We start from the raw sequence: 144,179 nt of genomic DNA on the forward strand, positions 1-144,179 counted from the left end.
TCCATGCCAAGTCAAGTTGCTCCGCTACGCCGGGCGGAAGGAGGTCCGACACGATATTAGGAGGTATCCCGAGACTTTTGTGACCTCAGTGTAAACTGCAGTGGGTCATTCTAAAAGTAATGAAAATTTTAATCTGGGCAGCCGACAATTCTCTATATCCAGTCCCACCGCCAAAGGGCCTTCGTAGCCCAATGTTCTAATGTGTGTGAATTTCTAAGAGACTAAACTGCTGAGGTCATCGGTCCCTAGACTTACACACTACTTAAACTAACTTATTCTAGAAACAACAACCCCCCCTCCCCCCCCCCCCACACACACACACAAGGGAGGACTCTAACCTCCGGCGGGAGCGGCCGCGCAATTCGTGACATGGCGCCTCAAACCGCGCGGCCACTCCGCGCAGCCCTTCGTAATTAATGGCGCTAATATGACGCCGTCAGTGCACATACATTCTGCCATCTCATAGCGGTGATATACCTTCAAGAAGACTATGTTTTCAGTACTAGCCTTTTGAGCCATCGTCTTCCGTTTAGCAGCGACCCCGCAGTATTATGTTGTTACTGTAACGAATCGCTGTCGATGAGTCACTTTCTAATCCTCTGTTAGTTTCTTAACTCCTTATGTTTTGATCTGTGTTTGCCTTCTGGACTAACCGAGGTTTTGGCAGACACATTACAGTGTGTTGAACGCATTCTATTGTTTATCCACAGTAGCAACATAGTGAAGGAGATTTGATTTTCCGCCTTTGACACCAGTTGTCCCAGAAATTCTTAAAGCCGTCCCCAAATGGCCGCGGCATTCTATGTGCAACATGCTCACTGTATCTCCACCATGCCACTGAGCGCTCAGAAAGGATCTGGTTTGTGCATAGGGAGGGTGTGTGTGTGTGTGTGTGTGTGTGTGTGTGTGTCTGCACGCCTCAGCGTGGTGAAAGCGATAGCAGCGTGCTCCAGCGGCAATTTGCGGCTACAGTGGCCGCGCACGGTCTACACGGTACAACCGTGTTCTCGAAATGTACAAGCGTTAACTAGCTGCGATAGCTTTCAGTCGTCCTCGCTCAGGACGAAGCATAAGACGTCTACGTGGACGTGGACGGTAATACAAAGCTCACGAGAATAGTGTGCGTCACATTCGAAGTCGTGCTTACGTCAGTTGCCTATGCACGGTAAACAGAGTCAGCTGTCTGGCTTGTAAATCACACAACCTGTTTACGAAATGCACGGGAGTATTGTTTCTAAGTTCGCTCTATTAAATCGCACTTTTCCTCCCTTGTTAATTTACTAGTCATGTTGTTACGTCTGTAGTATAATTAAATAAGAACTTCAATACCCATTAGCATGTAAGAAGCCAAAAAGGGTGTTTCATGTCCAATCAGTAAGGACACTAGCTTGTAGAACTTCCATTACGAACAGAGCGATGCACATTTACAACAGTCATCTACATATTACAAATATTTCATCACTGAATGATATTTTCGCTCTGCAGTGGAGTATGGGCGAATATGAAACTTCCTGGCAGATTAAAACTGTGTGTCGGACAGAGACTCGAACTCGGGACCTTGGCCTTCCGCGAGCGAGTGCTCTACTATCTGAGCTCCCAAGCACATCTCACGACCCGTCCTCACAGCTTCAATTCCGCAAGTACCCTGTCTCCTATCTTCCAAACTTCACAGAAGCTCTTCTGCGACCTTTGTAGAACTAGCACTCCTGGAAGAAAGGATACTGCGGTAACATGGCTTAGTCACAGCCTGGGGGATGTTTCCAGAATGAGATTTTCGCTCTGCAGCGGAGCGTGCGCGGATACGAAAATCTCATTCTGTAATTGAGTCTCTCTGTTCATGATACTAAGGTGACAAAAGCAATGAGATGCCCCTTAACATCGTGTCGGATCTTGTTTTGCGCGGTGTCGTGCAGCTAACCGACGTGGCATCGACTCTAGAAGTCGTTGGAAGTCCCCTGCAGAAATACTGAGCCATACTGCCTCTATAGCCGTCAATAATTCCGAAAGTATTGCAGGTGCAGAATTTTGTGCACGAACTGACCTCTCCACAATGCGCCATAAATGTTCGATGGGATTCGTGTCGGGCGATCTGGGTGGCCAAATCACTCGCTTGAATTGTCCAGAACGTTCTTCAGACCAACTGTGAACAATTGTGGCCAAGTGACATGCATGGCGCATTGTCATCCATAACAATTTTATCGTTGCTTGGGAACATGAAGTCCATAAATGGCTCAGACTCAACCACTTCCAGTCAATGAGCGGTTCAGTTCGACCAGAGGACCAGTCCATTCCACGTAAACACAGCCCGCACCATTACGGAGCCACCACATGCACAACTTGGGTCTATAGCTACGTGGAGTCTGCGCCACACTCAAAGTCTACCATCAACTCTTACCATTTGAAATCTGGACTCATCTGACCAGGCCACAGTTTTCCATTCGTCTAGGATCCAAGCGATATGGTCACGAGTCCAGGAGATATCGTGCTGTTAGCGCAGGCACTTGCGTCGGTCGTCTGCTGCCACAGCCCATTAATGCCAACTTTCGCTGCACTGTGCTAACAGATACGTCCGTCATATGTCTCACACTGATTTCTGCGGTTCTTTCACGCAGTCTTACGCAGACAACTCTAGGAAAACGCCGCTGCTCTCGGTCGTTAAGTGAAGGCTGTCAGCCACTACGTTGCCCGTGCTTAGAGGTTACGCTAGAAATTTTGTATTCTCGGTACACTCTTGACACTGTGGATCTCGGAATATTGAATTCCCTAACGAGTTACGAAATGGAATGTCCCATGCGTCAAGCTCAACCTGCCAGTCCGCGTTCAAATTCTGTTAATTCCCGATCGTGCGATCATAATCACGTCAGACACATATTCATATCAATCACGTGAATAAAAATGATAGCTCAGTCAGTGCACTACGCTTTTATATCTTGTCCACGCGATACTACCGACATTTGTGTGTGTCATATCGCTATCCCATGACTTTTGTCACCTCATGGTATTTAATTTCAGTATTGGTAACTGTGTAGGGTACTTACGTTAGTGCAAAACATTGCGCTGAGAAGCTGCTTCACAGCTTCTTGTAGAATCGCGTGAGAACTCACCTGTAACAAAAACAAAGTTATCGTCGTACCATCTGGAGAAATTTTAAGAAGAAATCAATATTACTTCAAAGAGGTTATCTATTACTATACGGGTAACGCTGTGCGCGGTGTACTGTTACATTTGCAGGTTGCCTATCTGAAGGCATCGAGTGGACACGGAAATGTGATTTCAGTATTTTGTACAATTATCGACTGCATTTAAAAACTTAAAATGCTGTCATAATCTAATTTTTAAGTTAAAGCTTAACACAATTGTTCAAGATATTATTAAAACTAGAAACTGTGTATGTGTCATGATGCAGCGTAACGCACGGCGCGCTAATCTCCCAGACTGTATGAAGGGCTTACTTCAATAGTGGTACAAGTCCATTTTTGTTCATTGTGAGATACAGAGTTCTTAAATTAAATGAGCGCTGAAAAATCTGCAGTTGAGATACCAGAAATACCCAAGCTTGTTGCTTCTTGCTAGAGATGAACCTTTCTTTTTGTTTGTTTGGATCGTTAATTGTAGAAGCATTATAGGCAGGAAAGTGGAGGTAATGGACTTATACCACTATTGAAATATATTCATACATTCATCCATTATCTGAAAATGACAACACATAGCGACTTCCAACAAACTTCAAGAGTAATTTCAAACCTTTTCTTAACTTTTTTGTCGGATACATGCGTAAAGTCAAATATTATACACTTTAACTCATTTGTAAAGTAATCAGGCCGTTTTGTACGAGTACATTATAATTCGGTCCTTTAAAGAGCCTGGGTAGAGGGATTTAGTAGCAAGTGCTGAGATGCATTTATACATGGCACGTTTAAGTACTATCTGACATGATACACTGTATCGATTTATCCTTTTGTTTTGATCCGATGAAGGAGGTTTGCCGCAACGCATAATCTACAGGGTTATCAAAAAGTCAGTATAAATTTGAAAACTTAATAAACCACGGAATAATGTAGATAGAGAGATAAAAATTGTCACACATGCTTGGAATGACATGGGATTTTATTAGAAAAAAAAAAAAAAAAAAGTTCACAGAACGTCCGACAGATGGCGCTGGACAGCGAAACTGCTACCGTGACGGGTGAGAGGTACGCCGATATGTGACAGAATCGCATCATCCCCAGCCTGGCTGATAAACACCTGCTGGAACGTACGATGTTTATGCAAGATGGCGCTCCACCCCATATTGCTAGACGCGTGAAAGATCTCTTGCGCGCGTCGTTTGGTGATGATCGTGTGCTCAGCCGCCACTTTCGTCATGTTTGGCTTCCCAGGTCCCAAGACCTCAGTCCGTGCGATTATTGGTTTTGGGGTTACCTGAAGTCGCAAGTGTATCGTGATCGACCGACATCTCTAGTGATGCTGAAAGACAACATCCGACGCCAATGCCTCACGATAACTCCGGACATGCTTTACAGTGCTGTTCACAACATTATTCCTCGACTACAGCTTATGCTAATTATTGCTATTCTGATCATATGAAGCACCATCTGTCGGACTTTTTTTGAACTTTTGTATTTTTTTGGTTATAATAAAACCCCGTGTCATGCCAAGTACGTGTGTCAATTTGTACCTCTGTATCTACATTATTCCGTGATTTATTCAGTTTTCAAATTTATACTGACTTTTTGATCACCTGGTATGTGGATAAATGAAGTACGACCTAGGCAGGTAATTTTGTGGAAGCGCTTCATCGTGGTCGCCGAACAATTTTTCTGTCTTGCATTATGTTGGCTTCTTATTATTGTTCCTCTCTGCGTATACAGGGTGATTCCGTGATGATATTACAAACTTTCAGGGATGATGGCAACGGGTAAATGTATCAATTTCAGGTAAGGGACACTGGTCCAGAAACGATCGTCGAGTCCAAAGTGATAAGTTATATCTTTGTCAGTGGAACACATGTACTGGTAACGTTGTTCAAAAAATGTGTGTGAAAACTTATGGGACTTACCTGCTAAGGTCATCAGCCCCTAAGCTTACACACTACTTAACCTAAATTATCCAAAGGACAAACACACACACCCATGCCCGAGGGAGGATCGAACCTTCGCCGGGACCAGCCGCACAGTCCACGACTGCAGCACTTTAGACCGCTCGGCTAATCCCGCGCGGCGGTAACGTTGTTGCTACGACTGTAGGATAGGCAACTTTCAGAGGTTGTAGTACGAACCAAAACAAGAAAAATATCTCTAGTACTCATGAATTCCAAAATGCATACCTTAAGAGTTATGGGCATTTGTTCATCTTCGCTACTCTGAAACACGTCTCTTCCACTGAATGAAAGGATCTACACCCACACTTTGCACGAAAGAAATATGTTATATATTTTGTAGCATCAGAACAATTTTTGCTTATAACTTACGATTGGGTCGTTTCAGAGTAAGAGTCCCTTACCTCGAAATGATTCATTAACGCTTCTCCATCATCCATGAATCTTGGTATCATCATCACGGAATCACCCTCTATAAGGTTCAGAAACGACGGGGAGCAGTATTTCCGCACCGTGCTGCTATGTCAGCAGAGCCCCTCGGCCACAGCTGCAGCTGTCCGCTTCCCCACCTGGCGACGGGCGCCACGCCAGCGACCACTTACCGGCCGCAGGGATTCCAACCCGTCACACGAACCACAGCCAAACGCCGTCTGCGGCGACAATGCGGGCGCACGGCTTCCTCACAGACGTGTACTTAGGCCCCACATCATGAGCTGTTCGTTTCCTTCCACGATAAAATGGTTGCAGTTCCGTGTGCAGGTGCTACCGACACTTGTAAGGGCACCGTTATCGCTACCCTGACTAATAAATGATATCAACTGGCTACTTGCAATAACTACTATAGCGTTGGCTTTCTAGGTCCACAAGTGGAAGTTTCGCGCCAACATTCGGGGAGTTGCCTATCAGACTGCGCGCATTGGAGAGGCTGTTTTCTGGCCGAAGATGACGGCCTTGGTAGGGCCCCAAATAGGAAAAAAGTTAGTCATTGAGAAAATATTAGCCTTCGCAACTGAACGTGGCTGAATGCTTTGCAAAGGACTCGGGTTCGATCGCCGGTCGTGTCTTCGCTCGGAGACTGGCTGTTGCCTTGTCCTCCTCCTCCTCCTCCTCCTCCTCCTCCTCCTCCTCCTCATCATCATAATATTCATCATCGATACGCAAGCCGCCGAAGTGGTCTCAAATAAAACTCATCGAAAGGGACTCCAGGCGAGATACGCCTTCCGCAGATTTTTTTTTTTAATTTCAATTATGGAAAGTACCCTGAATAGAGGACGTGTTTATGTATGCGTGGATGAAGATTTGTGAATTGAAGTATCGAAAGATGTAAGTAGTAAAAGGGGAGCATTAAGTAATTCATGAGTTAAGTCATTGATGACTATACACCGACGGAAAAAAATGCACCAGCCTCAAAGACTTTGTTTATTGGAATCACGCTGTAATTCACGCCTACTGAGGGGTTGTAGCGTTAGTGGTTGATTTGTCACGGTCATCGGTGATCAGATGTCGCTGAGGTGGCCTGTGTGTGTGTGTGTGTGTGTGTGTGTGTGTGTGTGTGTGTGTGTGTGTGTGTGTGTGTGCGCGCGCGCGCGTCCTCCGTTTTGACTCTTCAGGCAGTAACTGCGCTCAATTTAGAGGTGAACAAATATTCATTCTAGGGTACAAACACGTCCCATCAGTAAACACATAGTCCTGCTCAACAACTGAAGTCATTTGAACGCGGTGGCATTGTGGACCTGCCGGAAGCGAGATGGACGTGCCGACGCATTGCTGCACATGTTGTGCACAGAGTATTGACGGTGTGACGCTGCTTTTTAGCAGTCGTGTGTGGTGCACGCCCACTCTGGTCGTCTGTGTAGTACCGACGCACGTCATGATCAACGCTTTATGTTAGCATGCGGTGCTGATCAAAAATTATCCAGGGAAGAAATCCGAGCACATGTTCCACCTGCTGTGCTATCAAAGACCATTGGGAACCATCTGCTTGCATCAGGATAAAGATTACGTGTGCCTCTGGCCACACTACCACTGACTCCATGACACCCAAGCTACCACCAACACCACAACACGCCATGCACGGCTACTCTAGTATCAGAAAACTGTCGACGAGACAGTGGACTGGGGCTCTGTTGTCTTCAGTTGGAGCCTGTATGCAAGTGGTGGACGTACATTTGTATGGCACAGACTTTTGTAGTGCCCTATACCAGAATGCATCGCCCCAAGGACACAAAGGTCCCACTCAGGTTCAAATGGCTCTGAGCACTATGGGACTTAACATCTGTGGTTATCAGTCCCCTAGAACTTAAAACTACTTAAACCTAACTAACCTAAGGACATCACACACATCCATGCCCGAGGCAGGTTTCGAACCTGCGAGCGTAGCGGTCACGCGGTTCCAGACTGAAGCGCCAGAACCGCACGGCCACACAGGCCGGCTCCCACTGCGGGCTTCACGATTCGGGGAGAGGGAGGGGAGGGGTGTATTAGTTACACGTCGCACTCACATTCGGTGTTTCTGCAGGAATATATGGAAAAATATAGTTAATGAGGATGAGGGGCAAGAACAAACCTTTAATGTTTGGATAAAGGATTTTAATGATTGCTTGACACAGGTAAGTCGTTTAAACATCTAGGTGTAACGTTACAAATCGGCATGAAATGGAACGAGCATGTGAAAACTGTTGTAGTGAAGGCGAACGGTCGACATCGGTTTACTCTGAGAATTTTAGGAATGTGTGGTTCACATGAAAAGGAGACCGTACATACGACGCTGGTGCAACCTGTTCTCGAGTACTGCTGGAGTGTTTGGTATCCGTACCACGTCGGATTGATGGAAGACATCGAAGCAATTCAGTGGCGGGCTGCTACATTTGTTTCCGGTAAGTTCGAACAACACGTTCGTGTTACGGAGATGCTTTGGAAACTGAAATGGGAATCTCTGGAGAGAAGGCGATGTTCTTTTCGAGGAACACTACTGCGAAAATTTAGAGAACCGGTATTTGTAGCGGACTGCCGAATGGTTCTACTTCCGCCAACATACATTGCGCATAGGGACCACGAAGGAAAGATAAAAGAAGTTAGGGCTCATATGAAGGCATATAAGCTGTAGTCGTTTCCTCCCTTTATTTGCGAGTGGAACAGGAAAGGTGGGTGGGTAGGTAGGTAGGTAGGTAGGTAGGTGTAAAGAAGTGGGAAGAGACCAAACTGCTAGGTCATCAGTACCCAACGGGAAAGGAAATGACAAGTAGCGGTACAGGTTACCCTCCGAACGCACCATACGGTGGCTTTCGGAGTGTCTATGTAGATATCAGACTGTCAGGAAATTTACTGAACTACCGTAACCAGCTGAATAATGGAGATGAATTCGAACTAGCAAACGATGTCTATCTCGACTACAACTGTCGGTTCAAAAATGGCTCTGAGCACTATGGGACTTAACATCTGAGGTCATCTGTCCCCTAGAACTTAGAACTACTTAAACCTAACTAACCTAAGGACATCACACACATCCATGCCCGAGGCAGGATTCGAACCTGCGACTGTAGCGGTCGCGCGGTTCCAGACTGAAGCGCCTAGAACCGCTCGGCCACCAGAGGCCGGCTACAAGTGTCGGTGACCATGAATTGAGAAAAGCAATAATTTGAGATTATTAAGCTAGTCACAGTCATAATGTGTAACTAGGCTTTTGATTACATATCAGTGACCATGATTGGCCAAGTATCAATAAAAGATCCAATTATTATCAGTTTAAGACAGCAGCGTTCGTAAAACCTGCTCTTCAGAACCGCAATCGTGCAAGAGACATGAGATAAACACCCAGCGATCTAGCCGCTGCAGAAACACGAAAGCAAAACAAAGTTCGAGGCGAGTTCGAGGAACATTAACATTGCCGTATCTTCAAATTCCAGTCTCTAGCGTAATCAACTTCGTAATTTTGTTGCATGCGGCAGTTCCAAGACTTAACACGAATATAAAGTCACATAGAAGCTTGTAAAACTAATTTAATGTCGGTATTGACGTTAATGTGCTGCGTAATAGGTTCATTGCTGCTTCGAAACGAAGATGATGATGCCAATGTAAAGTTCGGGCTGTCGCTCGGAAGACATCGATAATCGCGAAGTTGAATTGCTAAAAATCGAAAACACTTTGCATTTCAACCAGACAATAGTGGGATACAATGAAATACAGAAAAAATTATTTTAAATTCGTGAGTCGGGAGACTGAAAAAAGGTTAATTTACTTGAAAACAAAGTGGTGCCAACTGGTGCGGCTTACGACTCGCTTGCAGTAGTGGCTATCTGAGAACGCCAGGTGGTGAGCTCCCAGCTTACTTGGCAGCAGGTCCGCTTTCTCTCTCTTACAAGACACCTTCACTTCTCACAGCTTCGGACAAGCAACCTGTTAGCTTAGCAGCGCGCCAGCTCGTGTTACACGACGATCTAAAGTGTGAACGATCTTCCAAGCAGCGTCTGGGCAACATACATGGTACTGCGAACTGGAGAGCAGGTGCGTTGAGTCTTACACAAGGAGGGCCAATGCGTACTTATAGGATCTGATGGACAGTGCCAGGACATAATTTGAGAAATCGAAAAAAAACACTGCACAAAACTATAAGATTTTCAAGCGTTTGACTGACATACGCCACAGGATCAAATGTATCCAGACACACCTTGTAATACGGAATTCTGCCCTAAATGTGAGAGAGGAGGACCCACTAGTATAAAAAGAGGCGGACAGTATTCCGCTATCTGTAGAGAAGCTGTAACAGCAGCATGGGTAGGTCAGGAGAGCTCTGTGATAGGAACATGGACTAGTCATTGATTGTCGTCTGAGTAACAGATCCAACAGGGGCATTTCAACCATCCTACAGCTACCCAGCGTCGGTTGTCGGTGATGTGATTCTGAAGTGCAAATGCAAACGAACAATCACATCTAAATGAAGAATGGGCAGACCTCACGGTACTGATGGGTAGGGAACTTTGAGTCTTGAGGAGATTGCTTGTAAGAAATCTCATGAGCTCAACCGAAGGAATCACTCGTGAGTTCCTAACTGCTTCCAGCAGTCCAGCTAGCACAGTGAATGTCCTCAGAGAGTTAAACGGCTTGGGGTACAATCGTCAAAGAGCTCCACCTAAGTGACACATTTCTGTAACTAACGCTAAGCGACACTTGAGGTGGTGTAAAAAGTAGCGCCACTGGACATTGGATGACTGGAAGCACGTGGAAGGCAATCCAATGGCAGTGTTTGGCTACGGCGAAAGACTGGAGAAACTTACCTGCCATTAACTGTAGCGTCAACAGTGAAGTGCATAAGAGGCGGTGTTAGGGTAAGGGGACGTTTTTCGTGGTGAAGGTGCGGTCCCCTTAGGGTCCTCACGAAAGCGATGAATGTGGAAAGATATGAACACACTTCACCACACTGTGTATAGAGTACAGTAGACGAACAGTTTGGAGACGATGATTGTAACAGAACGATAATGCAACCTGTGATAAGGCAGCATATAGAAGGCAACGGTTTGTCGACAAAAACATTCCTAAAATGGATTGACCTGCGCGGACTCCCGACCTGAACAGAATGGAACATCTTTGGGATGAGTTCTAACGTCGACATCGCTCCAGACCCCAGCATTAAATACCAATACTTTCTATGGTCTGGGCTTCGACAAAGAATGGTCTTCATTCCTCCACAACCATTTAGACACCCAATTGAAAGCATTCACCAGCAGAGTTCGAGGTGGCATAAAGGCGAAGGATAGACGCACCCCATATTAATGTCCACTAGCAGGTGTCCGTATACTTTGGATCAGATAGTGTATCACAACAAAATCAGCGGGGTCTAAGTTGGTGGCGTGTTAATGTAATAATCGGGAAACACTGATACAGGCATTTTTTTTATTTTAACAAATTCTATCTTTATTATGAAATGAATTTTTAGTTAGTTAGTTACTGAATAATAATTTTATAACAAAAAACATCTCTTATTTGTAGTTATACACTCATGAAAGTAAATTAAAATTTGATACGGATATACTAAATGCCTTATTGTTACTTGAAAAATTACATGCATAGATGATACGGTGCAACCTCTAGAAGTAATGCATTTTATTTTCTCAATCATCACATGTTTCACTTTTTTTACAAAATTTTAATTCACTGTCAATAGTTCAAATAACACTAGCAATTAAAAAAAGAGGTTTGTATTAACAAATGCGATACAATATTTGTTAATTAACACTGTCACTTTATGATAAACATGGAATTTAAATAAAAGAAAAATAAGTTCTACTAGCGAGGATCGAACCAGCGACTTCGCGATATTCGGACTAGCAGCAAAGCCATCCGCGATTTTCTTAAAATAGGTCTACTTAACATCATGCAATCATTTAGTCTCCAAAGCAGAGTTAATCGAGTTTTTTTTCCATAGCTGTGTCGTACTGCTTAATCAGACTGATGTGATGCTGGTATTCAAGTCGTTTAAAGAGGAAGAAAACCGTAGAGAGGCAGTCCTTAATGGTCCCGCATTAGAAAACTCTGTGCGTATGTTGGCCATTCAGTCGAACACATCAGCGAGTGTATTAAAGTTTTGAAAAGAATGTATTTCAGAAGCACCAAGAGCTGCCGATGAAATAAACTTTCACCCCTCACGAATAGAAAAATATATGACTTCACTGAGTCAACCAGGTGAAGGAAAATAGATCCCGCGAACACGCCTGCCTGTTTATAACTGTAATGAGCCGCTGTCGCTTTATCCGAAGAGTTTTTTTCCAACGTAAGGCCTACAGTCTTGAAACAAAAACCAAAGACATGAGTCGTATTCACAGCTGCGAATACGAACAACCATCTGCTGTGTAAGGGAATGACGACAGCGAAAATTTGTGCCCGACTGGGAATTGACACCGGATTTCCCGCTTGACCGATTTGGCTATCCGTGCAGGACGTGTGGAAGTATGAGTCTGGCCGAGAGTCGAACACGGACAGTCAAAGCGGTTACGGCTGCCGCTCGCGTCAAGCGGGAAATCTGTGATAGAGTCCCGGTGCTGTGGTAAGGTCTTACGGGATCAAACTGCTGAGGTCATCGGTCCCTAAGCCTACACACTACCTAATCTAACTTAAATTAACTTACGCTATGGACAACACAGACACACCCATGTCTGAGGGAGGACTCGAACCACCGACGGGAGGGGGTAGCCGCACGAACCGTGACAAGGCGCCCTAGACAACGCGGCTATCCCGCGCTGCAGTCCCGGTGCGACACAAATTTTCGTTGTCGTCATTCCCTTGTACAGCAGATATTCGTTCGTATTCTCAACTTTGAAGAAATTTCATGTATTTTATGACGGCGGTGACCTGCATGTCCGAAGGAACATTGCATTATGATTCTTAACGACACAGGCACTGCAGTATCGTAGAAATGAAAGAGTTCAACGTTCCGTCGAGGACAAGTTCGAATCGAACAAGAATAAGGACGGAAACCACTCTTGTTCTCTTCAAAGAAACCATCCAGAATACACTTTAATCGTTTTTGGGGTATTAGGAAAAATACAAATCTTGGTGGTGGAATGACGTGCGGTACTTTCGAATGTCACAGTAGCCATGCCTGGAGCAATAAAAATCAATCCACACGCCTCGCTCGCCTCAGTTCTTTAGCTGCAATTCTTCAACTTGGAGGACATAATAATAATAATTATTATTATTAATTCCTCTAACTCCTCACGTGGAGCATAGGGCTGCAACAAAGGATCGCCATCTTGTTCTGTCTTCTGCTAGTATCTTCATTTCTTCCCATCCTATTCCTTGCTGATGGCCTTCTGCTTCAACTGACCGACTCCATGTCATTTTGGGCCTGCCTCGTGTCCGTCGTCCTTGCGGGATCCAGTCAAGTGCTTCTCTCGCAGTATGTTCATTTGGTCTTCTAAGAGTATGTCCTAACCATCTCCACTTCTTGCTTCTGATTTGCAGCTCAATTGGATTCTGGTTTGTTCTTTCCCGAAGAGTTTCGTTAGAGATGACATTTAGCCACCGTATCCCCATGATGTTCCTCAGGCATCTGTTGTTGAATATCTGCAGCTTGTGGATTTACTGTTTTGTCACTTTACATGTTTCACATCCATAAAGGAGCACAAATATTACATTACTTTCAAATATCCGCAATTTGGTCCTCAGTGATATTTCCTTCGGTCTCCAGATGGAGCGTAGAATTGTAAAAGCTCCTCTTGCTTTGTTGATGCGGCTGTTAATGTCCTCTGTTTCACCGCCATATGGTGTAATCACGCTTCCAAGGTAGCAAAACTTATCCAACTCTTCAATTATCTGGCTCCCAAGCTTAAGCTCTGCAGTGCTGTTATCATTTGCCCGCATGTCTTTAGTTTCTTGCGCGTTAATTTTCAAGCCAACTTCCTTCGCTGCAGATTTCAGATTTTCTAGCTACTCTTTCATGTCGTTGAGGCTGTGGGACAGAAGGCAATGGTCATCTGCAAAATATAGGTCTTCTAGATGTGTCCCATTGCTCCATTTTTTTCCTCTCAGTTTATCTATTGCTTGCGTCATTACAAGATTAAGTACTATGTTAAAAAGTATCGGTGAGAGCATGCAGCCTTGCTTAGCTCGTGTTTTCACTGCTATTGGATCTGAAATAGGAGGGTAAATTTGTTTTCTTGCTCTTTTATGCTTCTTAGCCATTGGTATTTCCCTTTACGACACCTAATTTTTGAAATGGAAAAGACTAATTACACATCCTGGTTCATTTCTTATCTTCTTAACTACACTACCCTGTTTATCAGTGCAGTCCGCTTTGTTCAGTTTCAGTGAATTTTGTTTCCTTATCTACACACGCTGAATTTATTCACAGACTAATTCCTAATTCTAATTTGCTGTCTCTTCTAATCAGTCTGAGAAATAACATTTCTGCTACTCGTCTCACTTATAAATAATAAATATTTTTATTATTACTGTTGTTATTGACCGGTTAACTCAATTTTTCATGGTATTGCTACAATGATACCGGTTTACATACCAAGCTATGAATTAACTATGGTCTACAAGAACCCGTCGAGTTGCTCTGCAGGTGTTCAGTCTGACTGCCTTCTGCAGTCGCCATCACAAACAAGTATGCAGTTTCGGCTCGTGTGGACTCTCCACAGTCCGTTTCGGGGCAACATCGATGTCCAATATTTCCACAGAGATGATGTGCACAGACTTGTGTTTGCACATGGATCTTACTTCATCTACAAGACCCCTGTTTTAACCATCTTCTCACTGCAAGTGGTGCAAAAATTTCTGGTGTTGGATACAGAGATTTTTATGAGGGAAGTGATTTGCTCAATTTTATTCAACGTTTCTACGTCAGTTCGATTTTAATGGATTGGTTCATTGGCCATTGTGTTGCTCGTCTACCATTTTTTTTGTCATTTTCTATAACAGTAGACTGTACCTGTTATATGGAGGAAAGTCTTTCGTTAACTGATGCTGCTGTCCTAACTTCTGGTGGTTTGTTTGGCGACCTCATCACGCCTTTTCAAGTATTCCGTGAGACTCAAGGTTTTACATGCAGATGTAGTGTGCTATACCATCTCCTCTTGACCCCCAAACTAACATTAATTTGGTACATTTACCTGAATATCTGCCCGCTTAGACTAATAGATTAATTTATAAATACGCCTCTTCATAATGGCCGTAACGAAAGAAATAAAAAAATAACAACTCAACGCCCTCGCGTTCCTCAGCCTGGTACAAGAGTGGCGCATCGAAAGTGCGCGCAAGAGTCGGCACTTACAACCAATAACTCTCCCCGTATAAATTACTAGCGTAGGCGCTAGAGGAACGCGCGTGGGAGGTGAATCGAGTTTGTTGCCACGGTACATTTAAGTTTCCCCGCGCTGCTGTAAATCCATTTCCCCTGGAAGGCGGCCTTTACTGCCTTTATACATCACCCGCTAACAGTACCCGACGAAATTTATCTGCACCACCTCCCCCTCCTCCCCTCCCCCCATTCCACCTTATCGCTAGCAATGGCGGTACTGCGAGCTCCGCCTTTTCGAAAGCAGTGGTGCATAAGTGCTCGGTAGGCGAGAGGTTGGACGCAGGCCCATTCACACACTGCCCCAGTGTTGGGAAGTCTGAGAACCGGGACCTGCCAGGTTCTCGATTCCAACGTGTTCTCTGCAACTGACGTCAAGCATTCGAGCAGCACAGGCGAGAACACCACCGCCCCAGTCTCACGTTGCGCATCGGCAGGTGTCTGCTCTATTCGAGACCAAACCGAGACTAGAACGAGACGGAATGTCAGTATATAAATTTCCTTCATTCACTCACGGTACTCGCTCTTGACAACAATAACGCCCGCTTTACGCTTCGCGCTCAAGATTACGTTCTGTACTATTCTGTTCTGTCTATGGTTTTCGTATTTTTGTGGCTTTATAAGTTGTACGTTAATAGCTATGGATATAACAGAATACATATATTTACTGATGAAGAGTTGTCCGATATGTACCCTCCATATAGGCCCAAGGAAGCTGACGAGCGGCACACAGACGGCAGCTACATCCTATTAGTTTTGCATCTCTACACAGACGCCTACGAGAAACCGGATGCTTCCATTATGGTAACTGCATATTACAGATTTTTTCACTGTTATGAAGGTAGTTCCACATAAAGAAAAGTAACTGTGGTAACAAACCGAATTAATCGTAATTACGTTATTACCCTTTAACGAGCTGTCTGAAATCGCTGCACTGTACGAAAACACTGCACTGAATGTTGATGTGTGGAAGAGGAAACGGGTAAGTTCAAAGGAGGTATTTGTAGGCTCTTCGGAGAACACCTGTGGCAGAACATCCCGAAGGGCGAAGGACAGGGAGACATCACCGTGGAATTAGCACCTGAACGAATCAGTCAAAGAAAAGAACAAAGCAAGGCGGGAATGGAACTTAGACAAAGAAGAAGAAAGCAAATGGATTACCAGCAAGGCGGTAGTGCTGGAAGGAAAGAGATAAAGATCGGAAGAAATCACACGAGAGTTGGGAAAGGACATTAACGTGGGTGAAACGATGCTGTATGGATTTATAGATGCAAGAGGAACGAAAGGGGAGAGTGGAGAATTAATAACGCACCCAAAGAAGATAAAATACAGAAAGAGTATTTTGACTAACAACTAAACGTGAAGAATAATGACTCGAACTATGTAACGTGACAAATTACTACGAGTTGTCACCCTCCATTGAAAACGTTGCTTTCCGTGGAGCCAGGGGGAGGAAAGGAGATGGTGATCCTCATGTTCGCTCAGGTGACGCTGGCTACTGGTCCGAGCGAGCCGTGTAGTTTAATAATGCAACGTGCAATACGCTACACATACACACTATGAATCTGAAGAAGTACCATTAAATATAAGTCTATCTTTTTCATACTTAGTGTACCGTATTCTATTGATAACAGAACCATACTGCTAAAATTTCAAATCAATAACTTCAGTACTTTTGTAGATATAAATTTTTACCTAAAACACACAATAACTGCGCTGCTGTTGTGAAACCGAGTTAGGGACTGCAACGTATTCATCTATAGTACAAATTTAAACTACAACCACGAGTACAGGCTCAAACAATCAAATTTTCTGGAATTTTCTTTAGTTTCATTGTCCGAGATTTGTAACATAATTAACAGTACATTGGAAAATTATTACTTCATTGTGTTTTGGTTGTATGTGTGTTTTCGAGAGACAGTGAATGGAGGGCATAGGTTAAGTGAAAATGTTATATTTTATTAAAACTATGCAAATGTAACCGTGAGAAATTTGTTGCGTAACAGGGAAGTTTGTGATGTATATCCGAGTGACCTTAATATTGTAAAAGGTAGCCAGAAGGAGAGTTGAGTATTAAATTTACTAGTAATTTATTTTGTGAAAAGGAATCGCGTTTCGTTTTCATAAAATTTTATCTAGTTTCGGAATTATGAAAGTTCTACTCTAAATTAAAAGTGGTAATCTGATTGGCTGACTTTAAAATACCGCGAGTATAGAAGTGCTCGAGATGATCTGATTGGCTGCTTAGCATACCAGCCAATAGGGAGTCAGCATTTCCCGCGCGTTTGAGTAGGGCTTGGGTGCCGTCTTCTACTAAACGCCTATGTTAAATCGCGCTGATCAAATCTGTACCAAAATGAAGAACTCTGCGCGTTTGACCGGTTCTCGTGCAGTTGATGAAAAGCGACTGCATTGTTGAGTATTTTGAGAAAGTTTGAGCTTCGCAAGTGATTTATTTTAGAAGATTTCGCGTGTGAACATTTCAAGTCGTACATAAACTCTGCGTTGCGGGCTTCGCGCAAATTACGAGACGGTATGGTGTGCACTTCTTTACAAAGAGACTACTCGCAAATATTCATCGGTCAGTGACTATTTAGTACGTTTAAAATATCGAGTCGGGTTAAATATCTTTCGGCTGCTTTTGGGTGTGAACTTGTTACAGAGGCAGTCAGTAAAATTGCATAATTAGTGTCAGGATATTAAATAAGAACTTTATAGTCATTTTCTGCGTTTTAAAGACAATAAATCAGCTTACAGGAAATTATTTTAGACATTTTTTCAAACGACGGGTGGGGGGGAGGTGGGTGGATGCAAGAATCTCGAACACCCTGTACTTTAACTTTCAGCTACGGCTCATGGGCTGGAGTTATGTGGCCTTAGTCGAATTTTTGTCAACGCTGCTTCTGTCGGCTAAGCCACTATTTACCATCTCAGAGTGAAGGGGCAGACAGCCTGGAGCCTATGTAGGTAGGTAATAGATTGTTTAAGGTTTAAGGGATAGTGAGAGAGCAACCCGCCCCGCCGCAAATAGAAGCATGGACGGGGGAAATTGGGGGGGGGGGGGGGGGGGGGGGGAAGATAGGTGGACCTGGGAGAAGAGAAAGATACCACACTCTCAGGATTGAAAACAGGGAAGGCAGCTGGAATAGATGAAATAAATGTGGAGATAATAAAGGCAGCAGGACCTGTTGGGCTACAATGGTCACATGTATTACACAGCTTAAGTGCATATGGCCGCAGAAATTTGTTCCCGAAGAATGGAGAAATAGAATAATAATTCCACTGTACAAGAAAGGAAAAATATCTGACAACTACTGAGGAATCACAGTCTTATTACAAGTAGCAAAAATAATGGAGAGGATACTACAAATAAGATTGAGGGAAAAACTGTAAGATCAGTTAGAACAGCTTTGGAGATAGTAAATCAACAGTGGACCCAATCTTTAGTGTGAGACACTTGATGGAAATGCATTGGGAGTATTGGAAAAATCAGAAGTATGGGAAAGATCTGATGATAGCATTTCTTGACTTAGTAAAGCCCTACGATAGTGTCCTCAGAGAAGAAGTATGGGAAATCTTCGAGAAAAAGTGAGCTGGAAAATAAACATTCTAAATTCAGGCAAAGTATGACAAATACTTAAGGTGTGTCCAGACCCAAGTTGGAACAACTGACTAGTTTAAGGAGGTCACAGGGCTGAGACAAGGAAGTGTGTCGCCATTATTATTTTTAGTAGCGGTTGACGAAATCGTGAAAAAGATGTAAAAAGCTAAGAAAGGAAGGGAGATGGAGTTATTGCTATTTGCCGCCGACACTGTGCTGTGGGGAGTTAACAATAAAGATCTACAATAAAAAAATTGGACAAATTAAAGGAAAAAATTGAGAATTGTGGCACGAAATGCAGCGTGGTGAAAAGTAATACTGTGGTAGTAACTAGAGGAAATAGGTAAGGGAAAGGACAAATTAAAGCTGAAGGGCAGGAAACTGAAATTGTCAGCAACTTTAAATAATGGAGAATGGTAGGATGGAGGCACAAATTAGCAGAAGGGAGCACCACAACACTACATTTAACTAATGTGTAAAAGACTTAGTCTCGGGGAAGGAGGCGCCAATGAAGTATAAGAAATTGCTGCACAAGACGTACTTTACACCCGTATTCCCTGTCGGCCCCAGTGGCCGCGCGGTTCTAGGCGCTACAGTCTGGAACCGCGAGATCGCTACGGCCGCATGTTCGAATCCTACCTCGGGCATGAATGTGTGTCATGTCCTTAGGTTAGTTAGGTTTAAGTAGTTCTAAGTTCTAGGGGACTGATGACCTCAGCAGTTAAGTCCCATAGTGCTCAGAGCCACCCCACATCCGTATTCCTAGATGCATCGGTGACTTGGACAATGGCAAGAAAAGAGATGAGAGTAGAATCCAAGCCAGCGAAATGAAATGCACACAAAGTATGTTAGTGGAAACGAGGAGAGCGGAGCGAAAAATGAAGATAGTAGGAAGAGACAGGAGTAGAAAATCTGAGTGATGGAACCGAGGAGGAAAAGTAAAAATGATCAGAACATTTAAAAAAAGATGGAAGAATACCAAAATGACTTATGGAGGGCAAATTCGAGGACAAGAGGGCAACCCATAGGAAGATGGATTCAATCGATCGACACCAGTATATGGACTGGAACGAATTTCAGCCTGGTAGTGGATGAAGGAAACAGAAGGCAATGACGACTGAGGAAATATCCGTCAACAAACTTCAAAATTCTTCACCCTGCGCACTCACGGGCAGTTGAGGTGAAACTAAGCAGAGCGAGTTACCCAGTATGTCCACGGCCTGTGATAACCAGAGGAACCTTTGCGAGCGACGTCCAGTGGTCGGATCGCAGGCTGGCGGCAGCCACTGCGGCGTACTGCACAGGCAGCTCGCGCCGATGTCGCCAGCCGCTGTGCCGCTCCGCCGCGTAGCGTCGCGTCTTGAGCGCGCGATCAATAGTCGCCGTTTCATTACGGTCCTCCTCCACCTTACATCAATCATCCGTCAAGAGAAGCGCCAAACAGCTGCAGCCGCTGCTGCGCCCGCACGCGTGCTCGTCTTGTAGCCCACATTACTTTTACGGCTCGAGTCTCATAAAGGCTGCTACTGCAATACACTATCCTATCTTGCAGAGCACTTATAGCTACCGTACTAGATTGGCGGAGCCACCAGTCTCACGATTTAAATTTCATTTCTTTTTTTTTTTTTACGCGTTTCGTCTCTCTCGCTTGGTATGGAATTTAAATTTATGCATTGCAAACTTTGGAAATTTAACTGAATGCAGTTCAAAGTCCTTAGGCAGTTAAGTATGCAGTTCAAAGTCCTTAGGCAGTTAAGTAGCTCAAGACGATCAGGAGTTCTTCAAGCGTCTGTGAACACGGAAACTAACAAGGTAAAGCCGAGGTGAGCGGTAATGATTCGCAACTGCCGTATTAGAAACTACGTGTTGATAAGCTTCTGGCCTCCAAAAGCTAAAAGGCGTCGCTGCACAATGGACAACGATCTCTGAGGATAATCAGAAAAATTAAAGGCGACGTATGCGTTGTTTAGAAATAGTGTCTGAATTAAGACAGCGAATTAAACGCTCAATCAGCTTTCTGCACTGTGGACTTCACATTCTTCATGCCCTCAATTGGTAAGGCTGATAAACGACCAGACACATATAAACAGTACTTTTTTCCTGAATCTGATAAAACAAATGAAATAGTAAAGAAAACTAACTATACAGAAATACACTGAAGAGACACAGACACTGGTACACCTGCCTATTATCGTGTAGAGCCACGACGAGCACGCTGAAGTAGTGCTGGAGGAAACTGACACCATCAATCCTGCAGGGCTGTCCACAAATCTGTCAGAGTACGAGGGGGTGGAGATCTCTTTTGAACAACAAGTTACAAGGCATCCAAGATATGCTCAATAATGCTCATGTCTGGGGAGTTTGGTGGCCAGGGGAAGTGTTTAAACTCAGAAGAGTGTTCCTGGAACCACTCTGTAGCAATTCTGGACGTGCGGGGTGCCGGACTGTTCTCGTGGAATTGCTCAAGTCCATCGGAACGCACAATGGTCATAAATGGATGCAGGTGATCAGACAGGATCCTTAGGTACGTATCACCTGTCAGAGTCGTATCTAGTCATATCAGAGGTCCCACTCCAACTGCACACGCCCCATACCATCACAGAGCTTCCAAGTGCTTGAACAGTCCCCTGTTGACATGCAGTGTCCATACATTCATGAGGCTGTCTCTATACCCATACGCGTGCATCCGCTCGATACAATTTGAAACGATACTCGTCCGACCAGTCAACATGTTTCCAGCCATCAACAGTCCAATGTCGATGTTGACGAGCCCAGGCGAGGCGTAAATCTTTGTGTCATGCGGTCATCAAGGGTACACGAGTGGCCTTTCGGCTCCTAACGCCGTATCGATTATGTTTCGTTGAAAGATTCGCACGCTGACACTGGTGACCCAGCATTGAAATCTGCAGCAATTTGCGGAAGGGTTGCACTTCTGTCACGTTGAACGACTCTCTTCTGTCGTCGTTCGTCCCGTTCTTGCAGGATCTTTTTCCGGCCGCAGCGATGTCTGAGATTTCATGTTTTACCGGATTGCTGATATTCACGGTACACTCGAGAAATGGTCGTACGGGAAAATCTGCAAGTCATCGCTGCCTCAGAGATGCTTTGTCCCATCTCTCATACGCCGACAACATCACGTACCAACTCACTTAAATCTTGGTAACCTGCCATTGTCGCAGCAGTAACCGATCTAACAACTCCACCAAACGCTTGTTGTCTTACGTAGGCGTTGCCGACCGCAGCGCCGTATCCTGCCTGTTTATATGCATCTGTATTTGAACACGAATGCCTGAACCAGTTTCTTTGGCGCTTCACTATCTACACCTATACAAAACACACACACACACACACACACACACACACACACACACACACTTATACAGAGAGAGAGAGAGAGAGAGAGAGAGAGAATGTACGGAACCTCAGGTACATTTGATAGTTGCAGTGTTGGTTGAGCATCTCCGTGACGCCTTCGCGCTTACTAAAGGAACCTGTAACGAAACGTGCTGCTCTTCTCTGGATCTTCTGTATTTTTTCTATCAATCCTGTCCGCTCCAAATCCCAGACTGACGGGGAATTTTCAAATAATGGTCGAACGAATTTTTTGTAAGCTACTTCCTTTGTCGATGCACTACATTTACTGAGGAATCTTCCAGTGAATTTCAGTCTGGCGTCTGCTTTACCCGCGATTAATTTTATATGATCTTTCCGCACTCATACTCTTTGTTTTATGGAAATAGCTGCTTCCACTAATTGTCGTAATGTCATGTAACCATACAATAATGGGTCTTCCTCTCTTGCTATCTACATGGAATACGTTACATTTGTTTATTGTGAGAGTCGAGCGCCACTCCCTGAGCCAAATGTCGATCCTCTGCTCGTCTCCCTGCATTTCGCTACTATTTTCTAGCATTGCGACATCTCTGTGTACAACAGCATCATTCGCGGAAAGCTTCATGCAACTTCCGACATTATCTGCTAGTTCATTTACATATATTACGAAATGCAATGGCCCTGTAACGCTCCCTTCGAGCACACCCGAAGCTACTTTTACGTCTGAACACTCCACTCCGTTCAGAATGACATGCTGAATTCTCCTTGCTTGAAACGCTTCAGTCCACCTGACATGTCCCGTACGCTCGTATTTCCTTCATTAGCCGACAGTGAGCAACTGTTTCGAATGTAACAAAGCGGGCAATCACGTAACGCAACGGTTACAAACCGTGTAAGTAAAAATTTGGACTATTATTACGTTTTGACAATTCACGAAGTGCCAGAATTATTCTGTGTTGAAAGTACAGTGTCTGTTACGTACACAGGTCAAGTTACTGACGTTGCCCTGCAAAAAATGGTAGCGAAACGCATACGGGGGGTATCATAATTAATGGTGCAAATGCATAGAGTTGAAAGCACACGATACTAGAAGCAACAAAGTCTCAGTAAACACAGGGTCAAAAATGCATACCTTAAGAGCTAAGAGCAATTTTTCATCTTCAATACTGTGAAGCAAATCTCCTCTACTGCAAGCTCTTTGCTTTCCATACTTTGGGAAGTGGTAATGTGGACCAAAACAAGAAAAAAAATGACCAGTGAACATGTGCTCTATAATGCATACCTTAAGTGCTATGAGCACGTGCTCATCTTCGCTACTTGGAAACATAACACTTCTAATGATCAAGTGCTCATAACTTTTAAGGTACGCATTTTAGAGCGAATGTTTACTGGACATTTTTTCTTGTTTTGGTCCATACTACTACTTCCCAAAACGTGGAAAGCAAAGAGTTTGCAGTAGAAGAAATTTGCTTCACAGTATTGAAGATGAAAAATTGCTCGTAGCTCTTAAGGTTATGATACACCCTGTATAGGATGGTAAAATTTAGTTCCATTTTGCTGCACATTGACGGACCAAACGTGACAGTTAACATAATGTTATATGCCACGGAGGATGGCAGGGCAACAAAAGCTAGACAAGCTTCGATGCCGTCTTTTAATCCCACCTGGTGTGGGGTCCGCTAACATTCGAGCAGCACTAAATAACCATTCGCACAAGCTTCCTGTACACATGCTCCACACTTTCTCTATCACAAGACCGCAAATAACCGTATTCGTAATCCCGCACGCACTAGTTGAAAAATTGATATTAATTCAGTCAGAAGCGGTAATTACGAGTATTAAATTTGTGACAAAGTAACTGCTGTTGAAATAGTAGATTAATTCTGACCATTAGCATAAGCAGAGACGCCGAGCAAATACAGAATGTTTTGTCGCTTAGCACTGCGCTACGGTGACGTCCTCGTATTTCGCAGAATGCATACTGACGTCTAAAGCCTGTTGTGTAAGAGAAGGAGAGAGGGGGGGGGGGGGGGGGGTGTAAAATAATAAGAATAAACGGCGAGGCGACGCTCCAGCGACACGGCGACCCCCTTTCGTGGAATGACGAATGGCTGCTGCGAGCTTCGCCATGGTACACACTGACACTCCATTATGTAATGCGACCTCAGCGCCGCCTTCGGTGGCGCCGCTGAAGTATCTCTCTCGTGCTTTTTCAGAGTGAAACTGACCTATTCCCGAGGCTTCCGACAACGAGAAACAGCTCCTTCGTCCAAATACACTATGTTTCAGCTCGCGCGGACATTCATGCATCAACGCCTCTATTAGTAAATCTAGGCTATCCTTCACACTGCCTATCGTTGCATCGTTCGTCGATCCACCGATCCAGCTCTCCATCTTTTAGTGCACCGAGCATTCTGGAAGAAGTCTACAAACTCCGGAAAATCTGACAGAAGATATTGCCAGCTTTTGTCTAATTTGATCTGTCACGTTTTTCTAAATCGGTTGAGAGGAGCTTAAGCTACAAAATAACTTACGAAAGAATTTTCGTACATTTCTTTAATGTGTGTGTGTGTGTGTGTGTGTGTGTGTGTGTGTGTGTGTGTGTGTGTACGCATACTGTCCCTAAAGATGAAATGGTTCAAATGGCTCTGAGCGCTATGGGACTTAACATCTGAGGTCATCAGTACCCTAGAACTTAGAACTACTTAAACCTAACTAACCTAAGGACATCACACACGTCCATGCCCGAGGCGGGATTCGAACCTGCGACCGTAGCGGTCGCGCGGTTCCAGACTGAAGCGCCTGGAACCGCTCGGCCACTCCGGCCGGCTAAAGATGAAGAAGAGAAAATTCATCTTGGTCAATTAGGGAGACATAAAGTGCATGTATTTCGCAAGAATACAGCTTGTTTTACATGGCGGTTCATTTGTTCTTACATGAATTCTTTCAGGCGTCACTGCTTCACTACGCTATGATAGGGACTCAAAATTTCAAATTGTCTTACCCAGACGGTTCATCGACTGGAACTTCCATACGCGTTTCGACGTTACGTCATTTTGAAAGGCATATATAAAAACCTTCATATTTAAAAAACAATGCATATACCAAACAGATGGATAACTATTACGCACTCACCTGTTTCAGCAACAGATAAGCTTAAAGACGTATGACTAGGCTTTACGTACCCACATGTTTAGCGGGTCGCGCGGGATTAGCCGAGCGGTCTCAGGTGCTGCAGTCATGGACTGTGCGGCTGGTCCCGGCGGAGGTTCGAGTTCTCCCTCGGGCATGGGTGTGTGTGTTTGTCCTAAGGATAATTTAGGTTAAGTAGTGTGTAAGCTTAGGGACTGATGACCTTAGCAGTTAAGTCCCATAAGATTTCACACACGTTTGAACATGTTTAGCGTATCCAGTGTTTTCAAATACGAAATCCATGTCTTTGGAAATGATGGATAATCGAAACGCGTAAGACAGTTTCAATCAGTAAACTAAGTGTCTGAGACAATTTCAAATTTTGAGTTCAACATGGCCACTATATGTCACGCTGCATTTTTCCATACCATTTATTAACTATGGTGGAGAGCCTGTGTTAAATCTATCACACTCGAAAATTGAGCTTTCTCCCTGAAATAGGTATGGGTCAATAACAAAACCCAAAATACGTGTAACGGACTGTTCTTCATAAAATGTATTTCTTCGATTTTGTGTGTTTTAAGCAGACAGACATTCATTAAAAGGTTATTTAATTTTTTTAAAGATATTAGGACATCGGAGTGTCATCTGATTACGATGTATAACGAGCAAAAGAAAGCATATAATGAAGGACTGTTCTGACTTTGGGGAAGAAGTCTTTATCTTCAACGGGGGAGGGAGGGGGCGCGGGAGAGTTGTCCGTCAAAAGCAGAATGGGAATTTTCACACGTGACGGTTGAATTATTGCGGCTAATACAACCTCGCAATGAACATAAATGGCGTAATAGTAACACGCTAATACAACGCAAATACTGTTGGTACAAAATAATATGAATCATCGGTGAGTGTATGCAACTAATAGAGTTCAACGAGTGTTCCTTTCTTTCCTGTAACAGGTCGATTTTGTTAGTGGTGCAGCCCCGGAAGCATTAACTGTCGCAGTACTTGCGTCCACCAGGTTAGCAGGCCGTAATTGAATATGTATACGCAGTTCTTTGTATTTCGTTGGTCGTCTAGTCACTCTAAAAGAGCAAATTACGGTGAACGATTACGTAGACCCTTATACGAAAACATGTGTGACGGTATCTACGTTGTTCCGTAACAAAAGAAACTGCCTCGGTTCCGTTTCAAACATAGGAGTAGAAACCGCTGGAAGTCACGATTCTTATTTTTTTATTTTGGGCACGACGCATTCGAAATTTTTATTTCCTAATGAAGTCTATAAATCAATTTGAAAACCCAGTGCTGTTTAGAAGCTCACATTAAACATCGGTTACTGGTAAGTTTTTAAAATGCTAGGAAATTATACAAGTCTGCTGGCTTTCCGAGTCGTTACGGCCACGTCATATTCCTCTTCGTTTTCTTCAGTGCTTGACGTTTCGATCCCTCTTTTCCGGGACTCCTCTGGCGTCCGTGGATTGCTGAACAGTTCAACCATGCAGACACACCAGTGGCATCCCGAGGAAGATCTCACCACAGGGATCGAAATGTCATGCATTGAAGTAGCATGAGCAGGTTTAATGTTACCAGTTTTAAGTACATGAGGTGGCGATTATGATTGTTATATTTTAACAGTATTAACTGGTAACATTCAACCATTTTGTGTCCTATACATAAATTAACACCGCGTTTCGAGAGGCAGTGCCATCCTCACGTTGTCAAACTCAGCTCGTGATGCTACAACACTGAGTTTGACGAACTGATGATGAGGACACTGTCTCTCGGAAGCCGCTGTTGATTTATGCGTGGGACACAAAACGATTGATTGCTATCAACTACTACAGTGATTTTGAAGAGGAGTTATGGCGTAGGCTAACGACTCAGAAGATTTCAACATCACTATGAAGAAAATTTGCGGACATAATAAATACATGCGTGGTTACTCTTACAAATTGTTTTCGGTTTGTTATATGAAAATGTGCGATCGGAAGACCTTAAGAAATTTTTCGAGTCAGCTTCATTTTTTCCCGCTCGGTATTTTATTTTCATACTTTTATAGCTCCAGTGTATTTCCATTTCATCCACTAAACCCACTTTGTAGGTTTATTTTATCAGAGCAGTGCTTTTAACACTTCGTTCTCTGTTTTCAACTTTGTGTCCTGTGTTGTGTTTACGTGTGGCTACTACTATCCTTACGTGAGTGTTACATGTGAAAGCACCTTTATCTTCTAAATAATATCTATTGTAGAAAATTGCGATAAGCGTCGTACGCAAGTAAGTCAAATATAAACCATGAATGGCAGCAGCAAATGCCTTGATGAGAAAAGAAAACCATTGTTTTTACGGTCGCTGGCTTTCAACAAACATTGTACAAAGGATAAGATGCGTGTATCAATCGATGTCAAAGAAAAAGTGGAGAGTCGAAAGATAATCAGATAGATTCCTTACATACAGCAGAAAAGTTTCCCGGAATCTGGTCTGAGAACCGCATTGTCGACAGTGATTAGTTTTCGGTATGAACTAGAACGGCTCCTCCTCAAAAGAGGCGCCTTGATAAAGGAAACTGCCTCCTCCTCGTCAGTTGGCGCCTGGGCAGAAATGGAAACCTCTGAAGAACAAAAACTTTTTTTTTTGTATGTCCCAGCAGGCAGAACTTGAGCACAGCAGGAAGGTTATTTTCCGTCCATGTTGCAAGCTTACTGAATACCGGTCATAGAACTCCATGACGCTGCCGTATCATCCTCGTTCTCCTTGTTCGGACATCACTAGTGGCACATTCTAAAGACGCCTGCGCACTTCGTATTCGGTTTGCTACCTAGAGTCCCATTACAGTTTTCTTGTTCGTTACCGCCAATAAGCACGCGTAATGACGCCCGCAATAAGGCATCGCCATTTTAACGCGCCGTGAAGAACTGTTTCGAGCAGGAGCGTTGTATGGAGTGATTCAAAAAGAACACATTTCAGTTATTTATTAGAGATAAACAAAAAAAGAGAGAAACACATTGCATATGTCAGTGGACAGAGAAGAGGGTTCAAAGTTTTCACAAAGATGCGCTTTTGTTTGTAGCAACATGGCGGGTACACGACAAGACAAATCATTTTGTGTGTTGGAATTTGCGCGCGAAGTCAATCCGTTGTTCAAGTGCAACGTGCATTCCGCCGACGATTCAGCAAGAAGCCCTCTTGCCCAAACAGATTTATGACTCATATGGCTCATATGGCTCTGAACACCATGGGACTTAACATCTGTGATCATCAGTCCCCTAGAACTTAGAACTACTTAAACCTAACTAACCTAACTAACCTAAGGACATCACACACATCCATGCCCGAGGCAGGATTCGAACCTGCGACCGTAGCAGTCACGCGGTTCCGGACTGAGCGCCTAGAACCGCTAGACCACCGCGGCCGGCCAGATTTATGACTGGCATAGAAAATTCTTACTAGTTGGTTGCATATGCCAACGGAAGAGCGCCGTCCGTCGAAGCACGTCTGACAAAAAAATGTCGAACGTATCGGAAGTGTGTTCATGGGAGCCCTCGAAAGTTCACAAAAAATATGGGGCGTGTTGTGAGACGAAGCCTACATGTGAAGCCTTACAAGTTACAATTACTGCAACAATTGCGTCCCGTCGACCATCAGAGAAGGTAAGATTTTTGCATTTCAGTTCTCCGGGATATGGCAGAAGACACTTTCTCAAATGACTAATTTTTCGGACGAATCGACTTTTCAACTACTGGCTAAAGTAAACCTCTACAAATTAAGAATTTGAGGATCACAAAATCCTGGCGTCGTCGTCGAACATGAAAGAGACTCACCGAAACTGAATGTCATCCTGTACATGCCGAAAAAAAGAAAAAAAATTACTTGTTTCCTCAACAGCAGACGATTTCAATTATCTCATTTTTATGCATGACGGTTCCCGCCTCACTTTCACCTAGAGGAGCGGCGTTGTCTCACCAACAACCTCCCATTACATTGGCTTGGGAGAGGTGGCTAACATAATCTTGTTCATTGCTTAAGAATACCCAGGTCACCAGACCTCAGCTCCTTGCAGTTTTTTTCTGTGGGGTACATCAAAAACAGCTTCTTTGTCCCACCTACGGCAGCTACTCTTCAGGTACTGAGAAATCTAATTGTTGAAGCTGTCGATTCAATAAACAGGGCCCTGTTGATTCGTGTGTGGAATGAAATGAACAACCGTTTCGATGCTTCTCGAGCAACGCATAGTGCTCATGTTGAGTGTTTGGTATGTTTGTAACAAACAGCTGAAATCTGTTCTTTGTTTTTGAATCACCCTGTACTTTTAGCAGCCAACTGGATACTGCAAGCCACCTTTCACATCAGCTTGTGGTAACGAGAAATTACAACCCTCTCCTCTATTTTTATACACATCCACTGAACTTTGAATGCAGTGTTCTCTCTGCTTTATAAAGAAATGTTTCCGCCGGCCTCTGTGACCGAGCGCTTCTAGGCCCTTCAGTCCGGAACCGTGCTGCTGCTACGGTCGCAGGTTCGAATCCTGCCTCGGGCATGGAAGTGTGTGATGTCCTTAGGTTAGTTAGGTTTAAGTAGTTCTAAGTCTAGGGGACTGATGATCTCAGATGTTGTGTCCCATAATGTTCAGAGCCATTTGAACAATTTTTCGAAAGGTTTTCTCAAACAGTATCTACAGGCAGAGGTTAAATTTAGCTTCTAGAGCAACGACTTGTTGTCCGACGCTCTGTGATGACTATTTGTTTGGTAACTAGCTAACAATATCTGTTTTCCTTTAAGTGTCAGTGTTTTGCTTCAGTTGTCTATTTGGCTGACATCGTACTTTTATGATATTATCTGGGTTTGACATACGATGGTCGTACAGTAAGTAATGCAACTTTTTTGTTTAAATCATGTTCGTGTCATTCTCTTTTGGCTACAAAACCCTATTTTTCAACATAATCTCCGTTCAATGCGACGGCCTTACGCCACCCTACTGGGAGGGCCTGTATGCCCGCACGGTACCACTCTGCTGGTCGACGTCGGAGCCAACGTCTTGCTGCACCGATAAACTCCCCATCAACCACGTACTGCTTCCCGCGGAGTACCTCCTTCATCGTTACAAATAAATGGAAGTCGGAAAGTGACAGATCCGGGATGTAGGGTGGATGACGAAGAACAGTGCGATGAACTTTTGTGAGCTGCTCCCGCGTGCGTAGACTTCTGCGAGATCTTGCGTTCTCATGGAGAAGCAGAGCTTTGCATTTTCGGAGTGACGAACCCGCTGGAGTCGTTTCTTCCGTATCCTGAGGGAAGCTCAAGACACTTCAGAATTTATCGTTGCACCATGAGGGAGGACATCATACAGAATAACCCCTTCTGAGACCCAGAAGACCTTCGCCAGGGCTTTACAGGATGATGGTGCATCTTTGAACTTATTCTTCAGAGGAGAGGTGGTGTGGCGCTAGTCCATGGATCGCCGTTTAATTTCCGCTTGGAAGTGACAACGTTACAGAAAAATTTAACACTGTCAGTCTCGAAATGCGAAATCAATTCCACACAGATGGTTCGTCGTTGCTCTTCATGGTCTGTTGGGCGGCGAGGAACGCAGCGCGTACACACTTTTGAATACAACTGATGGACGAGGGTGTCAGCACTGCCAACACAGGCGTCCAGTTTACCAGCGATTCTTCCATCACCTATAACGAGTGTGTCCGCACGTTCCAACAATGCAGGAGTCACACATGTGAGCGGCCGGCCGGCACGCGGGAGATCGGCGGACAGGTTTGCGCGATATTGTTGCGATGATGACAGACGCCTCGCTCAACGACTCACCATGCTTTTGTTCGCTGCCATGTCTCCACAGACATTCTGTAAAGCGCCTATGAATATCTATGACGCTCTGGTTTTCCGCCAAGAGAAACTCAATAAAAGCTATCTGCTTGTAACGCAGCTCCGTTACAGACGCCATTTTGAAGACTAAGTATAGCGCCGCCTCCTGTAGTAACCTCACGGAAACTGTAAGGTTTGAAGTGGGAATATTCCACGATGTCCCGCAACGAATTCCTCATGTTTTTCAACCGAAAAAAGAATATGCTGCATTATTTATTGGAAGCCTCTCATATATGACTATTTTAATGATAACCTGTTTCATTCTACATTGTATCCACTGTCCATCTACTCACTTTCTTGGAGCTCCGTTACGCGGTCGAGACGGAGACTGTAATTTTTTTCCCAAGGACAAGGCGTTAGGTGAACACAGTCCAGTCCCCTAACAAATGGAGTGACACATCATCTACAACAGTGAGTGACAGCTGGTAACCACTTACGACAGTGCCTGAGCTACTGATCCACTGGTGAGAGCAACATACGTAGCTTCTGCAGGCCGTCTTGACCACTAAATTGCCCAGTACCCGGACGCGGACAGGCAGACTGCGTGCCTGCGGAAACGAACGGGTAATGATTTCCGCGGCAGGGCGCCCCGGGCGGTACGGGAGCGGCCAACTTCCGCATCGCGCCGCAGCCCATCAGGAGCGCAGGCTGGCGCCGGCCATCCGAGACAATGGCCACCTGTGACACACTGGCAGGCGGGCCCGGGCGCCGGATGTCCGGCCGTGTGGGCGCTGCGCTGCACCAGGCGCCACCGCAGACACGGCCGGCGCCTCCGTCGCGCTGCTCCCGCGAAGAGATGCAAGGCCGGAAGAAAATCGAGATCACTTCAGGCAACGTTACAGGGGCACGCCAAAGAAAACATGAACGTGCATTTTCCATGTCCGAAAAACACCGCAACACTGTGCAAGTCAAAATACAGGCGCTGGACAAAAACTTGGAAACACCACGAGAAACGCATTCTTGGACGTAACTGTAGATACTAGCCAACCCTGCAGTTTGTAAGAGGGCTATTCAGAAAGTGGGGAATGGTTCCGTCTGACACCGCCAGACGAGCTCCGATCCCGTGTATTTTGGTACGTGCGTGCTCGGCAGCTCAGTCAGCATCCATCCGTGAATGCGGGAACGCCTCTGCGCGTCTGGTTTTTTCGATATTCGAATTTGAAATGTGCGCTGCAACCGAATATCCCGCCACCTGTGAGGTGCGGTCTGTGATACGGTTTTTGTTGGCAAAAAACCTAAAACCTATAGAAATTTATCGTGAACTGTGCGAAGTGTAATGAGTGAATGTTCTTCCAGGAAATGGTGCATTCGGTTTAAAAATGGCAGAACCAACCTTCATGGTGAAAAGAAGAGTGGACGCCCGAGCATTGTGACTGACGATCTAGTCGCTAAATTTGATGAAACGATTCGTGAAAACCGTCGCTTCACAATAACGGAGCTTTCGCTTTCTTTTCCACAAGTTTCACGAACTTCGTTGTTTGAAATTGTCACTCAAAAGCTAGGCTACCACAAATTTTGTGCACGATGGGTGCCCAAAATGCTTACAGAGCACTATAAAGAACAGCAAATGGGGCTACGTTGACATTTCTGAAGGCCTACCACAAACATGGTGATTCATTACTGGATCGAATCGTAACCGGTAACGAGACTTGGGTGAGACACATCAATTGCGAAACAAAATCGCAGTCCATGCAGTCGGGGCACACAAGGTCCTCCCCAAAAACCAATAAAATGTTTGCAAACCTTGTCAGCAAGGAAGCTGATGGAGGCAGTATTTTGGGATAGGCAAGGTGTGCTTCTTATTGATTTTCTCGAACGTGGAGCTACCATAAACTCTGCCCGATAGTGTCAAACTTTCCACAGCCTTAGAAGAGCAGTTCAAAACAAACGCCGAGGAAAGCTGACGTCTAAAATTTTGTTTTTGCACGGCAATGCCCGACCTCACAGGCCAAACCGCACTAAAGAACTTCTTAATTCATTCAAATGGGAAATTTTCCCTCATCCACCCTACAGCCCCGATCTTGCACCAAGCGACTTCCACTTGTTTTCCCAAGATGAAGAACCGGCTTGCAACGCAGCGCTTTGATGACGACGCTGAACTCCAAGTGAGCATGACCCACTGACTGAAGTCTCAGGCGGCAGAATTTTACGACGGAGGTCTTTCAAAGCTTGTCCACCGCTATGAAAAGTGCCTCAATGTGTTTAGTGACTATGTGGAAAAGTGTATGTCAGTCCTCTTTCGGATGTATATAATAAAATGTGTTTCTTGCACTTATTTTTTTTTTTTTTTAATGTCAAAACGTTTCCTACTTTCTGAATGGCCCTCGTATATGGCGACGAACAGCACGTGGGCAATGTCCTCAATACTTCGCACGTGTCCTAACAGTGTTCTGTGTAGTTACAAGTGTATTATGCAGGAAGTAAGTTAATTACGACGTCAGCAATTTCTTGGTGCTTCCGTGACGAAGGCAGCCGAAATGTCTGGTGTTTCAAGAGATACTGTATCGAAAATTTATGTTGTATACAGGGAAAAATATCACTCGCTAAGTTACAAAGCGGGCGAAAATGTATATAGAGTGATCGTGACACGAGTTTGTTGAAGAAGACTGTGACAAAAAATAAGAGGACGACAGTTGCAGAAGTACCTGCAGACTCGAATGTCGCACTCAAGAACACTGTCAGCACTAAAACAACACAAAGGGAGCTCCAGGAAAATGCAGGGCGAGATGGAATTCCAAAACAGCTCGTCAGCCGCTCGGGATTAGCCGAGCGGTCTTGGGCGTTGCAGTCATGGACTGTGCGGCTGGTCCCGGCGGAGCTTCGAGTCCTCCCTCGGACATGGGTGTGTGTGTGTGTTTGTCCTTAGGATAATTTAGATTAAGTAGTGTGTAAGTTTAGGGACTGATGACCTTAGCAGTCAAGTTCCATAAGATTTCACACACATTTGAACATTCTGAACAGCTCGTCAGAATTGCAAATGCCAGTAACAGGAAAACGTGGTGCCGAGGCCATAAAAACTGGACTATGGAGCAACAGAAGAAAGTCTTAGTTCGGATGAGTCTTATTTTACACTGTTTCTGGTTTACTTTGGCTCCTATATCCCATAGTGCAACGGATAAAAAAAATGGTTCAAATGGCCCTGAGCACTATGGGACTTAAGTTCCGAGGTCATCAGTCCCCTAGAACTTAGAACTAGGCGCTACAGTCTGGAACCGCGCGACCGCTACGGTCGCAGGTTCGAATCCTGCCTCTCGCATGGATGTGTGTGACGTCCTTAGGTTAGTTAGGCTTAAGTAGTTCTAAGTTCTAGGGGAGTGATGATGTTGAGTCCCGTAGTGTTCAGAGCCAGCCAAAGGGCACGGCCGATTTCCTTCCGCACGCTTGAAGCAATGCGAGGTTTTTGATTCACCTCTAATGACGTCGTTGTCGACGCGACTTTTAACTTCGATCTTCCTCTGTGGACCGTAACAGTGTTTCCGTTAGTCTGATCCTTGATAATCGTGGCTTCCAGAGCCACTGCGTTCAGTTTTGTCACGGCGAGCGCGGATACGACAGCTGCGATCGTCCTGGTTAACTTGTGTGCGTTTGACGGAGTCAGCGCCGCCGGGTAGAGCGCTTGAGCCGTAGTTGGCATGTAGTGTGTGCCAACGCCAGGATGAATGTGGCTGCGTGGTGAGGTGGGGTGGGGGGGGGGGGGGGGGGGGGAGGGGGTGTATGCCACGCGGCTCGCCGCAGCACGTCGCCTCGCCGCTAACAGGGAGGGCAGGGTCGCACAGGGACGCGTGCTGGCAGCCAGCGCCGTCCTGCCAGCTCAGTGCTAATGCCGCGGCCGCCGGGCCCGTGTTGCGGCCGGCCTGGCCTCGGTCTGGGCCTGGGCCTGGGTTCGAGACCCGGAACCGCACCCTGATCCGCGCCCGCACCGCGGCTCAGCTCAGCTCGGTCCCGATAACTGCAGTCGTTGGTTCCGCACGAGCGGTGCCGCGGCAGGCACGGCTTTATTATCGGCTCGCGGCGGGCCGGCCGGCCGCAGCGGCCAGGCCGTTACTCTGGATGGATGGGACCGCGGAGCCTGCCTGTTCCTGGGCGCCCCAGTCGGCGTAACCGGCAGCAGCTCTTACGCGAGAAAGCACTGCACGAATACTGCAACTGCATTCAGAATAATTTCGTCGCAAGAAAGATTCGTTTTTATTTTCAATCAATTTTTCCGGGTAAGTTTGACAATTAACCCTTCCACTTTCACTGGGATGTATGCGTTCTACGATACTTTATCAGAGATCCGGTGCGAAACTGCTGCATGTTATTGTTACTTATCGGTATCCCACTGGTAAAACGAATCCTGCAGAAATCTTATAAAAGCAGTCTGAAATACGATCGTATGAGCTAGCAAGAGAAATTTGTGACTGGATTGAGGATTTGGTAGGAAGGACGCAGCGTGTTATCTTGGAGAGAGTGTCGTTACATGAAGTGAATTCGGGTGTGCCCGAAGGCAGTATATTGGGAGTCTTGTTATTTGTGTTGTATATTAATGACCTTGCGGCAGTATTGGTTCAAACAGCTCTGAGCACTATGGGACTTAACATCTGAGGTCATCAGTCCCCTAGAACTTAGAACTACTTAAACCTAACTAACCTAAGGACATCACACACATCCATGCCCGAGGCAGGATTCGAATCTGCGACCGTAGCAGTCGCGCGGTTCCGAACTGAAGCGCCTAGAACCGCTTGGCCACCACGGCCGGCGGACAATATTAATAGTAGCCTCAGAATTTTATTTTTCTGATTACGCAGTTACCAATAGTGAAGTACTGCACGAAAAGAAGCTGCATAAATGTTCAGTCAGCTCTTGTTCAGGTTTCAAAACTGTGTACGGACTGAAAACTTGATTTAAATATTTGGACAAAGCGAACACCCTAAACAAAGGAACATATTTATGGAATAAAAATCCGCTTCAGATTTCAGTAATTTCTTAATTTATTTCACGACCGGTTTTGAAGCATGCTTCGAAACCAATTGTGGAATAAACTGAGGAATTAGTGGCAACTGAAGCGGATTTTTATTCTAAAAACATGTTAAATGTTCAGAAATGTAGAACTATGCACTTCATAAGAAGATAAAGGCATAAAATCAGTGAGTCACACTTGGAATCGGCCAACTGTTACAAATACTTGGGCTTAGCACTCTGCAGGGATATGAAACGGAATGATCATTTAGGCTCAGTCGTGGGTAAAGCAGGTAGTAGACTTCGGTTTATTGGTAGTAAACTGCAGAAATGCGGGCAGTCTACATAGGGGACTGCTTACAAATCACTCCTGCGACCCATTCTGGAATATTGCTTAATGTATGGGACTCGTACCAAATAGTATTAATAGGCGATACTGAACGTATAGTATAGAAAAGAGCAGCACGAATGGTCACAGGTTTGTTTGATCCGTGGAAGACAAAGACGCGACAGCCTATTTAGACGTTTTGAAGAAATGGGTCCAAATGGTGACTCTAGGAATGTACTACAACCTCCTACTTGCTCCTCACACAGGGATCGTGACGAGAAGGTTACATTAATTACAGCACATACAAACATTTATACTATCGTTCTTCCGGCGCTCCATATGTGAATGGAACAGAAATAAATCCAAATATGGGCCGTACCATCTCCCATGCACTTCACATTGGTTTGCGGAGTAGAGATGCAAGTGTAGATATATTTGCAATTACACATTGTACCTGTAGGTTGTGCTGTCTTCAAGTTTCGTTGTTAACCCTCTGCACGCTAGAATTTGTTCGCGCCCTTATAAAGGCAACCCAATGAATAAATGCGAAGCGTGCTGCTGCTGTAGCGCTTTCCATGGCAATTGATGTCAATGAACTGCACTCACATATTGACACCTGCCGAGTCACAAACGCTGGCCATTCTGAGCATTTGCTATGTGTATTATACACTTGGACAGTTGCTCTAACCACTGAAGTTTCTCTATTATCTACATCTACATCTACATCTATACTCCGCGAGCCACCTTACGGTGTGTGGCGGAGGGTACTTATTGTACCACTATCTGATCCCCCCTTCCCTGTTCCATTCACGGATTGTGCGTGGGAAGAACGACTGCTTGTAAGTCTCCGTATTTGCTCTAATTTCTCGGATCTTTTCGTTGTGATCATTACGCGAGATATATGTGGGCGGTAGTAATATGTTGCCCATCTCTTCCCGGAATGTGCTCTCTCGTAATTTCGATAATAAACCTCTCCGTATTGCGTAACGCCTTTCTTGAAGTGTCCGCCACTGGAGCTTGTTCAGCATCTCCGTAACGCTCTCGCGCTGACTAAATGTCCCCATGACGAATCGCGCTGCTTTTCGCTGGATCATGTCTATCTCTTCTATTAATCCAACCTGGTAAGGGTCCCATACTGATGAGCAATACTCAAGAATCGGACGAACAAGCGTTTTGTAAGCTACTTCTTTCGTCGATGAGTCACATTTTCTTAGAATTCTTCCTATGAATCTCAACCTGGCGCCTGCTTTTCCCACTATTTGTTTTATGTGATCATTCCACTTCAGATCGCTCCGGATAGTAACTCCTAAGTATTTTACGGTCGTTACCGCTTCCAATGATTTACCACCTATGGCATAATCGTACTGGAATGGATTTCTGCCCCTATGTATGCTCATTATATTACATTTATCTACGTTTAGGGAAAGCTGCCAGCTGTCGCACCATGCATTAATCCTCTGCAGGTCCTCCTGGAGTACGTACGAGTCTTCTGATGTTGCTACTTTCTTGTAGACAACCGTGTCATCTGCAAATAGCCTCACGGAGCTACCGATGTTGTCAACTAAGTCATTTATGTATATTGTAAACAATAAAGGTCCTATCACGCTTCCCTGCGGTACTCCCGAAATTACCTCTACATCTGCAGATTTTGAACCGTTAAGAATGACATGTTGTGTTCTTTCTTCTAGGAAATCCTGAATCCAATCACAAACCTGGTCCGATATTCCGTAAGCTCGTATTTTTTTCACTAAACTTAAGTGCGGAACCGTATCAAATGCCTTCCTGAAGTCCAGGAATACGGCATCAATCTGCTCGCCAGTGTCTACGGCACTGAATTTCTTGGGCAAATAGGGCGAGCTGAGTTTCACATGATCTCTGTTTGCGGAATCCATGTTGGTTATGATGAAGGAGATTTGTATTATCTAAGAACGTCATAATACGAGAACACAAAACATGTTCCATTATTCTACAACAGATTGACGTAAGCGAAATAGGCCTATAATTATTCGCATCTGATTTATGACCCTTCTTGAAAATGGGAACGACCTGCGCTTTCTTCCAGTTGCTAGGTACTTTACGTTCTTCCAGCGATCTACGATAAATTGCTGATAGAAAGGGGGCAAGTTCTTTAGCATAATCACTGTAGAATCTTAAGGGTATCTCGTCTGGTCCGGATGCTTTTCCGCTACTAAGTGATAGCAGTTGTTTTTCAATTCCGATATCGTTTATTTCAATATTTTCCATTTTGGCGTCCGTGCGACGGCTGAAGTCAGGGACCGTGTTACGATTTTCCGCAGTGAAACAGTTTCGGAACATTGAATTCAGTATTTCTGCCTTTCTTCGGTCGTCCTCTGTTTCGGTGCCATCGTGGTCAACGAGTGACTGAATAGGGGATTTAGATCCGCTTACCGATTTTACATATGACCAAAACTTTTTAGGGTTCTTGTTTAGATTGTTTGCCAATGTCTCGCAATTTTTGTGCAGTCAGCTTCCGAAATACCACAGGTACTCACGGCTAACCCTGTATGTCCCATCCCTCCACAAGCTGGGAAACTCAACGGCGAAAATATTTCTCTTTTATAGTTACTTCTGACGACATTAATTAAAATAACTATACCTTAATGTGTTTCACTCCGAAAAAAATTATAATGAGGGATACGGCGAAAATATTTCTCTTTTATAGTTACTTCTGACGACATTAATTAAAATAACTATACCTTAATGTGTTTCAGTCCGAAAAAAATTATAATGAGGGATAACTGTCTGCTTCAGAAAGTAATTTCCATTAGGTTGTAACGAAAAAGCAAACGCAAAATTTTACTACATGTATTTACTTTATGTACGTGGCAAGATCACAGCCGTCATACCCCCTCTTACTTATAACCATACGTCTCTAGTGGGTCAACATAACAATTTGTGTAGTACAACAATAATAATAACAGCAATATTAGTTCAGGTCCGCCCGGCTAGCCGCGCGGTGTAAAGCGCTGCTTCCCGTGCCGGTCACCGGCACGAATCCGCCCAGCGGATTACTGTCGAGGTCCGCTGTGCCGGCCACTCTGTGGATGATTCTTAAGGCGGTTTTCCATCTAGCTCGGCGAATGTGGGCTGGTTCCCCTTATTCCGCCTCAGTTACACTACGTCGGCGATTGCTGCGCCAACAGTGTCTCCACGTACGCGCACACCATACTTACTCAACCACTCAAACATTTGGGGTTACACTCGTCCGTTATGAAACGTTCCCGGAGTTGGGGGGGGGGGGGGGGGGCGCACTGGGGGCCGATGCGCACAATAACTCTGGATTCGGTGTGGAGCGGCCGTGGGGTGGGTGAACTGCTGTGGCCTGTTGTGGGGTTGTGAACCACTTAGGGCTACGGCTGTACGAAGCCTCTCCGTCATTTCTAGGTCCACGGTACAACACACAATATTAATTCAGCAAAAAGGAAGGCTGATCGATTGACATAGGTAGCGGGGTATGTAGGCTTACAAGTTTCCTTTGAGAAACAATATACGTGCCAAATATGACGGATGAATCGATACTGTACCGCAGTGTGTTGACCTGGTTCCAGTGGTCAGGGACTTACTAAAGCTTATTGTCAGGTGATACGGTCGGTGCAATTTGCAGATACTGAGATTGATCCAATCTTGTTCTGAGCCATACTGTAGGAATACCTCACCTAGAATCTAAATTTATTCCAGCTTCAGAAAACAGTTAATGACATAGCTACTAAAGGAAAAGTAATGATTACCTTTGTGCCGCCCATACCCATTCGTTACCCTTGTAAATCCACGTTTTCAACAAGATGTTTCTCATTTTCCGTTATCCTTAGCTGGCGAAATCTCATTGAATTTCCTTTTTTCAGAACTCGCTATATTGTAATATATTTTGTACAGCTATAAATACTTTTTATATTTGCAACTGTTATTATTATTATTTCTTTCTTGTCTCAGACGTTATGTCTGATTAAAAATGGAAGGTGACGCGGACCTTGATCAAGCGTGACTTCCTTTTAACTGTACGGTATATGTTACATTGCATTTAGGAACTTTCGGGTAATTGAACAAGTGTCAATAATTACAGATTTCTGTAATTGTATATATAAGTTTGGATGTAGCTGTATTGCATTGATGTACTGGTGGATATTGTGTGGTATGACTCCTGTAGTTGATAGTATAATTGGTATAATGTCAACTTTATCCTGATGCCACATGCCCTTGACTTCCTCAGCCAGTTGGATGTATTTTTCAATTTTTTCTCCTGTTTTTTTTTTGTATATTTGTTGTACTGGGTATGGATATTTTGATTAGTTGTGTTAATTTCTTCTTTTTACTGGTGAGTATTTCAGGTTTGTTATGTGGTGTTGTTTTATCTGTTATAATGGTTCTGTTCCAGTATAATTTGTATTCATCGTTCTCCAGTACATTTTGTGGTGCATACTTGTCTGTGGGAACATGTTGTTTTATAAGTTTATGTTGTAAGGCAAGCTGCTGATGTATTATTTTTGCTGCATTGTCATGTCTTCTGGGGTATTCTGTATTTGCTAGTATTGTACATCCACTTGTGATGTGATCTACTGTTTCTATTTGTTGTTTGCAAAGTCTGCATTTATCTGTTGTGGTATTGGGATCTTTAATAATATGCTTGCTGTAATATCTGGTGTTTATTGATTGATCCTGTATTGCAATTATGAATCCCTCCGTCTCACCTTTTCTTAGCCATGTGTTGGATGCGTCTTGATCGATGTGTGGCTGTGTTAGATGATACGGGTGCTTGCCATGTAGTGTTTTCTTTTTCCAATTTACCTTCTTCGTATCTGTTGATGTTATGTGATCAAAAGGGTTGTAGAAGTGGTGATGAAATTGCAGTGGTGTAGTCGATGTATTTATATGAGTGATTGCTTTGTGTATTTTGCTAGTGTCTGCTCGTTCTAGAAAGAATTTTCTGAAATTGTCTACCTGTCCATAATGTAGGTTTTTTATGTCGATAAATCCCCTTCCTCCTTCCTTTCTGCTTAATGTGAATCTTTCAGTTGCTGAATGTATGTGATGTATTCTATATTTGTGGCATTGTGATCGTGTAAGTGTATTGAGTGCTTCTAGGTCTGTGTTACTCCATTTCACTACTCCAAATGAGTAGTCAATATTGGTATAGCGTAAGTATTTATAGCTTTTGTCTTGTTTCTTGCTGTCAATTCTGTTTCCAGTATTTTTGTTAGTCTTTGTCTATATTTTTCTTTTAGTTCTTCTTTAATATTTGTATTATCTATTCCTATTTTTTGTCTGTATCCTAGATATTTATAGGCATCTGTTTTTTCCATCGCTTCTATGCAGTCGCTGTGGTTATCCAATATGTAATCTTCTTGTTTAGTGTGTTTTCCCTTGACTATGCTATTTTTCTTACATTTGTCTGTTCCAAAAGCCATATTTATATCATTGCTAAATACTTCTGTTATCTTTAGTAATTGGTTGAGTTGTTGATTTGTTGCTGCCAGTAGTTTTAGATCATCCATGTATAGCAGATGCGTGATTTTGTGTGGGTATGTTCCAGTAATATTGTATCCATAATTTGTATTATTTAGCATGTTGGATAGTGGGTTCAGAGCAAGGCAGAACCAGAAAGGACTTAATGAGTCTCCTTGGTATATTCCACGCTTAATCTGTATTGGCTGTGTTGTGATATTATTTGAATTTGTTTGGATATTAAGTGTGGTTTTCGATTTTTCATTACTATGTTTAGGAACTGTATCAATTTAGGATCTACTTTGTATATTTCCAATTTTTGTAGTAACCATGAGTGAGGTACACTATCAAAAGCTTTTTGGTAATCAATGTATGCATAGTGTAGCGACCTTTGTTTAGTTTTAGCTTGATATGTCACCTCTGCATCTATTATCAGTTGCTCTTTACATCCTCGTGCTCCTTTGCAATAGACTTTTTGTTCTTCATTTATAACTTTGTTCTGTGTTGTATGTGTCATTAATTTCTGTGTAATGACTGAAGTTAATATTTTGTATATTGTTGGTAGGCATGTTATGGGGCGATATTTAGCTGCGTTTGCTGTATCTGCTTGATCTTTAGGATTCAGATAAGTTATTCCATGTGTAAGTGTATCAGTGAATGTGTATGGGTCTGCAATGTAACTGTTAAATAATTTAGTTACATGTGAATGTGTTGAGGTGAATTTCTTTAGCCAGAAATTTGCTACTTTATCTTTTCCAGGGGCTTTCCAATTGTGAGTAGAATTAATTGCTTGGGTGACTTCATGTTGCAAAATTATCACTTCAGGCATTTGTGGTATCATCTTGTACGTATCTGTTTCTGCTTGTATCCACCATGCATGCCTGTTATGTTGTACCGGGTTTGACCATATGTTGCTCCAGAAGTGTTCCATGTCTGTTATGTTTGGTGGATTGTCTATTTTAATGTGTGTGTTATCTATTGTCTGGTAAAATTTCTTTTGGTTTGTGTTGAATGTTTGGTTTTGTTTCCTTCTATTTTCACTTTTTTTGTATCTTCTAAGTCGTTTGGCCAATGCTTGTAATTTCTGCTTCTTTTCATCTAATTGCTCTGCCACTTCCTGTTGTGAGACTTTACCTAACCTTTTTCGTTTTTTTTCTGACATTTCATTTCTTATAAATTGTGTTAGCTGTCCGATGTCTTTTCTCAGTTTTTCTATTCTGAAAAAAAATGGCTCTGAGCACTATGGGACTCAACATCTTAGGTCATAAGTCCTCTAGAACTTAGAACTACTTAAACCTAACTAACCTAAGGACATCACACACACCCATGCCCGAGGCAGGATTCGAACCTGCGACCGTAGCAGTCCTGAGGTTCCGGACTGCAGCGCCAGAACCGCTAGACCACCGCGGCCGGCTTTCTATTCTGATCTGTAGCCTGTGTTGCCATGCTGGTTTTGTGGGTTTCTTCTGTGTGTTGGTTGGTTCTGATCTCTGCCTAGTGTGTATATTTAGTGTAGTGAGTGCTCCTATATAAACCAGTAGTTGTAACTCTTCCATAGTTGTGTTTTCATTTATTTTGTTGTGTATGATTGTGTTGATAGTTTTTATTGTTGTTTCGACTAGTGGGTTATTTGGCGGTCTATGCAAGAATGGTCTAATGTCTGTATTTGTGTCTTTGTATTCTATATATGTCAGTTGAAATTTTTCTTCTATATCTAACATGTGTGTCACTTCGTGTTCTATTTGTGCTTGTTCTGGTGGCTGTCTTAAGATTTCGTTTTCCTCTGATTGTTTAATTGATGCGTGTTGGTCTTTGTTTGTTTGCTCTGGGATGTTTGAGTCCATTACTGCATTTTCTTCTTCTTCTGATTGCACATTATTTTGTTCCAGCATTTGTTGTACTTGTTGTTTGATGTTTTCTAATTCTGACTGGGGTATCCTGTTATTTTTTATTATTACACGGATGTGATCAGCCAGTCGTTGTTCTGTTAAAAATTTTAATTCCGGGTATCTGGTAATAAATGTTGTGTATACTTGTGATCAGTATCCAGTTGTGTTGGTTCCTAGGTTTGTTGCTTGGTAATAACAGAACATGAGGTGTCGATTAACTTCATCTGACCATCTCATCCTCTGTCTGTTTTCCTTCTAGGGTGGTTGCAGGAAGCATATCCTGAAAAACACCTCTATTTGGATTTGAATCATTTTTCAGTTGGCTAACAGTGTCGTTGCCATTGTGGGCGGGCATAGGGTTCAAGCGTCGTCCCCGACCATGACGGCGCTTGTCCGAGGCTTCTTTAGTTCTGTCCTGAACCAACTAATCACACTAAAAGGGGGGTTAGCCCTATTAGTGGTTTGTTCTTTTCGTCGCCTTTTACGACTGGCAGAACATACCGGAGGCCTATTCTTTTCCCGGGCCTCCACGGGAAGCATACCCTGCAAAACACCTCTATTTGGATTTGAATCATTTTCCAGTTATTATTATTATTATTATTATTATTATGTGGCAGCAGCAGCAGCAGCAGTAGTAGTAGTGCAAGTACCGACAGCAGAAACTTTATTCACTTATGGTCAGTATCGTTTGCTCACATCTTCACTATAGCCACTCGAATCATTTTAATATTGGTCATATTAAAACTGTTATTTCTTACGCAACTATGATGTAAAAAAGTTGGTCCAATGTAAAGAGGCGGTCTAATAGCCCTAATCAGACCAGAATGATTAAATAAATAAAGCCAAATATTTGACACATCAATTCATTTTTAAAGTAATCCGACGTCTGAAGCTGCTTTATGCATGGGAGTTAAATTCTTTAAAGACTCTTGGGTTTACTGGTAGACAATCACCCTGCGAAAATCTGCCTACAAAATTAAGTGGTTGGTTGTATGGTTTGAGGGGGAAGGACTAAACAGAGAGGTCATCGATCCCATCGGATTAGGGAAGGATGGGGAAGGAAGTCGGCCGTGCCCTTCCACAGGAACCATCACGGCATTTGCTTGAAGTGATTTGGGAAAGTCACGGGAAGCTAAAATCAGGATGGCCGGACGCGGATTTGAACCGTCGTCCTCCCGTATGCGAGTCCAGAGCGCTAACCGCTGCGCCACCTCGCCCGGTGATTCCGAGGAGCGACCACTGGACTGGAATATGTACACCATTAAAACTTCATACATCGCCTCCGACTGGCTCCTAACTACTTTCGCAGATAATCTCCATATAACGAAACAAGAATATACTTCAAAGCGAATCAGGTAGAAAGTCGAACAAAAATGTAACTTGATTTCCACGGAGACAAATACGGGGTGTCGAAGTACTCTGCACCATGCACTTCTCAGTAGTGCGGACCATGGATGTATGTGTAGCTGTATATTATTACGTGTATGTAGCCATTATTCCCGTGATGTACCGACATATTCAGTAACAGTTGGACAATGTTGCATTGAAAGTATTGAATTTAAAAAATGAAATAAATTAATAACGGTGAGCCCTGCTTGTATGGAAATTCTGTTAGTAGTCTAAAACGAGCGTGGCACTTACGTCAGTAAGCAGAACGATGTGAACGCAATTTGATTTACAGTGAGCTGCCAGAAACTGGCTGGCATAGGGTTGCCTGTTCACCGTCAGAATAAATTTAAACGATTGTAAACTGCAGAGACCACAGCGCAAATTAAATGCTCACGGCAAACGTAGTGCAAACAGAAGACCTTACATAACTGAGTGAAACATTTGCAATTCATCTCTTAGACACGAAATAAAAAACCGAAACTGTGTTTTATAAATGAAGACAATAAATCTGTTTGAATGCAGAGACTACGCACGTGGGTGGTGCTGCCGCCAGCCGCAGGAACCGTCGACTTTTTGGGACCGGTTAGCCAAGTACGATCAGCAGTAAGGAACGGATCGTTTGCTACGCGTAGCCCACTGAGAGCCATCTGTTGCCGACAACAGTAATTAGAACTTCACTGGATTCACTCACGCAACCTTATCGCACCGTGTAACTATCGCTACAATAATCTTCGATATTTTTCTTCAAGAATGCGGTTCCTGTACGAATGAGAGAAGCGCTGTTCTGAAGACAATACTGTTGCTCTGTGTTTGTAATGAGAAGAAATTACGAAAAGGACATAATAACGCACACGTAGTGGATTTTAATACTTGCGCCACACACAGTAGTCTTCACAGAAGAATTCTCTAGAACGCCTGGAACTGACGAGGTAAATTATATCGTATGGTGGTTGGCCAAGTGCACATTCAAGGCTTGAGCCTACTGCGACGTCGTAACAGCTCTCCTATGGAAGAAATATTTTCTGTACTTTCACCATCAGCAGTTATCTTGGTACCGAGACAGCAGAACACATGTGCCACTTTCAGCGTCTGATTTATTAATCTAATTTCCCAGCATTACCTGATTTAATTCACTAAATTCCGTTACCCTTGTCTTACTTTCACAGATATTCATCTAATAACCTTCTTATAAAACTCTATCTATTCCGTTCAATGCATATTGCTGGTCCTTTGCCGTCTCTGACAGAATTACAATGTCATCGGCAGATCAGCAAATTTTTATTTCTTCTCTCCGAAATCAGATTGTCTTTCCATCTCCCTCCTCGATTTCCTCTTCTGCTTTCTCAATGAACAAATTGCAGAGGCTTGATTCCTGGCTCAGTCCCGTGTCAAGCATTGCTTCCCATTTATTACCCTCGAGTCCGCAGCTCGTGGTCGTGCGGTAGCGTTCTCGCTTCCCACGCCCGGGTTCCCGGGTTCGATTCCCGGCGGGGTCAGGGATTTTCTCTGCCTCGTGATGACTGGGTGTTGTGTGCTGTCCTTAGGTTAGTTAGGTTTAAGTAGTTCTAAGTTCTAGGGGACTGATGACCATAGATGTTAAGTCCCATAGTGCTCAGAGCCATTTGAACCATATTACCCTCGACTCTTGTAACTGAACTCTAGGTTCTGTGTAAGTTGTAGATTACATTTCACTTCCTGTACTCTATCCACGCTACCTTTAGAATTTCGAGCGGTATATTCCACCCTGTAATTCGCTAAAAGTCTGTGCTTTACTCAGGAAATGAGCGTTGGATGCAGGTGCGGGAATCCGAATTGCCGCTATGAGCAAGCTCCTAATGGTGGTGGTTTGCCAGTGCCTGCCTTCGATCGGTTACTTGGAGGAACAAACGTTTGCCGACCCATAGTAAAGCTAGACTGTGGTCAGGAATGGGCTGTGGTGTTTGACTGGAAGAGTATTATGTTTATAACGATCATAAAAACGTCGACGACGACGACGGATGAGGATGACGGTAATGCTGACGATGATTCTGGCTACGATGACGAAAATCACAATGATAGTCACTACAAAAACGATCTGAGGACGACAACACTGGTGAAGACAAAATGCGAAAACTGAGTTTACGAATGTGTCGTCGTTTGTAGCTGTTGTACAGTAGGTTAAATAAGACGCTGCTGCTTGTTACCATAGCCCTATTGCACAATCGCACTGGCAGGCATTCGTTATGGCCGGTTGCAAAATGTCCGAGACCTTTCTAACGACATCAAGGTGACGCTCGGTGTATCTGTGTTTGCCCACATGCCCCGATTATCGGCACAAGGCTGGCCTTTGTGCAAAAGTGTGATAGCCTAAAGTCCTGCTAGAGTTCACGGTACATATCAAAGTCCGATGGTGACATCTGTGCAACTATGCATTACTGTCATACCAAAGATATTTGCTTCACTCGCGGCGGTAGGCGGTCCGTTTGATGACGTCCGAACACTGCTACATTACATTTATTTATTCTGTGCATTAACAGTTAACTAACAGCTTTATCAACTTTACCAGCGGATTAAATCCGTGTCTCGAACTGTGGCCAAAACAGAGACCGTACAGTCTCTCAGAAGACGCAAATAAGTCATCCAAGTACACCTCACATTTGGACATTATTCCTTTTGTTCGCGTTTCTTTCATTAGTGGCCGAACTATCGACACTGGAGACGGAAACTATCTAGTAAACACAATCTGCTGTGCTTCATTTTCGTGAATCATCTTGGCACATACTGAAATCCTAAGGTATGACTCCAACTCACCGTCCTAAGTCATTCTACTAAGTACATTTTTAAGTTTCTATATAACGCCGTTACCAAAAATAGCGAAAAGTTCTTGACCGCTTCACTTCAAATCTTTACTTGGTACTCAAACATTCAGACAGACACAACACATTTACTTAAAATTATATAATGGGATGGTACTTTTAGGCTTGACTGACTTTTTTGAAATTTTTACACGATACTCTAATACACAATCCCCAGACAAGACTTTGCTGACAATCAAGAATTTGCTGGCAATCAAGAATTTGCTGGCAATCAAGAATTTGCTGGCAATCAAGAATTTGCTGGCAATTAAGAATTCGCTGGTAAGCAAGATTTTTTTTTTTTGGCGAGCAAGTACTGTTGGCAATCAAGTCTCCTGATTTTACGAGTTTTCTTCCAGAGCAACTTCCGCTGTGCCTATGTTACAAACGTTGCCTACCTCTCGGAACCGAGGCAGTTCTGTCCAGTTTAAGCTGCTGACAAGAGACGCCCTCATCTCTCTGCTGAAACTGCTAGCGAATTCAAGCCGTTGGTTTTAGCCAATAGCGAGCGTGGGATACAGGTCACGCGTGTGGTCTCTGGAGGACTCTGCAGTGCAGACTCTCTTGTGATCCAGACCTCGAGCAGAACAGACGTCTTTTTGGAAGGCTGAGCATTTGGCTCTGCGTTCCATGATCGGCCAACGACATCAATTAACATGAACCGTCTCCCCTTCCGTTGCCCATTTCAATTAGTTGTTCGATCTCCTGGACTGGCCCGAACCTGGTAACTTCCGACCCTAGAAGCCCCCTTTTTATACCGTATACTTAAATATACTGTCCTTATTTTACCTAATTTCCTGTTCGGTCATTTAACGGCAGCCCTGGATGCCCACTTACAAGCCCTGACCGCTCTGTCTCCTGTACAGTGTCGTCGTAAGCAGAATCCAACAACCTCCTTACCTCTCCCTGCCCACGCACAACACTTAATTTACGCTTTACATGGGCACGAACCGTGTCGACTAGATGCCACCTCTGCGAGCGTGTTCTGTTTATTTATGTTGAGTTTGTCCATTCGGAGTTGATATTCGTCCTAAGTATGTCATCTCCGACGCTGTCTCACCGCCCAATTCTGGGTTTTCACTTCTGCTCGTTCCAGCTGTTGCCCAGGGTAATCTGTTCACCGACATTCTTGCTACGTGATCAGCCCTTCTCGTCCTTTATCACCAAAAATTTCTGTCTTCATCTGTATTCGAACTGTTATCTCCATGTCGTCAGCAGAACCGAAACACCCCCAAGACACCTTAGCTATGGTGGTGAACGGATACCGAGTTGTCCGCTTTATATCCAGCTGAAGTGTGGCGAAAATAAGAGCTTAAATATCTCTTACTATGTGTTTTACGCTAGCCGAATTTCCCGTCGATAGTGGAATGGAAATTTGCAAGAAGTGATTCATGGAATGTACTGACAGCGTAAGTCGGGATGATCTGCTGTTGACCTCTTAATACCCGAATAAATTTCTAGATAAAAGATAAAAATCAGAAATCCTGGCGCTTTAGAGGTACCCGAAATACTCAAGAGAGTTGAGCACGTGTTAGAAGCGTTAGTAGCTTCATGAAGAATCAGCACCTACCGGCAGTGACGTTCGGGAACAGTTAACCTTCCAATTATTAGCACAGCTTTGGTATGACGCGAATTCGCGACACTTGAAATTAATGGGTTTAAGTTAAACATAGCTCTCACTTACGATCCAAGTGTGTGCTGCAACGCAATTTCCTGTGCCAGCTGTTAATACATTCAGCCACACAGAAGTTTGCAATGTATTTGCATTGGATGAGCGGAGGGAGGAAAACCGCAAGTTATCTACTGCTTTCCGTGAAGTTCATTTCCATTGAAATATGCATCGTGTGGCGAAACGTCAAACACAAACTAACATCGTTACATGTCGCAACAGTCCGTGAAAATTGCGCTAACATAAGAGTACATTTTAGCACCGAATGTGAGTGAGTGCACAGAACTATGCGAAATATAGTATTACAGTTTGAGTGTAATTTTGCAATGGATCATAGTGACTATGTTACAGAAGTCCTAGTACTTCATTTTTCTTTTACAGAGAGAAGATTCATTATATAATTCGTTTTCTTAAGCACAAAATTCTTTTTTGAGGTGCTGTTCTCAATAATTGTTAAGTATCATCTTACTTTTCCAGTCTCTACGCAGCTCCCACACGCAGTATAGTTCTTTATTTTCTACTGGTTCGTGTCCCTCACGATTATCGTTTCCTCCTTTCACTAACAGAGAATGTCCCGTTGACAAGCGTGGCATAAGATGCGTATTTACAAGGATACAGCCCTAAATTCTCTGCCTTCCCGTATCTGAACGAGTGCTTCTACAAATCGTAACGCAGCTTTCGTCAACTGGAGGCCTTATATTCGCACGTTGAGCTTCCAAACCGGACACACCCACTAATAAAGAACCTCTTCACACGACTCAACCATAGACTAAGACAAACAGCTCAGCTGTGATGGAACCTACGTTGGTCTCTTTCGCACACCGCCGCTCCCGACAAAAAAAAAAAAAAAAAAAAAAAAAAAAAAAAAAAAAAAAAAAAAAAAAAAAAAAAAAAAAAAAAAAAGAAGTCGCGCTTTCGCCACCACACCATTCTATTGTCACCCGGCCCTATTTCTTTGCCTTACGGATTCTCTTGTTTCGCAAGGCCCATCGCCTCCGAAGGCGGCAGAGGCCCATTTACAGAGCGACAATGGTGTGCGCCTGTTCATTAAGAAACAATTAGAGTACAGAGTTCAGATAAAAGGCACGGTCGGCCACTCTTCCAGGACTGCTCGGGTAGCGTGCTGCGGCGCTTCCATTTCCAAACATCTCAGCTGCCTCGTCTGAGAAATTAAATCGTCGGAACACGTTATGATTTTGTTTTTATAGGCACAGATAGTTACTGGATTAGTACACACCCACACAGTAGCTAAGGAAGCGTACCGTAACAGTGCCACTTTACAAGCAAGTGAGGCTGTTTACATCACCGTGGAAGCATCGCACTGTGCGAAAGTTTAATGAAAAATATTTGCCTTGTCATACTGACAAGGGATTTCAGATCGATTCCGTATTTCTGGATTTCCGGGAGGCTTCTGACACTGTACCACACAAGCGGCTTGTAGTGAAATTGCGTGCTTATGGAGTATCGCCTCAGTTATGTGACTGGATTTGTGATTCCCTGTCAGAGGGGTCACAGTTCGTAGTAATGACGGAAAGTCATCGAGTAAAACAGAAGTGATTTCAGGCGTTCCCCAAGGTATTGTTATAGGCCCTTTGCTGTTCCTTATCTATATAAACGATTTAGGAGAAAACCTGAGCAGCCGTCTTAGGTTGTTTGCAGATGACGCTGTCGTTTATCGACTAATAAAGTCATCAGAAGATCAAAACAAATTGCAAAACGGTTTAGAAAAGATATCTGAATGGTGCGAAAATTGGCCGTTGGCCCTAAATAACGGAAAGTGTGAAGTCATCTACGTGAGTGCTAAAAGGAATTCGTTAAACTTCGGTTACAGTATAAATCAGTCTAATCTAAAAGCCGTAAATTCAACTAAATACCTAGGTATTACAATTACGAACAACTTAAATTGGAAGAAACACAGGAAATGTTGTGGGGAAGGCTAACTAAAGGCTGCGCTTTATTGGCAGGTCACTTAGAAAATGTGACAGATCTACAAAGGAGACTGCCTACACTACGCTTGTCCGTCCTCTTTTAGAATACTGCTGCGCGGTGTGGGATATTTACCCGATAGGACTGACGGAGTACATCGAAAATATGGGAGAGAGTGTCACAGAAATGATACAGGTTCTGGGCTGGACATCACCGAAAGAAAGGCGTTGTTCGTTGCGAAGGAATCTTCTCACGAAATTCCCACACCAACTTTCTCCTCAGAATACAAAAATATTTTGTTGACACCGACCTACATAGGGAGAAACGATCACCACGATAAAATAAGGGAAATCAGAGATCGTACGGAAAGATATAGGTGTTCGTTACTTCCGCGCGCTATACGAGATTGGAATAATAGAGAATTGTGAAGGCGGTTCGATGAACCCTCTTCCAGGCACTTAAATGTGATTTGCAGAGTATCCATGTAGATTTAGATGAACCCCAAATGTCAATGGCCAAAAGAGTATATGAGAACTGCCCCTCTTGAATTTCAATGTGTGTTAACCATTGTGTCATCTCGCTTAGTAAGGAAGTCCCAAGTTGTGTTTTGAAGATGTTGTCAGCGATGGCTTCAGATGTGCTACACCAATTAATCTGCTCGTTGTGACATTCGCGAGGGTGAAACAATAGATACCCTGCTCCCGTTTTAACCAAACGTCACTCAGAATGACTACGTGGAACACCATCACCAGGACCGAAGAAGCAAGACAGCCTGCTGACTCAAGTTCCTCGACACCCAGGGGAAGTACCGACAAAGCTATAAAGCCAAGCACCAGCCAATGACAGACAGCCCGGGAGACTTAGTATGGGTTTTTACGCCTGTGCGGAATGCGGGACACTAGGAAAATTTACTGAAACGCTGCTCCTTTTGGCCCTATTGTATCCTTCGTCGCTTGTCGAGCGTCACATACAATGTCGAGGATTCTGACCTTTCATCACGAAGGCAAAAGCGCAAAAACGCTCTTTGCTGTCCTCCTCCTTGAAAATAACAACAAGAGAGGAACACAAACACTTTAAAGGTTCAATGACATCTTCTAGCAGTATGTTCTCCACTTCCTTTCGAATTACGCGTCTTTCTGTCGGCTGCACCCTACACGAGCACTGGTGGACGATTCCCATTGTCGATACGGTGTTTCACCATGGGCTTCTAGTTCTGCCATTATGCACTCCAAATCTGAAAGCATCCGAAAACTGGCTGTTGATCGGATCTGAACTGGTGAGTTGTGATCCGCTACCCCGGTACTCCACTTTGCTTGCAGCACAGCTAGCGGCATTGCTCTCTACGGCGACCTGCTGTATCAGAAGTTCTGCCGTTATTCGAGTTGTTCAATTACACTGACACCTAAGCAGTGTCTATACAGCGAGCACGTCTAAGACAATCGCTCGCAGCACCTTACAATGACGTATTGTTATAGTATATAGACAAAATTATACAGATGATATAGGTCCTAAACTTTGCGTTCTGAGATGAGAGTCCAATGCTCGGAAGTGAATATTTAAAGCAGTCCGCGGTCTAGAATGTGCACTGCGCGAGTGGCACGAGTTTCATAATCAACTGCCATTCACAGCATAGGGTTTGGCCATTCTACGCGGAAAAACCATACATTATCATCTGTGGTGAGGTCATACCGGAGGTTACACTGGTTATAGCTCACGACGTGTAGCAGCGCAAGGACCCAACCACTTTTTTCGATGTACAAGAGACGACAGATATATTTGAAATTGTGGGCGCCATTGAAACTGGCGGTCGTCATTTTAACACATGCTAGGAGTTTAACTTGTTGCTGTTAAATTCAAGTTTTGTTGTTTGTGTCAAAAAAATAGGAAGTATTGATTTTCGACCGGAAGTTCTTTCTCTAAAAGAAGGTTAGTCTTCGTATTCTCTACAATATGTGTGCTTTTGGTTTGAAAGAATTTAGGACATTTCGCGTACGTCATCTCATAGTGTAATAAGTTAGCTGTATCCAGTGCCACGCCATTCACATCTTCAGCGATTCTCGTATTCCCGTAGCGCTGAATTCAATGGAGGGAGAAGAAGAACTGCACACACTGCCTGACAAACTATTCATCTAGTATCAAGCAAAAGGGGTTTCTAGGAACGTCACCGCTTTTCTTCTAACGCTTTACAGTGTTCCGTATCACACCAGTGTGGGGTGAGACGAATAAGTTGCGCTCTCTCTGTCAGACATACATACTCGATATGAAAAGATATGGCAAAAGTTGGTAAGTCAAAATAATGTAACTGTAAAAAATGTTCCATTTTTATGTTTCATGAATACGCTGCGTAACTGGGAAACAGGCTTGTCTTCTGTAGTTAAAGGGTTGGGTTGAGTTGTTTGGGGGAAGAGACCAAACAGCGATGTCACCTCATCGGATTAGGTAAGGACTGGGAAGGAAGTCGGCCGTGCCCTTTCAGAGGAACCATCCCGGCATCTGCCTGGAGCGATTTAGGGAAATCATGGAAAACCTAAATCAGGATGGCCGGACGCGGGATTGAACCGTCGTCCTCCCGAATGCGAGTCCAGTGTGCTAAACACTGTAGTTAAAAGCAGTCGCGACTACCAACAGGAAGGCGTCAAATCGACGGCGCATGCAGCTGTAATCTCCTGAGAACAGGACGTCGGAAGTCGATAGAACCCTGAGTTCCTAACAGGACATGTTTGGTAACAATGTCCACCGACGTTAGATGAAATCTGAGACAGACTGTGCAGAGTTGTTGTGAAAACATATGTTACTTTACGTTTTATCATCAAGATTAAATAATTTGCTTACTGTGATGTAGCATACGCAGTAGATAATTCTAGGCGGCCAAGTTCGATCCAACAGAGACGAACAGAATAGGCTTAAGGAAGAAGACGCTCAAGTAAGTGACGACATTCAAAATATTTTAACCGCCGCTACAGCACAGGTTGTCCTTTTGAGCTGCCTACGATTTCCTCAGACAGCGTAATAGTAAGGCGATAAGCAGGCTATCCCATTTAAAATTCCAAACTGACACAAATTACCAGTTGTCGCTTTACGCTGAGTAATCAGATACTACCTGGCTTTATAGCAAAATCGCCGGCCGATGTGGCCGTGCGGTTAAAGGCGCTTCAGTCTGGAACCGCGTGACTGCTCCGGTCGCAGGTTCGAATCCTGCCTCGGGCATGGATGTGTGTGATGTCCTTAGGTTAGTTAGGTTTAATTAGTTCTAAGTTCTAGGCGACTGATGACCTCAGAAGTTAAGTCGCATAGTGCTCAGAGCCATTTTTTATAGCAAAATCGTGCATTTTTCCTCAAACAGAAGTGCTTCCGTTCGCTACGTCAAGAGCAAACAGCAGAAGAATAAAATTCTTAGTCCCGATGGACAACTTCCGGTTTTCTCGGCGAATGTTGCGGTTTTGTAAGGGTGCACGTTTCCGGAAGGCAGCAGCCTCACCTCAGACTGTGGGGCCCTTGTAAGCAGCTGGAGGTGGTGGTTCATGAACGAGGGCGAAAGGTTTAGCCAATAAACTGGTGTGCGTGGGAACGACGTGTCGTGTGTCTGTTGACTTTCGATCCATTGGCTTCGAACAGTTGTCTAGTTTTCTATTTGTTAAGATTATCTGCGGAAGTGTCTAGGTACTAGTTAGACGCATATATGCACTTAACGGTCTGGTCGAACCTTGCATTCGTGTTGTTGTTCTGGTCTTCGGCCCAAAGACTGGTTTGATGCAGCTCTCCAGGCTAATCTATCCTGTGTAAGCCCGAGCATCTCTGCATACATTCTGCTACTGACATCTACTTGAAGCCATTTGCTCTATTCGCATATTTGTCTCCCGCTGAAATTTTACCAACGCTCCCCACCCCAGATTCCCACCATAACCAAACTGTCGGTTTCTTGGTGTCTGTAGACGTGTCCTATCAACCGATCTCTCTTTTAGTCAGGCTGTGCCATAAATTTTTCTTCACCCCAAATTGATTCAGTACCTCCTCATTCCCGCCTCCATAGCCGAAGTCGCTAACGCATACTTTTGCATTGGCGATCTACTCGGGGATAAGCCGCTACGAATCCTGTTGGTGAGAAATTTTCAGTGCCAGTATATGGCGAGCAAGAGGTGAAGAGGTGATGACAAAGTTCCTGACCACTGCAGCAATGTGCAGGATTAAATCCCAGACCCTCCACGGCGTCTCATGGAGTGGGCGCATGTGACGCTGTAGATGGTGATCCGTCCGTAAGATGAGGACGTTCAGCTCTACGGCCGACTTAGAGCTGTTGAAGAGGAATAGGCTGTGTGCTGGCAATGGGTTTCAGCCTCTACCTTCCCTTTATCCACGAGAACACAAACGCAACACTACGCAGGCTAAGCATTCACCACAGTCAGCCATATGACGCAGATACACACTTGACGTTTCATAACAGGGCTGAGGAAGGAATGACAAACCTCCTTTATTAGGACTTCCCCCCACATACTGTCAGCATATGTTGCCTCCCAGACGGTAAGGGGGCCGCTGGACAACTCGCACTGTCGTGAAGAGTTACTGGCACTACACTACATGTGTGCTTACTGACGGTTGCTTACAGCACCGCACGAAAATCACTTCGTAACGGCAACGGTACGTGTTGTTGGACCGCTAATGCTGACAGCGGTCGGACACCCAACAGTACTACCCTGAAGTCAGCCGACTTCTAGTGTCTTCGACTAAATTTCAGTCAGTCATCACCCTTGTTTTACATTTGTTGATGTTCATCTTCCAACTTCTTTAGAAGACACTACCCACTCCTTTATATTGTCCTCCCAAGTCCTTTGTTGCCTCTGACAGATTTAAGATGTCATCAGCCAACCTCAAAGCTTTTAATCCTCCACTCAAATTCCTTTCCATAACTCTCCTCCTTTCCTTTACTGATTGCAAAGCGCACAGAGTCAGTAACATCTACATCTACATCTACATTGATACTCCGCAAGCCACCCAACGGTGTGTGGCGGAGGGCACTTTACGTGCCACTGTCATTACCTCCCTTTCCTGTTCCAGTCGCGTATGGTTCGCGGAAAGAACGACTGTCTGAAAGCCTCCGTGCGCCCTCTAATCTCTCTAATTTTACATTCGTGATCTCCTCGGGAAGTATAAGTAGGGGGAAGCAATATATTCGATACCTCATCCAGAAACGCACCCTCTCGAAACCTGGCGAGCAAGCTACACCGCGATGCAGAGCGCCTCTCTTGCAGAGTCTGCCACTTGAGTTTATTAAACATCTCCGTAACGCTATCACGGTTACCAAATAACCCAGTGACGAAACGCGCCGCTCTTCTTTGGATCTTCTCTATCTCCTCCGTCAACCCGACCTGGTACGGATCCCACACTGATGAGCAATACTCAAGTATAGGTCGAACGAGTGTTTTGTAAGCCACCTCCTTTGTTGATGGACTACATTTTCTAAGCACTCTCCCAATGAATCTCAACCTGGTACCCGCCTTACCAACAATTAGTTTTATATGATCATTCCACTTCAAATCGTTCCGTACGCATACTCCCAGATATTTTACAGAAGTAACTGCTACCAGTGTTTGTTCCGCTATCATATAATCATACAATAAAGGATCCTTCTTTCTATGTATTCGCAATACATTACATTTGTCTATGTTAAGGGTCAGTTGCCACTCCCTGCACCAAGTGCCTATCCGCTGCAGATCTTCCTGTATTTCGCTACAATTTTCTAATGCAGCAACTTCTCTGTATACTACAGCATCATCCGCGAAAAGCCGCATGGAACTTCCGACACTATCTACTAAGTCATTTATATATATTGTGAAAAGCAATGGTCCCATAACACTCCCCTGTGGCACGCCAGAGGTTACTTTAACGTCTGTAGACGTCTCTCCATTGATAACAACATGCTGTGTTCTGTTTGCTAAAAACTCTTCAATCCAGCCACACAGCTGGTCTGATATTCCGTAGGCTCTTACTTTGTTTATCAGGCGACAGTGCGGAACTGTATCGAACGCCTTCCGGAAGTCAAGAAAAATAGCATCTACCTGGGAGCCTGTATCTAATATTTTCTGGGTCTCATGAACAAATAAGGCGAGTTGGGTCTCACACGATCGCTGTTTCCGGAATCCATGTTGATTCCTACATAGTAGATTCTGGGTTTCCAGAAATGACATGATACGCGAGCAAAAAACATGTTCTAAAATTCTACAAGAGATCGACGTAAGAGATATAGGTCTATAGTTTTGCGCATCTGCTCGACGACCCTTCTTGAAGACTGGGACTATCTGTGCTCTTTTCCAATCATTTGGAACCCTCCGTTCCTCTAGAGACTTGCGGTACACGGCTGTTAGAAGGGGGGCAAGTTCTTTCGCGTACTCTGTGTAGAATCGTGGATACGCTTCAGCCCTGTCTCAGTGCCTTCTTAACTACCACTTCTCTTCGATGTCCTTCCGCTCTTGTAAATACAGTCTGATTTCTGAAGGCAGTTAAATTGCTACAGGGTATTTTATTTTGGTGTTAGAGCAGTGACAGTTTTACTGCAGTCTCGCAGTAAAGAGCGAGGCACAGTACCCGTACTAAGGGGCGTTTTGTAAGTGTTGCAGTGACTGTAATTGATGCAGGTATGCCGATAAACGTTTGCCTGTGAACCAACCTCGCATAAACTCTCCAATGCTTCACATAAAGCTACTGTTTCTTCACAACGTCCTGAACGAGGGCTCCCTAGGTCTGGACTGACTCAAGACTGTAGAAGTCGGCCGACTTCAGGGCAGTAGTGTTTGGTGTCCGATTGCTGCCAACTTTAGCAATCTAACACCACATACCGTTGCCGTTACGAAGTGATTCTCGTGCCGTGCTGTAAGCACCAGTCAGTAAGCACACCTGTAGTGCCAGTTCTGCGTCAAGACAGTGCGATTTGATCCCTCGCCCCCCTTACCCGCCGGGAGGCAACATACGCTGGCAGTCTGTAGGCTGACTTAGTTCCCTCCGCTCCTTGCATCATCGTGAGAAATTTGTTCAGGACGTTACGAGCAAACTGCAGAAGTGTGCGAATTTCAGTTACAGCTGCGCGTGGGGCTTCACACGACCTCACGGCAGCACCGAGGACGAGTGGAAGGTACGTTACAAAGAACCTGGATGTTGCGGTTCTAGAACTGCCGCACAGAAGTCTTGCTGTTCCCGGAAACGATCCCTAGGAGAGGGAGGAAGGTGGGGGTGGGGGGTGGTGGAGTGGGTGCCTGTTACACGCTTGCTATTAGGCTGCGGGGGAAGTTCCCTTGGCGGCCGGCGCACACAGGGGTATTTCTTGCAAAACGTTGGTCAAAATTATTATGTGGTATTTTCTGTACCGTGAGACCGTAGAGAATATATTTGTTATCTGCTAATGTATTTATATACTTTGCAACATGAAATGAAACAAAATTATGGTATTTTTTAGATTATTAATTTCTTAGCTATAATACAATGTATACTCACATTATACCTCCCAGTCTTATACAGCGAGGAGATGATGGTGTAGGATTTTTCCAAACAATTAGGTCTTTATTCGTGCGACTAATAAACTGGAGAGGCACTACAGATGACAAATATGTTCGCATCGGTATCAAATTTTTGTTCAAACTGAATTTACTGTGAATCATCACAACCCTATTTACAGATACGTTCCAATGTGTTCAGGTCACCATTTGAAGATCATTTAAAACCTCTTCTAAATATAACATCAATCGTGCGTGTGTGTGGTTAAGCTCTCCGACGCAGAGGCTCCAGCAAAGTGCTCAGCAATAGTGTTTGCGTCGGTACATAGCACGCCACTGGTGGTAAGGCCAGGGACACTTGTTGAGGTCTGGTACCCAAAAAGACGTCTGATCTTCTTCCAAACTTGGGAAGGTGACGTATGACACCCAATGCTCGACACGTACCTCTCCCAATACTCATGTTTCCGTCGTTTCATAAGCTGGTGTACACAGGCACGGAGCCGGTTAAAGGCTATCAGATGCTCTAGGGAAGCGTGTCGCTTATGTCGCTGTAGAGCTCGCCGACGCTCTGTAATTGCCTCGGCGACTTCCGGCGACCACCAAGGCACTGTCTTTCGCCGGCGGTATACGAAAGGGTTCAGAATTTTTAGTACCTCGGAATAATCTTTACAGAGGACGCATCGCGTGAGGCAAAAATTAGAATGAGGATCCAAGAAGCAAACCGATCATACTTGTCTAAGTCAGCTTTTGAAATCGTGCTATCTCTCAAGGAATTTTAAACAGCAGATGTGCCAAACGCTCATACAACCCGTAAGGCAGCTAAACTTGGAGTATTCGTATAAAAGACTGCAATAATCTTCTCGTTTTCGACAGAAAAGTCTTGAGGAGCATCTATGGGCCGTTACAAGGTGAGGTCACTGGAGAATGGAGGATCCGTCATAATAGTGAGCTGGATGAAATCTACAATCGACCAACATTGTAGGCCTGATGAGAAACAAGCGGCTGGTATGAGGAGGACACGTCGCGAGGACTTGCTGAAGATCGACATAGAGGGCAACTGGAAACAGACGGCAGGAAAGAGCATCCAGTGGAAGAGAAGACTCGTAGCTACGAGCGCTCCTCTGGACCTGGTTGCGTAAAATAAAATAAAAAGTAAAATGAAAGTGTATACAGCCAACGAGTATTTTCAAATACTACCTACGATGTTTTTAAGGTAAAAAAATTTTCAGTACGTATTCCCTGTCATGTTGTTCAGCGCAACTACAGAATTTGGTTTTACGATTAGGTTCTTTCCCAAGATATGTTTCTCTGACTTATTTGTGATTGGTCATTTATAGTAAGAACTACTTTCTGCCCGACGTAGTAAATTGAAGGCTACGGCTACTGTCGCTGTTCTGTTTCCCCTTTATTACCTCCCCCCCCCCCCCAACGGTTCTTTCACGTTCTACACACACACACACACACACACACACACACACACACACACACACACACACACACAGCCTCTCTGTCTCCACTTACTTCCTCTCAAATTTTATACGGACCTTCACAAAACGACGAAAAAAGAAACGTTTTCGGCCTCTCTTCCATGTCAATAGCGAGGGGCAACATCAGAATGTTGTATTCGTGCTGTCGTCTTCTTCCCATCGAAGATGTTTGGAGAAAACGTATCCCGAGACATTTCCCGGGCGCTTTGATCTTCCTCCACCTCACTTTCCTCTCTGACACTGCTTGGTTTAGAGAGATCACATGTTCCAATGAACAAGGAACTGCCATCACAGATGGAGAGAGAGTTGCGATGCCTTTTTTCGCGCTTTACCTGGCTTCCGAAATTTGATACCAGTGAAGTTGAGTACTAAAACAAAAGAAACCCCATGAAGGACATTGAACGAGAATAATTAGGTGGTTTTTTAAGCGTAATAAAAACATTACGGTATAAAATCGGAAACAAAATGAAACACACAAAAACAAACCTACGAAATTTTATGTCATTGAAACAATGTCAGCTGAAGTTCTTACAATATGAAGGCAGAAGTTATGCATATCATTCAAAAGAGTTTTGAAAACTGACTGCAGTATTACGCTTATCGTATGAGCACAGGTGTGGGGAGAAAACAGAGCAAGAGCTAACAGACGAGTAAAAATAAGAACAGACGCGAAACAATAATAGCAAAATTCAATAATGCAAGTACATAGTGTACTTCTCGTGCCGACAAAGGAAGATAAATTTTGAGATGTAGGAGACAAATATGAATTATTTGGTCAAAAGCATTCCGACACATATTTGGAAACAACAATGGCAGCGTACGACCTTCGCATTTATGCCGGCTAAAGCTCTGCTGTGGACACTTTCAATGAGATGTCCAAATGTCTGTGGAAGAATGACAGCCCATTCTTCCTCGATAGCCAAAATCAGAGAAGATAGTGAGGTTGGAAGATGAGATCTGGCGCGAAGTCTACGTTCTAAGTCCTCCCTTATGCGTGACAATGGATTTACGTCCGGACTCTGTGCAGTCCAGTCCATTTCAGGAATATTATTGTCCACAAACCACTACGTCAAAGGTGATGCTTTATGACAAGGTGCATTGTCATGCTGATATAAACAATCACCGCCTCCGAAAATCAAATGGCTCTGAGCATTATGGGACTTAATATCTGAGGTCATCAGTCCCCTAGAACTTAGAACTACGTAAACCTAACTAACTTAAGGGCATCACACACATCCATGCCCGAGGCAGGAATCGAACCTGCGACCGTAGCGGTCGCGCGGTTCCAGACTGAAGCGACTAGAACCGCTCGGCCACACAGGCCGGCATCGCCACAGAACTGATTCGCCACTGGACGACATATACAATGCTTTACAATGTGTTTATATCTCTCCGCATTCAGCGTTTTGTCAAGCGCAATAAGGGGTCCACACCCTCTTCATGAAAAACACCACCATAACGTAAAACCACCTCCTCCGTACTTAACTGTTGGCACTACTCATGACGGCAGGTAACGTTCTCCAAGCATTCGCCAAACCCAAACTCAAACCCTTCCACCGGAATGTCACTGGATATAGTTTGATTGATATGTATATACGCGTCACAGTCGTGAGGACCGGACCAACGCCAACAGCAATATTGTGGAACGATAAACCTCTCTCTCGACAGGCTATGGTGCTCGCACTGTCAATACCGATACCTGTTGACAGACGTCGATGTTTCTTACACGAGGCATTACACTATCTTCTCAGCAATAACCAACATTCAAATACTAATTCCGATTGAGTAACCCAGCTCGCAGTCGTTCCTTATTTACAGAACGCAACGGCTCTCCCACACGGCAAGTTTGCGAGGTTGCGCTAAAATGGTCATCATATGTTTATAGAAGCATGTAATTTACTTTAAACTAATTTGGCGTTTGTTGCAGCCGCCTTTTAGTGATGTTGCAATTTTAATGGTCAGCAGTGTAGAATCCTAAGTAGCACGAAGTTAAAATTTGGCAGAGAATGGAGGACATGAACAGTTTTCTGAAATGTAGAGAAGTCGCACCTTAAGAATGAGTGTTACTTTTCACACGATCTGCGATAGGGTAAGACTACACCTCTGGACTCCTGTGCCACCACGACCGATGCATTCTCCGTTCGCGTACGCTTGGCACTCTTTCGTAAGAGGGAAGTGCGACGCCATGAGGATAAAGGCGACTAAGGGGTAACGAAGGAAGGGTGTGCGAACAATGAACAATGGAGGCGCCAACTGGAGGGTTCGCTCTCTCGAACGCATGAGCGACGGACCGGTATAGCGTCTCAGTCCACCGACGCAACAGCACAGCTCACTGAATCCCTCCCCAACAATTGCGTTAGTTGGTCAGCGATCTCCGCAAGGGACAATCGTTACGACGAAACCAGTAGCGGCACGCGTTAAAAAGACCGACCCCAGTTCACGTAACAAAGGCAGTGAAAGGTTTTATCTGGTTGGACAGAAAGCGAAAGGTGTGTGTGATGTGTCATTTCAGCACCAAAGTTCCTTGACTCTCTATTCGGCAACTGACATTTACATAAATGAAGAATTAGATTGGAGTCACCTACCGTGTTGGAGGGAGAACTGATCACTTGAAACCGCACAACGAGAAGCTGATACTTCGGTGGAACTAAGATGACAAAAGATATACTGTTGGCTGTCTGAACGGGTATCAGCGCAGCATGTGTAAGGGACTAATATTCTACATATTTGATCTCACTCGTACTTAACTGCTGGGGCCAGGCAGAACTTAAATTATTTGTGCAGCTACTAGACTCTTTTCGAGCAATTTTGGGTTTTCTACCCAGTTAGTACCTCGGTTTAAAGAAAATCTTAGATGCAATAATAAAATCCTTATAGGACAGGGTTGACCATTGGTACTGAAGATAACAGTGGGGAAAAAAAAACAGCCACAAGGAAACGGACAATTCGCTGTTTGGCAGCAACATGTGGGTAACTATTCAATCACGGCCTTGTCTCCACGGGCTACAGAAAAAGTTACTGAATCGCACCGTGTTTGCAGTAAACTAACAATATAATTCACAACGCAACAACTAAGATATTTTTTCTTGGGCCTCGACGTCTGGAACGGATACACCTGCCTTTAGTACCAAGCTATCTACCAATGACAACATATTTCATAGGTATACTGTCTGTGGAGCTATTGTAAACTTTGAATGATGGATTTTATCACAGAATATGTCGTCATAAACTTGCGTCAGCATACGTTTTATAAAATAAACTAAAATATATTTAATTAATGTATAGGGCGTCTCTCCTGGAAGCCGTCAGGTGTATTTTCTCTTGATTTTTCGCCAGATAATTGCAGTTTCGTTTTCACAATGTGCAATAGGAGTCAGTCCAAACATTGCCGTTCATCATGTCTTTCATGCGACGGCCAGTGTCATCGAAAAACGTTCATTTGTTTCCGGTTACAAACAAACCGATTTTTAAAGGGGAATTTTGCGTGTCCACTCGACAGGGCGATCCCAGATTAGTCCGTTGAGAGGTTCACATTTTACCGTTGTCTGGTAACAGCGATAGAAAAACACCTAAGAACTTGAAACTTCCTGGCAGATTAAAACTGTGTGCCCGACCGAGACTCGAACTCGGGACCTTTGCCTTTCGCGGGCAAGTGCTCTACCAACTGAGCTACCGAAGCACGACTCACGCCCGGTACCCACAGCTTTACTTCTGCCAGTATCTCGTCTCCTACCTTCCAAACTTTACAGAAGCTCTCTTGCGAACCTTGCAGAACTAGCACTCCTGAAAGAAAGGATATAGCGGAGACATGGCTTAGCCACAGCCTGGGGGATGTTTCCAGAATGAGATTTTCACTCTGCAGCGGAGTGTGCGCTGATATGAAACTTCCTGGCAGATTAAAACTGTGTGCCCGACCGAGACTCGAACTCGGGACCTTTGCCTTTCGCGGGCAAGTGCTCTACCAACTGAGCTACCAAAGCACGACTCACGCCCGGTACCCACAGCTTTACTTCTGCCAGTATCTCGTCTCCTACCTAGAGCACTTGCCCGCGAAAGGCAAAGGTCCCGAGTTCGAGTCTCGGTCGGGCACACAGTTTTAATCTGCCAGGAAGTTTCATATCAGCGCACACTCCGCTGCAGAGTGAAAATCTCATTCTGGAACCTAAGAACTTGCCCGTCTCGTGTACCGACTCGCCCCGCGCTGACTGCTACAGGCATGCGGCCGCGCTACTCAGTCGCTGCTGGAGTACTCATTTATCGCGTTTTACTATCCCTGTTAATATACAGCACTGAACAGAATAGTTCAGTAGGCTAGTTTGGAGCCACACTATCGAGCTCGCACGTAAAATTTTACATTAAAATTTTTTGCGTTTGTAACGGAAAAGAAATCAGCGTTTTCCGTCGATACTAGACATCGGAAGAAAGACGTGACTAGCAACATTTATTTCGACTGACTCCATCTACACATTGCAAAACAGAGATTGCAAGCATCTTCTGAAACTACATACAAAATGCGTCTGACGTCTCTTAGGAGAGACACCCCATATAAAGAAGATAGATACCTCATTCTAAAGAGGAGAGTGTCACTTCTTCGGTTCTACTCCCCTTAAATGTCCCGGATAAGAAATGCCTCGCTGTGAGTCTCGGACTGTTTTGGCTGTTCTTGTTTATTCGAAGCACAAACGCTTCGCCTAACTCGACGCCCATGTTAAGTACCCAAAGCGTCCTGTCCGGATTGCCTGCCCACGCAGCGTTCTAATGCGTCCGCAAACAGGTCCGTTGCCTTTTACGGAGAAGTGCATCGAGAGGTGTGGTCGCACCTTTAGCGAGTCCACACAGAACTGTTTACACGAATACCTCCGTGTCCACAGCTGCGGATGTACAGTCCGTTTTGTATCAGACGAACACAACACGAACAAACCGTCTGGGAGATTAAATGTACAGTTAACCACGCTCTGTCATACTAAACAAACTTGACAAAATTCGTGGGTTATTATGCTAGAGATTAAAGTAGAGAAAGTTTATTTTTCATTTAATAACATACACTATTGGGGAAACTAACAATACTTTTACACTTCATGCATTTTACATAGCCGGATTTCACTCTTTGTCCAGATTCAGATCGCTATATCCATTAATTAAACTCTTCGCCAAATTAGTTTTTTCACTGCATTTTTCACCAAAGCGCTCCGGTTCCCGCGCCCGGGTTCCCGGGTTCGATTCCCGGCGGGGTCAGGGATTTTCTCTGCCTGGTGATGACTGGGTGTTGTGTGATGTCCTTAGGTTAGTTAGGTTTAAGTAGTTCTAAGTTCTAGGGGACTGATGACCATAGATGTTAAGTCCCATAGTGATCCGAGCCATTTGAACCATTTGAACTTGACGACCGGAAGCTACACGGCCGAAATCTAACGAGTGATTGATTGCGCCGCGAGAACATGAAGACGCGTATCTTTCTGGGAATGCAGACTTTCTAAGCGAATTTCGATAATAAAGTCTTCTCGGATTATCAGCCGACTCAAGGCGTCGTTCTGTGGCAACGTTTCGACATGTTTCCTACACGTCATGGTCAGACGAAGTGTCGGAGGTTTTTTCCCCACCTCTCATTCTCCTCCCTCACGAGGCAGAGAGCAGGCTGTTTGAAGGCATGCATTGCTCTTTTCAGCCATATGTTACATTACATTAATATTTTCTTTATTACATTTATTTTTCTTGCAGCATTTGCAAAGTGCATTAATATCAAACTTCCTGGCAAATTAAAACTGTGTGCCGGGCCGAGACTCGAACTCGGGACCTTTGCCTTCGCGGGCAAGTGCTCTATCGACTGAGCTACCCAAGCACGACTCCCGCCCCGTCCTCACAGCTTTACTTCTGCCAGTATCTCGTCTCCTGGCTAAAGCTGTGAGGACGGGGCGTGAGTCGTGCTTGGGTAGCTCAGTTGGTAGAGCACTTGCCCGCGAAAGGCAACGGTCCCGCGTTCGAGTCTCGGCCCGGCACACAGTTTTAATCAGCCAGGAAGTTTCATATCAGCGCACACTCCGCTGCAGAGTCAAAATCTCGTCTGCATTAATATCATTTTATTTTTACATTTTACAGAATTATTTGTATCTTATAGTTATAGAATCTTAAATTACAATTTCTTGAGTTTTTATACTTTTTTTCTACTACAGTTTCTGGTTCTTTGGAAGTTACATGAAATTAGTATATAAGGATGTAAAATGAGGCACAGGACATAATATGGAAATTAAAGCATAATTGAGGGTGTAAACTGTTTGGTGTGGTGTAAAAATGGCTCTGGGCACTATGCGACTTAACTTCTGAGGTCATCAGTCGCCTAGAACTTAGAACGAATTAAACCTAACTAATCTAAGGACATCACACACATCCATGCCCGAGGCAGGATTCGAACCTGCGACCGTAGCGGTCGCTCGGCTCCAGACTGTAGCGCCTAGAACCGCACGGCCACTCCAGCCGGCGTGTGGTGTAAATCATAGCGAATGGTGTGAAGCATAGAAGGGGAATTACTGGTATAAAACGAAGTATAAGTAATCTAAGGGGACAATATAATACATAAATACGCATACTTAACTGTGGATATTAAGTGTGATATATCTGGTGGGGTGTAGCATGAAAACATATGTAAAGTGAACGTCAGTGAGATTATTGTTGTAGAGTGTTTGGTCAATTGGGATTTGGGTTGATCATTTAGAGTTACAATAAAGTGAGTGTTCAGTGCCAGAGAGTCGACCAGTGTGTGTGTGTGTGTGTGTGTGTGTGTGTGTGTGTGTGTGTGTGAGTGAGTGAAAGGGCAACGTTGCTGGTTATGGTCTCCATTCTGAGGGCGGTATCTCCTGGATGGTTGTGGAAGCAGGCAGGCTCCTGGTGTGTTGGAGGGTCCTGGTGTTGCGTCCTGGTGTCATCTGTCTATTCCATCCGCTGCCCGCGCCGCTTTCACATTTCATTATTCCCGCTAGCGCTACATCCTATGCGGAGCTCAGCTGGAATCCGCTATCTAGGTTGACCAGACTAGCGTGGACCCGTATCTCCGCCGTCTCTTTGAAGATCGAATCCCAGAACCCGTTCGACCGGCACGACACCTCTGTTTACATCTATACCTACATCAAAATCAGAAACATGACCTTCGCTGACGTTGCGCTCTGCCTGTGCAAATTTATCCGTTTGACCGAGGCGAACGCGACTCTCATCTTCTGAGCGGCGCTGCCAAATACACTGCTTCGTCTGGCCGATATATTGCTTGCCACATTCGCAACTGATACTGTAGACTGCAAGTGAGACTAGCCAGAAGAGCCTGCGAAACTACACCTGAACCCGGCACTTCTACAAATGACGAGAACGAAACTTGTCGAAACGCTGCCGAAGAACGAAACATTTTCCCGGCTGATAACCCGAGAAGACTTCATCATCGAAGCGTATCTTGTCCTGTTTTGGCTCTCGTGAACATTGGCTCGACAGAGAGATTACGAACGCTCTCATTCATTGTACTTTGATTGTGTTTCAGTTGTGAATGAACAGCAGAATTTCTCAGGTTGTAGCCTACCCGTATAAATAAAAAATATTAATTTAATTCTGACGTATGAAAATTGATAAATCTTAACTCACGAAATCTGATAAATTTTGACGTAATTTTGGCCCTGTGAAATCAATCTGAATCTGTCCGTGATAAATAAACAGAAAAATTCTTACCTCGTGATGGTGTCGCCGGATAACGCTGTCTATATATCTGCTCGTAAATGGCACAGCTTATTGCAATGCTGGCCTATCTACTAATACTGGATAACATTTGTCTGGGATACGAATTATTAGAAAAACTGACTTAGCGAAACAGCTGCACAGCTGCTCGTTTGATCACTAAAGAGCACATGACTATAATCTGACAAAAATTCTGGAACATTTTAATTTAGATCAATGATGGATCGGGTCTGGCAATGACTTAAGTGGAAATTGTACTTTTATAGCTGACTGGTAAAAACAATTATATCCTGAAATTTTTTACGTTATTGATAAAGATCTACAATCCATTACACGCGAAAATTGAATATATTACAAATCTGCGTCAACTAGTGTTGACGAATCACAAAAGAAAAGATTGAAACAAATTCATAGTAACATCTTAGGGAAGTGATTTAACCACGCGCATGTCAATAAAAATAATAAAATTTACCTTACAATAGATGGTTGACTTAATTACACTGTTGATTTCTCATTATATATACAATTATTCATACGTTCATCACCATCATCTAATTCCATGGTATCATTTAGCTCTGCGGCTGATCACAATTACTATTCAGTTCCATATAATAAAATTTTACAATTTGTTCTGCACTGTGACTTTAACAACTACTAACTATTAAACTGCGCTGTACCAGCGACAGACTACAACTACACTGTAGCAGCGAGCGACTGCAACTGCGGCAGAGACTGCTCTCACCTGCAACTGCAACTCTATTGCAACTCTCTTTTAACAGGGGCAAAGATATTTTATGTCTCAGGCCGCGCCTGTAAACTGTCGTTGTAGCAAGCGAGAAATACATCGAGATTACATTTGCTCCAGCAGGTTGGTGAACCCCTTACAAGGTCAGTGTCGATTACATCACATGCTGTGTCCTCGGAGTCTTTCGTGGCGGCATACATGAATAAAACGTTCTCGGTTTACCAGCCGCGTCAATTCGAATAAAATCTTCGAGCTTTCGAAGGCCAACGTCACCGGTGCTGACACAGGCAATAGCTCCGCTAGCTGCCTGGCTCGATCTGATTGGCTGCTGATGATGTCATCATGCCTATATAATCGAGAAACCGGAGCAGCCCCGGCAGTCAGTGAACTCCTGACGACGATGGGGTATCAGACGGATGGCATATTCCTTGACTTCCGGAAAGCGTTTGACTCGGTGCCCCACTGCAGACTCCTAACTAAGGTACGAGCATATGGGACTGGTTCGCAAATATGTGAGTGGTTCGAGGACATCTTAAGTAATAGAACCCAGTACGTTGTCCTCGATGGTGAGTGTTCATTGGAGGTGAGGGTATCATCTGGAGTGCCCCAGGGAAGTGTGGTAGGTCCGCTGTTGTTTTCTATCTACATAAATGATCTTTTGGATAGGGTGGATAGCAATGTGCGGCTGTTTGCTGATGATGCTGTGGTGTACGGGAAGGTGTCGTCGTTGAGTGACTGTAGGAGGATACAAGATGACTTGGACAAGATTTGTGATTGGTGTAAAGAATGGCAGCTAACTCTAAATATAGATAAATGTAAATTAATTCAGATGAATACGAAAAAGAATCCCGTAATGTTTGAACACTCCATTAGTGGCCTAGCCCTTGACACAGTCACGTCGATTAAATATTTGGGCGTAACATTGCAGTGCGATATGAAGTGGGACAAGCATGTAATAGCAGTTGTGGGGAAGGCGGATAGTCGTCTTCGGTTCATTGGTAGAATTTTGGGAAGATGTGGTTCATCTGTAAAGGAGACCGCTTATAAAACACTAATACGACATATTCTTGAGTACTGCTCGAGCGTTTGGGATCCCTATCAGGTCGGATTGAGGGAGGACATAGAAGCAATCCAGACGCGGGCTGCTAGATTTGTTACTGGTAGGTTTGATCATCACGCGAGTGTTACGGAAATGCTTCAAGAACTCGGGAGGGAGTCTCTGGAGAAAAGGTGGCGTTCTTTTCGTGAATAGCTACTGAGGAAATTTAGAGAACCAGCATTTGAGGCTGACTGCAGTACAATTTTACTGCCGCCAACTTATATTTCGCGGAAAGACCACAAAGATAAGAGAGATTAGGGCTCGTACAGAGGCATATAGGCAGTCATTTTTTCTCTCGTTCTGTTTGGGAGTGGAACAGGGAGAGAAGATCCTAGTTGTGGTACGAGGTACCCTCCGCCACGTACCGTATGGTGGATTGCGGAGTATGTATGTAGATGTAGAAGTAGATGGCGGAGATGGCCATCGAAAGCTCGAGGATGTTATTCAAACTGACGCGGCTGGAAAACCGAGAACGTTTTATTCATATTTGACAGGCCGGCCGGAGTGGCCGAGCGGTTCTAGGCGCTTCAGTCTGGAACCGCGCGAACGCTACGGTCGCAGGTTCGAATCCTGCCTCGGGCATGGATGTGTGTGATGTCCTTAAGTTAGTTAGGTTTAAGTAGTTCTAAGTTCTAGGGGACTGATGACCTCAGATGTTAAGTCCCATAGTGCTCAGAGCCACTTGAACCATATTTCACATACTGTGATGTAAGTATCTACGGGTTTGAAAAAACAAATGCTGAAAATAATAACGTCACATTTTTATAGCCTTCACTTCACGGGAGCAAAATGCATTATGGAGTCTGTATGATGGGCACGAAGGTCCGAAACTGGCAATCGACTTACCGCTTGCCGATGGTTTACTCGCGCGCGCGTGGTGCACGGAACACGTGTGTGCGACGCCTGAGGGGACCGCCCCGCCCCCAGCCAGCCTCCGCGTCACAGAGCTTCGGCCTTGCAGCCAATTAGCGGAACGCCTCTAAGCGGCGAGGCGCTGCACCGGCCTTCAGCAACGCTCCGCTGCGAAAGCACTGTCGTCCCTGTCCAACTTGCTCCGTATTATCTCTTTCTATTATGTGTTCCCACAGGGCTCTAGTTAAAGCGAGAGTGTTACAACGGGAAAGCTTAACTAATAGAACTACCACAACCGATCTGTGTGCCTTTTCGTGATATTAAAAGACTCACTGCAGTCACTTCTAAACATATAATGGAAAAAACAAAATGAACTGATAATTACGCCCATTACGCAGCTGATAGCTGTACCAGATCGGAGAGCCTTGCGCGTTGAAGTGCCGATTGCGGGACGTGGAAATGCGCTGGTCCGGCGGACTGACCACGAGAGCAGCTGTACCGGCCAGCTTGGGTGTGGTTTCAAGGCGGTTTCCGCAGTCCATTAGGTGAATACCGTGATGATATCCAAGTTCCACCTCAGTTAAATGTCCCCAAACCATACCATTCTCACAAGAAGAGGACGTGACGGCAATCAGCAGGCTTAAAATCCGAAAATCACCCGAGCCAGACAAAATACTTTCAGGAACACTAAAACAAGGAGTAAAACAAATCGCACCTTTTCCTATGAAAATATTCAACGAAGCACTACTAACAGGCATAATTCCAAAACTGTCGAAAACTGCTACTGTAGTAATAACCAGGAAGTCGAAAGACAAAGAGCCAACACACCCCAAAACGTACCAAACCATCTGCCTCAAACTCTCACACCAAGGTATAGGAAAGGCTCCTCTGTGACCACCTACTGTAAGTAGGCTGTTTAGGTTTTTATGTTGGTAACGCCACGTAGCGCTCTATATGAAAATCTCTGACTGTGCTGTGTGAAGTCTGTGGCTGCTTGGCATTGTTGTAATATTCGCTATTGTAGTGTTGGGCAGTTGGATGTGAACAGCGCATAGCTCTGCGCAGTTGGAGGTGAGCCGCCAGCAGTGGTGGATGTGGGGGGAGAGATGGCAGAATTTTAAGAGCGGACGATCTGGACTTGTGTCCGACAGAAAGAGTAAATTTGTAAGACTGGATGTCATGAACTGATTTATATATTATGACTTTTGAACACTATTAAGGTAAATACATTGTTTTTTTTTCTCTATCAAAATCTTTCATTTGCTTAGTATGCCTATCAGTAGTTAGTGCCTTCAGTAGTTAGAATCTTATTTAGCTGGCAGTATTGGCGCTCGCTGTTTTCCAGTAGTTCGAGTAGCGAAGATTTTTGTGAGGTTAAGTGATTCATGAAAGGTATAGATTATTGTTAGTCAGGGCCATTCTTTTGTAGGGATTATTGAAAGATTGCGTTGCGCTAAAAATATTGTGTGTCAGTTTAAGCAGAGTCATTTATAATTTTTCTAAGGGGACGTTTCACAACAATTGTACAGGAGCCTCTTCAGTCCAATACCCCATCAATTCGGCTTCAGGGAAGGTAGATCAATAGAAGATGCCGTCGACCAACCTCTGACAATAACAAATAGCAGCAACGATAAAACATGGCCGCCATACTAATCGACATAGCCGGGGTTTTTACCGACCTGTGGTGGCCGTCCCTCTTCGCCAGGTTGAGGGAAACGCGGCTGTCAGCTTCCCTCTGCAATAGCCTCCTCGATTACTGCAGAGGCAGAGTGGAGCGCTGGCACACTAAATGTTGTCAAAAGAATAACAAAGGGATGTTAATATGGCTCGATCTGCGGACCAGCATTTTGTGATGTCGTAAACGAGCCCTTCCAGAGCATCCTGGACGGTGACGACAGGTTAAGAGGTGTGGTGGCGTACGCAGATGACGTGCTCGCAGTGGTGTCAGTAAACTCGAGAGCAGACTAGAAAGGCACAAAAGGCACACATCGCTTCAGAAAATGGACAACTGGTGCAAAGAAAATAAACTAAAAATAGCACCCAATAAAGTGAGCTGATAGGGTGTGCAGTGACTGGTAGTGAGGAATGAGTAAATACTGTAGCACTAGCCCTCCAAGTTGTTAAATACTTTAAATATGGTTCAGATGGCTCTGAGCACTATGCGACTTAACTTCTGAGGTCATCACTCGCCTAGAACTTAGAACTAATTAAACCTAACTAACCTAAGGACATCACACACATCCATGCCCGAGGTAGGATTCGAACCTGCGACCGTAGCGGTCGCTCGGTTCCAGATTGTAGCGCCCTCAACCACACGGCCAATCCGACCAGCTTAAATTCTTTACAAAACAGTATTGTACACTAGGAATTAAGCGAATGAGATATCAGTGTTTTAAACAGACTGTCTCGTTTTTGGGAAGACAGATGTTCCAATCTTCATCCAGCGATAAGTGTTGCGTTTTGTGTGGTTTCCCTTAACTACTTCAGGCAAATGCCGGGGCGCATGGCCGACTGCCTGTGACATCCTTATTCATATATACAGGCATTAACATAAATACCGGTCTAGTCTGATGTCACTTCAGTTCTTAAACTGTAGTACCACGACATGAAGGTTGTCATATTTTTCTGCCACTGTAAGCATTTTACCTTCACTGTACTGGGACAAAGATGTATTAGCGCGCTCCACAAGTAATGGATAAGGTCCTCGAGTCTGGTCAACAGCCAGTTGTGCAGCATTATGGCTTTGTTATTAGCGACATGGCAGCGAGCAGTTAAGTTTTAGAGAAGGAGATCTGATATCAGTCAATCTGCGAGGAATAATTTATTATAGAGATTGAAACACGTTTGTAAAGATATTTTCTTGACTGCATGGATGGAGAAGACTTTTAGAGGAATATTTCAAGGTAACCAATGCACTCTTAAAAATAAAATGTTTGTGTGTCAGAACAACTAACTGAAGGAAATCTTTGTCTCTTAGATAACTAATTGTATTCATGATCATTGTTAATTCCATATCTTTGTTTTTATTGTGCCGCAAGTAACGTTATTGGTTTAAATGTCTTATTTTTGTAGTGATAGAATTTCGCAATTGTTACTCATTTTATGCCATACAGTCTTTTTTGACAATAATCAGACATTCATTTTTCAAGAACGATTTTCTTTAAAGCAAAACCTTCCTCCATCATTCAGAGTAAAATCTAAAAATTTTGTCAGGAGTCCATTGCACATTACGCCGCGCTTAAGCAACAGACTGTTTCTGAGAATAAAGATTTCGAGCAGATTATTTTAATTTAGCTGCTGCAGCATTTGCTGATTTTAATTTGCTTTCGAAAAGGTCTGTACACCAGACACAAAGCAGCAAGCTGAGGAAGAAGTAAGTTATTTTTATTTCATGGCAGGGCTCACTTTGCATTCTTGTGACCAAATAGTAAGCAGTCACAATTTTCAGGCGTTGTGCTAAGCAAGAAGACTAATTTACACTGAACAGTGTAAGTAATCTTAAACAGTTACTTTCTTCCGAGTTAAGCAGTACTTTACTTTGTGGATATTTCATGTCAGACATTGCACTTTATGTCTGTGTGTGTGAATTCCTAAGGGACCAAACTGCTTAGGTCATCGGTCCCTACACTTACACACTACTTTCAAAAATGGTTCCAATGGCTTTGAGCACTATGGGACTTAACTTCTGAGGTTATCAGTCCCCTAGAACTTAGAACTAATTAAACCTAACTAACCTAAGTACATCACACACACCCATGCCCGAGGCAGAATTCGAACCCGCGACCGTAGCGGTCGCGCGGTTCCAGACTGTAGCGCCTAGAACCGCTCGGCCACCACACACTACTTTAGCTTATGCTAAGAACAACATACACACACACACACACACACACACACACACACACACACACACACACACACACACACACACACACACACGCCCGAGGGAGGACTCGAACCTCCGGCGGGAGTTGCCGCGCAGTCCGTGACGGAAAACACAGCCGATGGAGAACTCAAAAGAACGGTCTTCCTCAAGGAAGTGTACTGTCACCTACTTTATTTAATGGGTACACTAACGATCAACCACAGTGTCAAGGACGTAGAAGTTTCATATATGCTGATGACCTTGGTCTTGCTGCCCAGGGCAGTCGGTTTGAAGATGTAGAGATAATGCTTACACACGGTCTACAACAGCTTGGTACTTACTGTGAAAAGAATCAACTCGCACCCAGTCCTAAGAAGTGTTCACTCCATCTCAAACATAAACAAGCTGACAGGAAACTTGAAATATTCTGGAATGGAGTTGCACTAGAATATTGTTCCCACCCCAGGTATTTGGGTGTCAGTCTCGACCGTACACTGACCTACAAGGAACATTGTCTGAAGCTGAAGCAGGAAGTATCGTCCAAAAACTGCATTCTTCTAAAACTGGCGGGATCGAACTGGGGTAAACATCCACAAACATTAAGAACAACAGTTGTTGCTTTATGCTATTCTGCAAGAGAGTATGCTAGCCCAGTGTGGTACAATTTAGTACATGCAAAGCAGGTTGATGAAGCCTTCAATGACAGCTGTAGAATTGTTACAGGCTGCCTAAGGCCCACCCCATGGACAAAGTTCAATGTCTCGCTGGGATTGCTCTATGTGACATCAGAAGAGAGGTCGCCGCTAACATCGAGAGGCTTACATCAAATACAGTGACCTCACATCCACTCTTTTGACATCAACCTGCCAAGCCAAGACTGAATTCCAGGAAGAGTTTCCTAACAACCTCACAGCCCTTAGAAGGATCAGCTGCGGCTACCCGACTCACCAAGTGGAAAGAAAGATGCCAACACCTGTCAAACTGAATGACACCACAAGAACCCCTGCCGTCCGGACACATGGAGTAGTGGGTCACCTGGAAGTCCTTGAACAGACTACGGACCGAAGTCGCAAGATCGAGGGATAATCTACTTAAATGGAACTTCCAACTGTCAAATGCGAACACAACACTGTGCGAATGCGGTGGATTGCAGACAACCCAGCATCTCTTCAAACGTAACTCACGCCCAACCAGCTGTAGCATGAAGGACTTAACGTCTGCAGCGCCCAATGCTATCAAAGTTGCCCAATACTGGGTGAATACTGTATAGTTCTCTTTCTATGTATTGTATGTGTGTTCATTTTAGTGTACCTGTGACACAAATAAAGAATGTACTAAGTTTCAGTTAAATAGTTTCCGATGAGTACGCAGTTTATTTTGCGATTTAATTTCATTACTTTTCATTATTTCAAATTCAGCATGTCACTAAGATTAAATTTGTGTTTCACGACACTGTTTACAAGCGCAATACATGGCCAACAAACAGTGAGTATTGCTCAGCAGTTGAATACGATATGTAATGAAGACGTCACACGAGGAGAAAATTTTTTCGAAAAGATTTTTCACTAATTTATATATGGATAAATTTTTTAGAAAGCTTACACTATCTACACTAGAGTACTGTGCCCCGACTGCGGCAGCGGCGGCTGCCGTCGAATGCAGAACAGAGGCAGTTGTGGCCGCGGGTGGTTGGCCAGCGGTGGCGTGCTCGAGCAGATTAAAGCGGCGCCGCTAATTACGCCCGCTCTCGATTAAGACTTCGTTTGTTCCCTAGTTTACTCGCTATTTGCGTCCACGTCCACGGCCAGCGACCTGTTATGCCAACGTCAATCCGCAAGCAAGTCTTTCCTATCATCGGTTTTTACCGGTCCCAATAGCTTCTCTAATTCTGTTTGTTAAAAACAGAGTATAATGGATTAGAAGCAGCTTACTAATGCTAAACACATCGTACGATTTTATTTTGCTATCTCGACACAAGTGCGCAGTCTGGCGTCGTAGGCGTACCATTACCATGTTTCCACCACCTGCAGCGAAAATAGTGCCAACGAACATTTCTTCGCCAACGCGGATTAGAACCGACTACGTACTGTTCACATCAGACCCTTAAGCGCGTTTTAACCTACACTACAGGTGTGCAACAGCATAGCGCACGCAAATCCGCTTTACCTCTCTCTCTCTCCCTCTCTCTCTCTCGCCTCCACCTCCCCCCCTCTCCCAACACACACACACACACACACACACACACACACACACACACACACACACACACACACACACACACACTCTGCCATAACTCCCATTCAATCACCACTACCATTCCAACTCAAGTAATCAATACTAAAGTGTTCGGATTCCTCGTGTAAAAATAAGAAGAAAGTTTTTACCTCAACAACGATCCCGAAAATGTTCATTTTTCGCAGTAATGAGACAGTCATAGCCACTGCCCCATTTGCACTAGTGTCTCGACTGCATATTGAAATGACTACTTTGTGGGCCAGGAACAACAGGCCACAGAGGAATGAGCTTCGTGTGGAGGTGCTCCTGCAGATTAAAGTATGAGATACAAGGGGAGGGCGAGGGGAGCGGGGGGGGGGGGGGGGGGGGGGGCGGCACTTTAGTGCTTATTTATTCCGGTCATTAGGTAAGTCGCGGTGGACGATTACCTTGCACTTCACTCTCTCTTGACTGAAGGATGCTGGACTTCTATTTTAGTGAAGCTACGTCACGACAGAGATTTACGGAACAGTTGTCAATAACGAAGTACCTGTGCTTGGGCGAGTTGCAGAAGCATGGGAGGTAGCACACACTCGTTCGACCTATACTTCAGTATTGCTCATCAGTGTGGGATCCGTACCAGGTCGGGTTGACACAGGAGATAGAGAAGATCCAAAGAAGAGCGGCGCGTTTCGTCACAGGGTTATTTGGTAACCGCGATAGCGTTACGGAGATGTTTAGCAAACTCAAATGGCAGACTCTGCAAGAAAGGCGGTCTGCATCGCGGTGTAGCTTGCTGTCCAGGTTTCGAGAGGGTGCGTTTCTGGATGAGATATCGAATATATTGCTTCCCCCTACTTACACCTCCCGAGAAGATCACGAATGTAAAATTAGAGAGATTCGAGCGCGCACGGAGGCTTTCCGGCAGTCGTTCTTCCCGCGAACCATACGCGACTGGAACAGGAAAGGGAGGTAATGACAGTGGCACGTAAAGTGCCCTCCGCCACACGCCGTTGGGTGGCTTGCGGAGTATAAATGTAGATGTAAACCAGACCTATTCGAATCGGTTCTAAACTTACTGCAGTGGCGAACTAAACTCTGTTCAGGCGTCAGGTGCACACTTTGAACATCTCCGAGATGTCTTGTGAATCATTCATAAAACGCAGCACATCACAAGCATAATGAACATTTCTCCAATCTAATACACTAGAAGTGAAAGTCTCGTAATACAGAAACTAAATATTTTCGGACCATTGGTAATGATAGAAAGAAACCCAAATGATATTTCGATAAAACTTTTTTTTTTCAGGAATCAGAACCCATGTACTGTCCAGTCGTTTCGATACATCTTATCTATGTTCAATTCATTCCCGCATGTAAATTATCCTCCTGAGTCTACGTTTTTAAAGCTTGTGCTGAACTGAATTTTACAGTATGCAAACGAAGTTCAAACTTCTCTCCTAAGCTAAGTTCGGAACTTTATACTGACTTGTTCCAGGACACGTTCACCCTCACGCCGTCGATGAATATGCCACGTTTTCCAAAATTAGCGATATTTTGTGACATGGTACTCGCGGAACCCGAAACTGCATTTATAAACTGTTCAAATGGAGTGACCGGTGACATTTAAAGACTATTAGTAATACTGGCTTACGTCTACCGCCTTGAATATCTTTCTCCTGGGAACTGAGATTCACAAAACCGGGTATTACGACAAAACTGAAGAGGGACTACATTTGAATATTCTTTAAATCCCAATACAGAAAGACGTAAAATGAGAGAGAATTTTCGAGGTACCTGCAGTTAACTTTGTGCTGAATACACCGATGATACAAAATATTGTAAGAATCTGCTGAATATACTGCGTTCACCATAATAATAAACCTGATGTAAACATTACAAAATGTATTCTTCCGCGCTTGCTGGAATCTCATTGGATTTAGTTTCGTGTAGCGGAAGCCAAGCTATTTCGACTACAGTAATGTACGATAGTAAGGATACGTTTTATGCTGTGCGTTACGTGCGCATCGGCTCAGCGATAATACGGGACAACAGCTATTTTGTCACATTTAATACGGACAGCAGTGGCTAGCCAGCTGGTCCAACTAACAAGCAGTGGTGTGAACAGCTGCAATTACGACGTAAAAAGAGACGAGCAGAGAAACAACCCAGCTTCGAATGTCTCTTATTTTTGAAATGGAATGAAATAATATAAGGTAAAACTTGAGCAATACGCTTCTTGAGCAGCCAGACGGAAAAAACAACCTCCCGTTCTTACCTAACATACCATCATAATTAAAACAAGAATGATGAAACTTACTAAATCAAACAAAGTCCACAGGATAACGTTTGTGTGTGAGCTGAGCGTGGCGTAAAGGTGTAAAGCAGGGACTTAGCCGTATAGTTAACCGAGGAAGCTACTGAGGGTATTACTTACAGTCAGTCGTCTGGTAACCTCTGAACTACTTCCATGTCCGAATCCGATGAATATGTTTTAGTACTGCTTCGTTTATAACGGGACGATCAACAACTGAATCTAAGAAGCCACCGACGTGCCATTTTTTTTCTCCTCTTGTTTTATGAAGCGCTATTCTGGTTGTATACCTGGTTGTATACCTGGAAGAATCCTGGAGATACTAAAAGGTATCAGATAGATTACATAATGGTAAGACAGAGACTTAGGAACCAGGTTTTAAATTGTAAGACATTTCCAGGGGCAGATGTGGATTCTGACCACAATCTATTGGTTATGAACTGCAGATTGAAACTGAAGAAACTGCAAAAAGGCGGGAATTTAAGGAGATGGGACCTGGATAAATTGAAAGAACCAGAGGTTGTAGAGTGTTTCAGGAAGAACATAAGGGAACAATTGACAGGAATGGGGGAAAGAAATACAGTAGAAGAAGAATGGGTAGCTCTGAGGGATGAAGTAGTGAAGGCAGCAGACGATCAAGTAGGTAAAAAGACGAGGGCTAATAGAAATCCTTGGGTAACAGAAGAAATATTGAATTTAATTGATGAAAGGAGAAAATATAAAAATGCAGTAAATCAAGCAGGCAAAAAGGAATACAAACGTCTCAAAAATGAGATCGACAGGAAGTGCAAAATGGCTAAGCAGGGATGGCTAGAGGACAAATGTAAGGATGTAGAGGCCTATCTCACTAGGGGTAAGATAGATACTGCCTACAGGAAAATTAAAGAGACCTTTGGAGATAATAGAACGACTTGTATGAATATCAAGAGCTCAGATGGCAACCCAGTTCTAAGCAAAGAAGGGAAGGCAGAAAGGTGGAAGGAGTATATAGAGGGTTTATACAAGGGCGATGTACTTGAGGACAATATTATGGAAATGGAAGAGGATGTAGATGAAGATGAAATGGGAGATAAGATACTGCGTGAAGAGTTTGACAGAGCACTGAAAGACCTGAGTCGAAACAAGGCCCCGGGAGTAGACAACATTCCATTAGAACTACTGATGGCCTTGGGAGAGCCAGTCATGACAAAACTCTACCATCTGGTGAGCAAGATGTATGAGACAGGCGCAATACCCACAGACTTCAAGAAGAATATAATAATTCCAATCCCAAAGAAAGCAGGTGTTGACAGATGTGAAAATTACCGAACTATCAGTTTAATAAGTCACAGCTGCAAAATACTAACGCGAATTCTTTACAGACGAATGGAAAAACTGGTAGAAGCGGACCTCGGGGAAGATCAGTTTGGATTCCGTAGAAATGTTGGAACACGTGAGGCAATACTAACCTTACGACTTATCTTAGAAGAAAGATTAAGAAATGTCAAACCTACGTTTCTAGCATTTGTAGACTTAGAGAAAGCTTTTGACAACGTTAACTGGAATACTCTCTTTCAAATTCTGAAGGTGGCAGGGGTAAAATACAGGGAGCGAAAGGCTATTTACAATTTGTACAGAAACCAGATGGCAGTTATAAGAGTCGAGGGGCATGAAAGGGAAGCAGTGGTTGGGAAAGGAGTGAGACAGGGTTGTAGCCTCTCCCCGATGTTATTCAATCTGTATATTGATGGTTCTGAGCACTATGGGACTCAACTGCTGAGGTCATTAGTCCCCTAGAACTTAGAACTAGTTAAACCTAACTAGCCTAAGGACATCACAAACATCCATGCCCGAGGCAGGATTCGAACCTGCGACCGTAGCGGTCTTGCGGTTCCAGACTGCAGCGCCTTTAACCGCACGGTCACTTCGGCCGGCTAATCTGTATATTGAGCAAGCAGTAAAGGAAACCAAAGAAAAATTCGGAGTAGGTATTAAAATTCATGGAGAAGAAATAAAAACTTTGAGGTTCGCCGATGACATTGTAATTCTGTCAGAGACAGCAAAGGACCTGGAAGAGCAGTTGAACGGAATGGACAGTGTCTTGAAAGGAGCATATAAGATGAACATCAACAAAAGCAAAACGAGGATAATGGAATGTAGTCAAATTAAATCAGGTGATGCTGAGGGGATTAGATTAGGAAATGAGACACTTAAAATAGTAAAGGAGTTTTGCTATTTAGGGAGTAAAATAACTGATGATGGTCAAAGTAGAGAGGATATAAAATGTAGACTGGCAATGGCAAGGAAATCGTTTCTGAAGAGAAATTTGTTAACATCGAGTATAGATTTAAGTGTCAGGAAGTCGTTTATGAAAGTATTTGTATGGAGTGTAGCCATGTATGGAAGTGAAACATGGACGATAACCAGTTTGGACAAGAAGAGAATAGAAGCTTTCGAAATGTGGTGCTACAGAAGAATGCTGAAGATAAGGTGGGTAGATCACGTAACTAATGAGGAGGTATTGAATAGGATTGGGGAGAAGAGAAGTTTGTGGCACAACTTGACTATAAGAAGGGATCGGTTGGTAGGACATGTTTTGAGGCATCAAGGGATCACAAATTTAGCATTGGAGGGCAGCGTGGAGGGTAAAAATCGTAGAGGGAGACCAAGAGATCAATACACTAAGCAGATTCAGAAGGATGTAGGTTGCAGTAGGTACTGGGAGATGAAGAAGCTTGCACAGGATAGAGTAGCATGGAGAGCTGCATCAAACCAGTCTCAGGACTGAAGACCACAACAACAACATTCTGCGCTCCGCCAGCGTTAGGGAATGACGTGTGACAGACCTTCGTGCTTTGGTTCCATTACGTCTGCCAGGTTAAATGTCTTGCTATTTCTCGCAACAAATCTCTTCAACTTGGCTCCAGATCAGATCTATTGGCGTATCAGATAGCAGTGGTGCAGTGACAACCTTAAAAATGCACTATCTGAACTGTATGCGCGAATGGTGTCAAAATTGTTTTCCATTTTTCTGCGATGTTTATCACTCTGGCTGATGTGGAGACCACATCTGCGGTATAAAACAACGTATATAGACCAAATAAAGACAGTTTTTTTTTCATTTTTGACCCAAAAATTTAATTTTTGTGTTTTCTTAATTTAAACAATCTTCGTTAACAATTTCTTATAGAATATTGGTAATGAAGAATTTATATTTGCAATGAATACTAGAATTTTGCGTGAGACATAATCAGAAACAAGAAGACCTGCATTTTTATTAAAATATATGCTAATTAGGATGTATCTGATGAATTTTACATTTAAATGACGTAGGTATTCGAACTGAACGAAAACAATAATATTGAAAAAAAAATACCACAATGAAGTTTAAAGCAACACTCCATAGTTTACACGATTTCAATTCTGCTACGTTACCTTTTTCTCACAATCAAAGCCGTTGATTTGCAATTAACAAGAATGGGTTCCTAGCATGGAAAATACAATACGATATTTCCTTTAGAAATGCTAGTAACAAAGAAATTTATGTACATGAATATAATAATTAAAGTTCTTAAATGAGACAGCACTTTCTCTACAATTTACTTTTATGCATTGACTAGGAATTACAGGATACAGCTAACTTAGGAGACAAGTTCTCTCCGGTTCAGCTACGCAGCTCGTTTACAGAAACGACTTAACTTCAGTACATACACTCCCTCGGAAAACTTGCAAGACGATTTTCCGTGTAAACCTGTGAAAATCATTCTAGAACAATCTGTTTTCACCCCTTTCAAACGGTGCTGCGCACGCGTTTTCACTACGGAGCATTAAACAGCAACAGCCATTTTCACAGTTTGTATCAACAGCGCGACAAGCAGAGCAAAATCATTGGCCACAGAGACTGCGACTGTACACGATTTGTGAAGTAAAGACATGCTAAAGTACGATTAACAAAAAGCTGATGGCTTTTATATTAGAGTGTCTTAAGGTTTCATTTACAGTAACAGCGTAGTGAGATATCCAATATGTAAGTATTACTTATAAGAGCGTAACTACACCAGTGTACGTGTGATACGGCAGCAGACCAATCATCATGTTTGCGTTTGTTTACATCACGTTTATTCGTATGGTGAACAAAGTATAGTGGTGAAGCTGACATTCAGGGAACGTAACAGGCAACGACCACTTCGCCGCGGCTTGTTTCCAGTTCTTGGCGTGTAGATTATCAACACTGTGCTCTCTCGACGATACGTCGTGTTCCCCTTTTTGGCCTTTCGTATTGCCATGCCATGCATCTCACCATTCAAAGAGTACATCGAAATAACATTAAAACAACAGACAAAAATTGCAATATTATTTCCTCATACAACTGAACCGTATGCGATTAATCGCAGTGATGGTTAGTAGATTTCAATTTATTTATTTGATATCTTCTAGCCTTCTTGTCAAAATCTTACTTTCACGCGCTACTTATTTATCTAGCTTGCCAACTATTTCATTCCTGAACAGATTTAAATGATAGTGGACGGGTTTAGACAAAAGACGCACAGTGGGGAGAATGATTTTTAGATTCCAGTCTGGTGATCCCTGTTTTCTCACATTCTCGTAAACCGTATGAGCGAAATGATGTAATGGTTTTATTACACAGGCCACATACGATTCATCGCCAGTCTTTCTTCAACTGAGTTTGTGATCCGTCTGTAGTGTCTTCTTACTTTCTTCTTTTTTTATCCACTTGGGAAAATTATGATCGCTGTGGACTGTTTTCAAAACGAATTTGTCATGCTGCAGAGAAGTATACGCTAGTTTGAAACGTTCTTTGGCGATTAAAATTTTTCCCAGACCGGGCTCGAGTTTCTAATATGGCTCTTGCGAGCAATACTTTCACCGACTGGGCTACCCAGGCGCGATTCGGGGTTCAGGTCCCGGTGCGACACATAGTTTTACGTTGGCAGGAAGTTTCAAAACAGTGATTCAAAACAGTTTTTATTAGTGAGGCATCCACCCTCTACCCGCAGGAAAAATATTTTGTCAATCACTTTGTGTCACCCTTTTTTGCAGGTTTGACTCGAGGTGGTGTGTTTAGTTACACGGTGCAAAGCTGTATTTTAAAAATAGTCCAGTAATTGCATTTTAGCCATTTGTCGATAACCTCATTTCTTTGTCACGAACAATTTGTGAAATATTAGTCGCTTTCACGATTCAAGATACAACGCATATTGACACAGTTGGTGAATGAACCAGTCTTATCAACCCAGCATCAGTCTCCTAAATGTATTCGTGCTGTTTTTCTGTAATGTTACTATGACGAGTAAGCTATTACTGGCACCCGAATGCTAATTTACACTACATCTCTGTGTGTTTTACACCTGATGGTCGTTAAAATTTCAACACCACGAAGGCGACATGCAGCAAACGTCAGAATGCTACAACGTGTACTGCATGCTTAAATATGCAAATGAGTCGCGTTTAGCGCAGCCGCATAAAACAGACAGAAATAACGCCATCTGCATTCTGTAGATAAAGAGTGCCTTAGTTAATTACATGTTCCGTACATCGTTTGAACGATTCAGTTATCAAAATCATGTGGAACGTCTCAGTTTTTTTTATCTACTTGGGAAAATTATGATCGCTGTGGACTGCGATTAATGTCAACATTCATCAATACGTTTTTCCATCATACTCATGCGATTACACTTAAACACTAAGTGGCTAGTTTCTTTGAATGGGCTATCCGTTTTTAAATAGAAATTCGCCCACAGAACAGGAGTTGTCTAGGAGAAATTATTTTAGATTTGATTTAAAACATGCTTTGGTACCTGTCAAACGTTTTATGGTACAACAAAACTTTTCGTTGTTGCATATTGAATTCCATTCTGAGACAATTACACCTTTATTAATCCATACATATTGTAAAAATATATGTATGTATTGTATATATACTCCACATCTCTTTCTAAACCACTGGACCTACTTCACCCAGACTTAGCACACACATCCCTTACTGTCAGGTACCAATCGCTGTGGGGCAAGAACCAAGTACCTATTATAGTTCATGAGATATGACGTCAAAGAATGAGATGCCACAAAAACTGCCGCATCGTGCATGAAAATTTATTTCTTCTGTGGTGCTAATTTTAGGCGCAATAACTTTCTCAGAAGTATCCACATATGCCGCTAAATGCAGCTACAAAAGTGCCATATTACCACACATGCTTCAGGATATATGACGTCAAAAGCACTGAGAAGCGTGGAAAACTGCCGCATCGTGAATGACGTATAAATATATTACTATTATGCTAACAAGCATTTCTGCGAGATAGTTCGTAGACAGTACCCACATATGCCGCTAAATGTACCTACACAAATATATCATTGTTCGACACGCAGTTCAAGAGGTATGACGTCATAAGCACTGAGATACGTGAAAAAATGCCGTGTCTGCATGAAGCTTTAATACATTTATCCCTTACCACTAAGACTTTCCTAATTCGAGTCAACTTAGGAAATTCCTAACTCCCGGCAGCACTTGACAGTTTTCAACTGCGAAGCGCAGGTGCCTATAGGCGAAAACGACAGCCGTCTATATAGCTATGAAGAGGCTTTGTCAGAGATACTCGTGCGCCCAGCGTACAGAAACTGTACAGGAGACAGTATTTTTACATTTTTACATCATGCATATTTCTTTGTACGACGGTTCATAACTTCGATTGTGTTCACGAATACACGGTAATGAAATTTTTTCGATACTACACAGTTCATTTCACGTTTTCGTTTCTATTAGAAAATTAGCAAAATGAATACACGGGCAACGGTGAGTTTGTCAGCTAGCGGGTAATAAAGGTCACTTTTTCCTCTAGATCATGCAGCCTGCTTCTCATTCAAGAACCGAATTTGACTTTCGATTGTTTGTGAGAAGATCGTGTAATGCGTCCTGTATAGCAAGTGACGGAATTTGACTGTGATAGGCTCCGCGATATTGCTACTGGCCGTTGGTCGGGATACCAGAGACTGTCATGCGAATACAGTACCGACGGGCCCAGGAGCCATACTCTACACCATGTAAGGTCTTAGTTGCCCCAAGCGACTAGCGCCCAAGAGGACAGATATTGTTTGTACATGTTTATATATGTGGTGTCGCACATGTCTGGAAGAAAAGACACCACACATATAAATATGCTCCTTGATAGGGAAATGATATCTTCTGTGAGGATGCACTCACTCGTCTGAATCCTTGGAGGGGTTCAGCTCAACAGCTGGGACCACACAGGGGACAATGGACGGAGGACACTACATCTTTACTGAGCGGCTTGTGGGAATTTGCCTCGATTGGAAGCCTGCTCGAATGGCCGAAGAGGTTGCAGCAACCGTTCTAGAGAAGCGGAGCACCCGGTTTGAGTAACTGTATAAATGTTCATATGCTGTTGCATTTAATGCAATGGCCGTATGCAGCTGAGATCTGAAAATTTCTCTTTCAGACACTGTTTGCTTAGCCGTGTAGGAACGTAAAGCCATGTCACGCATCTTGGATCGAGAAATGAGTTAGTTTACAGCAATGCACGTATCAACATGGACAGAGCGATGACGACTCGAGCACAACCCCGTCCGCAAAGTGTCTCTTGCTGCGGTTTCTCTTGAAATGAGCGTATGGCATTGTTGGCCGGGAGGCTCCGTCCGGGGAAGTTCGACCGCCAATGATGAGGACAACACAACACCCAGTCCACGAGCGGAGAAAATGTCCAACCATGCCGGGAATCGAACCCGGGCCCACTGCATGGGAGGCAAGCGCCTTACCACTCCGCCAAGCAGGCGGACGCGATTTCTCTTGATGCGCTGTCAGAGAGAGGCAGACCAACATTTGTGCGCCCACCAACAACACTGGACACAGGAATACCAGCACCTAGTCTTGTGAGACGAGTCGTCGTCCTGTGTGCAGCGTCACTGTGGGCGTATCCGCATGTAAAGGCTCGGGGAGGACGAATGTTACAGAATGCGTTTTTTTTATCTACATGTGGGTCAAATATCTGGTTTACACATAGCTCAAAAGAATGAGGAGAACATTAATTTGGACGACTGGCGTACTCCATTGAGTAATAACTGTTGGCAGGGTATGTTACCAAATCATACTTTTGTCTTTCAGAAATTAAGCACATAAGAAACCATCATTACATCATCGATAGGTTACTTAAAAAGAACTGAAATGTTGGCAGGTGTCTAAAACGAAGTGGAACCAACTATTCGTCCCGTCATCCGGGGTGCTTTTCACTGGACTTCGAGAGCTTCAAAAACATTTATGTTCTCCGTGAGCGTTTGGCACTGTCTAACTCCTTAAATCTACATAGGTCACCTTGTGGTATCCGTTCCCATTCTTCAATGGGAGACCATGAGAGTTCTTGGAGAGGAACAGGTCAACCACGAATACGTCATCAAGAATGTCCCACAAGGGCACGATGGGGTTTAGGTTGGGGTTCACCGCCAGCCATTCCATTACTTCAGTCTCTGGGCTTTGCAAGACACCCCTACTGACGCTCAGCACATCGGCCCTGGCATTAGAACGAATTCAGGGAGATCAGATCCAACAGGATCTGTTCGATGTACTGCCTGGCGGTAAGGCGACTATACCAACGAAAAGGTCCGTATGGCTGTCAAAACTGCAGCCTGCTCGCAACAGCATAGAACCTTGAAAATCTATTTTTTGGACAAGGTTGGGCAGGTACTCCTCAGCATGGGTCTCCGCACACGAAAACGGCCATCAACTTGCATCAGAGGATATCTGGACTCGTCGGTGAACAACACGTTTCGCCAGTGAGGAAGTTGGTAGTTGAAATCAGAACGGCAAGGCGAGCTGCAAAGTATCGTGTCAAACGTGGTAAACAAACAGGACTTCTGGGTCGTAAGGTCTTTTCTCGTAAACTGAGTTCGTTACAGCGTGACCGAACACAGCAGCTCCAAAGTCCCTTCTGAGATCTTTTTGCGATGCTCTGGCGGTATCCATACGTTGCTGGAACGCAGAGATGGTCGTCTATCGATCTTCACATTGGGTGGCAATGTTTCGGCGACCTTGACCAACTCCCTTTTTGTACTGACCTTTCCCCCAGCAGCAGGTCCACGACCTATGGATGACACATGGAGAGGTATCGGCATCTGCAGCAACACTACTGGAAATCTATGGGCAAAACAAGCCAAACGAACGAAACACTAAAAGAAGTGGTCGGCTCCCAGTTTACCTCTCATACATTCATTTGTTTCTTTCTGTAATAGTACTATCAGTTCTTCAGGTAAGCCTACAATTCACAACGTCATTTATGTAGTGTGCCAAATTTCCGACCTGTAGCTTGAATAGAGGGCAACTCTAAGCAATTGAAATATGTAAAAAAACTTTGAGTATTTCTATGTATGTGTGGAAAGCCGTGTGAACATTTTGAAATAATACAGCTGCAGAAAATACGTGAAATCGTTTCAGTAATTTATAATAACGTTGTGCTGTATTCGTACAATAAGTAAACTTACGTTATTTGCTATCCTTGAAACATCCCATTAGAAAAATTAAGAATGACTGTACTTACGTTATTTGATTTTCAAACAGCTGAGCAAAACTGAACGTACTCAGACATTTCTTTATTTATTCATATCATGACTAAACTCACACAATATTTTTAGCGCAACGCAATCTGACTTTCAATAATCCCCACAAAAGAATGGCCCTGAGTAACAATAACCTATACCTTTCATGAATCACTTACGTCACAAAAATATTCGTTACTGGAACTACTGCAATACAGCGAGCGCCAATACTGCCAGCTAAACAAAAGGTTCTAACTACTGAAGGCACTAACTATTGATAGGCATAGTTAGCAACTGAAAGATTTTGATAGAGAACAAACAATGTATTAATAATTTTCAAAAGTCATCATATATCAGTTCATGACATTCAGTCTTACAGATTTCCTTTTTCTGACGGACACACGACCAGATTGTCCGCTCTCAAAACTCTGCCATCTCTCTCCCTACATCCACCACTGCTGGCGGCTCACCTCCAACTGCGCAATGCTACGCGCTGTTCACATCCAACTGCCCTACACTACAACAGCGAATACTAGCTGACCCGGCAAACTGTTCCGCCTTAAGGCCAATAAATAATCAGATTTTGGATGTTAAGATCAATTTTTTGTTAGGAAATACAAATAAAAAAACTAAGTATTTTAATGATTCTATATTCTTTGTTTTTTGGTGCATAGCTTCCACTCTTCAATTAAGTACCTTGTGATACACGACATTTTTGTTTTATTATGAGGCGCAAGAACAAAGAACGCAGATGGTCTTCCGACCCGTGAACATGCCACATATAACTGACCATGTGAAAAACATAGATATTCTAGATTTAAACCACAAACTGTCAAGGATTGGCCTTATGATTTGTTAATTGTCACGTTTTATAGTGACGTTTAGCTGCCATCTGCGCTTTGTTATTCCATGCCAGATGCGTTTTTGTTATACCACGTTTTATAGCGGTCGAACGAGATAAAAAGTATCCTATGTCCGTTTCCTGGTTCTAAGCTACCTCTCCACCAATTTTCAGCCAAATCGGTCCAGCCGTTCTTGAGTTATAAATAGTGTAACTAACACGACTTTCATATATATATATATATATATTCCAACAATGGAAACCAGCCACAGACTGCACGCAGCACAGTCAGTGATTTTCGTACAGAGCGCTACGTGGCGTTACCAACATAAATACCTAAACAGCCTACTTACATCGTTAACGGTGTTAAAAATTAATGGCCAGTAGAGTTCTTTCACTCTTTGTGCAAAAACATGGAGAAATGTAGTAAAATCACAGATTCTACTCACACTGCATGGCATAGACCTCCCGCATTGCTTTATACTACATTTCAAAAACACGGTGGCTGCGGCGCATCACCGAGTCACACACATTCCCCCAGCACGCACACACACAAAGCCAAGAACAAGAGCGTTCTAGGAGCGAACAACCACTTTTTCTTTTTGCGAAGATTTAGAGAGCAGCGTGCACATGAAGCAGACCTTTCGGGAGCATCGTTTGGATGCTGCGAGCTACGCGTTAAGCGGTCGAAGGGCTGGCGGGGACGGAGGGAGAAGCAGGAGGGTGCGGAAGCGGGTAGGGGGATGGAGGGGGGGGGGGGAAGTGCAGGGTATATTTCAAAGCGGCGGCGGCGCCCGCATAGCGGCCTCTTTCGTCCCCGACATACCACGCCACGCTACCACACTGCAAGCATCTTAACCGCCCTCGGAACGTAGCGGGGGAGGGCGCGCGCGCATTCAAGTACGGGTTATCGGGAGAGATGGTCGGCCATTAGGGGAGGCGTTATTGACATCTCTTCGCGAGGAACGAGGGGGGAACTGGCAGATAACGGTGCGGCGGGCAGCCGTTCGGCGGCGCTTTATTTCGCGGCGCAAACGACCGCTCAACGTCGATCGCCGCTGCCTGCTGCGTCGGCGATTCTGGTCGCGCCGCCAAAGACTGCAATGAGCTATATTTCAGCCCGCGTGTTCAGTTAAGTAGGCAGTGGAAATTTACCCGTATCACTGCTACGCCTAGAGTAGGAATTTCGTTACGTAGTCCTTAGAAATATCAACATACAAAGTGCATTATTATCAATAGCGTGGACTGACATTGCTGAAATTAATCGTAGAAGCAAAAGTATTCCAATAAACAAGAGTTCACAACCAAGCCATTTGAGAGATAATTGTATTATTTTCGAAATGACGTTACCACCATTTGACTGTACAGGGTATATTTATTTCACGATCTAGATTTCGGTCTTGGGCCATTTTCGAGTGTACTTCAAAAGCAGCAAATCGAGTAATATAGTGTAACACTTTAAAATGGCACAAGGCCGAAATCTAGATCGTGAAAGAAATACACACTATGCAGTCAAATTGCGGTAATATCGTTTCGAAAATTCTATATGACTTTTTTTGCTCGCGCCTTTTTCCCGCAGTGACGGAGGGTCGGCATGGTTAATCGGATTTGGTAAGGTGAATTTAAGGGGTGGCCGGATGCCCTTCCTGCCGCCAACCCCATACCCCCAGGGACGGAGTTAGTGTACCCCAACTGTCTGTGTCTAGTGTAATCCATGGAATAGTGTGAATGTGTTCAGGTGTCTGCAAGCCGTGTAACTGAGGCGGTACGTGGAGACCAACCCAGTATTAACCTAGGGGGATGTGGAAAACCGCCTAAAAACCACATCCAGGCTGGCCGGCACTCCGGCCTCCGTCGTTAATCCGCCGGGCGGATTCGATCCAGGGCCGGCGCGCCTACCCTAGTCCAGGAAGCAGCGCATTAGCGCTCTCGGCTAACCCGGCGGGTCGAAAATTCCATATGACTATGGTCCTACAAAAAGGAAAACATGATCTATTATTATTATTATTATTATGTTTTGGCACTTATCACTTGTCTTCTTGCTTCTCAATGCGCTATTGTTAAGTCTGTAATTTCATATACTCTTAAATGTTGGTAATATTTGCAGCAGTTATCATCAGCTGCTAACTTCAGCTGTGTTTTATCACACAGATAAGAAAATCTCCCTCTTTTGAAACTGAGTTTGAGTATACCACACACGTTTCGCCAAGTCATAATAGGCAATTTCAGTGGTCTAACAAAGTACATCATTTACTTACAGCCGGCCACTATGACCGAGCGGTTCTAGGCGCTTCAGTCTGGAACCGCGCTGCTGCTACGGTCGCAAGTTCGAATCCTGCCTCAGGCACGGATGTGTGTGATGTCCTTAGGTTAGTTAGGTTTAAGTAGTTCTAAGTCTAAGGGACTGACGACCTCAGATGTTAAGTCCCATAGTGCTTGGAGCCATTTGAATTTACTTACATATATTTTGATATGAGACTGCAGCTAAATGAATGTGGTCTTTTTTTTTCTTTTTTTTTACTTACATTCACTCATGTCCTATTCATGCATCCATTTGTTGGCCTCTATTTGCTAAATACAGACAGATGCTTTAGCTTTGACTGAAAGAGTGAAAGATCGTAGGAGCTGCAGGAGAGAGAGAGAGAGAGAGAGAGAGAGAGAGAGAGAGAGAGAGATTGTATTTTTGTAGTTTATTTTTAAATGTTTTTTTTTATTTTTACTGTCGACTTAGCATTAATATGAATATTAGTGTTCCATTATTCCTCTTTTAGTCATTGAGATTATTGTAATTTTCATTTATGGTCTTCTGTATGAAATATTTGACCTGAAGAGTTGCATTCCCTTTCTTTTGTTATTATGGCATGAGATGGTCACGTCTGTTTTTATTCCCGTGTGACTTTCTCTTGTTAGATGTTCAGCATACTCATATATGCGGTGGGTACATTCACACTTCAGCGCCCTTACAGCGAGGTGACGAAAGTCTTGAGACACCACCTAATACCGCGTCGGACCTCCTTTTGCCCAGAACAGTGAAGTAACTCGACGTGGCAGGGACTCAAGAAGTCAATGGAAGTGCCCTGCAGAAATATTAAGCCATGTTGCCTCTATAGCTGTCAATAACTGGGAAGGTGTTGCCGATGTAGGATTTTGAGCGCGATTATGTTCCATAAATGTTCGATGGGCTTGATGTCGGGTGATATGGGTGGCCAAATCGTTCGCTCGAATTGTCTACAATTGTCGAGAGTCAAGGAGAGGTGTTGCAGGCAATGTCGTGCTGTTAGCAAAGCCACTCGCGTCGGTCGTCTGTTGCCATAGCTCATTAACGACGAATTTCGCCGCACAGTCCTAACGGATACTTTCGTCTTACGGCAAAAAATGGTTCAAATGGCTCTAAGCACTATGGGACTTAACATCTGAGGTCATCAGTCCCCTAGAACTTACAACTACTTAAACCTAACTAACCTAAGGACATCACTCACATCCATGCCCGAGGCAGGATTCGAACCTGCGACCATAGCAGTCGCGCGGTTCCGGACTGAAGCGCCTAGAACCGCTTGGCCACCGCGGCCGGCCATCTTATGTCCCACATTGATTTCTGTGGTTATTTCATGCTGTTTTCCTAGTATGGTAGCACTGACAACTCTACGGAAACGCCGTCGGCCACTGCGCTGTCCGTGGTGAGAGGTAATGCCTGAAATTTTGTATTCTCAGCGCATTCTTGACACTGTGGATCTCGGCATACTGAATTCCCTAAGTATTTCGTAAATGGAATGTCCCATGTTTCTAGTTACAACTACCATTCCGCGGTCAAAGCCTTAACTCCCGTCCTGTGGCCATAATCACGTCGGAAACACTTTCACATGAATCACCGGAATACAAATGACATCTCCGCCAATGCACTGCCCTTTTATACCTTGTGTACGGCGATACTAGCGACCACTGTACATGTGCTCATCGCTATCCCACGACTTTTGTCATCTTAGTGTGTATGTTCATTGTACCTAATGCTAAGATTAAATGTTCTTTGTTCATGATCGAACCAGTTTAGTGACATAGAACATTCTGGAGACGACACGGTAGAATTTGAGAAGACACGGTGGAATCTTATGCAGGTGGGCGGCGAACAGCCATTAGTCTAGAGGAGTAAAGCTACTGCTTCTCTCCTTGCTCCATGAAATACTAGTGACTCGTCCACGAAGCTTTCCAGTTGCTGTCTTCACATGAAATTTTGTTCAACCTTTTTAAGCCCTTTTGGAGTATGATGCAAATAGGGCATTTCGCTGCAAAATTCAGCACTTCAGTTCTTCCAATCTGTTTAATTTTTGTGCTCTTTTGGGTCATAAAATCTGCTTTTACTGTACCTTCTGAGCCACAGTGACATGGTATCCACTGAACTGAATCTGCCTTCTTCTTCTGTTGTAATTTAATTACTTCTTGGCCGGCCGGAGTGGCCGAGCGGTTAAAGGCGCTACAGTCTGGAACCGCACGACCGCTGCGGTCGCAGGTTCGAATCCTGCCTCGGGCATGGATGTGTGTGATGTCCTTAGGTTAGTTAGGTTTAAGTAGTTCTAAGTTCTAGGGGACTTATGACCAAAGCAGTTGAGTCCCATAGTGCTCAGAGCCATTTGAACCAATTACTTCTTGGGCTTCTTTAACTTGGATTTGACTAGTCTTTATCTCAATACCGTCCTTTCCCGGAGATCGGGACGGAGGACTTTTTAACTCCGAATAAATTTGTATTGCGGTGTAATTGGGGGAGAAGACAATGAGAGTATTTGGGAGTCTCCGTTGTGAACGTCCACGTACGGTAGATCTGAGGTGTTGTTTGTTAGCTGAAACCTACCCATAAACGTGTACCTCACATTACTTGAAAGCCGCAGCCAGCGACTGTGTAAATGTTCGTGTTAGCACGGTATGTCAGTAATTCGTCTAATACAGATGTTCAAAGGCAACAATTTCTTACTAGGGTACCAAAAAAGAAATAATCGCTTAAAAAAAAAAGAGCAATCAACGCAAAAAAAGGTTGACCGCAAGCAAGTAGAGGGAAATCTCATTAAACAAAGACGGTAGATATGCAGCATAACGGACGATATCGCTTGTTACGATACCCACAGATTAGAATGAATAACTTGTATGACGTGGGATCCTTCTTCCACGTCTTTCCGTAGCAGTGAAGCCTTGGTAAGTAAAGACAGTGGGCAAAAATGTTGGAAGAACACAAGCAACACATTACCATGCCTGCTACGGTGCAGGAAACCCAATGGCATTCAAAACAGCTTACTTCCATTGCTACGTAGTCCAGGTTTTCTGGCTTCAGCACTGCGTTTTCGTGTTCAAGGACATTTTCATCACTTAATTCCAGCTCGCCTTGCATTTCGCAGCTTATGGAGCCCTCTTAGTGTTGTTTTTGTGCTGGCAAGATTCGCGAAAGCAACATTCGGTTCTGCAGTGACTTTTGCACATTTCATCGTCTTATTTTTCGTCACAACCCTCTTCAATGACCATCCTTCACGACCACTCAGTGTTGTAACTTAGCGTATGACCCGCTTTTCCTCTACGTGTTCTAAATCTTCGATATGGGGCCTCTTGAAGCTTCACCCATCTTGGTTAAGGAAGCATACACCGTACGTGCAGCAACAATTTGCTGAAGTCCTAATTGACGTAGCTTCAACATAACTACACAGAACAGTGTTCTGACCACAATCGACACTTGCAACGTATTGAAGACAATGCAAAGGTGCGGTTCGTGGTCAAATATACCTGGTAAATGGTACACACATAATCTGTTTAAATACTTCTTAGTTTTAAGTATCGCTCTCCATTTCCATCATCTTTGAGAAGTAACTGAGAAAGGGTTTTACTTCCTCTCGCTCTCTACGACGTTACGGAGGAGAACACCCACGAGTAACTAACGCCCAAGTCCTGTCAGCAACGAGCGGGGACGCTACATATCGTTTTAGACTCTGTCAACGGATTTATACTTGGTTACCGAGCGGCCCCTTAATTAAGTACTGTCGAAAAAAGGAACCTGCAGTGGCCCTGTTGAAGAATCAGTCCCATTATTCGACTGTAATAACTTAGGTACCTAATAGCAAACTTACGTAAGTGCCCTCTCAATCAGGGTAAATTCCCGTCACACTGCGTTGCAGAGTCGTTTATCTGGAACGACTGTCTGCGATCTGTCAGAAAGCCGGCAGTACATCAGGGTGGACCGTTCCACCTGTGACACCTGTCAACCTCCCACAGTGAACAATTCGTTATCGCTGTGCTTCTATTCTGATAGGGCGCTTGACGGGCGAGCCGGATGTGCTATTTGCACAGTTTCGCGAACTACTGGCAGCATACTGGTCCGTCTCCGGCGCAGTCGTCCACGCGAACAATGTGTCTCCCAAACGTATTTCACAGCTCGTAAAAGAGCGTCTAGAAAGGCGTTGGCTCGGAGCTGTAAAAACGTTCGCCAGGGAAAAGTTTCTGACTGCCACTTTGAAAGCCGTCGGTCTTACTCCGATTCCGTCAGAAGCTACACTTACTCAGTTCACCATGTGGCTACAGAGTATCCTAAACGAACAGAAAAATTTAACAACGCGATCTGATTCTTCCAACTCTTTCAGGTTCCAGTGGTCTGTAATCTGCGGGGTGCGTGAAAAAAGTGAGAAAGACTGAGGTTTTATATACTACAGTTCTTACTTTTTTTTATACAACAATTTTGTTTCCTTCAAAGTAGTTCCCTTCGGCAGCTATACTGGTACACAAGGGCGTAACCAGGATCTGAACTGGGGGGGAGGGGGGGGGGGGGGGGGGGAGCAGGTCATGCTAGTCTCAGGAAACAAGGACTATTAAATAAAACAGTAAACCAGTGAAAAACTGCTTTTAATAAACATTTTAAATACAAGAATGCACTTGTACAAACCGAGAAAACATGCAGCATTTCTTATTAAATAAAACAGTTAACTAGTGAAAAACCGCGAATATCTTCTGGGAGGGGGGGAAGTTGCTCCCCCCCCCCCCCTGCCCCTCGCTGGGTACTCCCATGCTGGTACACCGGCGGAATTGCTTAAAATCTAGGTAGCAGCGCTGAAGAGCTTCAACTGGTAGGGAATTTAACACGTCGGTCACATTCTTTTGAATGTTTTTCAGAGTTCCAAAATGACGTCGTTTTAAGACATTTTTCAATTTTGAGAAAAGAAAAAAGTCCCGAGGACATGAGACCAGGTGAACACGGGAGCTGTGGACTAACAGGAATGTCTGTTGTGGTCAAAAATTCTCTGATGGGAGTGGCCGTGTTACACGGGGCATTGCCATGACGCAGCGTTCGCTTGTCTACGATGTCTGGTCTCACTCGATTCATTCCTTTCTTGAGTCTTTGAAGGACATCTTTGTAAAACATTTGCTTGATAGTTTGTCCTGGAGGAACATATTCCTTATGCACGATACCACTACTGCCAAAAAACCAAATCACTAGTGTTTTGATCTTTGGTTTGTGAGGCTCATCTTCAACATGTTCTTGGCCTTACGAAAATGATTTGTGCAAGCGAAAAACTTCTGATCTTGGTAAGTAATGTTCCCAGTAGGCCTTTTTGAACTTTTTAAAAATCACACTCGCTGATTCTCCACACAAAACTTGATGGCATGACGTTGCTCTGAAGTCGGCTGTTCCAGTTTCGTAGCAGTCAACAAAAACACAACTTCAGTGATGGCGCTCTCAAAAATCGTTTGAAGGAGCTGAAAGTCGGACTGTGTATCTGGATGGGATGAACACACCGGTCTACACAAGCAGAACAACACAGCGTTGCCAGATCGCCCGCACGTTGTCAGTCTCATTGCTTTTCTGATACACCTCGTATTGTTGCTTGCATTTACATTCGCTAAGCAGTTAGTATGGTCTGACAAGAATGAATGAGTAGTGGACCAAGACTACTATAACAAAGGAGGAGAAAAAGCAAAAAAGTTCGTTACAATATTTCAAATAATGGCCCGCGGATAGGAAATAAAAATCACGAAGTATAAAATCTAGACATTCTGGTTTCAAGACTAAACATCCTTTTCAGAAATCTGCTGGAGTAAATTACCTCGCACTATAAAAGTAAAATATTTGCGTACTACAATCGGAACGAAAACGTTAACTCTCAAACTGCCATTCCAGAGAATGACAAATAGCAAATAATCAGCCTTCTATAATAAATATGAAGTCACGAAAATGAACAACCACGGGAAGTTACGATAGAAGCGAAGAAAGCAATAATTATAGTGCTTAACAGCTCAGCACCCTCTCAAGACCACCTACTGAATACACAATCTTCTGCCAAAAAGACGGATATATTACCGATATTATTCAGTACTTGCCTCTTAAGGAACTACTTCCCATCAGCATGGAAAATCGCCAGAATATTACCAACACCTAAATCTACGGTAAGGCAATAAGCCTCCTACCAACAAATGAAAGGTGTTTGGAGGAACTGTGGTTAATAAATTTAAAACACCACTTCGAATTACTCACACAATTCGGCCACAGAAGTTCGCATTACAAAGCAGACTGTCATCATAGTTACAACTACTGCAAATAACTGAGCACGTCACAGTCAACTAGAAAACGACGCCAGTCCTTTTCCTAGATCCCGAGAAAGCGTGCGGGACTCGCGCATCGAGGGATTCTTGCAAAACTATATACGTACGTAGACAGTTCACCCATCCCCGTAGTAAATAATCTGCCTGATATTGATATCGGTACAGGCATGATGTCTTATGTAATGTCACATCTGCTGTTGTAATTTTGCATTTATTTTTATTAATTATGGAGTAATATTAACAACTGATGCTAACTGGCAATTACAAATGTGTTGACTTCATCTACTTTCGTCCCTGGTGCGATTACAGCTACGATTTGACAGAAGCCCCCAGAGAAGAAATCGGTACAGCCGACCATAGAGCTCCTGTTGTTACGCAAAAGTCGAATTGTTCCGTGGAACGCTTTAATGGATATTTTATGGGCTATCGGATCATCATCGTCATCCCAAACAATTGTAGTGAAATCCTCCATAATTGCCAGTATTTTGACCGTTACAGATTCTGCGTATTGGTCACGTGGTCTTACGTCTGTCATCGCTAGATGGCAAAGACACCGTTTTCACAGCGTCAGGGGACTCAATTTTACCATAGCTCAACCAGCTAGCACAAAGTATTTGTAAATTATATACACAAACTTTCCTCGTACATCACTGTACCTCTTACTAAAACCACATCAAAATTCCTGCAGTAGGTTTTGGGGTTTTTAACAGATTACGAATGCAATGTAAATTTGTAATGGTAAAATAATATTTCTTATGTGATATGAATACAATTGAACAATTTTCAAATTTTTCTCTTTCTTGTACTATGACACCTTGTTTCACGCCAAATTTTATGATGCAAAGTCAACGGGAAGTACCCTATATGTTTTGACGGGTTAGTTGGCTAGTATCGAAATATGTGAAAGAAATGGTCGCATTTTTTGACTGCACTGACTTAGAAGCTTAAATGTTTTACACCTTCAAGGAACCGTGAACCTTAGTATTTGACATAAATTTCAAACTGATCGGTCAAACCGTTCCTGATACAAATGGGTCGTAACAGTCGGACGGACTGACGGACAATATGATCCTATCAGGGCCCCGTTTTTGTTATTGTGGTACGGAACTCTAATAATCAGTAACGTAGCTGACCAAAAAACTATTAAGTCAAACTACGTCAAACTGCTCGACAAGTACCAACAAGGTAGAAAATTATAGTTAAGAATAGAGGATCAAATATCAGAAATAAAAATTATTTCGCTAGAATGTATCAAGTTTCAGTACTGTCACAGCTATTATTCCATTTTCATGTAAGTGACATCCCACTATGGTAATACATTCCAATGGCACAACACTAAGACCCGGTGACAGAGTAATACCGGGTGATTTAAAAAGAAAGAACAGATTTCAGTTATTTATTAAAAACTATAAAAGATAAAAACACATTGCGCATATCATTGGATAGAGGAAGGTTCGAAGTTTTGTTTGTAGTAACATGGCGACTACTGCACAAGAACAATCGTTTTTTGTGTTGGAATTCCACACGACATCAGGGCACGAAATTCAGCGTCCTCAAACAACGGTGTGGCGTTTTCTGAAACGGCGCCTGCATATGATGCCTTACAAGCTGCAGTTACTGCAGGAATCGCGTCACGCCGACCGTAACGGAAGATGCGAATTTTGCATTCAGTTCTCCACGATATGGAAGAGGACATATTTCCGAACGACTCATCTTTCCGAACGAATGGACGTTTCATCTATCGGGTAAAGAAACCTGCCGTAATGTACAAATATGGGGGTTACAAAATCCTGACGTCGTTTCGAACTTAAAAGAGATTAACCGGAACTGGTTGTGTTTCATGTTGTTCATGTTCACAAAGTTCATGAACGTTCCGTTTTTGCGGAGGAAACTGACAGGAATGTCGTACCTGGATATACTATAAAATTGTTTGTTTCTTCAACTTCAAAGAGATTCCAATGGTTTCATTTTTATACATGACGGTACCCCGCCGCACTCTCATCTCGAGGTGTTGCGTTATACTAACGCCGCCATCTCACAACGTTGGATTCGGTGAGGTGCACAAACACACTTGTTTATTGCTTTTGGCCTTCCATGTCACCAGATTTCACACATTGAGATTTTTTTTCTGTGCGGCCACATAAAAGACAGATTCTTTGTCCCAACTATGGAAACTATGTGAGAAATCGAACTGTTGAAGCTTCTGATTCGCATGTGGAATGAAATGGGCTACCGTTGCGATGTTTCTTGAACAATGCATGGTGCTTATGTTGAGTATATGGTACAGCGTCTGTGCGAATATAATATTTCAAACCTTCCTCTATTCAGTGACACACACAATGTGTTTCTGCCTTTCGTAGTTTCTCCGTAAGAAACAACTGAAATCTATTATTTCTCTCCGAATCACCCTGCACCGTTACAAAATGCAACTACAGTTAAATGTAGAAAAATGGAGGAAAGACAAAAATCGCAATAAAAACACACGTAACTGCCGCTTCCGAGTGATCTCGCCGTCGATATGATGTTAAAACATCATCTTATTGTTCTACGGCGGTAGCCCATTTGTCGCAGTAGGGGAATTCATTCCCGTACATTGGCTCCATTCCAGCGAAGTGTGACTGACGTATTCTGAGGATAGCTATGTAATGTAGTTAATTATAGTGAGTGCATCTAGAGAGCACTGTTGCGTTTGTGTTGATCATGAAGATGGCGAAAGAAATAAGAACGTAAAAGCAGCTGTCTACATAGCCTAGTCTTCTCGAAAAGCGCCATGGACTTTACGATCCCACCAGAAGGATGAATTTTCGACATCTCTGTCTGACGCGTTCAATCCTGTGGGTACAGTGTGGGAGTACCTGTCATAGAAAGTATGACGGTGTGCCACGGTTGGTACCGTTCCGACGAATATGTAAGTTGGCAATACTTCCGCCGTCTGCGACTTACGAGGTGGTTGCCAGAACGAGTGTTTATTTGTGGGCCAGCACAGAGGGAGTGGACGGTGACAGTACGCAGAGGGAGTAAAAAGCGGACACTTGCTACGCCTTTTCTCTTAAATACGAGAAGATGTGCGTCCTTGAATTTCTGCTCAGAATGATTGTATGTTGGACGTCTGTATTCTGCTGGGCCTGTACGTTTGAAGAGTGCGCATTCGTGGTGTGTGTAGCGAGCCTGAACTGCACTTTCCTCTCCGTGCTAAAAGGTACTCTCATAATTGCCGAGTTCCGTCTAGGATGGTAGTACGCTGTATCGAGTCCACCGACAAATTGCGTTCGTGTATTACAGTATACAGTGTCGCCTTGGGCGCTGATATTTCTGCTTGCTGTTTTCTTAACTATGAGCTACTGGGACGTGTACTGATGTACGCTGCCCAGCAGTTGCAACGGAAGGATGTAGTGTGGAACCTGCATTGATGTTAAGAACAGTGATTACTGGTTATGAGTTATAGTCCGTTGCAGATTCGATTCACTTCATTACTTAAAAGAATCGATGTACTAAAGGCCTGCAACATGTAAGGAGAGCAACGCCAGTGCAGCACTCATTGAACAACAGGCGCTAACGTTGTGTATGCCTATGTTCGCGTAATGGTTTGCGAAGAGATCTATATGCTCAAGAATTTTCTTTGCTAGTTATGGATGTATGTGTGTACTGTTTGGTTAATCTTTTACAATTAAGCCGTACTTGCCAACCTGTCTTAACTGAATTACACTTTCCTCACGGACATTAATTCTTTCTTCAGATAAGAATCGTTGACTGTTGCGTAGTCTTTCTTTTTTCTAATACGATGGTTTTTGAATTGACTGTTACTGGCAAATCTGTATAAACAACTGAAAAACATTTTGGCTGAAGCTGTCTCGATGTGACGTTGTTTCCTGAATTGTATTATTAAGTGATTCAGAGAAGTGAAAGTGTAAGTCTTTTAATAATTTTGGTTTGTTCTTAAATTCTTATTTCTTTGAGCTGCGAGTCCATGTAAGTTGGGTTTGGCATGTTGAAGTGAGTTAATGTTAAATTCAATAAATGTTTCAATTAATGTTTTATGTAAAATGTGTGCACCAAGTTCAGTCAATAGTTCCACCCTAATCCTAACAACAAAGTGCGCCTAGAACCGCACGGCCACATCGGCCGGCCATTCATTCTTACGAGTACATCGTTCATTCATTGGTTGTAGCTGCCAACAAGGGAACTGTAGACATTTATGCAGGTGTAAAAAAATGCTCTCAGCACGTTACGATAGAAGTTTATTGGTCAGCGATAAGACTGCCGTGAGACGGCAGTAAATGCTGCTATCAGGGATTTGAGCACAGAGGTGTCTTTATCTTCTCCATTTTCAAAGATGAAGATGTTTCATGCCGAACATTCTGTACTTCACGTTACATATTTTCCTCAGGCACAAAATTCTGCATATTCCGCATTTACGGTGAAAAGGGATATTTCACCATTTTTTCACTTTTTATACAGGTCGTTTGCATTGCAGACAGGATAAGTATGAACGTTAAATTCAAATTTCTTTTCGTACTTACAAAAATTAGCTCCCAATGTTCTCCAGTGAACACATAGTGTGTTGTGAGGCGATCACTCTGTTGCATAAATAATTCAAAAGCCAAGTTCGCTTAAACACTGTTTACTAGATGACCGGTTTCAACACACTAAAAGTGTCATCATCGGATCTGAACGTAGCTTAACATGCATAAATCATTTGGATGTAACGATACATGAGGCAGACCAGCTGATATAAAATCACTGTCGCAGAAATAAAAATTAAAAAAGTCTGCTGTCATGGTCATTCTATTCCATCAGATATATAAAACCGAAGATAAAACTATTTGACACATGGCCGCAGCTCATCAGCTTCCCATTGTCTAGTTCTTGATAAATTTTAGTAGTTTAGTGGGAATTTACCGGTGGATGTTTGAGTAAATGAATGTTTCCTTTTTCGGTAGCAATACATAAATACCGCTTCCTCGCCGCCGGAGACCATTGTGCAAGGTTAAATACATCAGATCTGACAGTTTTAAATTCACCTTAAGGTATAATTTTTATCATTAATATTTCTTATGCACTGGGTAATTAACCGACAAAGTAAGCTCGTAGCATATCAAGTTTGGTTTTTCTTGGAATAACAAAACAGTTGAAATTAATGAGGGCAGTTTAGACGCCAATTAATCTGAATCACTTCTTTCCTTTTCCTGTCCTCCCAGCAAGAAACTTCAAAGCAATATCTGTTACGACAAAAAGTGTAATAAAAATGATAGAAAGGGCTGATTATCTGTATTAAGGAGATACAGATTACATCGCACGTTTATGGCGCCACGTTCACCAATCCTTACATGCTTGTAACTTTTCACGCAAATTAACATCCGCTTTATACGTTGTGTAGTTAAGTAATTTATTAATGATCATTTCATTTCTTTTATCGGGCCAAACATTTGCTTTATGGGCTTAGATCTATGGTTAGTATGTTTAGAAAGTGAACCTGGCGAACTTAAATGCCAAAGTAAGCGATCTCAGACGGTCCTGGCAGCAAACACAATAAAATCAAAGTGTGACACTAGTCAGATTACACATTTAAGGGTGCAGTTTAATCTCAGGACGACTGCAGCACACTTTCAAGGGGCGATCCTGTGCCACAATAAACCTGCAACCTTTCGCGGTAGCAGGATACACTCTACATCATTGCAATGTGTTGCAGACAGGATCTGCGCGGCAAATCAAGCTAAGAACCTAAACCAAAATGTCATTAAAAGTCTCAGAGATCGGATCAGATTCGTTTGGAAAACGTAGAATCTAGGCTGCACATTGAGCTCAAAGTGTGGCTTGGCGCTTAGTGATTATCACTGGACAGCAACATCAACAGCTTTGAGGTTTCAGATCGTTCTGCAATATATATAGAAATGTAGATTATTTAATAATAGCTCACTTATAGGTTGTGTTATCTGACGTGCAAAATGTCTCTGTAATGCAGCTCCCAGGTACGTTACGTCTGCCTGCAACCGTCGTGCTGAGCGTCCGGCGTCGCTTCCATCAGGTAAGTCATAGAGCGTCTTCTTGGATAGAAGAAACTACGAAAGTAAAATTTTATGATATTGTAGGCACTTATTTCTCGATTGTGACAACTGTCGTGTACAGGTGGTGGGCAAAAGTATGAAAACGTCATAAACACAACACATTACCAAGTCTAATATGATGTAGGAAACCCGTTGGCATTCAAAATAGCGTCCAGTCGTCTCTGTGTGGATAAATACGGGTCCTGTATGGTATTCAAGGGAATTTGAAAAACAGCACGTTCAGGTAGCGAAGATAGGTGGACAGCGATTACGCACACTTGTCTCCCAAGCATACTATAAAGGTTCAATCGTTCTGAAATCTGGCGACTGGATGGCCAGGGGAGATGGCACAGTTCATAATAGTGTTCATAAAACCAAGTCCTTGACGATACGAGCTATGTCAGTAGGGGCCCTGTCGTCCTTGAATAGCATCACCCATCCCACGGTAAACACTGTACCACGGGATGGGCCTGATCAGCCAAAATGGTCATATAAACCTTGGTAGCAATCCGATCTTGCAGAGTGTTCATGAACCCATGGAATACCAAGATACAGCTGCCCAGCTCATGATCTAACCCCCGCCATGTTTCACTCTCGGGACGTAAATCCTGCCAGTGTGCACCAAGACTCATGCCACCAAATGGAATTATTCCATTGCTCCAAAGTCCAAGTTTTATGGCTTCGGCACCACGTTTACCTGTTACGGGCCTTTGCATTACTGAAGGGTGATTTCGGGATGCCAGCTCGCCCTGCAAATTCCCTGCTTCTGGAGCAGCCTTCGTGTTGTTTCGATGCTGACAGGGTTCGCGAGTGCAACATTCAGTTCTGCAGTGACTTTTGCAGATTTTCATCACGATCCCTGTCACGATCACTCCATAGAGTTTCGTCCGCATTTGGGCTTAGCGGATGGTGTCTGTCCGCTTGCTCTGCATGTGCTATTAATCTTAAATAGTTGCACTACAACTATTCCCTATATCAACTTTTAACTGAAAGATCCGTTTTTCCCCACCTTTTTTCATTTGCGTAACATCAGCCTTCGAACACATAACCAAGTGTTCATTAACAACAACTCGTATACGGCAGAAAAATCATGGGTATGGGACGCCTTTAGTAAGTTGAGAATGCAACTTACGTTATTCACTCACACCGAACTTCACATTTATCACCCCACTGAAATCGCATAATGACTTTGATGACATGCTGATGAAATCCTCCGTTTGCACACTTTACAGTTGAGAACACACAACTTCCGATGGCGGTCCAGATGCACCAGTTAGCCGCTATACTTGCTACAGTGGTTATTAGTTGTTAATCGGGACTATTTACAACGTTGCAACTACGGTGAAAAATGACAGAAATTGCATTTTAACGTTGGTGGAACGTTGCAATCCGAAAACAAAGGAAGTAGGTTACAGTACACTTGTTCGCCCACTGCTTGAATATGTGGGGATCCGTACGAGATAGGGTTGATAGAAGAGACAGAGAAGATCCAACGGAGAGCAACGCGCTTCGTTACAGGATCATTTAGTAATCGCGAAAGCGTTACGGAGATGATAGATAAACTCCAGTGGAAGACTCTGCAGGAGAGACGCTCAGCAGCTCGGTACGGGCTTTTGTTGAATCTTTCTTTCCACGAACAACACGAGACTGGGATAGAAGGAAAACCGATAGAGGTACTCAAAGTACCCTCCGCCACGCACCGTCAGGTGGCTTGCGGAGTTTAGATGTAGATGTAGTAAAATGTCGCTACGGTCGCAGGTTCGAATCCTGCCTCGGGCATGGATGTTTGTGATGTCCTTAGATTAGTTAGGTTTAACTAGTTCTAAGTTCTAGGGGACTAATGACCTCAGCAGTTGAGTCCCATAGTGCTCAGAGCCATTTTTTTGTAGTAAAATGTGATTTTAAAGTGTCACAGATCGCAACTAAAAATCGCAGTTACCCGAAAGTAGCACTCACAGAAATCGCTGATATCGGAAAGTCACCCGTTTAGCCTGTCCCTATTACGTTAGATGTGAGTACGGCCGTGTAGCTCGGCTGCGTGGATGCAGCATCTTAATCGTCCTCTGCCACGGCCAGAGATGCCGGTGCTTCCCCGAGGTGTCGCAGCCCACGAGGTGACCCGCTGTTGACCTCTGAAGCGCGGTCGCGCCGATAGCGCGCCATCCTTTGCTCTCAAACTGAAACGACACGCGCGCTCTCGCTGCCGGCGGACTACACGTACCCTCACCACCGCTGCCTTTGGATCAGGGCCACCGCAAACCCCCGCCGCGTCGTTTCGTTATCTGTTTAGCCTGCAGGTCTCCATGCAGCGCGGGCGATGGCGCGCCGCTGTCATTGTTTGCTGCGGCCTTTGTGTCAGCGGGCGCAGGAAATTGGAAAAGTGAATGAACACCGTGTGAACGAGAGTGTATGGGCGCGCGGCTGCGGTTTATTTGCTGTATTGCTCGGCTCGCCGCACCATACCTCTACCCCACCCCCCCACCCCCACCCAACCGCCACCAGCGCACGCGACACGCGGCTGCGCGACCGGGGTGTTGAAAGGCCGCTGGAGGTACACAAGCCCCCCCTCCCCCCCTCACCCCTCATGCCTTTATTCTGCCCGCTGTGCAGATCTACCCGCGAAGCATCGCCGTGGTGTGGGGAACGGAGAGGGGTGGGTTTGGAATTCCGGCACTCGGCCGCATCGAATGGTCCACCGGCGGGCGTGTTTTGATAAACTTGGCGGCCGCTGCTATTTATCCTCCTCCGCCGCCGGAGGGAGCGCCGGGGCCCTCGAGCGAGGCTGCGCTTCCGAGAGACAAATGACGAGCGCCCAAGAAAGCCGCCTTCCGCTGCGTTCTGTCTGGCCTCAAAGGCGCGGAGGAGGGCCTTTCTCCAGTTGAAGACGTGCCACCCATTTCGGTCGTCAGAGATTAAAGGGTCTTCGCCAGACATCTGCCACGGTTCCTAAACTGCCGCTACTGGGTCGTTAGCTGGTCGTTACGTAGGAGTGAAACGGACGTCTGGCTCGTTTTGGACACGTACTACGCAACAATGGGATCCAGTAATCTTTTCCTCCTCCTTCTCATTAAAGTTCAAGTGTTCATATAGGCGGTAACTGACCGCTCTGAAAAGTATTTAACAAATATTACTACGTTTAACGATATGAACCTCTAGCAGAATAACGGAATGACTAACAGCTAGTTGTTTACAGTGCAGTGATGCAGTGTCAACTCGCGCAAAACTATGCCAACGTGCTACAATGTGAAGGCCTATAGCCTTCTGACTTAACAATGGTAATAGTCCTAACTAAACTGAGTATATTAATTTTACATAAACAAATTGAACTGTTTAAATATATTTAAATTTTACAACAAACAGTTTCACACAGCGAGGAATAGAAAAAAAATTTAAAAAATATTGTTGCAACCTGCTGGAATCAATCCCAGTTCCGCGGATTATGAATCTATGCTCTACAGCACTCCCCCACGTTGAGTCATGACAACGGTGCTTTATAAATTCGTCACACTCAATGCTTGCATATACGCTACACGCAACTGACCTTTTGAATTCAGCAATATGTGGCAAATGATTAACTTCAGATTAAGTATTTGTTCTGAACATTACCTTTTCTTCCTAAAACCACCCTGATATTCACCTACATTACTCTCCAGCGCTGTTTCTACTATGTTTGGTATAAACTTATAGAATATGTTATATGCAACTGGTTGCAAAGATATTCCTCTGTAATCGTTTGTATCTTGTTGACGATTCCTATTCGCGCGTGTTGAAAGGCCACTGGAGGTACACAAGCCCACCCCCCCCCCCCTCCCCCCTCATGCCTGTATTCTGCCCGCTGTGCAGATCTACCCGAGAAGCATCGCCGTGGTGTGGGGAACGGAGAGGGGTGGGTTTGGAGTTGACGCGCGGGGCGTTGGTAGATGGGAGAGATCATAAAGGCATTTCCTATTTATGGGTGCTCCCATCTGCTACTGCGCCGAGTGTCAACTTATTTCGCATGAGTAATACTGGCTTTTTCATGTAGTTGATGTATCAAGGTCACCTTCCACTCACCTGGGAGTTTTTCCATTTTCCAAGTTCTCTCAAGCATTAATTTTAGCTCGAAGCTCATGGCTTTATTTCTCTACAGACCATTTCAAAACTTCTCCTGTAATAGTCTTCTCCACTAGCTTTATATGCTTTTACTAGTATTATTGATAAATTTCTATTTACTGATTTCTGCATTGGCAACTACTTTGCTTGGATTCTTGGAAAGGTTGTGTGAGAAGTTTCGTCTACTGCAAACAATGACTCGAATCAGAAGTTAATCTGACTGCGTGATTTCCAAGAAAATGCACAGAGTCGCCTAATAAGAAAAACCAGATTCTACCTAAATTCCCTTCGAAAATCGTAACACACAGTTTCAAACTTCTTTACTTCTCTGACATGAGATTTGTCAAAACCTTAACTGATTTCTGATCATATGCAAGTAAGTCTCTTGGCATATGAAATGTAATTTTTTTTCTTTTTCTCTTTTGGTTTATCTGCGCGAATGAACAGCGTTCGGACAACTGCTCTCTGGAAACTGCTGCAGCAGCTGCTGCTATTGGAAACTACTATAAAGGTGCGTCTCATTTACTGAGCGGCTAACTACAGGTGAACTCAAGTGTTCAGTGAATACACGTAATGTGTCTGCATTTTAAATTGCAATATGGAACTTCATCTACTGAATGACAAAAATTGGAAAACAGAGGACGAGGTGAATTACATTACTGCTGATTCCTTTAAAAGATGTATAGGCAAATTTAGAAAAGACACTATAAGGAAGTATTCCTCATTTTAATCAAGAAATGCTAAGAAATTACAAACTCTGAAAATACTTAAAAACTGTTTGTTCAACAATATCATGTTCAAAGAATTATTACAATACATATATATATATATATATATATATATATATATATATATATATGTTCATCGTAGATCACAAGAGGTTGCATTAATTGTGTTAATCTTTCCTGAATTTTCTCTAATGTCGCCTAATTAAGAAGAGAGGACAGTTCTGTGTTGGACACAAAATTGTTACAATGGCGTGCAAGCAGTAACTCGCGTGCGATTAAAGTAAAGAAAATTAAAGATTGCCTCATTATGAAGTCTTGATCAAATCAATCAGAAAGTCAGTCACACTCTCTCTCTCTCTCTCTCTCTCTCTCTCTCTCTCTCTCTCTCTCTCTCTCTCTCTCTCTCTCCCACCCAGTAAAGATATCAGACACCGTATTGCATACACCAAAAAAAGTTTTGCATCACCTTGCTTCCCAGAAATCCTGAAGATAGACGTTGATTGTTGATATTGTATAACAGACACATTCCCTTCGACTGGTCAGAGATGTCACTAAACCCGCCCAAAGATGTAAACAACCATGCATGAGCAGCGCCTATTAGACGGAGGGGGTCCGACGGCCGATCAGTTCCGACGGCCGATCAGTTTCAGTCATTCCACCAGGAAGGACGTACACGGCTGGTGGTGTCTGTAGTTCAACAATGCCTAGACGGTCAATACCGCGGTTCGATCGCGTCCGCATTGTCACTTTGTACCAGGAAGGGCTCTCAACAAGGGAAGTGTCCAGGTGTAAACCAAAGTGATGATGTTCGGACATTGAGGAAATACAGAGGGACAGGAACAGTCGATGACATGCCTCGCTTAGGCCGCCCATGGGCTACTACTGCAGTGGATGACCGCTACTTACGGATTAAGGCGCGGAGGAACGCTGACAGCTACGCCACCATGTTGAGTAATGCTTTTCATGCAGCCACAGTACGTCGTGTTACGATTCAAACTGTGCGCAATAGGCTGCATGATGCGCAACTTCACTCCCAACGTCCATTGCGAGGTCCATCTTTGCAACCACGACACCATACAGCGCGGTACAGATGAGGCCAACAACATGCCGAAAGGACCGCTCAGGATTGGCATCACGTTCTCTTCACCAATGAGTGTCGCATATGCCTTCAACCAGACAATCGTCAGAGACGTGTTTGGAGGCAACCCGTTCAGGCTGAACGCCTTAGACGCACACTGTCCAGCGAATGCAGCAAGGTGGAGGTTCCCTGCTGTTTTGGGGTGGCCTTGGAAGGCGCCGTAACGGCTGTATGATACGCGAATGCCATCCTCCGACCGATAGTGCAACAATATCGGCAGCATATTGGCGAGGCATCCGTCTTCACAGACGACAATTCGCTCCCCCGTCACGCACATCTTGTGCATGACTTCCTTCAGGATAATGACATCGCTCGACTACAGTCGCCAGCATGTCCTCCGGGCATAAACGCTATCGAACAAGCCTGGGATAGATTGAAAAGGGCTATTTATGGACAACGTGACCCACCAACCACTCTGAGGGATCTACGCCGAATCGCCGTTGAGGAGTGGGACAATCTGGACCAACAGTGCCTTGATGAACTTGTGGATAGCATGCCACGACGAACACAGGCATGCATCGATGCAAGAGGACGTGCTACTGGGTATTAGAGGTACCGGTGTGTACAGCAATCTGAACCACCACCTCTGAAGTTCTCGCTATATGGTGGTACAACACGCAATACGTGGTTCTCATGAGCAATAAAAAGGTCGGAAATGATGTTTATGATGATCTATATTCCAATTTTCTTTACAGGTTCCGGAACTCTCGGAACCGAGCTGATGCAAAACTATTTTTGATGTGTAGGATATCAATTTCCTCGATAACCATAAATTTTCCTTATTGTTGTCAAGCCGCTCTCTCGGCACTGCTCACTTCACTATTACCCAACGCAGACTCACTTGTGTCTTGTGACGAACATCCGTGCGCAGAAATGCTTCTGCAGACGCGCAGTGTCGCAGATGACATTGCGCGGTGTCTGAGAAACAGAGCAAGCGCAACTACCGTCTGAGTATCCCAGTTATGGAAGAAACTGACATTGAACAAATATCAACACCACTTTCATATAACAGTTGGGAGCAAATAATCATTTACATTTTGATGGCTGTTTGCGTATGGGTTGGTTTGGAGAATTAAGTAGCTCATGAATATATTTTGCAAGTACTACGGAATTTTCTGTGTTGCGTACGCCAAATCCGTCAGCTACGTCCCACGCCCCTCTGTTGTTAGATTTGAACTTGAAATATAGCTACGTAACTCTTTAAATCTGTATGTTTAAATAGGTGCGTGTGTCTGGATTTCTAAGGGTCCATACTTCTGAGGTCATCGGTCCCCAGACTTACACACTACTTAAACTAACTTATGCAAAGAACAAAACAAACACACACACACACACACACACACACACACACACACACACACACACACACACACACGCCGGAGAGAGGACTCGAACCTCCGGCGGTAGGGGCCGCGCAATCCGTGAAATGGTGTCTCAAAACGCGTGGCCACTCCGGGCTGCTTTAAAGCTCTCTTGCTCCCCCATACGTCTACAGAAAAAGGACCTCCTCAAAATATCATCTACAGAACGCACTTTCATACTAAATTTCCTCCTATACTCACTTTTTTTAATCACAATCTAGCGCTCTAGCGTATAGCCTTTTGACTTACGAAGGTAGTAATCATAAATAAAACGAATGTATTAATTTTTCGTATAGAAACTGAAATGTTATTTTTAAATTTTATTTTTAATAGTTTAACGTTGTGATCAAGAAAATAAAATATAAACCAAATGTTGGTATCAGCGAAAATCTAAGCCAGGTCTGAAAATTACCAGTCTGTGTTTTCCGCCACTCGTCCACAGTTCCAGCACGACAACGTTTCTCCAAAAACGTCCTCTTACTGTACCTTTTCATAATGCGCTACACGCAGTTTCAAAGAAAAAATTCTGACTTGGTGCTGTGCGAAACGTAGCACTCTTAGTGCCGGAATTGTTGACGTCACAACACGACATGTCGAGTTTAAGTACAGTTGCGTCGTTTGCCTGAATTGGTCGTAGCGCGGCTTCATTTCAGCATCGACACTGGTTTCCAGTAATCGCAGAGAAAGAGAGCTGCAAAACAAGTTTTCGTCCGTTTTACTTGCATAACTGCACCAACTCGAGGCGAAATGGTGTTAATTTTAGTGCGATATTTACAGTGTACTGTAGCACATTAGCAAATGACAACCGGCCGCGACTGGAGTTACCATACCGACAATCAGAGAAAGAAGTTGGTCACGGTTCCCGTACTGTTCACCGATGTCATATCGCTCTGCTATCTATAATGCCGGACAAATACAGGCACGGAGATAGAGGGACAGCCGCCGAAACACCTCTATCGGCACTTTTATTCTCGTAAATTTCGTTAACATAAAAAATGGTTCAAATGGCTCTGAGCACTACGGGACTCAACTGCTGTGGTCATCAGTCCCCTAGAACTTAGAACTACTTAAACCTAACTAACCTAAGGACATCACACACATCCATGCCCGAGGCAGGATTCGAACCTGCGACCGTAGCAGTCGCACGGTTCCGGACTGCGCGCCTAGAACCGCGAGACCACCGCGGCCGGCCTAACATAAAAAATAATCATATGTAACTTGAAAACATGAGAGGCAAGACATAATCCAGCAGCAATGTCGTTGGCGCAGGAATTGGTTCACTGATGAGATTAGTTGGACGGTGATTTGTTTACGTCGCTCACAGTTGCCAAAGTCTTGTTTCGCATGGATTCGTATAAAAGCTCACATTGTTTTGATTGTCTTTTTGGTGTTGCTCAAAAAATGGTTCAAATGGCTCTGAGCGCTATGCGACTTAACTTCTAAGGTCATCAGTCGCCTAGAACTTAGAACTAATTAAACCTAACTAACCTAAGGACCTCACACACATCCATGCCCGAGACAGGATTCGAACCTGCGACCGTAGCGGTCGCTCGGCTCCAGACTGTAGCGCCTAGAACCGCACGGCCACTCCGGCCGGCTTTGGTGTTGCCATATACGATTTGCAGAAAATTGGTACTTGGGGACCGGCGGTCTAAACACCAATTGGACGAAGATTTCAAAGTCGGGACTTAAAGAAAAATGTAATTTTTGTATCATTACCAAGATAAGTATTTCTTCATAATATATAACGACCAAAGTTTGTTCACTGCAATAACTGTACTCAGAAGTATTGTTCTGTTGCTTAAAGGTACCAACTTTAGGCTGATCATAAAGAGGTTCCCGATGCGCTTCAGCACAACCTAAGAAAGTACTAATGAGCGCGACACGAGAAGTCGCAGCCAGTAATTAGGTGAAAGGGGTGGGGGGGGGGGGAGAAGTTGAAATAACGTTCAGAAAGCAGCGACGTGATGGTAACAATGCAACTATGGAAGCCATGCGGCTGAATTTATTGTGAAACGCGGAGTATGGGCACGCTGAAACGTCTCTTTCGCTTACCGGCTGCCCCTGCCACACTCCCGTGCCCGGGCCCAAGCGCACAGTGTCGTAACTTTCTCAGTTACCAACATCGGCGCGTTCAGAAACTCATTTCGGAACTTTCATGCACTCTGCCGTTTCTGAATTGAATACGCATTATACACTGATGTGCAAAACTGACGGATGGAAGTAACTTACGCACGTCGTGTCACTGTCCAGTAACTCAGCCCAATGATACTAGGACCACCCGTTGAAAAAAGTACTACAGTATGTACGGGAGGCAAACAAATAGGTACGCAGAGAGATTAACAGAAATGACACTTAATTAGAGACAATAATTACACTGAAGTCACGACGATTTATGATGGTTTCCTGGATATCACAAAAGGCGGGTATAGGGTGTTTATCACTATGGCCAACAATGCATCCTCTGTAATATGCACCCATGCTGGGCACAAACTTGGTATAGAATCCTGCAGTACCTCTCCCCAATGCATCCCACACGTGCTCGGGGGGGGTGGGGGGGGGCGGTAATTCGAGAGAACAGGCAGGGCAGTCTATTCCCTGAATACCTTCTCGTTCCTGGAGCTCCTCAGCCTGCACAGTTCGATGCGGTCGAGTGTTATCTACAAAAATGAAGTCAGGGCCGAATGCAAGCACATGGCATAGGAGCGCAATGTCAGAATAACTTTGGCTTTTGAGTGTACCATGTTCAAAGATTTGTACGTCAGTACGTCCACACAACATTATGCCCACCCACATCATAGCATCTTGACCTACAAAACTACCATGCTTGACAATGTTCCAGGGTGCATTACGTGATTCCACGTCTTGAGATATGAGGGGACATCAAGCATTGTCATATATGATCGTTTTGGTTGTCCATGTTTTATGATGTGGGGTGGTATAATGTTGCATAGGCATTCGTATCTCCAGTATTTGAATACAATACATTCACCGGTTAACGTAAGTGTCACAGTACACTCTTAACGCAAGTGCTTATCTTCAGGGGTGCATTCGACGACGATCACACTGTTATAGACGACAATGCGCGACTGCATTCAATAGCGCAGGTGGCGTAGCTCTTCGAACGAGGGGTTTTTCGACGAATGGACTGATCTTCGTGGTCCCCGACTTAAGCCCCATCGAGCACGTGTGGGATGTGTACGGGAGAGGCATTGCAGCACGTCCGCATACGCCAAGAACCATCAAGCAGCTGTCAACCGCGTTGATGCAGTAATGGAACGGCCTACTTCAGTAACTTCTTACCAACCTTGTTCAAAAAATGGTTCAAATGGCTCTGAGCACTATGGGACTTAACTTTTGTGGTCATCAGTCCCCTAGAACTTAGAACTACTTAAACCTAACTAACCTAAGGACATCACACACATCCATGCCCGAGGCAGGATTCGAACCTGCGACCGTAGCGGTTGCGCGGCTCCAGACTGAAGCGCCTAGAACCGCTCGACCACTCCGGCCGGCTCCACTTTTGTATTTAAGTCTATTACGAACTATATTTTATGGAATAAATATGATCTTAAAACTTATATTTTTGATAAATGACTGCTATAGTTCCTTTGGTTATGAGTAAGCTGCAAAACATTGAAAATCTGATTTAGGTGTATTAGAGAGATAAAAACAAATTAGACTTCTCAATTCCAAAACTCAACGGAGAAGGAAAGAACTTTCTTGGTAGCAAAGTTAAGGAACTCCTAAAGGATTGTCTACCCCAATACCGAAAAAAGTAAATGAAGACATTAAGAGCTTTTACAGCAATATGCTTCAGTATCTGCAAAAAAAGGTATGATACAGCAGACGACAGCCCCTATGCATTCCTTGCAGCATTTTTCTCTAAAGGAAGTAATTGAGTTCGAAGATTTTGAAAAGACTGTAGAACTGTTTCATCCAATTCAAAATATTTGCGTAGACAGAGCTGTATGAGGTGTTCAGCAGTCAACGAGATTAGCTTAGCAGCAGTGTGAACAAAGATGGTGATTACGTTGCAAACTGGCTTAAATTCTTTTCTTCAGCAATTGAGCGAGGTGCACCAAATATTTACAAAGTAGTAGGATTTCTGGTCAGTATCCCTGGCTCCAATGTCTTTCATTCGGGAAGAATAACTGACGTGACAGAAGAAACTGATGTTCAACAGATTTAATCAAGGCACAATTCCGGGTGACAACAAACGAGTGAACAATGAAAGGAAGCGCTGTTTAAACTTGCAAAGAGTGACACTGAATTCCGTTATTAAAAAGTGCCGAAGGTTTAGAGTAACACAACCAGAATCCATCTGAATTTGATTGCCAGCAAGGGCTATTGATGATCCGCGTGTACATGAAATGCGCAAGACTTGCCCCATCTGGTCCATATGGTAATTTCTCACTGTCTCGCTGGACATCATTTGTATTATAGAATGACATCATCCCTACTCTTGAAGTATTTGACAAAGTGAGCGATCAGTGAAGTACAATGCTCAGTTTGCCCTAAAAGATTAAAGACGGGAGAAGCCACAATAAGCTTGTGACGTAATATAAGAATAAAACGTAAGAACAGTTCATTCGCAGTTACAATAAAAATAGAATTCAGCTGATCTGTTGCCCCTGTGTACGTAACGTGTCTTTTTCTGCTAGTAGCCCGTTAAAACGGACAAATTAACTCGAAAAATAGTTCTTCAAACTCAGTTTTCATCCTTCAGCACTAACTACTCGTAATGCCGGAATAGTCGTGCAATCCACACAATTTTTGAGCCCAGTTTCAAAAAGTTGGAATCAGTAGGAGAGCACTTACGATTTTTTTGTAGGAGTCAACCACTTATCACTTTTCAACCAAAGCAGCAAATGGTGGAAGAACTAAGTTTCCTTTTATCTGTCTATCTAATTTAATATTTTGGTTCTCTGTATCTTGAAGCTGAGGGAGTCAAAATTTTTCAATATCCGTTCGATTTCTACGTTTATAACAGGAAATGATAGGAATAAGACACCGAAAAATCTGGCATTTCAGAAACCAGCTATATTGCGCGATTTTAACAGTCCTGTTAAACTGGCGTTGAAAAATATAACGGTATATCCGAAAACCGGTAGTTTCAGAGAGATCCGCCCCCGCTTGTAATACTGTCATCCCTTCCGTGGAAACTGCTCACCTTGACGCTTGTAGCGACCATTTACGGCAAGAAAAAAGTAATAAAAGTGAGATAGTGTTAATACTTTCAACCTTCTTTACCTCCTCTGCATTACTGCAGATGACGTGTCACTGAGCACATTTGTACGGTGCATGCAGTACACGTGAGGTGCCTAGTCGTTTCCACTGCCCTGGGTGGAATACGTAAGTTCTTGTACACTTCACTAACCTGCTGTCTTCATGATGATGATGTCCCCAGTGCAGAAAACGGCACGCACGTCGTGGGTTCTTTTTCTTGAGGTTGTTATTAACTTCGTAAGGAACTGCTGCTACGAATAAACTACAACTCATTTGGGATGCCACTCGCGTTTTTACTGATATAGACACGAGAAACTATTCTTGATCACAACATATTGAACATATCTTTCCACAGTCATTATATATGGCTAAAATAACATGAAATACATCCCGCCACAGACAACATATCTGTCTACTGGAACCGTCAGAACTGGAGAATAAAATTACATGAATCAAATACTACTATTACAGACAACATTTCTGTACCTAGCGACGGTCGGAACAGTAGTAAATGAAATTGCATGAAACAAATACATCTGTAACAGACAACACGTCTGTCTGCTGGAACGGTCAGAACTGGAGGGCCGGACTGCCCGAGACACTTCGCGCGCCAAGCCAGCAAGGCGTGACCCGAACGCCACCGAAGTGCATCGGCAGTTATATCGTCAGTCTTTTGTTTTAGTAATACTTTGATTTTAATGATTTTGAAATGAATAATTGATAGCTGGCTGTTGAGAGATGTTTATTTAAAAAAAGAAGTAATTAGGATGACAGGTTTAATTAATAATAGCAACTAAAGTTGAACGTTTTGGCGCCCTGCCGCCGAACACAGCGGTCAATCACAGAGCAGTAGCATCATGCGGGCGGCCTTTCTCACAGGAATGGTACCTCATCCCACATTGCGTCATCTCTATGCTTCTTGCATCTCCACTGCCCTGGGAATAGCTTCCTGGAGCCTACTATGATGGCTGAATAAGCCAGAAATATTTCTCATTTCAATTGAAATGAAAGGCATCTGATGCAGAGTAAGTGAGCTGTGGAGAGTCTGGAGACGGTAAGTATTGTTCGTGTCGCCGGGGCACATTTCCAGCGCGGAGTCGATGGAAAATCAGTCGATCGGAGACGCAGAGTAGGCCGCCGACGGTGACGGATGTGCTGCGGCTGCCGAGCTGAGTCTCTAGACGGGGGGCGGTCTTCTAGACTGCTGACGCAACGGAGCCGCAGCCTTCAGCCTTCGGCATCACGCCACCCGGCGCGTCACTGCGTCTGTGCGAATGCGAGGACCCGCGCGCACACCGCCGAGTCTGCACCGGCCGCGGAAGAAAAGGGCGGAGGGCGCAGGAAAAAAAGCACGAGAAAACTGCTGCAGTATCACGTTATCGAACTGTTGAGTTCAGCTTGCTGCGAACTTACTCGCACCTGTTCTATCTGCCTGTCTGCGAGGCACAGGCGAGCCGGTAATCCCGAATGTTCCGTTTCGTCAAATGCCTATCCGGCTTAGTTCCGTAAGAGGCAATGTCTACTGTCGCGAGACAGTCGGTTTGCAGTAGGGTTTTGGAGCATATATTGCATTCAAACATTATGAATCACCTCGAAGGGAACGATCTATTGATACGTAAACAGCATGGTTTCAGAAAACATCGTTCTTGTGCAACGCAGCTAGCTCTTTATTCGGACGAAGTAATGGCCGCTATCGACAGGGGATCTCAAGTTGACTTCTTATTTCTAGATTTCCGGAAAGCTTTTGACACCGTTCCTCACAAACGACTTCTAATCAAGCTGCGGGCCTATGGGGTATCGTCTCAGTTGTGCGACTGGATTTGTGATTTCCTGTCAGGAAGGTCGCAGTTCGTAGTAATAGACGGCAAATCATCGAGTAAAACTGAAGTGATATCAGGTGCTCCCTAGGGAAGCGTCCTGGGGACCTCTGCTGTTCCTGGTCTATATAAATGACCTGGGTGACAATCTGAGAAATTCTCGTAGGCTGTTCGCAGATGATGCTGTAATTTACCGTTTAGTAAGGTCATCCGAAGACCAGTATCAGTTGCCAAGCGATTTAGAAAAGATTGCTGTATGATGTGACAGGTGGCAGTTGACGCTAAATAACGAAAAGTGTGAGGTGATCCACATGAGTTCCAAAAGAAATGCGTTGGAATTCGATTACTCGATGAATAGTACAATTCTCAAGGCTGTCAATTCAACTAAGGACCTGCGTGTTAAAATTACGAACAACTTCAGCTGGAAAGAAACATATATGATATTGTGGGGAAGGCGAGCCAAAGGTTGTGTTTCACTGGCAGGACACTTAGAAGATGCAACAAGTCCACTAAAGAGACAGCTTACACTACACTCGTTCGTCCTCTGTAAGAATATTGCTGCACGGTGTGGGATCCTTACCAGGTGGGATTGACGGAGGACATCGAAAGGGTGCAAAAAGGGCAGCTCGTTTTGTATTATCACGTAATAGGGGAGAGAGAGTGGCAGATATGATACGAGAGTTGGGATGGAAGTCATTAAAGTAAAGACGTTTTTCGTCGCGGCGAGATCTATTTACGAAATTTCAGTCACCAACTTTCTCTTCCGAATGCGAAAATATTTTGTTGAGCGAAAATATTTTGTTGAGCCCAACCTACATAGGTAGGAATGATCATCAAAATAAAATAAGAGAAATCAGAGCTCGAACAGAAAGGTTTAGGTGTTCGTTTTTCCCGCGCGCTGTTCGGGAGTTGAATGGTAGAGAGATAGTATGATTGTGGTTCGATGAACCGTCTGCCAAGCACTTAAATGTGAATTGCAGAGTAATCATGTAGATGTAGATGAGATGATGCGTATACAGACTGGTTCAGTACTGTGGTTCAGTGCCGAATGGTTCGGTATCCATACTAAATGGGAAAACTACAAGCGCAGGTGTGTGCGATTGCGATCAAGCTTGGACTGTTATCGAGTGTGCAGTGCACGACGATACGTAAAGCAAAAATGAACTGAACTATATAAAACTTGTAGCGAGAATTAGCCTGAAAGAAGAGATTAAAAATGAATATTAGAGAAAACGGGTACCAGACTGGATTGCTCAAAGACATTTGTATGAACCCCCCAATGTTGTCCCTTGAGAACGTGCAGATTAAGACGAAAAGCAACATATTTAAACACTGGTAATTTCGGATTTGGGTTTGGGTTTGGGTCGTTTAGGGGAAGAGACCAAACTAAGAGGTCATCGGTCTCATCGGATTAGGGAGGGACGGGGAAGGAAGTCGGCCGTGCCCTTTCAAAAGAGCCATCCCAGCATTTGCCTGGAGTGATTTAGGGATATCACGGAAAACCTAAATCAGGATGGCCGGACCCGGGGTTGAACCGTCGTCCTCTCGAGTGCGAGTCCAGTGTGCTAACCACCGCGCCGTCTCGCTCGGTGATAATTTCGGAAACTGGCTCAAATGTTCTGTTTGTATGTACGATCTGAACCGTGTCTTATAATCTCGAGGTCGACGGAACATCGTTATAGTCTGAAACCTACCGCACTTACGTTTGAAATCTCATATTTAAAACTAAAAAAAAAAAAAAAAAACGCACTTCATATAACGGAACTACTGGCAGAATTTTACTTCTTATTAGGAGATAAAGTTTGAAAGCCCCGAAACGTGACTTTCCACTAGGGAATCAAACTGCTGAGAGGACATATACTTTTCACGTTCCACAACGTTCATCATAAGTACTTCATTAACACGCAGGCAGTTTTTGTTATCATTGTCCCCACGATCGACTTTACCGAACTACAGGAAACAGAGAGCATTGGCAAACAGAAGGAAGTAAGATGATTTACTAACAACCCTATTTTAAGGTCACTTGGGAGTTGCATTGCGGAGCAGTACGTGATTCAGGAGAATTGGGAGGCATTTTTAACGAAGGGAGGCATTTTAACTATGTGATACATCACCACTGCATAGTTTGCACTGAAGGAATATGATCGGTCATCAATGGATGATCATTCAGGAGGAGGCCAATTGGGGTCATAAATAGCACGGTGTGTGGCAACGAGTGAAAGACGCGCTGATGCAGTCGTCCAAACTGAATTCCACGCCATGATTCCAATAGAAGTACATAAGTTTTTCTCGTGAATTTCTTTCTCCTCGACAGAAGGGGCAGTTTTGGAGGGCATGACACATTTTGTGACAGCGGATTGAACCAGAAGGTTATATCGGCTGTGTGTCACCTGCAAATGTACTATGACAACAAGCCAATGTTTTGGTTTTTCACCATTCCTGAATGCACGCCTTGTGATCAAAAGAATCCGGTCACCGCTATGTAATGCAGAACTGACCATTAAATGTTTCGAGAGGTGAACCAGCCATTATAAAAGGCGGCCACTGACCTGAAACGAATGATGTGGAGTGGCGAATCACGCTGTACACAGGGGAAATTCAATGGAAGGGTTAGGATTTGGGTTTGGCGGACGTCTGGAGGAAGTTTACCTGCCATCATGCGTAGTACCAGCAATGAAGTACGGACGAGATGGTGTTATGGTATGAGGTTGTTTCTCATAGTTCAGGCGTGGTTTCCTCATTGCGCTTCAAAAAACGCTAAATGCGGAAGGATATGAACACATTTTACGGCTCTGTGTAATGCATACAGTAGAGGAACAGTTCGGAGACGAAGACAGTGTATCAGCATAACGCCGCACATACATTACATTCTCTTGTTTCGGCTGTTGAACAAGAATGGGCTGTCATCCCTCTACGGACAGACACGCCATTGAAAGCCTCCCCAGCAGAGTTCAAGCTGCCATAAAGTTGGACACACCCTACACTGATGTCCAGCAGTAGGTATGCGAATACTTTTAATCAAATAGTGCATTTATACCTAAATAGTGCATTTATACCTAAGAAATCTAACGCGAGCATTAAACCTCCCTATGCGTCGATAAGAAATCCCAAAAACACTTCCAAGTTCCATACGACGTATTTAGGGGTATGCCTACCGATTATGACAACGAACGTAACATGTGTGTCGGATTTCAGTTTCGATCACGAACAACGTTTAAGCGGTTTTTACCTCCATGCGTGACTTCTGCTTTCGCGTAAGCAGAGTGTAAGGCGTTTGCGCAGTGGAAGACTTGATCCCCACACATCTCCTCATGAAGATCTAAGTGGTGGCCGAGCTTGCTTCCTCTTTTCCTTGCAATCGCCTCTGGCGAGCACCCAACTTACAGTCAACACACTGTAGCGTGCTCCAAATATTTCATGATGGTTTACTACATCTTTGGTTTCTGTAAGTACAAGAATTAGTGACGGCTCGTGCAAAATTTTAGCAGTGTGCTACAATCTGGTGGTCTATACCCTTCTGACTTATAAGGGAAGTTATCTTAACTGAGTATATTAATTTCATGAATATAAATTTAACCGCTTAACTAACAATTTTTATAATTAGTCGTTTACTATTGCGAGGAATAAAATAAAATGAAAACAATGACGGAAGCAGCGGCAATCAAACCCTGGCAACCAAATCTTTAGAGATCGTTTTATCTTTTCCTATGGTCCATTCATGTCAATTATTCTTGGAACTTGAAAGGAGCATCTATCTGCTTCTGCCTGTTTCTATTAACATAACTTGCGGCAAATCGGTGAGCCTTGTTCGACGCTCTTGCGTTATTAGATTCACATTTGCAGATTTTATCGCTGGTTAATCAACGCATATTTCAGAGTTCAGCTTTTCGCCAATAATTTCGTCTGTAACAGTGAAATAAATTAGCAGTAAATACCCAGTTTCATTAAATCTGGACCCATAATTGGTAAAGCTGGTTGATACTTCACAGTTCTGCAAACTAAAAGTCTGAATGTGAATATTCTAGTAGAGATGAAAGTATATGTTTGTGAATGTCACGCTCTCAAACTAAAAATATAGCATTAGTGAACCAAAATGAATAGAAAACAATTTTAAAACGCTGTCATTCCAATAGTTTTCTATTGCAAACCACAAAATCACTTGAGAATGGCCTAGAAGGCTGACGCTAGTCGTGAACAAATGAAATTAATACAGCAAAAGTGGAAAATGACTCCTTCTTTCAATACATTCATTGCTGTGTTACCCCTACGGAAGGATTAAGCCTTTCGTAATACATCTGCTTTTTTTACGATCATCTATACCATTTTGATTTAAAAGAGCAGTAACCGTAACTAAATTTAATATATTAATTTTGTGTGTGTAAACTGAACTGTTTAAATATATTTAAATTTTATAGCTGATTGTTTAACATTGCAAGGGAAAAAAAAGAAAAAAAATTTGGTAGCAGCAGAGATTGAACCCAGGTTAAGGAATTACAAGTTAGTAAAGCTAACCACTCACCCACAGAACAATTTCTGCAACTCCGCCTCTAAAACCCTCAAACTTTAAGCTTGCACAGTACACGTAATTTCAAAGAAAAGTAGAGACCTGGTGATGACAGCAACATAGCACTCGAAGCGCCTGAAAGAAAGACGTCACAAGAGAGCATGCACCGTCGCCATCAGACACTGCGTGCCTTCCCCGAGTTGATCGTAGCGCAGCTGACCATCATTTCAGCACTCGACACTGGTTCCTAATTACTGCGGAGACAGCGCTACAAAACAAGTTTTTGTCGGTTTTATTTGAAAACCAGCAGGCATTCGAAGAGAAATGGCGTAATTTTAGTGCAATTTTGGCTCGCATTCGAAGAGAAAAAGCGATTCAAATGGCTCTGAGCACTATGGGACTTAACAGCTGAGTTCATCAGTCCCCTAGAACTTGGAACTACTTAAACATAACTAACCTAAGGACATCACATACACATCCATGCCCGAGGCACCGGCCGCGCGGCTCCAGACGGAAGCGCCTACAACCGCTCGGCCACATCGGCCGGCCGAAGAGAAAAACGGCATAATTTTGTGCGATATTTACAGTGTGCTGTAGCACATTAGCACCTGATAACTGACCGCCACTGGCGAAGAAGCTTCTTTTCATTTTTAACCAAGTAAGTACGGAGCACAACACTGAGACGACGTTTTCCCACTGTTGTAGCCTACAAACAGACTGGAATGGCGCGTGAGGCATGAGGACTGATGCAGCAGGAAGGGAAGCGTATCGCGAGGCTAATAAATTCGGAGGAGCCGGTGGCGCTGAGTGATGGCTGTTTTTACCGGAGATGGACGGGAGAGCGGACACGCCCATCTGGCCACGGGGAGCGGCCGGCTCTCCGATGGCCCGCGCCGATAGCGCACGCCCGCTTAACGGATCCCGCCCAGGCCGAGACCCGCCTCGAAGGCAGGCAGTAGACCAGTAGACATGGATGCCCAGTCCATCACTGTACCCCCCCCCCCCCCCTCCCCCCGCCCCAATCGCTGCCTGCCCAGCTCCGCAGTGTCGGAGTGTCGGTGCACCACCGTCTAAAGAGATGGTGTCTGTCGGCGCTCTGCAACGCTCTTTTGGCTACTCTTTGAGCGAACAGCTAAGTAGTGACCCATTGTTTTGGTTGTTGCGAAACGTTACATTTAAGCTACGCATTGTAATGTTCTTGACCACTTGCCGCTATGATATTTGCCAAATCTCAGATATGAGGCCGGATCATTTCCAGCCAAATGACGTGGTATATGGAAACTCTAACGTTGTGCAATAGGGGATAAACGGAATACGGCGATACACGCTGCATCGTGATCACGCGCTGGTTGTGTCGTCGATCACATGAAACGATTGAGAAATAAGGTTTCTTGTCTCCCGTTGTTTGTCCACAGCAAGAGTCGCCTTTTGTGGCCTCGGACTGGATCGTTCTGAGAACAGCGACTCGAGATCGGCCTGTCGCGAATTAGTGGCGTTAGTCTGATGGATGTGGCGTGCGGTGAAAGATGTGCACAGCACGGGCTGGTAACTGCAACTGCATATACTCCTCAGATCGTTTTGTTGGTAAAGATGTGTAGAGCCATAATCTTGCATGGTTATACTGACGTCCGAATCCTTATACACGGTACACTCACCAATCAACGTTATTGTCACACTAGTCCATCCCCATGTATGTCTTCTGAGCGGTGCACCACGCATGTGGAGTAGCTGCTGGAAAGAGGATTTTGAGCGAACGGACTGGGCTAGCCTGCGCCGCGCCCCTCCCCATCCCCCCCATCCTCCCACCCCCACCCATCCTCCTCCCACCCATCCATCCACCTCCCCCCCCCCCATCCTCCTCCCTCACCACCGAAGACTTAAATACCATTGAACACATGTTACATGCGTTGGGCGGACTTATTGCAGCATTTCCACGTGCACCAGGGGCCATCCAGCAGTTGTCAACCATGCTGATGACAAATGGAACGCCCTAGCACAGGGAATGCTCACTACCCTTGTGGACAACATGGAGAGACGCTGCAGAACATGCGTTGTAGGCCATGGTGATCACACACCAAGTTAAGAACCATGTCTCTCCTCCTGCAATGTCCAGGGAACGTCATGAATGTGGGTAAATTCAGACATTATTGACTTTTATTCAAAGTGTCATTTCCATTCGTCTCATTGCCTATTTTTTAGTTATCTTGAGGAGTTATAATCTCTTACTGTCACGTCATAAGTTCCTCGTCTTTTCAGAGCAACCGTTACTCTATTTGAGCTACACTATATGATCAAAAGTATCCGGACATCTCCAAAAACACTCGTGTTTCATATTAGGTGAACTGTGCTGCCACCTACTGCCAGAACCTCCATATCAGCGACCTCAGAAGTCATTAGACATCGTGAGAGAGAGGAATGGGGCGCTCCACGGTACTCACGAACTTCGAACGTGGCCAGGTGATTGGATGTCCCTTGTGTCATATGTCTGTACGCGAGATTTCCACACTCCTAAACATCCCTAGGTCCACTGTTTCCGATGTGATAGTGAAGTGGAAACGTGAAGGGACACGTACAGCACAAGAGCTTAAACGCCGACCTCGTCTGTTCGCTGACAGATGTCGCCGACAGTTGAACAGGGCCGTAACGTGTAATAGGTGGACAATCTATCCAGACCATCACACAGGAATTCCATCTGCATCAGCATCCACTGCAAGTACTATAACAGTTAGGCGGGAGGTGAGGGATTTCGTGCTTGAGTGGCTGCTCATAAGCCACGCAGCACGTCGGTAAATGCAAAACGACGCCTCGCTTGGTGTAAGGAGACTAAACATTGGACGACAGAATAGTGGAAAAACGTTGTGTGTAGTGGCAAATCACGGTACATTAGGTGGCGATTCGATAGCAGGTTGGAGGTATGGCGAATGTCCGGTGAACGTCATCTGCCAGCGTGTGTAGTGCCAACAGTAAAATCCGGAGGCGGTGGTGCTATGGTGTGGTCATGTTTTTCATGGAGGGGGCTTGCACCCCTTGTTTTGCGTGGCACTATCACAGTACAGGCCTACATTGATGTTTTAAGTACCTTCTTGCTTGCCACAGCTGAAGAGCAATTCGGGAATGGCCATTGCATCTTTCAACACGATCGAGCACCTGTTCATAGCGCACGGCCTACGGCGGAGTGGTTACACGACAATAACATCCCTTTAATGGACTGACCAGCACAGAGTCGTGACCTGAATCCTATAGAACAACTTTGGGATGTTTTGGAACATCGACTTCGTGCCGCGCCTCACCGACCGACATCGATACCTCTCCTCAGTGCAGCACTCCGTGAAGAAGGGGCTTCCATTCCCCAAGAAACCTTCCAGCACCTGATTGAACGTATGCCTGCGAGAGTGGAAGCTGTCATCAAGGCTAAGGGTGATCCAACACCCTAATGAATTCCAGCATTACCGATGGAGGGCGCCACGAACTTTTTTATGTCTTTTCAGCCAGGTGTCCGGATACTTTTGATCACGTAGTGTAACTGCAGTTCTGTTTAGTAAGCGAGGCGAAATGCAAGTAACTGCAATGTAGCGTAAGAGAAAATGATTTCAAAAAAGGGCAAAAAACTGCCAAGAGTAAATGTACAACGAAGTTTCTTTCGACCTTAACATCCGCTAACAGCGGTTTGCAGAATATGTGAACAAAAGGCAGAGACACCGAAAGTAAATTGCACGCCAACTTTATACAGAAGTATTGTTTCTAATCTGTAACAATTAAAATGTACAAACACATTTATCCATATTTCCGGAATGACCACAGAATATGCTTTGCAAACAAAAGCGAAACGCGCCTGGTTTACAATTCTCTTTAATTAACTGCAGTAAACTTGAAACGAACAAACCAATAATAATGTAATATTATTTTCATTGATATTCAGCCGGATTAAGGTTAAATGTTACAGCCAAACTGGAGGCCAATTAGTCGCCAAATTGTGCAACATACTAGATCATCGTTATAAGTCAAAGACAGCTAACAGTTCCATTAATCCATCTCTACGAAACGCGCAGCTGTGGAAAATAGACTGATCAACAAGAAGGCCAAGTTATTGAAACCCGTGGGGCTTACAAACCAAGGATGAAAAAAAGTAGTTGTTTGTCTTACCGCATCCCATCTGCCAGATCAGGGCACAAAAACGTACCTGTAACAAAAACAAAAATAATTAATTGTTTAGGAAGATTTTAACGTTTCTTGTATCTTTAAGATGCCCTTTTAATAATGATGCTTTTAAGAAACGTGGATGGTGCGCAGGTGAAAATGGTGATGGGTTACTAAAGCATACTTCTCTTGGTTGTACTTACATTTAGAAATAGCATAATCATCGAGCTGAGTAGCTCTTTGCAGTTTTCATGCGACAAAAACTATACGTGGCACAGTCAGTAAAAATACACAACGAAATAATATCGAGGTACAGTACTTTAGAACTAAGCTTATTTTACACTGTAACATACCGCGACATTATTAAATGTTGCTCGCTGCCTATGTAGGTAAGTGTCAGATTAAAAATACAAAGTTCGACCTTACAACTTTCCCGATTTATCCTTCTTTCAGTCCTGGAAATGACATGCCTACGTGAAAAACGTGAAGTTGAACCGTTAAACGATAGATTTCCCAGTAACTGTCTATGTACATTAGTTCAGAGTTTTAACACGACTAGACGCAAATAAACACTGTGATGATGTACAGTAAGTGTATTCGCTACTGCGAATACGGCAACCATCAACTGTAGAATGCAATAACGACAATGACAATTCGTGCGGGACAGGTTGCGAGTGGTCGCCTTACCATTTCGCTACCAGTGTACGACTCACGGCCGGATCCAAACTCCGTACGTCGTCAAACACGCGTGTACAACCTGTACTCGTACATCCATTATGTATATTCCTGTACATGCATGTATGTCAAAAGGAACTTTCCATCGTAATTGAGGGCACCACAGAAACTGCGATATCGTATCGTACTACGATGATTTGTTTAAGCTTCGGGTAGACGGCAACTTTACTTAAAGGTGTTCTTACCAGACTCCCGCAGAAACTAGCAGGCGTGTCAGTATAAGAGTCGAATTTTTATCTCACAATTAACATTACTATCGTTACTGTTGGCCGGCCGCGGTGACCGAGCGGTTCTAGGCGCTTCAGTCCGGAACCGGGCGACTGCTACGGTCGCAGGTTCGAATCCTGCCTCGGGCGTGTGTGTGTGTGTGTGTGTGTGTGTGTGTGTGTGTGTGTGTGTGTGTGTGTGTGTGTGTGTGATGTCCTTAGGTTAGTTAGGTTTAAGTAGTTCTAAGTTATAGGGGACTGATAACCTCCGATGTTGAGTCCCATAGTGCTCAGAGCCTTTTTTTTTTTTTTTTTTTTTTTTTTTTTGTTACTGTTGTTCCCATCAGTCCGAACATGGCTTCACGCAGCATCCCAAGAAAGTCTCTTGTGTGAAAGTCCGTTCATCTCTGGGTACTGTGGGTAACTGTCGCAGAATTTGAACCTACCGACTATAGTCAAGCGTTGGTCTCTTACCATTTCACCCCCCCCCCCTCCCCTGCCGCCACACTTCCACTTTCCTCCATTACCAAACTGATGACTCCTTGATGCCTCAGGAAGTGTCCTATCAGTAGCACATGTTCCACTTCTCTGTACTGGTTGCACCATTAATATTACTTACTAGCATCTCTTCCTACAGTCCGATGTAAACAACACAAAATCTAAAAACTAAAAAGGAAACAAGAAATAGGACTCATAATGAAAGAAGCTCAGTAGTTATTTACGAATATTCCTGTTAATTCGTAATACTCGGTTTCCAGGGATCCATTTCGGGTACATCTACTGCGTATTGCATCGCCAAGTGCGTCTACGCGCGTGTTGCGAAGGGGCGGAGGAAAGAAGATAACAACCAAGCCATGTGGCATTAAACTTACAGCTCGGACAGGCTAAACTTATGCCTTCGAGTACAATGGTTAATTTAGTGACTAATGGAGGCGTAATGCTACAACAGTATATTTGTTACTTGTTCTCTTTTATTTCTTCTCTGAAATAGAAACTGCAATGGACTACATAATATTAAACAGGGTGTGCCGAAAGAATCATCCGATTTAAAAAATCATAACTATCATGTTATTTGAGATATGGGCATAAACAATGTACTGTTCGAAAGAGCAACCTCTCGAGTTCCCGCTAGGTAGCAGCAGTGTGCGCCTACTTCAGTTCTAGTTAAAATGGCGACAGCACAACAGAAAGCGTTTGCTCTTCTACGTTTTGCCCAGTGCAGGTCAGTAATAACTGTTTAGCATGACTTTCGTACTAGGTATATTAACATCGAGTATAGATTTTAGTGTCAGGAAGTCATTTCTGAAAGTATTTGTATGGGAGTGTAGCCATGTATGGAAGTGAAACATGGACGATAAATAGTTTGGAAAAGAAGAGAATAGAAGCTTTCGAAATATGGTGCTACAGAAGAATGCTGAAGATTAGATGGGTAGATCACATAACTAATGAGGAGGTATTGAATAGAATTGGGGAGAAGAGAAGTTTGTGGCACAACTGTGACATGTTCTGAGGCATCAAGGGATCACCAATTTGGTATTGGAGGGCAGCGTGGAGGGTAAAAATCGTAGAGGGAGACCAAGAGATGAATACACTAAGCAGATTCAGAAGGATGTAGGTTGCAGTAAGTACTGGGAAATGAAGAAGCTTGCTCAGGATAGAGTAGCATGGAGAGCTGCATCAAACCAGTCTCAGGACTGAAGACCACAACAACAACAACAACAACACTGGCGTGGATCCTCCTACAGTAGAGAGAATTGGACGATGGAACGAACCATTCCGAGAAACAGGTTGTTTGTGTAGAGGCAAATCGCCAGGCCGTCCCCGAGTGCCCAACACGTATATCGTACGCATCCTCCACAGTTCCACAAGGAGTCCGCAGAAATCTGCTCACCGTGCAGCTCTACAGCTCAGCATGCCCCCGATATCCGGCTGGCGTGTGTTGCGTCGACATTTACACATGAAACCATACAAAATTCAGCTACTGCAAGCTCTTCGTGAAGGTGACAAACGACAACATGTGGAGTTCTGTAATTTCGTTCTTGGTAAGATGGAGGATGACAGTTGTCTTCCACGCTTAGTGTTTAATGACCAGGCAACATTACATTTAAATGGAAAGGCGAACCATCATAATGTGAGAATACGGGGTACGGAACAACCACATTAAGTTGTACAACATGAGAGGGATTCTCCAAAATTTAATGTGTTTTGTGCAGTTTCACGGGAAAAGGTGTATGGTCCATTTTTCTTTGCCGGGAACACTGTTACAGGAAGTACGTATCTCGATGCGCTTGAGAACTTTCTTTTCCCACAGTTGGAGACTGATTCAAACGACTTCATTTAGCAACAGGACAGGGCACCGCCACACTGGCACCTGAAAGTGCGGGAATTTTTTAACCAAAGGATTACTGAACGATGGACCGGTCGCACTGGACCAAATGATTTAGCCTTACATTACTGGCCTCCAAGGGCATCTGACCTGACTATACGTGAATATTGGTTGTGGGGGTTTATGAAAGATTGTTTATGCGCTTCCGTTACAAACAACAATGAATGAACTGAGACATCGCATAACAGAAGCTGTGGAAGATGTAACTTACAACATGCTCGCTGCAATGTAGAAACAATCTGAAAACCGCACTGACATATGTCGTGCATCTAGCGGGGCAGGGGGGTAAGGGCACATATTGAACACCTATGAAAATGGATGAAAAAAATTTTTTCGAGTTTTCCGTTCGTAAAAAAAAAAAAATCATTGTATATATTTATTAGTTTCAAAAATATAGACGTACCAAATCGGATGATTTTTTTATACATCCTGTGTTTAGTATTCCGTATTTCATGTACCCTCACTGCACATCCGTGTTTCATTCTGCAGCACAAGAGGGCACAAACCTGCCGCCATCATCGCCAAGTACGCAATTCCTTCGGTCGGGTTACGAACTGGATACAAATAATAACTTTGCTACAACTGCAGGTTATGCTTGCCTAAGACAATATCGCGTTCAATCTACTTGCAATACTCATTATCAAATAAAGACTAGAATTCTACCTATCTCCCCTCATAGTCTCCTGCCATATCCGATGTCGTACATCAGAAATTTTGTAGTTCACCTGGACACAAGGACAATATTCAATGGCAGTGAATGCAGAGCCTTCGTATAACGAATAAAATCTTCGTTTTAACTGGCGGTGAGACTCTTTAACACCCGACGCTGCACATGCTACCTCGCCTTAGCAGGACGACGCGGTGAAATTATCTGCTAAGTATTATGTTAAACAGGAAAGTCACAAGGCATAAATTTGTGTTCAATAGCTTAGTATCACTGAGCTAATCACATTAAGAAAATAACACCTCTCTTCGACTGAAATCCCCATTCGGTCATCCAGATGTAGGTTTCCGTTTTCCGTGTTACTTAACACCAAATGCCAGGACTGTTACTTTGGAAAAGAAAAGGCAGAATTCCTTCCCTTATCTGAACTTCCACACAGTCTTCGTCGTCGATGCGTCGTTAAACACTGTTATTCCTTCCTTCCTTCTCTTCTCCAGGAAAACTGAAAATCATATTTTCTGCATTTGGAAAGTGAGTACATATTGCATATACATCCTGCCACAGAGCCTACGGTGGGAGTAACAGGATTTCATTGCATGTTGGATGTATTCCAGCCTCCTCAGTGCGACGGAATTCCCTTGTGTCAAACACTAGTTCTGTCACCCTGTGTTTCTATTCAGTGGTTCTCTCTCGTTGTTTTCTTTGCCGATTCCGCGGAGAATGCCACCATTTCTTATCTTAGCAATTCACTTAATATTCAACGTCATTATGTAACACTAAATCTCAAACATTTCAATTCTCTTCATTCCCCGTTTTTCCAAAGTCCAAGATTCACTTCCACAGAATGCTGTGCTCCAGACGCATATTCTCATAAAATTCCCTCTTCAAATTACGGTCCATTTGATACTAGTAGATGTATTTCAGCACAGCACACCATCTTTGTCCGTGTAGGACAATAATCCTCCTTGCATTATCTGATACTCGTTATTTTGCTTCCATGGTAACAGAATTCCTTCACTTCTAAGTGAAGATCAATTCAGATGTACAACTTATCCCTAACCTAATTTCTGTTATTGCTCAACGCTTACATCTTTTCTGTTTACTCTAAGTCTATATTCTGTGCTCATTATGAGCATGAAATCATTACGTCGCACTGGTGTTGAGTTTCAATGTCGCACTTTATTTCTGGCCGCGAGGTCATTGGACGTTATGCGTTAATAAAACTTGCAGCAGATTTAAACATCATATTACTCACTGTTTTTCCCTCCTAATCATTTTAAGTCAAAATGGCGCTCGAGATCCGAAGCAGCTCTCTCTAGAATGTGGGTTAAAGCGGCTAGCTGCTGTAGCTCCTGACGCATTTATTTGGTTACAATTCTTGTGTTACGCCGCCACCGTCTATTCCGGCACGTCTGGAGGGACTGCTCGTAGGTCAACAAATGCCAAGGCGACCAAACAGCCTGACTCCCGAGAACAACATATGCGACCGCTGCAAAGTTTTTGCGCGCCATGGGTGTCCCAAGTGAGTACGCACTGTACTCCTGTTCTCAGGACCTTTCTGCCACAAGGTTTATGCCAGGCTGGCAGGGAAACAAATAAGCGGCCTTTTCCGGCCTGTGAACTCATTACAAATAGCGATGCAGTTGCCGCAGCTTCGGTGCGGTAGGAGGGGGCGGGTTTTGCGGAAGATGTAGACACTGTACGCCGTGATTGTTGATGCACTTTGATTACGTCAGTTGAGAAAGAAAATGTGTGTGAATTTCTAAGGGACCAAACTGCTGAGGTCATCGGTCACTAGACTTACCCACTACTTAAACTAACTTATGCTAAGAACACCACACACACCCATGCCCGAGGGAGGACTAACTCCGGCGGGGTGTGAGAGACCCTGGCGGGCGTCCCTGAAACACGGTCACCTCAAAATTAGAATGTTTCGCTTGGAGAACAGACTGCAACTTACGTAAGACATTCTAGTTTTCAAGAACGTTAATGCATAAAAACCTACGACTCTAGCGGACGTCTCGGATCGCAGCCTAGGACCTCTGACAGTGTCTATTCTACTGCAAACAAGTAGAGATTTCCCGCTCTCTCAACAGAACACAAACCCCGCTGAGTGAACGCCTAATGAGGAGGAAATGTGAGAGCGACTGGCGACCCTTCAGAAAATAGTGATTCGAAACCGTTGGACAAAAGCATGCTGTAATTCCAAACCGAACAAAGTACTCTTCATCGCTGCAGGTAATTTCTGGTGCTCCACGGAGGCGTGAGTGGACAGCTGGTACACTCCAAAATTAAGGAATCGATCGCCCACAAGGAGCACTGTAGGTAATGTGAAAAAGCACGATGTACGTTAAGTAAAACATTCTTATTCACCCATCGGAGATGAATTCCACACCACCACTCCAGATGGTACACACGAGATCTGTTTGCAGTTTTCTATGCAACTTAACTTCTGAGGTCATCAGTCGCCTAGAACTTAGAACTAATTAAACCTAACTAACCTAAGGACAATCACACACATCCATGCCCGAGGCAGGATTCCAACGTGCGACCGTAGCGGTCGCTCGGTTCCAGACTGTAGCTTCTAGAACCGCACGGCCACTCCGGCCGGCCTTCTTTGGTTCGCTGCCGCATTTAACACATTTTTGTTGCAGTTGATAGCTTCATCAAACGGACCCCGCTCAGTGTCACCAACAAGCGGACCACAAGGGAAGGCAGTGTTTCGTATCGTCTCCTGAATCAAACTCTACAGGTAACAGATGCGAACCACGTAGTAGCAATGGTTACCACGATCGACGCTATGTCGATGGCCGCAAATACGGTGGTAATGAACAGTACGGAGGATGTAAGACGAGCTCATGTCAGTACTGCTGAACAAGGTCAGAATCGTCTTTAAGAGCAACACACACACAGCTAGGGTTCCAATTTCAAAACCCATGCCCAGATGAGCGAGCCACCAGATATATTCTGATCTCAGCGTAACGGAGGCTTCAGTGGCGGGATACGAACTGCCAATCCACCCGAAGAACTGGGAATTTATTTTTGCCGCGACCTCTGGAGTCGTGGCCGCCGCGAATGGAACTACATTGATGAACCAGAACACTATGACCACCTGGTCAACAGCGTGCTGGTCCGATACAGCACCGATTCTGGGTGGCATGAATTCGATAAATCCTTCGTATGCTTCCGCAAGTACACTGTTCAGTCACGTCCATGTGACCACCTGCCAAAAACCTGAATAACCATATTTTGCAGCGCAGACGTGCAGGAAGAGTCAGTGAGGTTCTAGAAGGTACCGACAGTGATCTGGAGCCATGTCGATTCCAGTGCCATTGACAGCTGCGCGAGGTTTGTCGATTGATGATCCAAGGCGAGAACATACCGATCGAGGTAGTCTCTAAGATTCTCGATAGTGTTTAAGTCGGAGGTGTTTGGTGGCCAGGGGCGTATGGTAAAGTCAGCTTGGTACTCTTCGAATAACGCTGCTGGTAGAACCCATCGCGCCGAGGAGAAACAAACTGCATGTAATGGTGAAGCATGTAAGGGTGGATATGGTTTCCAAGGATAGATGCATACATCTGTTGATCCGCTACACCTTCCAGAATGACGAGATCTGCCACGAAAACATTCCACAGACCATAACGCTCTCCTCAGGCCTGCGCCGTATCCTGGAAGGTTCAACACACAGCGTCTGGTCACAGCAGTCCACTTCGGTATTGAGTGCGTGGCGTGTGAGTGGGTAGACTGACGGGGGAGTGCTCTTGGCCGCTAAAAACAGCGGTCCGGCGCGCGGGGAGCGCCTACAACAAATACCGCTTCCCACCAGAGGCGGCACGATCAAAGCGGCCGCCGTGCGCCCACGCGTCCCCTCTCCCGTTGCTCCAGTTAGAGGCGGAGGGGGGAGAGGGCGAAACTGGAAGGCGAGAGCCACATGTGCGTGGAGCCCATTAACGCCATTCCCTTCCGGAAACGTGTGCCTCCGTGGGTGTAGAATTCCCCTTTACAGACGTCGAGACCATTATACCAGCACCACTTGGTGATTTCAAAGTCCGACAGCGGTCCATCACTATACCCGGATAATAAAATATTCGACAGCCAAATTATTAAACGAGTGTGACCAAATCCTTCTACCCATTACTGACAGCAGAGACAATGTGCGACATTACGCATTGTCTTCCAGTTACGAAGGACAGCTCGTAAAGCTGTCACAGACGAAATGTTCTTGTGTGCTCTTGCTTTGTCCTGTTGAAGTTGTTAGTTATCTGAAAAAAGGTTGCACTATATTGTTCACGTGCGTATTAGACTGATACAAACTATTAACGAAGAATGGGAAACTAGTAGACGACGTCCTCGGAGAAGATAAGTCTGGTTTCCAATGAAATGTACAAACGCGTAATACACTGTTTGTGCAAGAGCCAAAAGCGAAAAACCTGAATGGATATCGAACAAAGAAGTAGCCGAATTAAAATTGCAGACTGAAAAAAAGATTAACGAAAACGAAAGAGAGGACCATGTGTGTGATACAAATGCTGGGTAAAAGGACATTAGTGAGAGGACAGGCTGATGAAATTTCTGTCATCAGTGAAAGCGGGGAAGAATTACAGAACCTACTGAATGGAACGAACAGTCTAATGAGGGCACAGTATGGATACAAAGTAAACTAAAGAAATATGAAGGTAATGACGAGTACAAGAAATGAAGTTAGCGATAAACTTAACGTTAAAATCGATGACCAATAAATTGATGAGATGGAGGAATTCTGGTACATTGGAAGCAAAATAACGCATGATTGATGAAGCGAAGGTATAGGAATCATACTAGCACGGAAAGAGTCATTCCTAAAAGCAGTCTATTACTAACAGACACAGTCCTTCGTTCGAGGGAATATACATCTGGACCACACTATTGTTGGCGATGAATCATGGACCGTGAGGAAAACGGAAAATAAGAAATCGAAGCAACTGAGACGTAGCTACAGAGAAGAATGCTGAAAATTAGGTGGACTGATAAATTACGTCCTCTGCAGAATCGAGGAGGAAAGCAATGTTTGGGAAACACATATGTGAAAAGGAATATGTAAAAAAGTAATTCTGTCTATATGGCACGGAAGCGAGCACCTGCTACCCTATTTCCTGCCGCAACAAGTGCCTGAAGCATCGAATCACTTACTATAGGCGTAATTTGACCGTATCTTCACATCACAGTAGAACCGACGAGGCGTGTCGATGGCTAAAGGTGGGATGAGGGTAGCACTATTACACTTAAATAAGAATCGACAACATACTCAAAAACATGTACATTTCGATAAAGACCAACGCATGAATTAATAATGAAACTCACACGACTGAACAAGGTAAAAAGGGGCTGAAGTAGATGGAAAAAAGCGCCTGTATACTCACCATCAATCAAGGAAAATCACACACATAAGCAATCGGATAACATGTACAAAAGAAGAAATAAAACGTAACTGAGATAGTGCGAGTGAGATAGTACCTGACGTTGGCACATGGCAGTAGAAAGTGGCAGATTACTTTGACGGCGGCAAAGAATGTAGGTTGTCTGGGTTCGATCGTAACATTACAAACTGCCATCACATGATCTGATAGTCTCAAGTAGCGACAATCTTATCGACCTTCTGGTATCTGCAGCGCTCATTTACGCTGTTCTAACACTGCGCTTAACCGGTTAAGACCAAGTGGTCTGGAGACCGACTGTACCAACCACCGAAAATACGCCTTGACGGCAGAACAAGGGCCGAGTCAGGCAGAGCTGTTGGCTGTGGGGGTTACCTGAAAGCGCGGGTTTCTATGCAGAAGACTGCTTTTCGTAGCCAATGTAACAGCACAGCTTGGGGCAGGCTGATCAGTTACGACAGGTTGTCAACCACTGACGTCATCTAACGGCCAGAACAGCTTCTCTGGCGTCACTCTGACGTCCTCATGTGCGAAGGACCATTCAAACTTACCACAAATGGATGCCTCACAAAGGAAAACACCATGAAGGCGAAAATTACTAAATTCTCAATTAATTGCAATTACGATCAGCCAAAATTATGGACAATACCCGTACACCAGTATAGCATTGCTGCCTATCTGATATCTCTCCTCTGCTCTCGTAACACATATAAAACACGAATCAAATTGGTTAAGTTCCAATTGGCCTAATCGTGGTGTCGTGATATTTGGTTGCAAGCTCCGGAGATTGTTGCATCACTCCTAGGTGACCGGACACGTGTTAAGACAGCGAGGAATAACTCCCATGGAGTGAGCTGTAGAGGGCGAGAACTGTAGGGTGTAACGGGACATCCTCCTCTACCATTACTTTTCCCCAACAGTAGCTCTCGATACCAATATTATTTTCGAATTTTGGAGAGGTCAATATTATCTCAGCTTCTTTTCCGAAAACTTTCATACAATTTTATACACAGTATGTTATATTTCAAGCTAAAAAATATGAAAAGGAAATACTTTATAAAATAGTTTAGTTTCGATGTTATAATTGACAAGTACTAGTTCTGAATATAGAATGATGTTTTTATAGAAACATTTGAAATTACGAATTATTTGCACACTTAAAATTTCTGTTACTAATTACGCAATCCTGCACTGTTTACTATGTTTATTTCTGGAGTCATTGGTGAAATAATAATCGAAATTAATAATGTAACAAAAACTAGTAGGAATTGATTTGTTTAAAAAATTGTAGGCCGTTTGGATAATTGTTCTTTCCGCAGTGTGTTTGTTAATGAGAATAATCAAGATATAGTTTGATACACTAAAAAGGGAGAAAATCAGTGGGAAATATATTTACGTGGAGAGTTCTGCCGGCCGAGGTGGCCGAGGTGGTTCTAGGCGCTTCAGTACGGAACCGCGCGACCTCTACGGTCGCAGGTTTGAATCGTGCCCTGTCATGGATTTGTGTGATGTCCTTAGGTTAGTTAGATTTAAGTAATTCTAAGTTCTAGGGGACTGTTGACCTTAGAAGTTAAGTCCCATAGTGTTCAGAGCCGTTTGAACCATTTTCTTTGGAAAGTTCTGCAACAACAATCTTCAAATTTGTTTAGCTGAAACCAAGTCCTTTTGCAATAAAAGCAAGTCCTCCGTTAGAGATCGTATAGCAAATTAGGTTCCCTTCAGAGTATGCTGATGCAATAGATCCATACTTAACAATGATATACAACAGCTCGCTCGACGAAAGATCCGTGTCCAAGGACGGGAAAGATGCACAAGTCATATCAATATTCAAGGAAGGCAGTAGGAGTAATCCACTAAATTACAGGCGAATATCATTAACGCCGACATGCAGCATGGCTTTGGAGCATACATAGCAACGGTCGGCAACTGGGACCGCGGAAGGAGAAAAACTGGCCCGCCAAAAATACCTTGTAAATGTGAATTACCTCTTCAAATTATTTAAAAAAATATTTTTCTATAAATAACTCGTTTGAGAGCCACTTCCTTGCAGTTTTTTCTATTAGTGTACAATCAACTGCTGAATAATTAGAATTCTTAATTGTTATTCAGATACATATTTGCTACGCTGTGCAGCGCAAGGGAGTGCGCTTAAGAGCGGGGGTGGAAGCGAGCAAACTGGCTGGCCGGCCGGCGCAGCGTGTTACGTCGATCCACGATAAGCCTCTGTACGCGCGAATGCAACACAAAAATTTTATTTTATGAACAAGGAAATTTTATAAATCTATTTCAGACTCTGGCAGCCTCTATTAATCGGAAAGTGTATTCATTTGAACACTGTATTTTGTGGTCGTAACTCGAACGACAGCTGAAGGCTACTTTACGAAACTTCGGGCAGAGTTCACTCGGCGGCTGTGGCGGCTGCGGCGGTCTTTGTCAACGAAGCGCCTCCTCTGCAGTGCGGCTCCTTTGAGGTGCGTCGGCACGTGCTGTGTGCCAGGCGCCGGTATTTTTGTAAAGAACGAATCGGAATAAAGTATACAAGTTTTGTCAGTAGTTGCTGCGACCTGGTACGGAGCTTATAACGTTTGTTTTGCACCGATATGGATCGCAAAACGCGTAAAGTTGATAGCGAAAATAGGATCTTTTTGACAGTTTGGAGCGAACAATATTGTTTTGCGCTGCCTTCTAGGCGTGGAGCTATTCCAGTTTGCCTCATATGCAACAGAACTGACACTCTTGTTAGAAGTGCCAATTTAAAGCGATGATACGAAACAACTCATCAGCGGCTCCATAAAAAAAAATTTCTCTGGGTAGTGAGGCTCGTCAAGAAAAACTCTAGGCATATCTCCCTTCTAACAAAAAAAAGCACGGCCCTCCTAGTTCGCTTTTTCAACGAACAAGAAAAATTCGCTTAATAAACACCAAAAGCCATTTTCAAACACTGAGATAGTAAAAAAAAAAGTATGTTGGTAACGGCCGTGACACTTTTAAAGAGGAAAAGAATGTTGCTGCAATTCAAGGTATTCCCTTGTCAGTAAGAAGTAATACAAGAGGAACGGAAATTTTGCTACGCCATAGCACTAGATAAATCATGCGACGTTATTGATGAATAACAAATGTCCGTCATTTTCGTGCGACTATCGGATATTGAAAGTGCAGAGTTTAGGGAAGAATTGCTAACAATATTGCCGTTGAAAAGCACGACTCGCGGAGAAGGTTTATTCGAGACTTTCGATGACTTCATGACAAAATCAATCACCAGTTATGATAAACGGAGTCTCTTGTAACTGACGGGGCCCCAACGATGATCGGCAAATAAAAAGAAAAGAGGACCAAAGATAAGAATGCTGGGCTGCAATCTTCTCAACGCATAATTCACCAGGCAGCCTTATGTGGAAAGCTTAGTGTAACTCTGAAAGAAGTAATGGACAGGTTGACCAAGTTGATTACTTTTATGAGGTATTATTTGCTCTTCAGCACAGACAGTTCAAATAGTTTCTTTCTGAATGTGATTCGGCGCATTATGACTTACTGTAGAACAACAATGTTCGTTGGCTAAGTAAAGGTCAAGTGATTGAACGTTTTTAGCAAATAAAAGAAGTAACATCCTCCTAAGAAAACTTGGAATCATAAGAAGCAAGAAACCGTTTGGCGCCGGCCGTAGTGGCCGTGCTGTTCTAGGCGCTACAGTCTGGAGCCGAGCGACCGCTACGGTCGCAGGTTCGAATCCTGCCTCGGGCATGGATGTGTGTGATGTCCTTAGGTTAGTTAGGTTTAATTAGTTCTAAGTTCTAGGCGACTGGTGACCTCAGAAGTTAAGTCGCATAGTGCTCAGAGCCATTTGAACCAAACCGTTTGGCGTTCCTAGCAAACAAACGCAGTGCGTTAGCTGTGGCTTTCATGAAAGACATTCTGAAACATTTATATGCGCTCACGTACCGAGCTGGAAAGAAATGAGAAATTAATACGTGATCTGATACAAAGTGTGTCTTCCTTTCGTCGCAAGCTGGATATCTTCGAAAGACACTTCAACTCAAAATTTTTTTCTGTTTCCAACAATTCTTGAATATAAAAATAATTATGAAACAGACATTTCAGTGTTCTCAAAATCTATGCCACATCTGAAGAAGGAAATTGCAGCAAGATTCCAAGGCTTTTCAAAGATAGAGAAGCTGTCTGGCTTCTTAAAATCGCCTGAGGAAGTTACTCCAGTGGCAGAATGCAAGGTTGTGGCTGTGAAGTTTTTCTGCCTTTCAAAGCCTTTACTCCAAATGGAGATAGTAGACTTGCAGGAAGACCTTTCCTTGCAAACGCATAAAACAGCATCAGCTAATGAATTTTGGAGTAAACAAGTCTCAGAAAAATATGAAAACTCCAAAAAATTAGCAATGTACCTGGCTAGTATGTTTGGTTCCACGTATCTGTGAAATTTCATTTCCACAATTGAATTTTTTGAAGAACAAGTATCGCTCAAGATTAACAGCCGCCCACCATCAAGACACTATTCGCGTAAGTTTCTCCCCAAGTGAACTAACTTTAAGTAACGGGATCACGACCGGAAATATAATTTCTCCCATTGTTTTTTTAATACAAGTATGTCCATTGCATTTCATATTAATTTGAGAGTGGAAATTTTTAAAGAAATTGTGAGAAATATGAGGTTTTTCTTCTGGACCGCGATAAAAATTTTCAAAAATATCTGGACCCCACCTAAAATTACTTGCCGACCCCTGGTACAAAGTGTTCGAACATTACGAATTACCTCTAAGAGAACGATCTATTGATACACAGTAAACACGGATGTAGAAAATGTCGTTCTTGTGAAGCACAACTAGCTCTTTACTCACACGTGGTGTTGAGTGCTATTGACAGGGTATTTCACATTAATTCCGTGTTTCTAGATTTGCAGAAGGCTTTTGACACAGTGCCGGCTTTTGACACAGTACCTCACAAGCGGCTTGTAATCAAATTGCGTGCTTATGGAATATAGTCTCAGTTATGCGACTGGATTCGTTATTTCCTGTAAGAGATATTACAGTTCGTAGTAATTGGCGGAAAGTCATCGAGTAAAACGGAAGTGATTTCTGGCGTTCCCCAAGGTAGTATTATGGGCCCACTGGTGTTCCTTATGTATACAAGCAATGTAGCAGACAATCTGAGCAGCCATCATGGATTGTTTGCAAATGACGCTGTCGTGTACCGTCTAGTAACGTCGTCAGAAGGTCAAAACCAATTGCGAAACGATTTAGGTAAAATTTCTGTATGGTGAGAAAATTGGCAATTGACCATAAATAATGGAAAGTGCGAGGTTATCCACTTGAGAGCTTACAGGGATCCGTGAACTTCGGCTACACGAAAAATGGTTCACATGGCTCTAAGTGCTATGGTACTTAACATCTGAGGTCATCAATCCCCTAGACTTAGAACTACTTAAACCTAACTAAACTAATGACATCACACACATCCATGCCCGAGGCAAGATTCGAACCTGCGACCGTAGCGGCAGCACGGTTCCGGACTGAAGCGCCTATAAACCCTCGGCCACAGCGGCCGACCGACTACACGATAGCTCAATCAAATCTAAAGGCCGTAAATTAAACTAAACACCTAGGAATTACAGTTATGAACAACATAAATGGGAAAGAACACACAGGAAACGTTGTGGGGAAGGCGAACCAAAGACTGTGTTCTACTGGCAGAGCACATACGAGATGCAACAGAACTACTAAACCGACTGCCTACACTACGCTTGTCCGTCCTTTTTTGGATTACTGCTACGCGGTCTGGAATCCTTACCAGGCAAGATTAACGGAGGACTTTCAGAAAGTACAAAGAAGACCAGCACGTTTTGTGTTATCGAGGAATAGGAGAGAAAGTATCACGGACATGATACAGAATTTGGAGTGGACATAATTAAAATGAAGGCGTTTCTCGTTGCAGTGGTATCTTTTCATGAAATTTCAATGAGCACCTTTCTCTTTCGAATGCGAAAATATTTTGTTGACGACGACCCACATAGGGAGAAACGATCATCATAATAAAAAAAAAGGGAAATGAGAGACCGCACATAAAGATATAGGTGTTCATTATTTCCGAGTGCTGTTCGTGTGTGGAATAACACACAATTAGTGTGAAGGTGGTTCGATGAACCCTCTGTCAGTCACTTTAAGTGTGATTTGCGTAGCCACGTAGATGTAGATGAACCTCCAAAAAAACAAGGAAGGTTCTTGTCAACGCTGATCAACCACGGCGATGTGACACGTGTTCCCCGCTCCGACTGGGACCATGTGGGCACGTGGGCGTGTTTCGTGAGAGGCGCGCCACGTCTCGGCAAGACTGCGTGGCTCTGACGTAAGCCCTAATGAGGCGGCGTGCCGTCTGCGCCGGGATGGGCGTTACATATTCATCACTCGCGAGCGCTCCAGTAATTAATATGCCGCGGCCACGCCCCCTGCAGCCGCGGATCCTCAGCGCCGCGCCGCGCGAATTCGCGCTCCGACCTTTTCACGTACGCTTCAGACTCCACGCAGACACCGCGAAGAGGGACATCGACGTTACAGCTTAGGGTCGTCTCGACATTACGATCGTTACAAACGGGGTACTATCTTATAATAGAGCAAAAGGACTGCGGAAAAAAAACGTCTGTGGTTTTGCTGAAATGTCCACTCGGCACTAGCCGGCCGAAGTGGCCTTGCGGTTAAAGGCGCTGCAGTCTGGAACCGCAAGACCGCTACGGTCGCAGGTTCGAATCCTGCCTCGGGCATGGATGTTTGTGATGTCCTTAGGTTAGTTAGGTTTAACTAGTTCTAAGTTCTAGGGGACTAATGACCTCAGCAGTTGAGTCCCATAGTGCTCAGAGCCATTTGAACCAATCCACTCGGCACTCGCATCAACTAACTTGGAAAAACAGCGGAAAAAGGCCGAAAGGAAATTTGAGTATCGCAACGAGACAAACATTTTAACTCTACAAGAGTAGAGAGGGACATGAAAAGACGACAGTACTTGAGAAGCGAGTGAGACAAGGTTGTAGCCTACCCCCAATGACATTCAAACTAGGTAAAGAGGAAGCAATAAAGGAAGTCCAGGAGGAATTGGGAAGAGCAGTTTATGTTTACGGAGGAGAAATTAAAACAAAAAAAAGATATTGGAAACATAATAATTCTCTCAAGACGCTAAATGACTCGGAACATCGCTGGACGTGATTGAACAGTGTCTTGTAAAGAATTTTGATCATAAGAAAAAAAATGGTTCAAATGGCTCTGAGCACTATGGGACTCAACTGCTGAGGTCAGTAGTCCCCTAGAACTTAGAACTAGTTAAACCTAACTAACCTAAGGACATCACAAACATCCATGCCCGAGGCAGGATTCGAACCTGCGACCGTAGCGGTCTTGCGGTTCCAGACTGCAGCGCCTTTAACCGCACGGCCACTTCGGCCGGCTGATCATAAGAACTGTACATTTCGTATTTACCGGTTTCAGCCATTTCCATCTTCGGATTGAAAAATGCCCTTAGTATCTGAATGCTTTCTTTTGTCTGATCACGAATTTCACGAATTTCTTCAATCTCTTCATCATCTGCAGCACTATCTGGCGTATAAACTTTTACTATTGTGGTGGATATGAGCTTCGTGTCTATCTTGGCTACGATAATGCGTTCACTACGCTGCTTGTACTATCTTACCCGTATTCCTATTATCTTAGTCATTATAAAACATATTCCTGCATTGCCCCTATGTGATTTTGTATGCCGGGCG

This window comes from Schistocerca americana, chromosome 1 (genome assembly GCF_021461395.2).
Source record: "Schistocerca americana isolate TAMUIC-IGC-003095 chromosome 1, iqSchAmer2.1, whole genome shotgun sequence".
Taxonomy (NCBI): Eukaryota; Metazoa; Arthropoda; class Insecta; order Orthoptera; family Acrididae; genus Schistocerca; species Schistocerca americana.